The 144,179-nt window shown below is 50.0% G+C and overlaps 1 protein-coding gene across 1 annotated transcript; it reads right to left on the bottom strand.

The window, feature by feature from the left end:
* Positions 1-341: 341 nt before the first annotated feature.
* Positions 342-85,427, bottom strand: LOC140409415 (transmembrane protease serine 9-like). Its single transcript, XM_072497855.1, has 10 exons — positions 85,367-85,427; positions 61,702-61,864; positions 59,422-59,599; positions 53,559-53,828; positions 46,596-46,771; positions 15,294-15,472; positions 13,070-13,232; positions 11,176-11,317; positions 8,542-8,817; positions 342-668 (listed from the first exon to the last, which is right to left on the bottom strand). Exons 1-10 carry the CDS (start codon positions 85,425-85,427, stop codon positions 486-488), a joined length of 1,791 nt encoding a protein of 596 aa, XP_072353956.1. The 3' UTR covers positions 342-485.
* Between the last annotated feature and the right edge of the window lie 58,752 nt (positions 85,428-144,179).

The raw sequence follows: 144,179 nt of genomic DNA on the forward strand, positions 1-144,179 counted from the left end.
AGTTAAGTCAAGATCTTGTATGAACTTGTAGTACTCTGGAGTGTAACTTATGTTGATGGTGTGATTGTGCAACTCTAACATTGTATGAATGCGAATAAATAAGTTTGATTTTAACAAGTAGACTTACAGTCATTTGTCCACAGTGTACGGATTAAGACATACTGGTAGCAACAGAATACATTTTAAAAAATGAATTGTTTCTCTCCGAGGCAGGGAAGCTCTGCTTTGTCACTAAAATTTCACTTCAGAATCCGCACTTACTTGCAAGAATCGTTCAGCCCACTTTGATAATACATAACCCTGTCTGAGGATTCATTCTGAATCATTTCACACATTGAGAATTTCACATTTCAGGTTTTTATTACATTATGTAATAAATGCTGTACAATGTACGAAAGCTATGGGTAAAAATACACTGGCCTTTCTGAGCCAAGCAATTCAGCAAGTTATGAAGTAAAACAGAGTAGCAGTAAGACTCTCAACACTCAGTACAATCCATCAGTTGTCATATTGTAAGTTTGCACGCCAATTATTTTCTCAATCCAGCTGAGGTATTTCTTTGATATGAGAGTGTAAATCCCAGGCTTTTTGGGATCTGCACATCCACGGCCATATGACACGATCCCTTTGTACTTATTTCTGCAAATTAAAGGACCACCTGAATCACCCTGGGGAAGAAAAATGAAAAGAGAGTACGGTGATATCAACTGGAATGTTATGTTTGAACCGGTTCAGTTTGTAATATGTTCATGTGATATTGAACTTCAGAATTTGCTCCCAATGGCGGGTGTGGCCACAAATAGGAGGAGGTCCGAGTACTTTCGGTTGCACCGAGGGACGAGACAGGGGTGTCCCCTGTGCCCCCTGCTCTTCGCACTGGCGATTAAACCCCTGGCTATGGCACTGAGAGAGTCGAGGAACTGGAGGGGGTTGGGGAGGAGCATAGGGTGTCGCTTTATGTGGACGACCTGCTGCTGTATGACGGACCGGTGAGAGGAATGCCAGAGGTAATGAGGATGCTTAGGGAATTCGGGGACTTTTCGGGGTACAAGCTCAATATGGGGAAGAGCGAGCTGTTCGTAGTTCAGCTAGGGGACCAGGAGAGGGGGATTGGCGAGCTCCCACTAAAAAGGGCGGAGAGGAGTTTCAGATATTTGGGGGTCCAGGAGCTGGGGGGCCCTGCATAGGCTTAACTTTACAAGGCTGGTGGAGCAAATGGAGGAGGAGTTCAAGAGGTGGGACGCGTTGCCACTGTCCCTGGCGGGTAGGGTGCAGTCAATCAAAATGACGGTGCTCCCAAGGTTTTTGTTCCTGTTCCAGTGCCTCCCCGTGTTTATCCCGAAGGCTTTTTTCAGGCGGGTTAACAGGAGTATAATGGGGTTTGTGTGGGCGCGAGGGACTCCGAGGGTGAGAAGGGTGTTCCTGGAGCGGAGTAGAGATGGGGGGGCTGATGCTGCCCAACCTCTGTGGGTACTACTGGGCCGCCAATGCGACAATGGTGCGCAAGTGGGTGATGGAGGGGGAGGGGGCTGCATGGAAGAGGCTGGAGACGGCGTCCTGTGTGGGTACGAGTCTGGGGTCGCTGGCAACGGCAACGCTGCCACTCCCTCCAAGGAGGTATACCACGAACCCGGTGGTGGTGGCGGCCCTCAAAATTTGGGGGCAGTGGAGGCGGCATAGGGGGGAAGTTAGGGCCTCGGCGTGGACCCCATTACGGGGGAACCACCGGTTTGCCCCAGGAAGAACTGGTGGATGGTTTTCGGGGTGGCACAGGGCAGGCATACGAAAGTTGGGGGACCTGTTTGTGGACGGGAAGTTCGCGAGCTTGGGTGAGCTGGAGGAGAAGTACGGGCTCCCCCCGGGGAACACCTTCAGGTACTTACAGGTAAGGGCATTTGCCAGACGGCAGGTGGTGGAATTCCCACGGCTCCTGCCACACACAGTACAGGACAGGGTGCTCTCGGGGGGGTGGGTGGGAGTGGGGAAGATCTCGGAAACTTACCAGGTGATGCAGGAGGAGGAGGAGGCCTCGGTGGTGGAGTTGAAAGGTAAGTGGGAGGAGGAGTTGGGAGAGGAGATCGAAGAGGGGACGTGGGCAGATGCCCTAGGGAGGGTGAACTCTTCCTCTTCATGCGCGAGGCTCAGCCTCATACAGTTTAAGGTGCTGCACAGGGCACACATGACCGGGACAAGGATGAGCAGGTTCTTTGGGGGTGAGGACAGGTGTGTTAGGTGCTCAGGGAGCTCAGCAAATCACACCCATATGTTCTGGGCATGCCCAGCGCTGGAGGAATTTTGGAAGGGCGTAGCGAGGACGGTGTCGAGGGTGGTAGGATCCAGGGTCAAACCGGGCTGGGGGCTCGCAATATTTGGGGTGGCAGAGGAGCCGGGAGTGCAGGAGGCGAAAGAGGCTGGAATTCTGGTCTTTGCGTCCCTGGTAGCCCGGCGAAGGATTCTCCTTCAGTGGAAAGATACGAGGCCCCCAAGCGTGGAATCCTGAATCAGCGATATGGCAGGGTTCATTAAATTGGAGAGGGTGAAATTCACCTTGAGAGGGTCGGTACAAGGGTTCTTTAGGCGGTGGCAACCGTTCTTAGACTTTCTGGCAGAACGCTAGACATTGGTCAATGGCAGCAGCAGCTCGGGGGGTGGGGGGCTTTACTTTATTTTTGTTTATGTTATTTACACTGGAAGGGCCTGAGGAGGTGTATACACCTGTTGTCTTAAGTCGGGGTGTTAATGTTAATTTATTATTTAGGTACGGTGGGGGGGGGGGGGGTGGGGGGTTTGGGGGATTGCTTTTTTAGATTGTGTTTTGTACTTAACCCTGTTGGGTTCTTTTTTCTTTCTCACTTTGTTATTGATATTTTATGAAAACCTTTAATAAAAATTATTTAAAAAAAAAAGAACTTCAGAATTTGCGGGCAGCACGGTAGTACAAGTGGCTAGCACTGTGGCTTCACAGCGCCAGGGTCCCACGTTCAATTCCCCGCTGGGTCACTGTCTGTGCGGAGTGTGTACATTATCCCCGTGTCTGCGTGGGTTTCCTCCGGGTGCTCCGGTTTCCTCCCACAGTCCAAAGACGTGCAGTTTAGGTGGATTGGCCATGCCAAATTGCCCTTAGTGTCCAAAATAGTTAGGATGGGTTATTGGGTAACGGGGATAGGGTGGAAGTAAGGGCTTAAGTTGGTCGGTGTAGACTTGATGGGCTGAATGGCCTCCTTCTGCACTGTATGTTCTATGTTCTATGAACTGTACTCAATAGTTATGTCCATGTTAAGAATATCAGAATGTGCATGCCTGGAATATACACTGAAATTAACCTGGTCGGTCTAGGAAATATTGGGCGCGATTCCCTGTCCCGCCAAACCGGTTTTCTGGTGTGGTGCGGCCCCGCTGGCAGCGGGATTCTCCGTCCCATCAACGGCCAATGGGATTTCCCATTGTGGGCAGCCCCACGCCATTGGGAAATTCCCAGGCCTGGGTGCGCTGCCGGCGCAATGGAGAATCCCACCAGCGGAGAATCCAGCCCATTATATCCCATCATCCCTCTCATATCCTGCTATCAAATATATTATTCAGTTATTAACCAACCCACTCTTGAAGTTGCTGCTACAATCAGCCCTTACCATCAAACATTTCATTTCCCCGTTTGCTAATGTACAAAGAACAAAGAACAAAGAAATGTACAGCACAGGAACAGGCCCTTCGGCCCTCCAAGCCCGTGCCGACCATACTGCCCGACTAAACTACAATCTTCTACACTTCCTGGGTCCGTATCCTTCTATTCCCATCCTATTCATATATTTGTCAAGATGCCCCTTAAATGTCCCTATCGTCCCTGCCTCCACTACCTCCTCCGGTAGTGAGTTCCAGGCACCCACTACCCTCTGCGTAAAAAACTTGCCTCGTACATCTACTCTAAACTTTGCCCCTCTCACCTTAAACCTATGCCCCCTAGTAATTGACCCCTCTACCCTGGGGAAAAGCCTCTGACTATCCACTCTGTCTATGCCCCTCATAATTTTGTATACCTCTATCAGGTCGCCCCTCAACCTCCTTCGTTCCAGTGAGAACAAACCGAGTTTATTCAATCGCTCCTCATAGCTTATGCCCTCCATACCAGGCAACATTCTGGTAAATCTCTTCTGCACCCTCTCTAAAGCCTCCACATCCTTCTGGTAGTGTGGCGACCAGAATTGAACACTATACTCCAAGTGTGGCCTAACTAAGGTTCTATACAGCTGCAACATGACTTGCCAATTCTTATACTCAATGCCCCGGCCAATGAAGGCAAGCATGCCATATGCCTTCTTGACTACCTTCTCCACCTGTGTAGCCCCTTTCAGTGATCTGTGGACCTGTACTCCTAGATCTCTTTGACTTTCAATACTCTTGAGGGTTCTACCATTCACTGTATATTCCCTACCTGCATTAGCCCTTCCAAAATGCATTACCTCACATTTGTCCAGGTTAAACTCCATCTGCCATCTCTCCGCCCAAGTCTCCAGACAATCTAAATCCTGCTGTATCCTCAGACAGTCCTCATCGCTATCCGCAATTCCACCAACCTTTGTGTCGTCTGCAAACTTACTAATCAGGCCAGTTACATTTTCCTCCAAATCATTTATATATACTACAAAGAGCAAAGGTCCCAGCACTGATCCCTGTGGAACACCACTGGTCACAGCCCTCCAATTAGAAAAGCATCCCTCCATTGCTACCCTCTGCCTTCTATGGCCTAGCCAGTTCTGTATCCACCTTGCCAGTTCACCCCTGATCCCGTGTGACTTCACCTTTTGTACTAGTCTACCATGAGGGACCTTGTCAAAGGCCTTACTGAAGTCCATATAGACAACATCTACTGCCCTACCTGCATCAATCATCTTAGTGACCTCCTCGAAAAACTCTATCAAGTTAGTGAGACACGACCTCCCCTTCACAAAACCGTGCTGCCTCTCACTAATACGTCCATTTGCTTCCAAATGGGAGTAGATCCTGTCTCGAAGAATTCTCTCCAGTAATTTCCCTACCACTGAAGTAAGGCTCACCGGCCTGTAGTTCCCGGGATTATCCCTGCCACCCTTCTTAAACAGAGGAACAACATTGGCTATTCTCCAGTCCTCCGGGACATCCCCTGAAGACAGCGAGGATCCAAAGATTTCTGTCAAGGCCTCAGCAATTTCCTCTCCAGCCTCCTTCAGTATTCTGGGGTAGATCCCATCCGGCCCTGGGGACTTATCTACCTTAATATTTTTTAAGACACCCAACACCTCGTCTTTTTGGATCACAATGTGACCCAGGCTATCTACACCCCCTTCTCCAGACTCAACATCTACCAATTCCTTCTCTTTGGTGAATACTGATGCAAAGTATTCATTTAGTACCTCGCCCATTTCCTCTGGCTCCACACATAGATTCCCTTGCCTATCCTTCAGTGGGCCAACCCTTTCCCTGGCTACCCTCTTGCTTTTTATGTAAGTGTAAAAAGCCTTGGGATTTTCCTTAACCCTATTTGCCAATGACTTTTCATGACCCCTTCTAGCCCTCCTGACTCCCTGCTTAAGTTCCTTCCTACTTTCCTTATATGCCACACAGGCTTCGTCTGTTCCCAGCCTTTTAGCCCTGACAAATGCCTCCTTTTTCTTTTTGACGAGGCCTACAATATCATTCGTCATCCAAGGTTCCCGAAAATTGCCGTATTTATCTTTCTTCCTCACAGGAACATGCCTGTCCTGTATTCCTATCAACTGACACTTGAAAGCCTCCCACATGTCAGATGTTGATTTGCCCTCAAACATCCGCCCCCAATCTATGTTCTTCAGTTCCCGCCTAATATTGTTATAATTAGCCTTCCCCCAATTTAGCACATTCATCCTCGGACCACTCTTATCCTTGTCCACCAGTACTTTAAAACTTACTGAATTGTGGTCACTGTTACCGAAATGCTCCCCTACTGAAACATCTACCACCTGGCCGGGCTCATTCCCCAATACCAGGTCCAGTACCGCCTCTTCCCTAGTTGGACTGTTTACATATTGTTTTAAGAAGCCCTCCTGGATGCTCCTTACAAACTCTGCCCCGTCTAAGCCCGTCTAAGTAGTTAAATTATTACAATTGTAAGGTTTATATTGTGGGTGGAGACTGTGGTGTGGTGGTAATGTTACTGGAGTAGTAATCCATGCTGATGCCCTGGGGACATGGGTTCAAGTCACACCACAGCAGTTGGTGAAATTTACATTCAATTAATAAAATCTGACCTGTTCTGGAGTCTGTCTGACAGAAAGCCTGGATGGTTTTATTGTTAGAGATCAAATGATGGCTCACAATGTGCTACTGAGAGGAAGGTGCACACTATTTATACTTTGGTGACAATGGGCTACAGTCCTTAAAAATATCCTGAGTTGACCCAGTCCCCTGACGTCGCAGAACGATGTTTAGGTTTCCGGTTGTAAACAGTTGTGCTCTAACCTATCCATTTACTTTTAAGGTGAAAGGAAAGTGGGATCATTGGAACTAATTAGCATTGCTACTTAGACGCAAAGTTAATGGGCTGGATTCTCTGTCGGCGGGATCCTCTGTTTTGCTGGCTGCACACTCACGCCTACGGATTTCCCGATGACATGTGGGTGCCCCATGGGAAACCCCATTGGCCGGCTGCCAAGATGGAAGATCCCACTGCTGGCAGGGGAGTGCTGCACCAGAAAATGGGTGCGGTGGGACAGAGAATCCCGTCCAATGTGTTTCTCATTGCTAAGGGAAAAACAGCAGAGAAGCCATTTTGAGATCAGGTTTTTATAAGCGCCCCTATAATTCATGAATACCACAGAAAAACAACAGATTTGTAGTTTGGTCTTGCATGGTTTGCAGATATCTGAGAGGTAGAGAGCAAGTGATAGAATCATTCAGGTCTGCACCCGAAGCAGAGGAAATGCTGACTCTATTGTTTATCACACAACTTGGTGGGAGCTTAGACTCAAATTGAAGGCTGAGTTTGTGAGGATTTAAAGGTGACTGGAAGATTTGCCTCACGTGAAGCCAGAAGAAAGAGTTTTTCAGAGTAACCCTCACAATGAAAGCCAGTTCTATATTCAGACATTACCCAGCTTAGAAGTAAAAAGAAGCTGGGAACCACTGTGGACTGTTTGCCACAAGAACTGGCATTCCATGGAGAGATTGATATATGATAAGTATAAAGGAACTGCTTATTTCCATAGTTTAAAGTATAAGTTACCTACAAAAAGAAAATAGTGTTCAGTCAATAGTCTTAAGTTTTATTGTTGGCCTAGACACAGCTGCATAGCGAGTCACATTATAAAGTTTGCAAACTATCCAGAAGTTGGAACATAGTCAATATTGATAAGGATAGTTGCAGACTTCGGGAGAACAGGGAGAGGACAGTGAAATGGGCAGAAGAATGGCAGACAGAATTCAATGCAGAAGAGTGTGAAGTGATGTATTTTGGGAGGACTAATAAGGAAACAGTATATTTACTATGTGTGGTGACTCCAGGATTTTCGCAGTAACGTCATTGCAGTGTTAATGTAAGCCTACTTGTAACATGAATAAAGATTATTATTATAACTTATTATTAATTAATTATTATTAACTATTATGGGCAGCACAGTAGCACAGTGGGTAGTACTGTTGCTTCACAGCTCCAGGGTCCCAGATTCGATTCTTGGCTTGGGTCACTGTCTGTGTGGAGTCTGCACGTTCTCCCCGTATCTGGGTGTTTAGGACTGAGATGAGGAGAAATTTCTTCATTCAGAGGATGATGAATTTTGGAATTCTCTAACCCAGGAGGCGGTGGAAGCTTAATCGTTGAGAATGTTCAAGACAGAAATCAATAGATTTCCGGATAATAAAAATATCAAAGGATATGACGAGAGTGGGAAAATTGGTGTGGAGGTAGATGATCAGCCATGATCTGTTTAAATGGTGGCGCAGGCTTGATGGGCAGAATGGTCTACTCCTGCTCCTATTTCCTATGTTCTTGTGATTTTGAAAATACTTTTGTGTCCAAATACACAATTGTGGCAGGACAAGTTGTTAAAGTCATTTAAAAAGCAAAATATGAATAAAATACTGTGGATGCTGGAAACCTGAAATAAAAGCAGAAAATGCCAGAAAACCTCAGCATGTCAGGCAGCATCTGTGACACGAGAAATAGAGTTAACGTTTCGGGAGAGGAGCCATGAGGACTTGAAACATTGGGTCAAGGATCCCAGGAGCACAAATTCCACCCGTCAAGAGCTGCCAGCCAGGCAGAAGCCGGCAGCTCTTTATTGCTGCCCTGTGAAGGTGATGATGGTGGGCTGCCTACTTGAAGCATTTTGATGATAAAGTTGTGTGGCTTCCGAGACCACTTAAAGGGCAATTCAGAGTCAACTTTGATGGTGTGAGCTTGGCGTCAGACCAGACCACCTTAGGACAGCAGGTTTCCTTCCATAATGTATAGTAGTGAACCCATGAGTTTTACATGAATTCTAAAAGCTTCCTGACTACTTTCACTGATACACGCAAACACAATATACTCACCTTGCATGCGTCTTTTCTGCCTTTGCTGTCGCCAACACAGATCATGTCCTTGGTTACGACAGGCTTATGATTGTAATAAGCCTTACTGTTGCATGTTTTACGATCTATTACATATAATTTCACTTCTTGAAGCGTGTCAGATGGAGATTTTGAATTTTTAGTTTCTACTCCCCATCCTGCCACTGTACATCTTGTTCTGGGTTTGACATCTGCACCCTTATCTTTAGGTAAATTGAGCGGTTTCACATCCTTGTTGATCTTTGCTTCACTGGACAGCTGTGGTACAATAAGGAAAACTTAATAGTTTTGCTCTTCACGTGTGACAATTGTACAGTATTGATTAATTCCAAAGGAGGACAGCAATTTTCTCCTTGTGAGAAACCTGCCTCGAAAATGTCTCCCGTCTAGAACTGAGTAATCTGACTTGGATCACCCAATGCTTCCATGGGCACTGAACACCCTCAGCTATTTCCATTGTTGTTCATCGTGTATGGGCCGTGATGGTGATTGTTGTTATCTGGAGAATCACCTTTTTAAAATAAATTTAGAGTATCCAATTTTTTTTTCTAATTAATGGGCAATTTAGCATGGCCAGTCCCCCTACCTTGCACACCTGTGGGTTGTGGGGGTGAGACCAACACAGACACAGGGAGTATATGCAAACTCCTCACGGACAGTGACCCAAGGCCGGGATTTGAACCCGGGTCCTTGGCGCCGTGGGGCAGCAGTGCAAACCACTGAGCCACCGTGCTGCTCCTATCTGGAGGATCACAACCGAGCCCAACCCAATTCTCATCCAACATCTACACAGCAGGAATAGCTGGATAATCGGGAGCAGGATTCCCAGTTGATTATTTTTCTATTTTCAGTTCAAAGGTGATTGTAGGAAACCAACCGACCAGTCTATTTACTCTATTCATCAACATGTGGATATTCATATGTAAGAAATTTTATACCTAGAATTGATTCTCCTTTTGCAATGTGTATGGTGGTTTGAAGTAGAAAACATATTGTAATACTTTGTAGAAAACCAATGCAAGGAATGTGGTAATTCGGTAAATGTGGCTGATCAAATTCAATATTTGTTAAGTTGTGCACTTTGGTTTGAAAAATACCTGCAGGAATTATATTTGAATGGATACTGGCGTGTGCTGTTGAAGAGCGGAAAGATTTTGCTCACGTGACAAGGCAGCACTTTAACAGTCAGGATTCCAATTTGCATCTATTTAACTCTGCCAATCAGGACTTTACGCCAGGGGGGTGGGTTGGGAGGAGTTAGGTGGTGGTGATGAGGGGGAGTTTTGTGGTTTGGGGAGGGAAGTTCCATTGGGCAGTTTTCATTTTCATGAAAGTCGGGCCATGTCCCTCAGGTCCTTTTGCTTTTGTACCCCTTAAGAATTTTACCCTTCATTTTATATTGTCTCTCGATGTTCTTCCGACCAAAATGTATCATCCTCAACACTTCTCTGCATTGAACTTCATCTGCCGCCTATCTGTCCACCCCAGCAACTTGTCTATGCCCTTTTGAAGTTATACACTGTCCTCTTCACAGTTTATAATATATCCAAATTTTGTGTCATCCACCAACTTTGAAATTGTCCCCTGCACACCAAAATCTAGATCATTAATATACATCAGGAAAAGCAAGGGCCCCGATACCAACCGCTGGGGAACACCACTACAAACCTTCCACCAGCCCGAAAAATATCATCGACTATGATGCAGAGTGAGGCCAGCAGTGCGGATTTAATTCCCGTACTGGCTGTGTTATTCATGAAGGCCCTACCTTCTCAACCTTGCCCTTTGCCTGAGGTGTGGTGACCCTCAGGTTAAATCTCCACCAGTCAGCTCTCCCCCTCAAAGGGGAAAGCAGCCTATGGTCATCTGGGACTATGGCATCTTTACTTTACTCTCTGCTTTGTATTATTCAGCAATTTTGCATCCATGTTGCGACTGTTGTTTTTATTCAATGAGCAGAGCTTTGATCTGATTGGTTGGTTGAGGGACCATTCAGCTCTGTCTATCACATGTTTCTTCCGCTAGAATGCATGTAACCCTAAGTTGTAGCCTCACCACGTTGGCACCTTATTTTAGGTGTGTGGCTGCTGCTGCTCTTGTATGCTCTCCTGCACTCCTCATTGAATCAGAGTTGGTCTGCCGCCTTGATGAGAAAAGGTTGGAGGAAGAAAATGCCATTTAATTGTTGTCGAATGACCACATTGCTGAAAACCAACAGGGTGAGGGTCAAGACAAGATCAGGTACAACTGTTATACCTGCTCAGGGCCAGGCAGTTTGCTGATATCCAATACCAGCACTCGCATGTGAAGAATTGCATAGCAAGAACTGTAATTGTTTTGCATGTGGGCGTGATTCTCCGTCTCGCCAGATGGCCAATGGGGTTTCCCAATGTGGGCAGCCCCGCACAGTCGGGAAATACCCGGGCTGCTGGCGAAACGTAGAACCACGACAGCGGAGAATCCAGCTATCTTTGTAGTATCTTAACTAATAAAGGTATTGGCGGACCTCAACAAGCATTTCCCATAAACTCTCCTCAAAGAAAACATTGATGTCTTTCTAAATTAATTATTTTAAACTTCACAAACAAACTCGAATGAGAGAAGTAAAATTCATACTTCGAGCAGCATGATGTCATTTTCCGGAGTTTTTCTGTTGAATCCTGGATGGGGGTGTTGTTTTTTAATCAAAATTCTTTGTTGACTCTTCTCATTCTGTGAAAGAGATTGTGCTCCAAAAACTAATTGAATAGGTCCTGTCCTGCATTTCATCACAGAGAGAGAAAGAGAGAGATAATTATGTATTAAAAAATACATAATTTTCAAAAATTCAGGAGAAAAAGAACAATCAGAGTTTCAAGCAGTGTTAAGAATATCTGAAATAAATTTACCAGCCCTTACTTTTACTCTTGTTTTTTCATCTTACATTAAACATTGACTCCACAATTCAGAAAAAGGCCACTTGGTTCAACTAACCTAGGCTAATATTAATACTTAACATGAATCTGCTTCTTATCTACCTCTTCCCATTATGTTCCCATATGCCCCTCGACCCTTCTCCCTCATGTATGTAAAGCTTCTGAATTTCATGCAAACATACAGTAAGGCAGATTGTCATAGAAATTTAAAAAACATTATAAGTAAGCTCATTCAGTATCTGAAGAGTTGGAGTTTAGGTGGAATTCTTCATCAGATGCTGACTGACCTGTTGTGCATTTCCAGAATGTTCTGTTTTTACTTCAAATTTCTAGTGACGGAATTTTTTCTTTTGATCTTTAGTCTAAGGGCAGTGGTTTAGTTATTTGTGAAGAAGAATGCAGAGAGATGAAGATCACAGAATCACAGAATTGTCACAGCGCAGAAGTCATTCAGCCTGTCAGTCTATGCTGGCTCTCAGTTGGAGTGATTCACCGAGTAGCACTCCCTGTCTTCTTCCCCTGGCCCTGTGCATTCTTTCTTTTCCAATAATAATCCAGTTTCCTCTTGAATGCCTCAATGGAGTCTGCCTCCACCACACTCTCAGGCAGTGCATTCCAAACCCTAACCACTCGCTGTGTGAAATAATTTTTCCTCATGCTGCCATTGCTTCTTTTGCCAATTACCTTAAATCTGTGCCCTACGTAATATGGTTTTAAACTAGAGAATGGAAATAAAAAACATATGTAAAATATTCACTCCTAGAAAATCTAAGTGAGGTTAAACATTTGTTGGGGGAGCACAACCTAGCTATAATGACTCACAACGTTTGCGAGATCAGGTGGTCATTTTAGTTTCTCTGCCACTGGTGCTTTCCCATAACTAGGGGCACATTTAAATACCTGCCAAGCCCCATGCCCCTGAAGAAGATTGGTCAACCAGGGGGGAAGAGGAGAGCGAGGAACTCTTCCCTCTGGAAGATAGCACAAATACCTCAATCAGCCCCTTTCTAATAGGATTTCATTTTGACAGGAAGATAAAAGCAAATTATTGCGGATGCTGGAATCTGAAATAAAAACAGAAAACACTGAACAATCTCAGCAGGCCTGACAGCATCTGTGGAGAGAAAAGGGAGCTAATGTTTTGAGTCTGGATCATTCTTTGACAAAGCTTTGACAAAGAGTCATCCAGACTCAAAACGTTAGCTCACTTTTCCCTCCACAGATGCTGTCAGACCTGCTGAAATTGTCCAGTGTTTCCTGTTTGTGTTTCATTTTGACAGATTTGACCTCGACCCTCAAATGGGACACACATGCCATTTAGCGGATGACCAGGGGCACCACTGCCGATCACGTTGACACTGATGGGTCACAGAAATTCTCAGCGTTGGGGATCTCAGCTCCAGTCCACATCCTCCTACTTCACAGAGCCCTGCATTATTCCTATTATAAAACCTACTGCTTAACAATAATGGTGCAACTACTGTGTTTGGAAATAATTATTTGAAGTTGTCTAGGTGTGGGAGCTAAGCAGTTTCTAAACGAGAGTTTATAATCATTGAACTACTTCATGAAAACATGTTCACAGTATAACTTACATTTCACAGTGTGCCGCAGTCAGTACCCATTTTCTTCTGATCAAAGCCCCTCCACATTTATGTTCGTATCTCTTCGTTTTGTTGTTGTAAGCTTGCATAGATGCCATATAAGGTTTTGAATGGAGCTTAACTTTGTGGCCTCCAATTATTTCCACACCATGATCTGTATTAGAAATATATAGAAGATACTGAAAGGCTGTCTTATTAGTCGAAACGCATACTGCAGTATCTTTACATATGTCAATATGGAAAGAATCACGGGCGGCATTTTCCAGTCCTACTCGCAGTGAGACCTGAAATTCATGCCTGAGGTCAACGGATCTTTCAATTTTTCATCCTGCCTGTGATGATTCCTGTGGCAGGTAGGGGCCCGAAAATCTATCCCCATATGTTTAACGAAGGTGAGGTGAGAGTAACTGCCCTTGACATCAATCCTCACATTATTGATTGAATCTACTATTATATCTACTATATGTAACTACTTCATCAATGTTCTACTCTCCAAGATAAGTTCAGACATGGGGCTGTTTGGTAATTATTGCAATGTTCAATTCTACTCCAATTGCTTACATAATGAAGCAGTCTGTGTCCACACATAGCAAGGCCTGGATAACATCCAAGCTTGGCGGAAATGTCAGGCATTGACCATCTTGAACAAGCCAGAGTCTAACCATCTCCCCATGACATTAAAAAGGGTTGCCATCAATGAACCCCTCCTCCATCAACATTCTGCAGATCATTTGTGACCAGAAACTTAACTGGACCAGCCACATAAACACCTGCGGCTACAAGAGCTCGGTATGCTGAGGCGAGTGATTCATTTCCTGCCTCGCTGAAGCTTTTGGATGATGTACAATGCAAAAGACAGGAATATGATGGAAAACTCTCCATTTCCTGGATGAGTGTAGCTCCAACAACACTTGGGAAGCTGAACACCATCTTGGACAAAAGAATCCATAAATATTAACTCCTTCCAACAATGGTGCAAGTTGGCGACTGTGCACTGTGCACTGTAGTAACTTGCAACAACATCTTTGGCAGCACTCCCCAAACCCACAAACTGGACCGTCTAGAAGGACAAGGGAAATAGGTTCCCCTTCATAACGTACAATATCCTGACATGAAAATAACAGCACAATATTCCTTGTGGTTCAAGAAACCAGCTCACCAGCACTTTCTCAAGGGCATTACGGGATACAGAATATACCTTGACCTCATCCATGATGCCCATATACCATAAATTAATACAAAAGTTCATCCTTGAAGCATATTCAAATATGTTCATTTCCAGTGTTCACAGGTCAGAGTGATTTAGTTTCGATTCAGAACGAGATGCTAATTCATGACATTCAGTATGAAGTCTGGACAGGGAAATTAAGCCAGGCCATAAGTTTGGGGGAACAAGCCAGTTGCTAACCTGTACAATATCCTCTTTTTCCTTTATTCTCTTTCCAACACATAGTTACCTTCAGCTGTGCACGGCAATAAAACCAGTTGTATGAAGGTGCAGAAGGGCAGCCAATAATTGTTCAGACACTGTTAACCCATGGGAATGGCCACTGACAGTCAGGTAAGTGATGTGGGGCGTGGAGGAAGGACGGGGATGGGAGGTGATCACAGTGGGAGGAGGTGGGCACTCCTGACCCTCAGATTCCCCCTGTAAAACCTCAAGGATCCATTTTCCGTGAGGTTTGGTCTGGTGGGGTAGCTTGTCTCTGCTGCTGAGCTCAGGCCTCTGTCAAATATTTTATGTGGGTCCATTGATGAAGTTCGATGGAATAAATAATGAGACAAGGTATAAGATGTGCTGCTGATTCCATATCACTTGCTTTATGCTATCATGCAAAGTTAAATTTACCCCCAGGAGAATGAATCTGCTGCTCAAACTCAACAGACAAACAGCCAACAACAACTCAGTTCTTGTGTGGAATATTATACAGTAGTTTGGTAGAAAAAACTATTTTTTTCTCTACAAAATAGCTTTAAATTTGTTACTTTGATAGAAAACTATTTTCATACTTTCTAAAATGTTAAGAACTAAAAGTACATCAAAATGTAGGAAAATGGATTGTAATAAATACAGAAAGGAATAAATACTAGATGCTGAAAGTTTAGGTTAATTATTGCAAAATGCTTGAAATATACTTCTTATCATTTAAATATTATTAAACTAAATCCTAATATAAATGCACAAAGGATAATATGTCTTTATTTTGTTACTTACAGACTGGAGTTAGGGAAACCACAATTGAAGAAATGAGCAGGGTATATTGCAATGATTTCATTGTAGCTTCTATTGTGATGACAAGTGAAGCTGTTGTGTTATTTATATCAAACTCAAAGGGATGTGGTTTGTTCTCTTTGATGGCATCTCTAAGAAGTTGAACCCTTTCTGTTGCGAACCTATTCCATTTACAGAAAGCCACATGACAGAACCCAAAACTGACCAAAGCATCATAACAAATATTAAGATATCAGTAAGAGGAAACTGGGGTTTCAATGAGGTTTCTTGAAGGTTTTTGGAATCTATCGGGCGAGATTCTCCGACCCCCCGCCGGGTCGGAGAATCGCAGGGGGCTGGCGTGAATCCTGCCCCCGCTGGTTGCCGAAGTCTCCGGCACCGGATATTCGGCGGGGGCGGGAATCGCGCCGCGCCGGTTGGCGGGCCCCCCCGCTCGATTCTCCGGCCCGGATGGGCCGAAGTCCCGCCGATAAATTGCCTGTTTCGCCGGCGTAAATTAAATCACCTACCTTACCGGCGGGACAAGGCGGCGCGGGCGGGCTCCGGGGTTCTGGGGGGGAGCACGGGGCGATCTGGCCCCGGGGGGTGCCCCCACGGTGGCCTGGCCCGCGATCGGGGCCCACCGATCCGCGGGCGGGCCTGTGCCGTGGGGGCACTCTTTCCCTTCTGCCTCCGCCACGGCCTCCACCATGGCGGAGGCGGAAGAGACTCCCTCCACTGCGCATGCGTGGGAAACTGTTAGCGGCCGCTGCGCTCCCGCGCATGCGTCGCCCCGAGATGTCATTTCCGCGCCAGCTGGTGGGGCAACAAAGGCCGTTTCCGCCAGCTGGCGGGGCGGAAATTCCTCTGGCGTCGACCTAGCCCCTCAATGTTGGGGCTTGGCCCCCAAAGATGCGGAGCATTCTGCACCTTTTGGGCGGCGCGATGCCCGTCTGATTGGCGCTGTTTTGGGCGCCAGTCGGCGGACATCGCGCCGTTTCGGGAGAATTTCGCCCATCATTTTATACATAATTTGACCTTTTCAATTAAATATTCTCATGTCATATATGCAAGATTTTAGTGTTCAATTCAGTTGGCAACTCATCAGTTAATGAAGCAGTCCATCTCCCCATGCAGCAAGACCTGGATAACATTCAGGCTTGGTTTGGTAAGTGGTGAGCACATTTGCAATGCAGAAGTGCTCAGGCAATGACCATCTCCAACAACAGAGAACCTAAACATCTTGCCTTGACATTCAACAATACTGCCATTGTTGAATCCCCCAACATCAACATCCTGCGGGTAGCCATTAAATAGAAACTGAATTCAGCTAGACATATAAACACCATGGTGAAAAGAACAGGTTAGAGGCGGGAAATTCTGTGGAAAGTAATACACCTCCTGATTCCCAAAGATCTTTCGCAATCTTGTGTCAACAATGCGATGGAGTATTCTACACTTGCATGAGTGCATCTCCAACAACACTCATGTTATTTTTTATTTGTTCATGACATATGGGCACAGCTGGCTAGGCCAGCATTTATTGTTCATCCCTAGTTGCCCTTCAGAAGGTGGTGGTGAGTTATCTTCTTTAACCGTTGCAGTCCTTGAGGTGTAGGTGCATCCACAGGGCTGTTACGGAGGGAATTCCAGGATGTTGCCTAGCGACAGTGAAGGAACGGCGATATATTTCCAAGTCAGGATGGTGAGTGACTTGGAGGGGAACCTCCAGGTGGTGGGGTTCCCAGGTATCTGCTGCTCTTATCCCTCTAGATGTTGGTGGTTGTGGGTTTGGAAGGTACTGCCTAAGGAACCTTGGTGAGTTACTGCAGGGCACAGGGCATCTTGTAGATGGCACACACTGCTGCCACTATTCACCGGTAGTCAGGAGATGAGTTATCCGCCGTAGGATTCCTCGCTTTTGACCTGCCTGCTAGCCATAGTATTAATATGGCTAGTCCAGTTCAGTTTCTGATCAATGGTAACCCCCAGGTGGTTGATTGTGGGGGATTCAGCAATGGTAATGCCACTGAATGTCAAGGGGCGGTGGTTAGATCCCCTCTTGTAGGAGATGGTCATTGCCTGGCACTTGTGTGGTGCAAATGCAACGTGCCACTTGTCAGCCGAAGTCTGGACATTGTCCAGGTCTTGGTGCATTTGGAAATGGACTGCTTCATTATCTGAGGATGGTGCTGAACATTGTGCAGTCATCCGCAAACATCTCCCCTTCAGAAAGCATCACGCAGGAACCGATCACTGATGGTTGTCAGGCAGAACACTGTCCCTGGCCAACCCACCTGTTGTCAGTTAACCAAGCGAACACCCTCCACAACCGGTTCCCAAGATCCATGCAGTGCCGAAGAGTCTGGCTCTTCCTCTCTCAAATGTGAAACCTGGGAACACAGTGTCCCGGCAAACAGGTTGTTTCAACTTTGAGTCTTATGCTTAAAAGCACATCTCGAATATGGGTCCACGGAACAAAATAGTAAAAATAAAATGAAATAGCGAGAACAAAAGAAATAACCTGGAAGGACTCTTACAGGCCCCTAATTTAGACCATTCAACTACCCTGTCTTATCCTTTCATACTTTTAAAGACCTCTAACGATATCACCTGCCAATATGCTCTAAAGAGTAAACAGCATTTTCCAAGTCTTTCTTTAAATACTTTTCTCTGTACTTCGGTACATGTGACGATAAATCAAATCAAGTCAAAATATTTGCATATCTTTTTGTTCATAAAACGCAAAATGACTTGGAGCACAAAAGGGTTTATTTTTATCTTTGAAGATATGAGGGTTTTTTCTGCTTATGCAAGGCAGCTACAAATATTTGGTCAATTTAACAATACAGCTATGATATTTCATAATACTTCTGTTTTATGTACATATAAGCTACATTATTTTACATTCTATTATATAATGGAGTAAAAAGAAGTATCTTGGAATGGAAAGGGGACAAGTGATATATCTTGAGTCAGGATGTGTAAGAACCAGACGGGAACTTCCAGGTGATGATATTCCCATACAAATAACTTTCAAAAGGGCAATGAGATTAACAAGTTTATCTTTATGTTTTGTGATTGGGAGAATCCAAAGTATGGGTCATTAATTTTGCTCCATTTTAATGAAACACCGAGAACACATGGTGGAATTTAATTCATGAGCAGCCGGACATGTGTGCCTCCCTAATGCATTGAACTTCCTACAACAAGTCAAAATGTTACCGATCTCTTCTGGCTTGGTGCCAGCTGCTGCCTTGTCTGCCTGCTTAGTGCATAGATTCCTGCTGTAGACATTCTAGAAAAGTGGTAAACACGCAGTGAAGTAGCCTTGTGCAGGCTGACCTCTCGTTTTCAAGATTACACACTAATTCCCATGCGCTTGTGCAGTTTACACCCATTTCACACATAATTTGTGGCAATCATGACTTGAATCATTAGCTTTTTTGAAGGTATTGGTCAGCTTTAGTAGATCATGAGGTTTGCACATATGTGACTTCTGTGACATTTAATGGTTTACCACATGTGTGAGAAATGTCTTTGAACATTGTTAAACTTACAGCCAGAATCTTTAATGTGTGCAAAAATGAACGGGTGAACTGTTTTCTAACCACATTAAACGTTGAATTACAATATTTATTTAGAAACTCTTGACTTCATTTCTCCTAATTGTCGTATTTTAGATGGTCCATAAAAAACGGAAGTTATTACCACTTAGCACAACGATACTGGCACCCAGAGTGACTTCTTATAAACACCACCTGCCCCGCAGAATTCACAATTTCACAGGAGCATTTTTAAGCTCTTGAGAAGGCACCGTGGGAGTGCACTTTCTTATTAACCCTCCTGGAATTATATAAACTGTTGAAAAATAGTCCTCCCTGTTCCCCGCCCTGTAGATTTGCATTCTTACTTCCAAAATCTATCGTTTCGCATTTTTCTATGTTGAACTGCATCTATCTGACCCTTTCTATGCCCTAGTAGACTGTGTTCTGCTCCAGTTTTTCACAACAGGTACTCACTCATCCCCATCCCCCGAGCCTGGGAGGTTTGGAGATTAATATCACTGAGGAGAGATTTGGGGTGGCTGTGAAGATGCAAGGTGAAATTCTGACCTTTTGGGTAATTGATGTAGTGTTTAGGGCAGGACACATATGCACTGGGTCGATTTCTCCATGTCTTGTTTCTCTGCTGAAATTTTCACAGCAAATTGGCAGAGATTTTTTTAACAGGAATGGCAACATCATTCTCAGGAGAGCAGCTGTCCTGGATTTTCTGGGACTGCCTGCAAGTTGGCCTTTTGCCCCATATCCTGGCTCAGGCCTTCCTGGGGTGGCACAGTGGTTAGCACTGCTGCCTCACAGCTCCAGGGACCCGGGTTCTATTCTGACCATGGGTGACTGTTTTTGTGGAGTTTACACCTTCTTCCTGTGTCTACGTGGGTTTTGTCCGGGTGCTCCGGTTTACTCCCACAGTCCAAAGATATGCAGGTGAATTGGACACGCTAAATTGATCCTTAGTTTCCAAAGGTTAGGTGGGGTTACAGGGATAGGGCATGGGATTGGGCCTAGGTAGGGTGCTCTATCGGAGCAGGGGTTGGTGCAGACTCGATGGGCCGAGTGGCCTTCTGCAGTGTACAGATTCTTTGATGTTGTGCTGAATTTCTTCACTCTCTGTGGTTGACCATGGTATGTTGGTGATTTGGGTCCAGGTGTGTCGACCCAGTTGTCCGATGAGTGGAGTCTGAGCTGACATTTCAGACTTGGGACGGGTTGAGAGGCTGCGGTGGTTATCATGAACATTGGGATGGTATCAGTTACAGGACAGGTCTATTAAAGACGTCTTTATAGTCTTCTGAATGTTAACAGCAAGTGTTTAGTGATGACTTGTAATTAATCACAAATATTTTTAAAAATAAATTTAGAGTACCCAATTTTTTTTTTTCCAATTAAGGGGCAATTTAGCATGGCCAATCCACCTAACTTGCACATCTTTTGGGTTTTGGGGATGAAACCCACACAGGCATGGGGAGAATGTGCAAACTCCACACGGACAGTGACCCAGGGCTGGGATTCGAACCCGGGTCCTCAGCACCATAGTTCCAGTGATAACCACTGAGCCACATGCCGCTCTTATTAATCACAAATATACTGTAAAGGATAGAGGCATGGAGTTATCTCCATCTCCAGGCCTTAATATCCCTCTGACCAACACTACACTGACTTTAGGTCTAGGACATTGCCTTCTTATATCACAGTGTGGGTGGCACTGTACTCAATCCCACATTTACCCTGTATACACCAGATCTCTCCACTACAATGCACAAGTGAAGGACCGTTTCCACCCCTGCCCCCTGGTTTTAATGTCTTGCCAGCACCACCACCTCCCACCCCCCTGTCGTGTTATTCACCCTGGGGTAACACGGACTGCAACTGGATGTAGTTGTACTGGAAAGTAGACACCAAACTTAGACGTTAGTTCAATATGTTTTATTGAACTTCTGTAGCAGTGCACACAGCTTGCTGTAGTTGACACTCTATTAATCTAAGTGTGCTAACTATAACTAACTAGACCAGGCTAGCTCTGAGCCACGTGTAGAAGGTAACTGATATATACACCCTGACTGTCACTACAATTGTCACCAGTGGAAAGAGGTGGAGTGCTGATGCCTCCTGTGTTTTATAGTGGGAAACCCCCCTCTCGTGTTCTGTCTGGTGATTGGTTGTGTTCTGTCCTGTGTGTTGATTGGCTGTACTGGGTGTCTGTCACTGCCTGTCTGTATCTCATTATGTGCATGAGTGCATATCATGACACCCCCCATTTCCAACTCTCAAATCTTGCCAGCACCCTCCATTGCATAGCACCCCTTATTTTGTTTTTGTTCAGAGTTGGTCACCCAAAGTGGCTGATCTTGATCCTGGTGAACATATGGTCCATTGTCATTTCATAGGTTGGTTTTGCTACATCATAATAGAACATAGAACATTACAGCGCAGTATAGGCCCTTCGGCCCTCGATGTTGCGCCGACCTGTGAAACCACTCTAAAGCCCATCTACACTATTCCCTTATCGTCCATAATAGAACATCAGTTGGACACAAGAAGCAACTGGTTGGTATTGGGGAAACAGCAAGCAATTTGAAATATGTTTGAAGATCCTACAGTGTCACAGCTGCAGAGAAGTGCTGCAGCAATTTCTCTTCACCCTCCCCTCCCTCTTTGACATGCACTGGAAAGACCCCAAAATCCTCTCAAAGTATGTTCATATCCCTGTCCTCAAAATATGGGAGGGATCAGGAACACATTCTTGGAGCAGGTGGAAGTTCTGCTCCAACTCTTGAAAAATTCTCATTATTATTCAAGCTGCACATTGTTACAAATGTATTTTCTCTTTCATAATTGTCTGGAAGTAGCACTGATGCTGATTCATACAAACATAAAGGACAATGAATTGTAACACCTTAAGGCCTCACCCATGCTCATCATAGAAATTATTATGCTGCCCTCAAATTTACATTGTGAATAACGAGGAGGCTTTCAGTATTCACCATCATAATGGGGAAAATCTGACCACCATCCACATGTGCAATTGAATCTTCATCACGCACCCGACAATTCTCAAGATGCCCTTTGCCCACCTACTTATTCTGCCTGTCTCTTCTACCAACCGTGTTCCCTGGGAAATTCCAGTGCCGAGGACTTCCGGTAGCGGCCATGACCTGCTAGGTCACGCGAACGGCAGCTCCCGCCGGGATTGGTGTTTTGGTGCTAAAAGGAGCGGCGGTGGCAATTAACAGGAGGGACCGGCGTGGGAACAGGCGTGGGAGAGCCCCCCCCCCCCCCCCCCCCCCGGTGCATGGAGAGGACCAGGAGCAGAGCCGGCAGACGCGCAAACCTGGGGAAGAAGTTCGACAAGATCCGGGGGGACAAAACGGCGTCCGAAGAAGATCGGGAGGTGTGGGCCAGAGAACAGCAGGTGCTCCTTAAAAACTGCTTCATGGAGCTGAAAACGGAGATGCTGGCCATGGAAAGAATTGTGGTGACCCAGAAGGTGCAGGAGAAGGAGATCAAGGAGGTGAGGAGGAAGGTGGCGGAGAACGAGGACGAGATCCTGGGCGAGGCGCTCCATAAGAGATGGCAGGAGAGGCTGGATGACCTGGAGTGCAGATCTCGGAGCCACAATCTGCGGATCCTGGGCCTTCCCGAAGGAGCGGAGGGGGCGGACGCGAGCACGTACGTGGCCACAATGTTGGGGACGCTGAAGGGCGCGGGGGGCTTCCCGCAGCCCTTGGAGCTGGATGGGGCACAAAGGGTGCTCGCCAGAAAGCCGAGGGTAAATGAGCCACCGAGGGCGATGGTGATACGGTTTCAGCGCTTGGCAGACCGGGAGTGAGTCCTGCGGTGGGCGAAGGGGGGGGGGGGGGGGGTGGGGGGGGAGGTGGAGGTGGTGGCTGCGATGGACGCAGAGAAGGCCTTTGACAGGGTGGAGTGGGAGTATCTGTGGGAGGCGCTAGGCAGATTTGGATTTGGGGAGGGATTTATAGGGTGGGTCAAGCTGCTGTATCAGGCCCCTGTAGCGAGTGTGTCCACAAACCGGCTACGGTCACGAGACAGGGGTGTCCCCTGTCCCCGTTGCTGTTTGCTCTGGCAATTGAGCCGTTGGCCATTGCGCTCAGGACTTCGGGGGATTGGAGGGGGCTGGTGCGCAGTGGGGAGGAGCACCGGGTCGCCCTCTATGCGGATGACCTGCTGTTGTATATTTCGGACCCGTTTGAGGGGATGTGGGAGGTCATGCGGATCCTGGGGGACTTCAGGAGGTTCTCGGGGTATAAGTTGAACGTGGGGAAGAGTGAGCTGTTCGTGGTCCACGGTAGGGGCCAGGAGGAGAGACTGAGGGAGCTCCCGCTCAGGATAGTGGAGAGGAGTTTTCGGTAATTGGGGATACAAGTGGCCAGGAACTGGGATGCCCTGCACAGGCTCAACTTAACCCGGCTAGTGGAGCAGATGGAGGGAGAGTTTAAAATGTGGGATATGCTCCCGCTTTCCTTAGCGGGACGGGTGCAGACTGTGAAGATGACGGTTCTCCCCAGGTTCCTCTTCGTATTTCAGTGCCTCCCCATTTTCATCCTCAAGTCCTTCTTTAAGCGGGTGAATAGGATTGTGACGGGATTTGTGTTGGGCGAATAAAACCCCGCGAGCCAAAAGGGTATTATTGGAGCGTAGCCGGAGGGGGGGAGGACTGGCTCTGCCGAACGTCTGGAGTTATTACTGGGCGGCCAATGTGGCCATGATCAGGAAATGGATGATGGAGGAGGGGGCGGTTGGAGGTGGCGTCGTGTAGAGACACCAGTCTAGGGGCACTTGTTACGGCTCCGCTGCCGTTCTCGCCGGCGCGATACACCACTAGTCCGGTGGTGACGGCGGCATTGAGGATCTGGGGGCAGTGGAGGAGACACAGGGGAGAGGAGGGGGCCTCTGTGTGGACCCCGATACGGAATAACCACAGATTTGCTCCGGGTAGGTTGGATGGGGGATACCAAGGCTGGTATAGGGCAAGTATTAGGAGGATGGGGGACCTGTTTATAGACGGGGTTTTCCCCAGCATGCAGGCGCTGGAGGAGAGGTTCGGCCTGCCCCCGGGGAATGCGTTCAGGTACCTTCAGGTTCGGGACTTCCTTAGAAAACAGGTGGGCACATTCTCACGGCTGCCCCCATGTAGGATCCAGGATAGGGTGGTGTCTGGCATCTGGGTAGGGGAGGGGAAGGTTTCGGACATATATCAGGAGCTGCAGGAGGTAGAGGAAGCCTCAGTGGGGGAGTTGAAGGATAAGTGGGAGGAGGAGTTGGGCGAGGAGCTGGATGAGGGCCTGTGGGCCGATGCCCTGGGCAGGGTGAACTCCTCCTCATCATGTGCCAGGCTCGGATGAATCCAGTTTAAGGTTGTGCATCGGGCGCATATAACGGCGGCAAGAATGAGTAGGTTTCTTGGGGTGGAGGACAGGTGCCCAAGGTGTGCAGGGAGTCCGGCAAATCATGCCCATATGTTTGGGCATGCCCGGCGCTTAAAGGATTCTGGCAGGGGTTTGCAAGGGTGATGTCTAGGGTTTTGGACGCTATATTTGGGGTGGTGGAGGATCGGGGAGTGCAGGAAGCGAAAGAGGCCGAGGTACTGGCCTTTGCCTCCCTGGTAGCCCGGAGACGGATTTTGTTAATGTGGAGGGACTCGAAAACCCCGAGTGTGGAGACCTGGGTGAGCAACATGGCGGGGTTCCTCAGCCTGGAGCGAATAAAGTTCGCCTTGAGAGGGTCCTTGATGGGGTTCTCCCGGCGGTGGCAACCTTTCCTTGACTTTCTAGGGGAGCAGTAAGTGTCAGCAGCAGCATCCTGGGGGGGAGGGAGCGGGGGGGGGGGGGGGGGGGGGGTGGTGTTCAGGTGGGGGTACTGTTGATATAATGTGAGTTGGGCATGGAGACGAAACCCACCTTGTTCTGTTATTTAAAACAAATTTCAGTTGTGTAAGTAGTTTCACTGTAAGCTTTGGGATATGTTTCTTGTTATTTTTTATTACTATCTGTATTTCTATTTTTGTTATGTAAAAACGCTCATTGGAAAAACTTTAATAAAGCATTCATTAAAAAAAAAGAAATTCCAGTGCCGTTGTACATCTCGGGCGAAACTCTCCGTTATCGGCGCAAGGTCCGCCGATCGGCGCAAAAAGCGGCGCAAATCTGACTTGCGTCACGCCGGAAAAAATGGTTCAAAAGTCTCCGGCCCGAAATGGGCTAGCAGCGACGTAACGGGATCCGCGCTTGGCGCATGTGGTTCACGCCGTGCAGCGTCATACACGCCGCACGGCGTGACGGCTCATAAGACCGCGCTGCTCCCCCCCACACCCGACCGGAACACCCGACTGGATGGCTGGCCGCCGCTCAGCCCCGAGGTTCCAGTCACGGGATGTGGAGGCGCTCCTGGACGCAGTGGAGCAGAGGAGGGACGCCCTGTATCCCCGGGCACGGCCGCAGAGTTGCCCCAGGCCACAGCCGGCGTCTGTGGAGGGAGGTGGCAGAGGCCGTCACCGCTGCGGCCCTGACACCACGGACAGGCACCCAGTGCCACAAGAAGGTGAACGACCTCGTCAGAGCAGGCAGGGTGAGCCCACCCCCTCCCCCATATCCCCCCTCCCCCATATCCCCCCCCTCCCCACATCCCCCTCCCCCATATCCCTCCTCCCCCATATCCCCCCTCCCCCATATCCCCCTCCCCATATCCCCCCTCCCCCATATCACCCCTCCCCATATCCCCCCTCCCCCATATCCCCCCTCCCCATATCCCCCCTCCCCATATCCTGCCCTCCCCATATCCCCCATATCCTCCCCCCATATCCACCCTCCCCATAACCCCCTCTCCCCATATCCCCCCTCCCCATATCACCCCTTCCCCCATATCCCCCCTCCCCCATATCCCCCACCCCCATATCCCCCCTCCCCCATATCCCCCTCCCCATATCCCACCTCCCCCATATCCCCCTCCCCCATATCCCCCATAGCCCCATCCCCATATCCCCCCTCCCCCATATCCCCTCCCCTATATCCTCCCTCCCCCATATCCCCCCTCCCCATATCCCCCTCCCCATATCCCCCTCCCCCATATTCCCCCCCTCCCCCATATCCCCCTTTTCCCCCCTCCCCATATCCCCCTCACCCATATCCCCCTCCCCATATCCCCCCTCCCCCATATGCCCCCCTCCTCCATATCCCCCCTCCCCATATCCCCCATATCCCCCATATCCCCCTCCCCCATATCCCCCCTCCCCCATATCCCCCCTCCCCCATATCACCCCCTCCCCCATATCACCCCTCCCCCATATCCCTCCTGCCTCATATCCCCCCTCCCCCCATATCACCTGATCACTGCCTGCGTGTCTAACCCATGCATGCTTCATTGTGTATTGCAAGAGCAAACGTCCAGGCACCCATCCCCCGCAGATGCAGACCGCCTGCAGGATGCCCTCGGAGGCCACGGGAGACAGAGAGACACGGACCCTCCAGCATGCGACGCCCCGCCGGATGCCCCTCGCACACCACGGGAGACGGAGAGACCCGGGACCCTCCGGCATGCGACCGCCCGCAGGATGCCCCCTCGGAGGCCACGGGAGACAGAGAGACCCGGACCCTCCGGCATGTGACGCCCCGCATGATGCCCCTCGCACACCACGGGAGACGGAGAGACCCGGACCCTCCGGCATGCGATGCCTGCAGGATGCCCCTCGCACACCACGGGAGACGGAGAGACCCGACCCCTCCGGCATGCGACGCCCGCAGGATGCCCCTTGCACACCACGGGAGACGGAGAGACCTGGAGCAACAGGGACACGACACCCCCGTCACGTGCGGGAGCGACGACGCATGCGTGTGCCACCCAGCGACGAGGGGGGGCAGCCACAGGCCCCCCGTCACATCCGAGCCAGGACACCACTACCCAGGACACCACTACCCAGGACACCACTACCCAGGACACCACTACCCAGGACACACTACCCAGGACACCACTACCCAGGTCACCACTACCCAGGACACCACTACCCAGGACACCACTACCCAGGTCACCACTACCCAGGACACCACTACCCAGGTCACCACTACCCAGGACACCACTACCCAGGACACCACTACCCAGGACACCACTACCCAGGTCACCACTACCCAGGACACCACATCCAGGACACCACTACCCAGGTCACCACTACCCAGGACACCACTACCCAGGACACCACTAACCCAGGACACCACTACCCAGGTCACCACTACCCAGGACACCACTACCCAGGACACCACTACCCAGGTCACCACTACCAGGCACCACTACCCAGGACACCACTACCCAGGACACCACTACCCAGGACACCACTACCCAGGTCACCACTACCCAGGACACCACTACCCAGGACACCACTACCCCAGGTCACCACTACCCAGGGACACCACTACCCAGGACACCACTACCCAGGTCACCACTACCCAGGACACCAACTACCCAGGACACCACTACCCAGGACACCACTACCCAGGACACCACTACCCAGGTCACCACTACCCAGGACACCACTACCCAGGTCACCACTACCCAGGTCACCACTACCCGGGACAGCACTGCCCAGGACACCCCTACCCGGGACAGCACTACCCAGGAGGACGAAATACCGGACAGTGACTCAGAGTGGATAGGTGGAGACGAACCCCCCACCCCAAAGTGCCATGGACTCAGAGTGGGACGAAGAGCACGACACAACGCCACTGCTGTCACCAACACCCTCCACCATCGCAGAAACACTCACCTCGGTTGGACACTTAAGTGATGAGGCGTCTGGTACACTCACTGGTGCGCACACACAGCCGTCCCGGTACAGCAGGTGGAGGTAGGAGCAGCAGAGAGGCCGGGCGGTCGGAGGGCAGCCCAGCCCAAGCGAACATCTGCCGCCCAGATGGATCCCGGGTTCCTGGAGTTTCCACACCCACACATCGATCCGATGCAACCACTGACCGGAGACGAGCAAAGAGGGTGACGGCCGGCTGGCGGCGGCTGCAGTCGCAGGTGGAGGAGTCCACCCGCGTCCAGGAGCTGGAAGTGGTGCCGGTCATGCGTGCCACCCAGGCCGACACCGCACGGGTGGCGTCCGCGGTGGAGGCAATGGGTGCGACGGTGTCAGACATGGGGAACGGTTTGCGAGGCCTGGGGCTTTCCGTGCAGGCGGCGTCTGTGGCCCAGGACATGGCTGCCCTCTCACAGGAGGCCATGAGCCAGTGCCAGCGCCTGATGGCAGAGGCGCTCAACACCATAGCCCAGTCTCAGCAGGACATAGCCCAGTCTCAGCAGGACATAGTCCAGTCTCAGCAGGCCATAGCCCAGTCTCAGCAGGCCATGGCCCAGTCTCTGCAGGCCATCACTGAGGGCATCGGCGCCAGTGGTCATGTGCGAGCATCGGTGCACCGGTGCATCCGGGCAGTGACAGACGCCCTATATGACATGGCGCACCGCTACATCCGCTTCCCTGTGGACCGGGCCAGCCAAGATGCCCGGGCCGTGGGCTTCTCTGCCGTGGCTGGGTTCCCCATGGTCCAGGGCGCGATTGATGGGATGCACGTCGCCGTGCGGCCACCTGCAGATAACAGGGCCGTGCTCACCAATAGGAAGGGGACCTATTCGATGAACATACAGGTGGTCTGCGACCACCGCATGATGATCCTGCACGTCTGCGCCCGTTACCCGGGCAGTGTACACGACTTATACGTGTTGTCGCGGTCATCCATCCCCGGCATGTACGAGGAACACCATCCCCGACTGAGGGGCTGGTTGCTGGGCGACAGGGGCTACCCATTGCGATCGTGGCTGATGACGCCTATACAGAGGCCACGCAATGAGGCGGAGAACCGCTACAATGATGCCCATGTAGCGACAAGGGGAGTGATACAGAGGTGCTTTGGCGTGCTGAAGATGCGTCTCAGGTGCCTGGACCTCTCTGGGGGCGCCCTCCAGTATCGGTCAGATAGGGTCGGCCCCATCATTGTGGTGTGCTGCGTCCTGCACAATATAGCCCAGCAGAGGGGCGATGTGCCGCAGGCAGAGGAGGGCGGAGTGGAGGAGCAGCAGGAAGAGGCGCAGTCCTCCCCAGATGAGGGGGATGGGGGCAATGGTCAGGGCAGACGGGCTAGACACAGGCGGGTGGCTGTCCACCGTTACCGGCTGGCCCAGCGGGCACGGGACAGGCTGCTAGCCGCCCGCTTCGCTGACTAGATGGGTGTGGGAATCGGGTCGTCTGGCCACAGACCGCGCACCATGGCAACAGCCGACCACCCACACCCCCCACCCATCCACCCACCCAGCACCCTCACCCCCCTCCCCAACCCCACCCACCCCACCCGCATGCACACCACCCCCCCATTGCCGATCCACCTGCGGCACAACGGCCGGGCTCACACAGTTGCCGCTGGACGCGTGTCCTATTGCAGGCCATGGAGATGATGACAAACCCGCTCTGCGATGAGCTCCTGGCTCCACATCGTTGGACTATGTCAGACCCATGGGCCACAGTACCACCATCCACCCGGACCATCCCTGCATGCGGCTGTGACACTGCAGCGTACGGTCCCGTCCTCTGCCCGGGGGGATGTTGATGGCGGCCCAGGGGGAAGGGGGCAGACTCACCTGGGGCTGAGGTAAGACCACCCCCCCACACACACACTTGCGCTCAACGTACATTACACCCCCGCACGCTTTGGACAGAGCACAAAGGCAGCTTCTGTAGGTGTAACATTGACTTTAATAACGAACGGAGTTCATGCACGTGCCCTAGCCCCTAAAACTCATCTGTGCCCTGCACCTGTGCCAACTTACTCAGTGTCTAATTGTTTGGCCTTATGGACCCTATGACTACGTCTACGTGGTTCTACAGACGGTACAGCAGAACTGGAGGTGGACTCCTGTGATTCCTGCCCTGTGACATGGGATCCCTTTGGCGGCCGTTTCCTGGGGCTTCCTGGCCTAGATGGGCCAGGCTGCGGCCCGGGTGACTGGGATGGCGAGCTGCCAGCCTGTCCTGCCCGTTGCCCACCCGATGCACCTGGGACGGAAGGGGGGGAGTCCGAGGTGTCGCGGTGTTCCGCGACCTCCCCTACAGGGGGACCCGGGACGGACCACAGCACCTCCTCCTCTCTTGGGGTGCCCGATGGCCCCCAGGCCTCTACATGGGTGGGGGATGCAAACGGACTGGCCATCCGACGCCCCCCCGACATCTGGCGCTGCCTGTCCTGGAGGCCCGTGCTGGTATCGACAGGGGTCTGCAGGTTTGCAGCCATGGAGCTCAGGGGATTGGCAATCTGTGACTGTGCGACGCCGGCTCGCACATGGCCAATGGCGCCGGTGCCCTCAGCGATAGCCTGCTCAGACTGGGCCATGGCCTGCTGGGACTGGGCTATGGCCTGCTGAGACTGGGCCATGGCCTGCTGAGACTGGGCCATGGCCTGCTGAGACTGGGCCATGGCCTACAGAGACTGGTATATGGCCTGCTGAGACTGCGCCATGGCCTGCAGAGACTGGTCTATGGACTGCTGAGACTGGGCCACGGCGTTTGAGCGCCTCTGCCATCTGGCGCTGGCGCTGGCTCATGGCCTCCTGTGAGAGGGCAGCCATGTCCTGGGCCACAGACGCCGCCTGCACGGAAAGCCCCAGGCCTCGCAAACCGTTCCCCATGTCTGACACCGTCGCACCCATTGCCTCCACCGCGGACGCCACCCGTGCGGTGTCGGCCTGGGTGGCACGTATGACCGGCACCACTCCCAGCTCCTGGACGCGGGTGGACTCCTTCACCTGCGACTGCAGCCGCCGCAAGCCGGCCGTCACCCTCTTCGCTCGTCTCAGGTTCGGTGGTTGCATCGGATCTGTGTGTGGGTGTGGTAACTCCAGGAACCCGGGATCCATCTGGGCGGCAGATGTTCGCTTGGGCTGGGCTGCCCTCCGACCACCCGGCCCCTCTGCTGCTCCTACCTCCATCTGCTGTACCGGGACGGCTGTGTTGTGCGCACCAGTGAGTGTACCAGACGCCTCATCACTAAAGTGCTCAACCGAGGTGAGTGTTCCTGCGATGTTGGAGGGTGTTGGTGACAGCAGTGGCGTTGTGTCGTGCTCTTCGTCCCACTCTGAGTCCATGGCACTTTGGGATGGGGGTTCGTCTCCACCCATCCACTCTGAGTCACTGTCCGGTATTTCATCTTCCTGGGTAGTGCTGTCCCGGGTAGGGGTGTCCTGGGTAGTGCTGTCCCAGGTAGGGGTGTCCTGGGTAGTGCTGTCCCGGGTAGGGGTGTCCTGGGTAGTGCTGTCCTGGGTAGTGCTGTCCTGGGTAGTGTTGTCCTGGGTCGTGGTGTCCCGGGTAGTGGTGTCCTGGGTAGTGGTGTCCTGGGTAGTGGTGTCCTGGGTAGTGGTGTCCCGGGTAGGGGTGTCCTGGGTAGTGTTGTCCTGGGTCGTGGTGTCCTGGGTACTGGTGTCCTGGGTAGTGGTGTCCTGGGTAGTGGTGTCCTGGCTCGGCTGTGACGGGGGCCTGTGGCTGCCCCTCTCGTCGCTGGGTGGCACACGCCTGCGGCGTCGCGCACGCACAAGATGGGGGCGTCGCATGCCGGAGGGTCCGGGTCTCTCCGTCTCCAGTGGCCTCCAAGGGGCATCCTGCGGGCGTCGCATGCCGGAGGGTCTGGGTCTCTCCGTCTCCTGTGGCCTCTGAGGGGCATCCTGCGGGCGGTCTGCATCTGCGGGGATGGGAGCCTCGACGTTTGCTCCTGCGATACACAATGAAGCATGCATGGTTAGACACGCAGGCAGTGATCAGGTGATATGGGGGAGGGGGATATAGGGGAGGGGGGATATGGGGACGGGCTGTCGGTGGCTCACTTGCTAGTACGCCCCCGACCTCTGCATCAGCAACCTCCCGGTCCTCAGGTCCGCCAGCCAGTTCCAGGGCCCTTTCCTCGTGTTCGGTCAGTGGCCTCTCATCAGCGGGCCCTCCTCCAGTCCTCACATGCTCCCTATTGTTGTGTGCGCGCTTCTCCTGTGGGGGGGGGGGTGGCAGGGGTAAAAGGCAACACTGTTAGGCAGGTATATGAATGCACGCCATCGGTTGCGCGTGTATTGCAGAGGTTAAGGTTAGGGCTGGATTCACTTGGGGATATGGGGGATATGGGGGAGGGGGGATATGGGGGATATGGGGGAGGGGGCGGATATGGGGGAGGGGTGATATGGGGGAGGGGCGGATATGGGGAGGGGGGATATGGGGGAGGGGGGATATGGGGGAGGGGGGATATGGGGGATGAGGGGGATATGGGGGAGGGGGATATGGGGGGATATGGGGGAGGGGGGATATGGGGGATATAGATATTGGGCGGGGGGGGGTGGAGGCTCACCCTGGCTGCTCTGACGAGGTCGTTCACCTTCTTGTGGCACTGGGTGCCTGTCCGTGGTGTCAGGGCCACAGCAGTAACGGCCTCTGCCACCTCCCTCCACAGACGCCGGCTGTGGCGTGAGGCAACTCTGCGGCCGTGCCCGGGATACAGGTCCTCCCTCCTCTGCGTCCAGGAGCGCCTCCACATCCCGTGACTGGAACCTCGGGGCTGAGCGGCGGCCGGCCATTCCGGTCGGGTGTTCCGGTCGGGTGGGGGGGAGCAGCGCGGCCTATGAGCCGTCACGCCGTGCGGCGTGTATGACGCTGCACGGCGTGAACCACGTGAGCAAGCGCGGATCCCGTCACGTTGCTGCTAGCCCATTTCGGGCCGGAGACTTCCCTACATTTTTGCCGGCGTGATGAAAGTCAGATTTGGGCCGTTTTTTGCGCTAATCAGCGGACTTTGCGCCGATAACGGAGAATTTCGCCCCTGGTCCGGGAATGATTGAATGCACAATAAAGGGGTCTGAGGTCATAAGTTACGATGCAAAAGCTAAATAGAAAGGAGCTGTGACCAGTAACAGGTTTGAGCGATTTGATTGATCAGATGGATGAAGTGGAGTAACGTTGATCTCTGTAAAAGGTGGCTACAGTTTTGTCTGTTCTTGGTCTTCTTGTGCTAACCAGGGTATTTGACCAAAGGCAGCATGGATTCATCTCAGGAATCTCAGATGTACCATTTCCCTCCAGGGTGCCTGTTTATGTCCCTCATTTCTCATCTTTCAAAATCCTTGCCTCTACTCCATGAGGTCACTCTTCTACTCATTCCTCCTCGCTTGTTAACCCTACCCTGTTTGCGTGAGACCCAGTCTTATCATGCTTAGGAATGTCTTTGTACAGGGCTTGTTTTAGAGTCATGTTTTTGACCAGCAATATCAGGCCTGGGTTGCCTTGTGTCTGTGTCAGCTCTGGCAGTCTAGGAAATTCCTTGAAGTGGGAGAATTCCACCAGCACATCTCCTGTCCCACCAGGGGCGCCAACACTCTTGACCACTGCTACTCAAAAATCAAGGGCGCCTACCGTTCCTTCCCCCGACCGCACTTTGGGAAATCAGACCATAAGACGGTGCTCCTTCTCCCGGCATACAAGCAGAAACTCAAGCGGGAGAATCCAGCTAAGAAGGTCGTGCAGTGCTGGTCCGAGGAAACAGAAGAGCTCCTATGTGACTGCTTGGAGACAGTGGACTGGTCCATATTTAAGAACTCAGCGACCAACTTAAATGAGTATGCCACCACCATCACAGACTTTATCAGCAAATGTGTGGACGACTGCGTGCCAAAGAAAGCAGTACGTACATTCCCCAACCAGAAACCATGGCTCAATCGCGAGGTTGACTCCCTACTGAAGGACAGATCTGAGGCGTTCAGGTCAGGCGATCCTGACCTATACAAGAAATCCAGGTACGAGCTCCGCAAAGCCATCCGGGATGCCAAGAGAGAATATCAGACCAAACTAGAGTCACAGACTAGCGTTACAGACTTTTGGCGATTGTGGCAAGGCCTAAACAACAACAGGCTACAAAGCAAAGCCGAGCAGTATCTCCAGCAGCAGCGCACCCCTCCCCGATGAACTCAATCTATTCTATGCTCGGTTCAAGCAGGAAACCAACGATCCGCTTTTGAGTGCCCCAGCAGCCCATAACACACCCATACCCACCATCACAGCTTCCAAAGTTAGATAGGCTTTCCTGAACGTGTACCCTCGGAAGGCGACGGGTCTGGAAGGGAATTCGCATATCGCCGCAACCGGTCCACAGCAAATGCTGTCTCCCTAGCCCTGCACTCATCCTTGGAGCATCTCGACAACAAGGACTCCTACATCAGACTCTTATTTATTGACCACAGCTCCGCCTTCAACACCATAATCCCAGCCATGCTCATATCAAAGCTCCAAAACCTAGGACTTGGCTCCTCACTCTGCAACTGCATCCTCGACTTTCTGGCCCACAGACCACAATTAGTAAGAATGAACAACAACACCTCCTCCACAATAGTCCTCAACACCGGCGCCCCGCAAGGCTGCGTACTTAGCCCCCTACTCTACTCCCTGTACACACACGACTGCGTGGCAAAATTTGGCTCCATCTCCATCTACAAGTTTGCCGACGACACGACCACAGTGGGCCGGATCTCGAATAACGACGAGTCAGAATACAGAAGGCAGATAGAAAACAGATAGAGTGGCGCAGTGACAACAATCTATCCCTCAATGATAGCAAAACTAAAGAAATACTCATTTACTTCAGGAAGAAAAGTACTGTACACACCCCTGTCAGCATCAACGGGGCCGAGATGGTTAACAGCTTCAAATTCCTAGGGGTGCACATCACCAAAAATCTGTCCTGGTCCATCCATGTTGACGCTATCAGTAAGAAAGCACAACTGCACCTATAATTCCACAGGAAACTAAGGAAATTTGGCATGTCCACATTAACACTTACCAACTTTTACAGATGCACCATAGAAAGCATCCTATCTGGCTGCATCACAGCCTGGAATGGCAACTGCTCGGCCCAAGACCGCAAGAAACTTCAGAGAGTAATGAACACCGCCCAGTCCATCACACGAACCTGCCTCCCATCCATTGACTCCATCTAAACCTCCCACTTCCTGGGAAAAGCGGGCATCATAATCAAAGACCCCTCCCACCCGGCTTACTCACTCGTTCAACTTCTTCCATCGGGCAGGAGATACAGAAGTCTGAGAACACGCACGATCAGACTCAAAAACTGCTTCTTCCCCGCTGTTACTAGGGGACCCTCTTATGGACTGACCTGATTAATACTACACTCCTGTATGCTTCACCCAATGTCGGTGTCCATGTATATACATTGCGTACCTTGTGTTGCCCTATTATGTATTTTATTTTAATTTTATTTTCATGTACTTAATGATCTGTTTGAGCTGCTCACAGAAAAATACATTTCACAGTCCCTCGGTACACGTGGCAATAAACAAATCCAATCCAATCCAATCTAGAAAGAGAAAGCTCTTGCTAAATGCCTGAGCCTTAGTTCCAGTATTTCTTGTACAATTACCGTCTCGAATAATTTTACAATAGTATCCCAGCCGCGGGTCACTGTCCGTGTGGAGTTTGCACATTCTCCCCGTGTCTGCGTGGGTCTCACTCCCACAACCGTACAATGTGCAGGGTAGGTGGATTGGCCACGCTAAATTGCCCTGTAACTGGAAAAAGTAGGAAAAAAAAATATTTTAGAACAGTCTCAGAACTATCATTTCTTAATCAGGTTTTTAAAACAATTTTTCTCTTTATATTTTATCTTTCCACTTAATCCAATGTATTTCCCAATTTTAATTTTGCTTGCAATACATAATTTCAATCTAATTTATATTTCTTGCTTGCAGTTCCGGGTTTGGGCACCGTGAATCTCTGTTCAGATTGGTTGAAGAGCTCCCCCTGTTGCTTGCCTTGTAGATCTCCAATGTAGGACAGTGAACTGGAAACGTTGGTAGAGGAAAATCTCACTGTCAAACCCATATAAAAGTGTCTGGAATGAAAGGAGCTGTAACTTCACCACTGAGCATATAATCCATGCCAATGTCAATAGTGCACTCGGGGAACTGGTGAGCATTACTGTTATGCATCATTTGAGACAGGCAGAAGTGGATTTACTGAATCAGTAATTGCTTTCAGTTAAGATCTGCGTCATGAGTCAAACTGTTACATAGCAGACAATACCAGACTAGAAGAAGTATAGTAACTGAGGGTCGTTTGCTAATGACTTCATTTGCGGTTTTCCATGGACATCTCTGTCCAGGATGTGGTTAGTTGTACTTAGAACTGAAATACATGAAACATACTTCTTGGTTTTACTAATACTGATGGTTGCCTATTCTTCATTGTATGTTAATACAATCTACACTTCAGACACCAGGACAGCTAAGTCACTGAACTAAAAGGTTATTGTAATGTAGCTGTTATAAGGGGGCATAACTATAAGGTTCAGGGTGGGAGATATAGGAGGGATGTCCGAGGTAGGTTCTTTATTCAGAGAGTGGTTAGGGTGTGGAATGGACTGCCTGCTGTGATAGTGGAGTCGGACACTTTAGGAAGTTTCAAGCGGTTATTGGATAGGCACATGGAGCACACCAGAATGACAGGGAGTGGGATAGCTTGATCTTGGTTTCGGACAATGCTCGGCACAACATCAAGGGCCGAAGAGCCTGTTCTGTGCTGTACTGTTCTATGTTCTATGTCATTTGGTATCTGATACCATACGAGTATAGCCTATTTCAGGGTTTCCTAAACTGGGATCCATGGAGCCTTAGGGTTCCACGGGAGGCCTTCAGTATTCGCCCAAAGCTCGGAGGGCAGCATGACAAGTATCGAGAGAGAAAATTCAGGGGATCAAAAGTCAGAAAGCGAAAAAGCAAAGGAAAATCAGTGTCCAATCAGAACCAGGTTTTAGCATGTGCTGACTACTGATAGGCTGACTTGTCAGCCTATGAGAAACCAATAGTGGGAGGCTTCTGATTGGATGGGCCAGAAAGCGCACCATGATTGTTCGTAAAAGTCGTAGGTAGGTGCTAATGCATCTGAATGTGTGAGGGAAGCCCCAGGAAGGTGGACCGGGTGGTGGAGCCAGTGGAGGAGAGGGCGGGGGAGTGAGTGAAGGACTGGGTAATGAAGCCAGTGGATGATGGTTGATGGAGCCAGTGGAAGACCGGTCAGAGGAGCCATGTGAGGAACGGGTGGCGGAGCCAGTGGAGGACTGAACGGCAGAGCCAGTGGAGGAGCGGGTGATGGAGCCAGTGGAGGATCAGATGGTGGAGCCAGTGGGGCATTGGGTCATGGAGCCAGTGGAAGACCGGGCAGTGGTTCCAGGTGGAGACCATGTGCTGGTGCCAGCGGAGGACCAGGCGGCAGGGGAAAGGACCGGGAAGTTAATTCTATCTCCATGGAAAATATTTTCGATGCCATTAGCCATTACACAGCACCTGCATTGTTTGCACTTTTCTTTGTTCGAATACTTCCCTCCACGAAATCAGTACGATATGTGGGTTCACAATCCAGTTTCACTGACAGCCAGGCCAGATAACCTATCAGCGTACCATATTGACAGTCTGATTAACAGGACCTCTGACTCAACCCCAGGGCAACGCTTCAGTGAACATCTGTTGATGTAGTTGGAGCAGCTTTGTGCACACGTATCTTAGTGTGGCCATGACAACAGTTCGTGAGCACTTTCCTTTCGCCTTCAGAAAGCGAAAAAGCAAAGGAAAATCAGTGTCCAATCAGAACCGGGTTTCAGCATGTGCTGACTACTGATATGCTTACCTATGAGAAACCAATAGTGGGAGGCTTCTGATTGGATGGGCCAGAAAGCGCACCATGATTGTTCGTAAAAGTAGTAGGCAGGTGAATGTGTTTGGTGAGCACCGGAGAATGTCCCAGGAGCCTCTTCACTAAAGTGCCCAACTGTGGTGAGTGTCTCTGGGATGGTGGAGGGTGTTGGAGACAGCTGTGATGGGGAATCTGTCAACATCGGACTCGAGCTCCGGGTGTCCTGGGTTATGGGTTGATGGCTCGCGTCCGTGTCGACGTCATCATCACTGGTCAGCACCTAGGGTCCTGGCTATGGCTACGGTCAGGGGACACCAGATGGACCCTCCCCATCACCTGCAGCTCCTGAAAGACACAAGACAAGATGCGCGATTAGACCGCAGGCCGGGGGTGGGGGTGGGTGGGAGGGGGGGCAGTGGGGGGTGATGGGGGGGGGGGGTGTTGGGGTGGGGGATGTGTTTGGGAGGGGATGAGGGTAGTATGGGGGGGTGAGGGGGGGTGGGGTGGGGTGGGGGATGAGGGTGGGGTGGGGGATGAGGGTGGTGTGGGGATGAGGGTTGTGTGGGGGATGAGGGTGGTGTGGGGGGGTGAGGGTGGTGTGGAGGATGAGGGTGGTGTGGAGGATGAGGGTGGTGTGAGGGTGGTGTGGGGGATGAGGGTGGTGTGGGGGACGAGGGTGGTGTGGGGGGTGAGGGTGGTGTGGGGGATGAGGGTGGGGTGAAGGATGAGGGTGGTGTGGGGGATGAGGGTGGTGTGAGGGTGGTGTCGGGGTGAGGGTAGTGTGGGGGGTGAGGGTGGTGTGGGGGATGAGGGGGGTGAGGGTGGTGTGGGGGGTGAGGGTGGTGTGAGGGATGAGGGTGGTGGGGGCGTGAGGGGGGTGTGGGGGGTTGAGGGTGGTGTGGGGGGTGAGGGTGGTGTGGGGGATGGGAGTGGTGTGGGGGCTTTGGGTGGTGTGGGGGGTGAGTGTGGTGTGAGGGGTGTGGGTGGTGTGGGGGCTGTGGGGGGTGAGGGGGTGTGAAGGGTGAGGGGGTGTGAGGGGTGAGAGGGGTGAGGGTGGCGTGGGGATTGAGGGTGGTGTGGGGGGTGAGAGGGTTGAGGATGGTGTGGGGGGCATGGGGGTTGAGAGTGGTGTGGGGTTTGGGGGTGGTGTGAGGGGTGAGGGTGGTGTCGGGGTTGAGGGTGTTGTGGGGGATGAGGGTGGTGTGGAGGGTGACGGGGGTGTGAGGGGTGAGGGTGGCGTGGGGGGGTGAGGTGGGTGTGGGGGATGAGGTGGGTGTGAGGAGTGAGGGTGGTGTGGGGAATGAGGGTGGTGTGGGGTGGGGTGGGGTGTGAGGGTGGTGTGGAGAATGAGGGTGGTGTGAGGGGTGAGGGTGGTGTGGGGGATGAGGGTGGTGTGGGGTGATGTGGGGGGAGTGGGGGGTGAGGGTGGTGGGGTGGTGAGGGGGATGAGGGTGGTGTGATGGGGGTATGAGGGTGGTGTGGGGGGTGAGGGTGGTGTGGGGTGGTGTGGGGGGTGAGGATGGTGCCGGGGATGAGGTGGTGTGGGGTGTAAGGGTGGTGTGGGGTCGTGTGGAGGGTGAGGGTGGTGTGGGGGCTGAGGGTGGTGTGAGGGGTGAGGGTGGTGTGAGGGATGAGGGTGGTGTGGGCGGTGAGGGGGGTGAGGGGGGTGAGGGGTGAGGGTGGCGTGGGGGGTGAGGGGGTGTGGGCAGTGAGGTGGGTGTGAGGGGTGAGGGTGGTGGGGGGTGAGTGTGGGGTGGGGGATGTGGGGGGTGTGTGGGGTGAGGGTGGCGTGGGGGGTGAGGGTGGTGTGGAGGATGAGGGTGGTGTGGGGTGGTGTGGGGGGTGAGACTGATGTGGGGAGTGAGGGGGGGTGAGGGGGGTGTGAGGGGTGAGTGTGGTGTGGGGGGTGTGAGGGGTGAGGGTGGCGTGGGGGGTGAGGGTGGTGTGGAGGATGAGGGTGGTGTGGGGTGGTCTGGGGGGTGAGTGTGGTGTGGGGGATGTGGGGGGTGTGAGGGGTGAGGGTGGCGTGGGGGGTGAGGGTGGTGTGGAGGATGAGGGTGGTGTGGGGTGGTGTGGGAGGTGAGACTGGTGTGGGGAGTGAGGGGGGGTGAGGGGGTGTGAGGGGTGAGTGCGGTGTGGGGGGTGTGAGGGGTGAGGGTGGCGTGGGGGGTGAGGGTGGTGTGGAGGATGAGGGTGGTGTGGGGTGGTGTTGAAGGGGGCTGACACACGTGTCAGGTGGAACCGCAACTCAGTGGGAATTCACTTCCCCGCCAGATGCCTACCTCCATCCCAGTGATTGCCCTTTCTTCGGGCCCGCCGACCACGGCCCTCTGCTCCTCCGCGGTGAGGGGCCGCAGGTCCGGTGGTCCCCCTACAATCTTCTTCCACTCCATCCGGCCTTCTCCTGGTGGGGTAAACAGCAAACGCACAGTGTTAGACGGTCAAATGCATGCAGCACAGGGGGTGGGTAGCTGGTGGCTTCAGTGGCCAGGGCACCCGGTCATGGCGGCCGTTATGGGTGTCGGTATGTTGTGCAGGGTGGAGGGGGAGGGGGTTGGGTTATGGGTGTGTGGGACGTGGGTTAGTGTCAGGGGCACAGTGCTGCCTACTCACCCTGGCTGCCCTGAGGAGGTCGTGCAGTTTCTTCCGGTATTGCTGGCCGGTCCATTGCATTGTCGGCCTCTGCCACCTGTGCCCAGGCCCAGCGAATGGTGGTGGCTGGTAGCCTCCTTCCCGGCCCAGGGTACAGGGTCGCCTGACTCTCCTCCATGGTGTCTAACAGGATCTTGAGCTCGCCATCCGTAAAATGGGGTTCCGCTCTCCTCAAAGCCATCTTGTAGGATGAGATGGTGCGTGTGGGGAGTGAAGTGTGTACATGTGGCTGCAGCTTATCAGCCTCCTGAGTGCCAATCACAAACCCGGTGAAGCCGTTTCTCATTGGAATCAATTGTGTTCCACGTGGCGCGGGTGCTAGCACCTCAACGACCGTTGAATACGTCCAGGTGCGGCGCCAGTTTTGCTGTTGTCGAAGTCCATGCATCCTGCCCCGGCGTCAACACTCAGGGACAGAGAATTCCGCTGCTTGCCTCTGCTAATAAAGGCAAGTATACCAAGTATACATCTCTGTGATGGCAACTATATCCACGTGTCCATCCTTGCCCTTAATATGTCTGGCATTAAAGTAGAGGCCATCCAGCCATGCCTTACTTTCTTGAAACTTACTACTGCTTTATTCCCTCTGACATGATTGTTTGACTGTGTTATGTTGTGTCCCTATTCTGCGGACAGTCTGTGTCCCCTCCCCCTGTCGAATTAGTTTAAACTCATCCCAACAGAACTAGCAAGCCCTCTGGCAAGGATGTTAGTCCCGCTCTGGTTCAGATGTAGACCGTCCGGCTTGTACAGGTCACATATTTCCCAGAAATGGCCCTCGTGATCCAGTGATCTAAAACCCTCCATGTTTCACCAACTCTTATGCCGCACATTCAACTGCGCTATTCTTCTATTTCTATACTCGCTAGGGCGTGGCACTGGGAGTAAACCAGAGATTACAACCCGAGAGGTCCTGCTTTTTAATCCTGCCTAGCTCCCTGAATTCCTGATATAAGACCTCATCCCTCTTTTACTTATATCATTGGTACCAACATGTACCATGACCTCTCTGCCTTATCACCCTCACCCTTCAGGATGTCCTGCAGTTGGTCAGTAACATCCCAGACCCTGGCAACAAGGAGGCAACACACCATCCTAGTGTCACATTTATGGCCACAGTTGCGCCTATCTGCTGCCCTGCTTATAGAATCCGCTATTACTATTGCTCCTCCCCTGTTGCCCCTGCTGTACAGACAGGCTGCTTATGGGTGCCAGAAACTTGTCTTTGTCCAAACTCCCTGGAGGTAACAGCACCCTCATCAGTCTCCAAGATGGAATACCGATTTGCAAGCGGGACCCCAGGGGACTCCCAAACTACCTGCCTGTTTCTCTTGGACTGCCTGGTAACAAAAGGTGACTAGTTTACTGGGCCTACGGATGCTATATATATAGACTTTCAGAATTCATGAGGTAAGGTGCCTCAAAAGAGACTTTTTGCAAAAGCTGGAACAGCTTGGAGTTGAAGACAATCTATTGATAAAGTCATGCAGGGAATTGGTTACACAGAATGGGGATGATAGGTGCATGGTCACTTTGGGTTTCTTCAGTATTTTAATTCGCTTCAGTCAGTAAGTGGATGGATTGCTGCCCTGCCCCGTCCTGTTAAAAATTATTGGCGTCGGGAACAGCACCTTGGAACTGACGCACCAACTGTCACTAGTATTTTCAAGCAACAGCCAACATAGAACGGAACAAAAGAACCATTGAAAAGTTACAGCACCCAAGTGTCGTGATATCATTGTTGTGTTGTAATTCACCAACTGACCACTGGGAGTCTCACTAGCATTGTGAGAGTAGAAGATTCAGGCAATTGGTAGAGAAAAGCCATTGTGCTTGAAGAAGTAGCACCTCGTTCCTACAGTGTACAGACAGAGGATGGGTTGGTTTTAAGAAGAAATCGTCACGCACTCTTGAAAACCAGAGACGACTTTCACAACAAGGTGATGGATGATGAATCTACGTCAGAATCAATAACAGCTGCAGTGTCAGATAGTTCAGCAGTTCCTGAGCATGAGAATGTCAGGGAGAACATCAAATCTACAAGTTCTGAGCAGCAAGGTCAAACTTTGAGAAGATCAACCAGAGTCAGAAGAAAACCTGATCGACTCAATTTGTAGATTTGGACTATTATCTATATATAAATTTGTTAAACCAGTTAATAATAATATTCATTATTGTCACAAGTAGGCTTACCATTAACACTGCAGTGAAGTTACTGTGAAAAGACCCTAGTTGCCACATTCCGGCACCTGTTCGGGTACACTGAGGGAGAATTCAGAATGTCCAAATTACCTAACAGCACGTCTTTCGGGACTTGTGGGAGGAAACCGGAGCATCTGGAGAAAACCCGCGCAGACACAGGGAGAACATGCAGATTCCGAACAGACAATGACCCAAGCTGAGAATTGAACCTGAGATCCTGGCACTGTGAAATAATAGTGCTAACCACTGTGCTACTGTGCCGCCCTAACTGTGCCACCGTGCCGTCCTTAAAAATTAAACAAATAATAATATTGTTAGACTCACAGGCTCATATATATCACATGTAAATATACTGATGACAATGTATTAATTATTCCTTCAAAAGAAAGGGGATGTAGTGATATCATGGTTGTGTTGTAATTCACTGACTGATCACTAGGAGTCTCACTGGTATATAAATTGATGTTAGAGTCAGGTGAGCTTAGGCTGACTGGAGAGCAGGGAAGAGAGAGGTTGAGTGTGCATGGTCATACTGTTATTCACCTGTTGGTTTGTATACAGTTGACCTACAGTTAATGTTAATAAATCATTTATAGCTTTAGCTACAAGTGTTCTTGTAATATAAATCAGGCCATCCAACAAGAACATTACAAGAAGAAGGCCATTCAGCCCATCTTGTCCATGCCAGTCCAAGGACACCCAGATGCCTTTCTAAACACACCTTCCTGCATCTGGTCTATAGCCCTATAACATACAGCAATTAAGGTACCTTTTGAAAGAGTTTAAGGTCTCTGCTTCCACCACCAAATCGGGCAGCGAAAATTCCAGACACCTACCACCCTCTATGTAAAAAACCTTCTTCCTTACGTCCCCTCCACACCTTCTGCCACTTAAAACAGATATGAGGAGAAATTTCTTCAGCCAGTGGGTGGTGAATCTGTGGAACTCTTTGCTACAGAAAGCTGTGGAGGGTAAATCACTTAGTATCTTTAAGATAGAGATAGATAGGTTCTTGATTAATAAGAGGATCAGGGTTATGGGGAGAAGGCAGTAGAATGGGGATGGGAAAAATATCAGCCATGATTGAATGGTGGAGCAGGCAAGATGGGCCGAGTGGCCTAATTCTGCTCCTATGTCTTATGGTCTCATGGTCTTCTCTTGAATCTATATCCATTGGTTCTAGAATTCTTCACCAAGGGAAACAATTTTATCCTGTCCACCCTATCTCTCCCCCTCATAATTTTGTACACCTCAATTAAGTGACCCCTCAGCCCTCTTTGTTCCAAGGAAAATAACCCCAACTTATCCAATCTCTCCTCTTAGCTACACTTTCCAGCCCTGGCAACATTCTTGTCAACCCCCTCTGCACTCTCTCAGAAGCAATTACATCCTTCCTGTAATGTGGTGATCAGAATTGCACACAATACTCCAGTTGCGGCATCATCAATCTTTTATACAATTCCAACATATATTCTTACTTTTAAAAGATTTACTGGTCTCGTCATGTCCATCTTGGTGACGCAACAACGCCATTTATTCTTGCGCGAAGCCTCTCATGAGATTTGCGACATTTGAGAGGTCTCACGAGATGCATCCAAACCTCGCGAGACCTCTCACCCTCACTGGCGTGATCCAGATCAGCATATTTAAATGATCCAACAGGCTCCTTTAAATAAGCGCTTGCGTATTCTCCCAGCGCCTGGAAAATAATGGACTCGCCAAATGCGAACCAGTTGTAATGGCACCTGGGGAGATCTTCCAGGCCATTGGAGACTCCGGGAGTGATGGGCTCAAGGCAAGGTGGTACCCTGGCACTCCTGATGGCACCCGGGTATCTTGGCACAGCCATCGCTGTGGCCAATAAAATGACAATATGCCATTGAATAGTAGTGTTTTTCTCAGCGCTGTAGCCATCGAGAAACACCCTGCTAAAGGCTCCCAAAGGAGGACTCTGTTTTTTTCCCATTGAATCGTGCTCTTTACCTCTGTCAATGAAGGAGAGCATTCCATATGCCTTCTTTACAACCTTGTCTACTTGAACTGCTGCCTTTAGAGACCTGTGTACTTGTACACCAAGATCTCTCACTTCATCTCTCCCTCTTAGACATTCCCATTTATTGTGTACTCCCTATAACTTTTTAAACTTTTATTTATTTATTTTTTATTACTTTATCAGAGTTACAAAGCCAGAGCTCTGAGTGTGGACAGGGCAAACCCCTAATCCAGCTCCTTGCCTGCTCCATAAAACAATTCAAATTGAATCCAATTCACGGTCCCCACAAGAGAGACATACCAGATCCACACATGACACCTGACCTCACGCTCATCTTAGCCAAAAGGCCAAGAATTACCTCCCTAAATTCATGACCTCACACTTCTCTGTGTTAAAATCCATCTGCCATTTTACTGACCATTCCATCAACCCATCTCTACCGTTTTGGAGATTATAGCTATCCTCAATATACCTACGACTCGGTCAATCTTTGTGTTGTCTGCAAATTTCTCAATCATGCTCCCCACGTTCACATCCAAATCATTAATATATAACAGAAACAGTAAGGGACCCAACACTGAGCCCTGTGGAACACCACTTGAAACAATTTTCCATTCGCAAAGGCATCAATCGACCATTACCCTTCCTTTCCTGTTACTAAGCCAACCTTTTGAAAAATGAAAATGAAATGAAAATCGCTTATTGTCACAAGTAAGCTTCAAATGAAGTTACTGTGAAAAGCCCCTAGTCGCCACATTCCAGCGCCTGTTCGGGGACGCTGGTACGGGAATTGAACCCACGCTGCTGGCCTGCCTTGGTCTGCTTTAAAAGCCAGCTCTTTAGCCCTGTGCTAAACCAGCCCCTTTTATCTGATTTGCCACATTCCCTGTACCCCATGGGCTTCTACGTTTTTGACCAATCTGTCATTTGGGACCTTTCAAACGCTTTGCTAACACGTCCGCTGCAGTACCTTCATCAATCCTCCTTGTCACTTCCTCATCAGTTCAGCTGTTGGTCTCAGTCTGAAGCCTGCCCACTCGCGTTAAAATCAGTGCCTATTGGCGGATAATTCTATGTGTCTGTACTTATAATCAAGTGTAATGTGCAGCTGAATTTCTGCAATGCTTATTGCAATAGATCCATGTTGTTTATTTCCGTTATAATTTAACCAAGATCATGGGTTGGATTCTCCGCCCTGCCACATTTCAGATTCACCTCACCAGCGGGATGCTCCGTTACGTTGGCTGGCCAATGGGACAGCCCCACGCTGTCGGGAAACCTCCAGGCTGCCGGCAAAATAAGCAACCCGCCAATGGAGAATCCAGCCCAAGAACATACTTTCATCAGTCTTCCTCTCTCCCTATTTCCTGATATTGATTTTCAGTCACCCTCTCTCAGTGATACTTCATTTTCAATGCAGACTCCACCCACATCCCTTCTCCAACTTTTAAACCCCTTATGCCCTGATTGTCCCCAGTTCTCTGTGGCAGTGGGTGCGGTGGTGAGGATGTGCAGGGGAAGACGCCAGTGAGCAGGAGAGTCCCTAGTGGTGGAAGTTGATGATGTTACAGGGTGAGGGTAATGGGAAATTTGAAACACAAAAATCCCCCAAACTGTTGAATTCAGGATGATTGACAATCCTACGATGGCACCTGAAGATGCAACATATCCGTTATTGTCCTGTGAAGCTGGGAGACTTGATTGTGTGGTTGTTCCCAGTCTATCTCACACCACATAAGGTCCAGATGTTTCCCATGACCTGTGGGCCCTAGAAGGATTCTTTACCTCCAGAATAGTAGTTATCGGGGACAGCTTCTAATCAAAGGTTCAGTGGTTCACTTGATACTTTAATGTCACAAGTAACAGGTTTGATGTTAGGCAGGACTGTATATAATAAACAACAGGGCTGCTCTGTTACAAGAATTTTAGATGAAAATCTCACTGAGCAGAACTGATTAACCCACATTCACAATTCAAAACCCTGTCTGAGGATTCAGTTAATGAATTTCACACACTGAAAATTTCATATTTCATGTTTTTATTTCATTTTGTAAAGATTGTTGCACAATTTACTAAAACATTCGGCAAAAGCATTCTTGTCCTTCTCTGAGCAAAGCAATTCAGCAAGTTATGAAGTAAAACAGAGTGGAAGTAAGACTCTCAATACTCAGTACAATCCTGCAGCTGTCATATTGTAAGTTTGAACGCCAGTTATTTTCTCAATCCAGTCAAGATATTTCTTTGATAGGAGGGTGTAAATCCCAGGCATTTTGGGATCTGGAACATCAGGTCCAGCTGTCACAATCGCTTTGTACACACCGTTGCAAATTAATGGACCACCTGAATCACCCTGGAAGAAGAAAAGATGAAAATAAAACAATAATTAAACAGAATTGTATAAATTTCAATCTGTTTAAATCACAATATATTTATGTCATATTGATCAATGCTCAGTAAAATGTTCCCAGAATGTCAGAAAAAACAACATGCCAATTAATCTGGCTGGCCCAGGAAATATCATATCCCATTTTACCTCTTGCAACCCTCTGTCAAAATATCATCCAGTCATTAACCAGCCACTCTCAAATTTTCTGCTACATTCAGCCCTTATCATCAACCGTCCATTCCATCCTTTATTAATGCAGTTAAACCTAAAAAATCTTTACACCATGGTGCTTCTGGACATTGGAAAGATGTTTCTAATGACTAAATCCCAGTTTGGTAGGGAGACTTCCTACATCCTATGGACTATCCTGAACCTCACCTTTTTCTTTCCATTATCCATGGTCTGTTTCCACAACCATGTGTCACTGCATTTAGACTTGCCAGAGTACTAGGAGCCTCTGCCAGTAGCTACCGTAATTTTTTTAATGTGTTCACAGGATTTGGCAAAGTCACATGGCAAAGTTACATTTATTATCAATCCAACATTGGAATGAGAAGGTGGTGAGCTTGCAACTTGGAGCAAATCGGCAAAGAAAAATGGAAATGTTTTGTTTGAAAAAGGATATGATTGCATTCGAAGCAGTTCAGAGAAGGTCCACTCAACTCATTCCTGGTATGAGGAGCTGATCTAATGAAGGAACTTTGAACAGGTTGGGCTTACAGCCATTGGAGTTTAGAAGAATGAAAGGTGATTGTTATAACCTGCCTACTTACGATTGGCTGGGGACTAATGACTATCCCACAATCCTGTGGGAGTATGAACTTCCCCAATGAGGGGGGGGCGGAGAAACTCCTAGTATAAATAAGCTGGCCAGTTCAGGAACCAGCAGGAAGGAGAAGGTAGCAAGGGAAGTTACTGCTACTGTTATGTATATATTGTTATAGTAAATAAATGTTATTACTTTGTATCCTTAAAACTCGTGCTGGATTCTTCGTGGCCCTTACAAAACTGGCGACGAAGGTAAAAGTGAATAGCTGTCTACACTGCTGAAGCCACCTCCCTGGATTTTTGTTGGATACAGGTTGGAAGTTGTTTTCTATTATACCATGCCTCTGTACGGACGTTTGGATGTTTTTGATGCTGCGCTGGAAAGCTGGAACCAGTACACACAATGGATGCGTTACTATTTCCGGGCAAACAATATCACTGAAAACGAGCGCCAGGTGGTCATATTGCTCACCGCCTGCGGCCCGCATACGTTTGGGGTGATTAGGAGCCTTACGTACCCAGCCGCGCCGGACACCAGAACGTTTGACGAACTTGTGAATATAGTGGGGCAACACTTTAACCCAACCCCGTCCACGATAGTCCAGCGTTACCAGTTTAATACCGCTGAGAGGACCCCTGGAGAATCCCTTGCCGATTTTTTTTTTATCCAGGCTACGCGGGATTGCGGAATACTGTGACTATGGTGAGACCTTGTCAGAAATGTTACGCGACCGTTTGGTTTGCGGGATTAACAATGCAGCAACCCAGAGAAAGTTGTTAGCAGAGCCAACATTGACTTTTCAACAGGCAATACAAATAGTCTTGTCCCGAGAGAGCGCAGAGCGAGGAGTACAGGAGTTACAGGGAATGGAAGTGCATGCCTTGGGGCGCAACCCTTTCCGCCCAAAAACGTCCCCCCGCACTCCTGCGGTACCTTGGGCGAGGCAACGTCCGGACCGACGCCAGTGGCCATCGGACATTCCTCCCCGAAGGGAGCCTTCTCCAGAGCCAATGGATGAGGAGCCATGTCCGTGTCAGACTTGTAGGCGCCGACCCCGTCGCGGACGGCGGTCCTGGGGACGCCAGAGGCGCCGTCGTTCCGACCGAAACTGGGACCAGCCCAGGGGCTGTAACTGGGACCAGCCCAGAGGCCGTACCTTCCATGTGGATGAACCTGCGGCGACCACTCCTGAGGACGTGGAGACGGAGGACGACTGCCTGCAGCTGCATTGTGTGGCAGCTCCCCGTGTGGCCCCCATTAAGGTGACAGTACGGGTCAATGGCCACCCGCTTGAGATGGAGTTGGATACTGGCGCAGCGGTCTCCGTGATCGCCCAGAGGACATTCAACCGCATCAAGCAGGGTATACAGACCCTTACATTAACCGACTCACAGGCCAGGTTGGTCACCTACACGGTGGAACCACTGGACATTGCAGGAACTACAATGACCCCTGTTGTCTATGGACGCCAGGAGGGGCGTTTCCCACTTATCGTAGTGCGTGGCCATGGGCCCAGCCTGTTGGGTCTGGACTGGTTGCGCCATTTGCGGTTGCAATGGCAGCACATCCTCCAAACAGTTTCTGGAGGGTTGACTGAGGTGCTAGGACAATACCCAGAGGTATTCCAGCCTGGTTTGGGGAAAATAGAAGGGGCCGTAGCCCGTATCCAAGTTGAACCAGGAGCCACGCCGCGCTATTTCCGGGCGTGCCCAGTGCCTTACGCCTTGCTCGAGAAGGTAGAAGGGAAGCTCACTCGTTTGGAGAGTTTGGGTATTATCAGGCCCGTTCGTTTTGCTGACTGGGCAGCACCAATTGTGCCAGTAATGAAGCCAGATACCACAGTTCGCTTGTGTGGCGACTATAAACTTACAGTGATTACAGTTTCCCGACTCGACCGATATCCAATGCCTCGCATAGAGGATCTCTACGCGAAACTTGCAGGTGGACTCTCATTCACAAAATTAGATATGAGTCACGCCTACCTGCAGTTGGAGCTGGACTCTGCCTCCCGACCATATGTAACAATTAATACACACCGGGGCCTGTATGAATATACACGGTTGCCCTTTGGAGTATCCTCTGCCTGCGCAATTTTTCAACGTGTTATGGAGGGCATTTTGAGAGGTTTACCACGTGTGGCTGTCTACCTAGATGACGTGTTGATTACAGGGACGTCGGAGCAAGAACATTTGGAAAATCTGGAGGCTGTCCTTAGACGCCTTTCGGAGGCTGGAGTCCGTTTACGTTGCACAAAATGCGTATTTCAGGCAAAAGAAGTAGTCTACCTAGGTTATCAGGTGGACCGCGAGGGTCTGCACCCCATCGCAGAGAAGGTGCGTGCAATTCAACATGCCCCCACCCCGACTTACACTTCGCATCTTCGTTCTTTTCTCGGTCTCGTAAACTATTACGGGAAGTTCCTCCCCAATCTGGCAACTACGCTGGCCCCTTTGCACCTGCTGCTAAAGAAAAATCACACGTGGGTTTGGGGTCAGCCACAAGAAACCGCTTTCCGGCAAGTAAAGCAACAATTGTCGTCGTCTGGGTTACTAACCCACTATGATCCGGGAAAGCCTTTGCTCGTCACATGTGATGCATCCCCATATGGTATTGGGGCCGTCCTGTCCCACAAGATGGAGAACGGGGCCGAGCGACCGATAGCTTTCGCCTCCCGCACATTGACTGCAGCGGAGAAAAAGTACGCGCAGATCGAGAAGGAGGGCCTGGCAGTGATTTTCGCGGTGAAACGCTTCCACCAGTATGTGTACGGCCGCCATTTCACTATCGTGACTGATCATAAGCCCCTGCTGGGACTCTTCAGAGAGGATAAGCCAATACCGCCCATTGCTTCTGCACGGATCCAGCGCTGGGCTTTGTTGCTTGCTGCATATGAGTATTCTCTGGAGCACAAACCAGGTACGCAGATAGCAAATGCCGACGCACTGAGCCGATTGCCTTTATCGACCGGCCCCATGTCGACCCCCACGACCGGTGAGGTGGTTGCAACCCTAAATTTTATGGACACCTTGCCTGTCACGGCATCACAGATCCGTGAGTGGACCCAGACGGAGCCAGTCCTGTCAAAGGTTCGGCACATAGTCCTGTATGGTGGGCAGCATAGACAGCTCCCAGGCGAGTTGCGGGCATTTTCCTCCAAGCTGTCAGAGTTCAGCGTGGAAGACGGCATCCTCTTGTGGGGGACGCGTGTGATTGTCCCGGAAAAAGGCCAGGAGCTGATATTATCAGACTTGCACAATGGGCATCCGGGCGTGACCAAGATGAAAATGTTGGCCCGGAGTTATGTTTGGTGGCCAGGCCTCGACACCGACATTGAGAAGGTGGCCCAAAACTGCTCCATTTGCCAGGAGCATCAGAAGCCTCCGCCGGCCGCGCCCCTACATCACTGGGAATGGCCAGGGCAGCCTTGGGCACGCTTACATGCAGATTTCGTAGGCCCTTTTCAGGGATCCATGTTCCTTCTACTAATTGACGCCCAGTCCAAATGGCTGGAGGTGCATAAGATGCAGGGGACAACGTCCTGCGCAACAATTGAAAAGATGCGTTTATCGTTTAGTACGCATGGCCTCCCCGAGGTGCTGGTCACGGATAACGGCACTCCATTCACGAGTGAGGAGTTTGCTAGGTTTACAAAGATGAACGGCATCCGCCATATCCGCACTGCCCCTTACCACCCGGCTTCAAATGGGTTGGCAGAGCGTGCAGTGCAGACATTCAAAAGAGGCCTAAAGAAGCAGTCTTCTGGATCAATGGACACGAGACTGGCTCGCTTTTTGTTTACATACAGGACCACCCCCCATGCAGTGACTGGGGTAGCTCCCGCAGAACTCCTAATGGGCCGGAGACTCCGCACCCGCCTTAGTATGGTTTTCCCGGACATTGGCGCAAAAGTACGCCGCACACAAGAACGGCAGGGACAGGGAGTGTCTCGGCATCGTCCGATTCGGCAGTTTGCGCCCGGTGACCCAGTATTCGTGCGGAATTTTGCTGGTGGTGCCCAATGGGTTCCTGGTGTAATCTTTCGCCAAACGGGCCCTATATCTTACCAAGTGCAAGCCCAGGGTCGTCTCCAGCGAAAACATGTAGACCACGTCCGGTCCAGAAGATCATCCCCTCAAAAGATTCCCCGCCCCCGGAGCTCACTTCAACAGCCGCAAAGACCAGAGACAAGGGAAGGTAGTCCTCAAAATCTTCCACTGATGCCTCACTCGAAGCCTGCGCAGGTCGTTACGGGACCAAATGGAGATAGAGACGCTGACATGACGGAGGCAGCAGACTCTGACTCCGAGATGGAGACACAGGATGCATCAGAGGGGGAATCCTCGGGTCCACGGGCTGTGGATGTACAACCGCGCCGTTCATCACGGAAGCGCCGGTCTCCGTCTCGTTACACGCCGCCTGATCCAGCGCCGCGTGCAAATGGCGTCCGGCCTGCGGCCAAACGAGTCCGACGCCTTCCTTCGCCAGGGTCTTCGGTGGATTCCTTGGACTTTGGGGGTGAGGGATGTTATAACCTGCCTACTTATGATTGGCTGGGGACTAATGACTATCCCACAATCCTGTGGGAGTATGAACTTCCCCAATGAGGGGGGCGGAGAAACTCCTAGTATAAATAAGCTGGCCAGTTCAGGAACCAGCAGGACGGAGAAGGTAGCAAGAGAAGTTACTGCTACTGTTATGTATATATTGTTATAGTTAATAAATGTTATTACTTTGTATCCTTAAAACTTGTGCTGGATTCTTCGTGGCCCTTACAAAAGTGATCTTATTGAAACATATAAAATCCTGAAGGACTTGACAGGGTGAATTGTGGGAGGATAATTTCTCTTCCGGGGGAGACTAGAAAAAGGGGACACAGATGAAGACATTCAATGGCATTACCTACACTGTGCCTCCCACTATCTGAATGTTACCATTGACCAGTAACTGGAATGGACCAGCCATATAATGACTGTGGTGACCAGAGCATGTTGGAAGCTGGGAAATTTGTGATGAATATCTAACCTCCTGACCTCCCAAAGCCCATCAAGGCACAAGTCAGGAATGTGATAAAATACTCTCCACTTGCCTGGATGAGTGAGACAACACTCAAGACTCTCAACACCATCCAGGACAAAGCAGCACTGGCCCACATCCACGATCTTCAACATGCACTCCCTTCACCATTATGTACTGTGGCAGCAGTGTAGATCATTTACAAGATGCACTGCAATAACTCACTCAGGCTCCTTCTACAGCACCTTCCAAACCCATGATTTCTGCCAGCCAGAAGGACATGGGAAGCAGAGACATGGGAACACCACCACCTTCATGGTCTGCTCCAGGTCACTCACCATTCGGACTCGGAAATACATTTCTTCACTGCTGCTGGGTCAAAATGCTGGAATGCCCTCCCTAGCAGCACTGTGGGTGTATGTACACCACATCGGCAGCACCATTTCAAAAAGGTGGCTCAGTAATATAGTGATATGAAGTCAACTTGATACAGTGCATGAATATAAAGTTTAGAAAACTACATGAACTGTAGGTAAGTTGGCTCTTACACGATTAGTGCATCTACATTTGTTAGACTGTGGACCATCCATGATGTTTTCTCTCACTGTAGAAGCTGCCAGACCTACTGAGATTTTCCAGCATTTTCTCTTTGGTTTCAGATTCCAGCATCCGCAGTAATTTGCTTTTATCCACGATGCATCGGTATATCATTCTATTTACTTCATTCTTGAAATGTGGGCATTGCATGCAAGGCTGGCATTTATAGCCCAGACCTACTTGCCCTGAGAAAGTGGGTATGGCGCGCTGCTTTAGTGAATCACTTTCATTGATCCAATTAAATGATATTGGTGTCAGTTATAGGCCAGCCAGGTAAGGGCGGCAGGATTCGCTCAGTCAGAGACATTAGTGAACCAGTTGGATTTTTAAGAAATTCCAAATACTTTATTGTAACTTTAACAGTTCACTCACTTTGTATGAGTCTTTGATGCCTTGCGAGTCACCAGCACAAATCATATCCTGTGTAATTTTAGGATCACCACGGTAATCACTGTTGCATGTTTCACGATCTACTACAGTTAGGTCCACTCCTTGAAGTGTGACAGATGGATAATGTGAATTCGGCTCAGTTGCTCCCCATCCGGCCACTGTGCATCGGGTTCCGGGTGTTACATCTGCATTCTTATCTGTAGGTAGTTTGAGCAGTTTCACATATTCGTCGATCTTTGCTTCATCGGACAGCTGTGGTACAGTAAGAATGAATTAATAATTTTACTTTTTAAATCATGAAGATCTTACAATGTTGATTTATCCCAAAGTTGGATGGACAGCAATTTTCTCCTTGTGAGAAACCTGCCTCGCAAATGTCTCCTGTCTAGAACTGAATAATCTGACTTGGATCACCCAATGCTTCCATGGGCACTGAACACCCTCAGCTATTTCCATTGTTGTTCATTGTGTATGGACCGTGATGGTGATTGCTGTTGTCTGGAGGATCACAACCCAGCCCAACCCAATTCTCATCCAATATCAACACAGCAGTAATAGCTGAACAATTGGGAGCAGGATTCCCAGTTGATTAATTTTCTATTTGCAGTCCAAGGGTGATTGAAGCCATTTGTAGGACACCAACCACTGTCCCAGTTGGCAGTAATTAACTTGAATCTGGGATTTCCTTGACCTCTCTGTGTGATCTATTTACTCTATTCATCAACATGTGGACATTCAACGTAGGAAATTTAATACCTAGAATTGACTCTCCTTTTGCACTGTGTATGGTGGTTTGAAGTTGATAGCATATTCTTTTTATTTTGGAAAATCAAAGAGACAGGAATTGCGGGAAAAGTGGCCAGTAACTTTCTATGTTAAATGCTCAATGATACATTTTAGTTTAAAAAAAAAATCAGGAATTATATTTTGACTGGAAACAGGCACAATGTGTAGAAGAGCAGAAGGATTTAGTTGACCGAACATTAAAACATTACCACAGATTGATAAAGCGGTTTTAAAAAATCTAATTCAATTCTCGGTTTTATCACAATTAAAAGTCAGGAGGTAATAATGAGCCAACCCACAACCTTACTAAGATTTCAGTGAAAGAACTAAACGCTGCATTTAGCATCACACTATAGGAAGGAAATTGAAACTTTGCAAGGGATACACTGGAGTAGCTTATATTATACAGCCATCCAGTGTAAGGATTATATTAACAGTCACTAAGACAAATAGAATGATGGACTTGATAAATGAAGATACTTTTGTCTGAAAGATTTTGGGGTGTTATAATAGAAGTGTTTAGAATTGTGAAAGGATCGGACTGGATATACAGAGGCAGTGTCTTTCTAATAGAATCTAGAATCCCTACTGTGCAGAAGGAACGTACCAGCCTCCCCGAACAGGTGCCAGAATGTGGCGACTAGGGGCTTTTCACAGTAACTTCATTTGAAGCCTACTTGTGACAATAAGCGATTTTCATTTCAGGAGGACTATCAAATCTGCATCGATACTCTGAAAGAGTGCCCTTACCTCGATCCACTGCCCCATCCTATCTCCTTTAGACACTAAGGGGCAATTTAGCATGGCCAATCCACCTAACCTGCACATCTTTGGACTGTGGGAGGAAACCAGAGCACCCGGAGGAAACCCACTCAGACATGGGGAGAACATGCAAACTTCACAGTCACCCAATCACCTCCCTTCATGCTTGAGTGATTTTGAAGTGCTCAGCTGCACACTGACAGCACTTAACACTCTTTGAAGTGGTTGATGTTTGTAAACATTGTAGATAGAGCACTCAGTGTTACTCAAGCATGAAGGAAGCTGAATGAAGCAAGGATGACAGCTGTGTTTGTGGAAGCTGTAAATCATAGCTCACAAAGAAAAATGAATGAATGGCTTGCAGTTCACCAATCTGAGGGGTTTCAACACAGGTCACTGGATTGTGCTTTCAAAGAACCCTCTGTCTGAAGTAACATCTGTATACCCATGTGAGTCACAACAGTCATTTATTTTCACTTGTCCCTGTCTGGACTGCTCTCTGCCTCCAGACAGGGGTTTCCTTTTTGGGGGTCTTTGAGGTGATCCCCCTATTGGGGATTTCTGTGGTATCCCCCTATTCAGGAAGTTTCTAGGGGAGTCCCCTATTCAGGGGGTCTATGGGGGGGGGTGTTCCCTTAATTTAGGGGGTGTCTGGCGGTCTCCCTATTTCGGAGACGTCTTGGGGGTCGATGGAAGGCTCTGGTGAGGTGGGGTGAGCAGGTCTTGAATTGTGCAGGGGGCAGGTGGCCTTCGGATGGACTTTGGGGGTAACGTCCTTCAGGAGTTACTCCCTTGGTCCACTGCAATGTCCACCATGTCAGGACCACTTTGGTAAATGCCAGTAGTGATCCCTGCTCATGTAGTCCTCAGCCCAGAGGACCCGGGAATCATGAGGGCCCAGAGATTCTGGTGCCCGGTCCGCAAAGTGGATGCAAATGGGTCATTAGGAGCCATTTTCATCCTCCCGCTGGCCCACGAGCACGAACCCTGATCTCATCACAAGCGAGGGGCCAGAGAATTGCAAATGGATTGGCACCTGGCACCAGTCCCAGTTTTACCCCGGACGCCCGATACTCCGCCACATCTGGAGCCCTGCTACCGTCGGCGGGTGGTGGTGAATCAAGGCCACTGTTTTTTAGTCCCATCCTGCTGAAGAGTAGTTGCAACAAAAATTTCTGCCAATTTCATTAATTATATCTGTTTGTAAAAACAGTCATAAACAAGCTGAAATCGCTCAAGAAGAGCCACACAGACTTGAAACATTAACTATGTTTCTCTCTCCACAGATTCTGCAGGATGTGGCGAACTTTTCCAGCGTTTTCTATTTTTATTTCAGATTTCCAGCAGCTGCAGTATTTTGCTTTTATTACAATAATCAATATAAATGGTCAAGCACCAAGGATCGTATAGAACGTATTCCACATTCCTTCTCCAAATACCTTGACATGGATGAAAATTAAAATTTGAAGCAATTCAACTATTATTTATGTCCATTAGTCAGAGAAACCTCAAAAAATCCAGTCATGGACTCTTTTCACATTTTGATGTAATAGTTTGACAATATAAAAATATAGGGGAAATTGAGGAGCAATGAAAAAAAGACTTAGAAACACCAGAATTATTTTGGGAAAACAGTTACAGCTTTTCCAGAACTAGTGTTAATGGGGGAAACTCACATTGTTGAGTGTTTTGCATGAGAGCTTATGGAAGGTTTGCTGATTTACCTGAAAAGGTCAAGGCAACTTGGATCTTGGTGTAAAATTGCACTAACTAACATATCACAATTTCTTTTGATCTTTTGCATTGAAACGCGACAAACACCAAACCTCTAAATATTGCTACAATGCTGCCAAGAATCCATGCACCATCCCGACTTGAAACTATATTGCCGTTCCTTTACTGTCATTGGGTCATAATCCTGGAATGCACTTCCTAACAGCACCTAAACCAGATGGACTGCTGTAATTCAAAAAGTGCGAATCACCCTCTTCTCAATGGCAATTAGGGAGGGCAATAAATTCTGCCCTTGACCATGATGACTGCATCCCATGGTGAACAGCATCTCAGAATTTAAAAAACTTCTGAAGCTGGTTGTGTCCATGTCCCTGTCCTGAGAACTTCCACAATGACATCCTGCTGCAGGGAGGATTGGCTTCTAACAACCAGAACCATCTTCCTGTGTGCTAGCAACAACCCTAACCCGTGGAGAACCTTCCCCTGATTCCCATTGACTACAAATTCGGTCTTTAATTTGGTGAAATGCAGACTTGATGTCAAAAGTAGCCACTTTCACTTCACCACTGGTATTCAATTATTTTTTTCTCGATTTGAATGAAGGCTGTCATGAGGTCTGGAGTCATGCGGTCCTGGCAGAACCCAAACAAACATTGGTGTACCGGTTATTGCTATCTATATGTGCTTGCTAACACTGAATAAGACCATCATCACTTTACTGATGATCAAAAGTAGACCAATGGGGCAGTAATTTGCAGGATTAAATTTGTCCTGCTTTTTGCTCCAGGTCTATTTTCCAGTTTGTTAGTGTTGTCGTAGACTGGAACAGGGGCTCAACTAACTCTGGAGCACAAGTGTTCATTGCTGTGTCCAGTGGGCCCAGCTATTTACTGATATCACATGGAGAGAACCGAATAGGCTGAAGACGGGCATCTATATTGGTGGGGACCTCAACAGGAGTCCTCAAAGGATCATCTGTTCTAACTGAAGATGATTGCAAAAGCTTCAGCTTTGTTTTTTGCACCAACATGCTGAACTCCGTCATCTTTGAGGTTATCAACGTTTGTGGTTTGTTGTTTCTTTGTTGCTGACAGAATGTGGGAGGACTATCTATTCCTTGTTGTGGAATTACTTTGCTCTATCTATAGTGGAAGCATGCTGCTTCCACTGCTTGGCATGTATGAAACTTCACCAGGGTTCAACAGGATGTTAAATAGCCTGCTAATCCGTCCAACACTTCCCCAGTACTCCCAATGGGATTATAGTGTGAAGGTGCTAAACAAACCAGGCTGGCATCTTATGCCTGGTGCAGCTTCTGACATGATCTCATTGACTCCTCATTGAACCAGAACTGCTGTCCTAACTTGATGAGTAAAGATTGGTAAATGAATATGGCCTCTGATCGCTGTCTAGACTCTTGCTGAGAAGCTCCCATACGTGAATACAGGATGAGGACAAAATTAAGTTCAACCACAATACCCTTGTAGCCATCTCAGATGGCTACCTGCAAAGGACCATGGGAATTATGGCCAACCCAGGACTCAGACAGACTCAGCGCTTGTGTGTGTATTTGCAACACAGATAGCTAGATGTGATCGAAACCCCCGCTCGTTTGCATTCTAATGGCCCATTTCCCCAGAACAAAAGAACTGTACTCAGGTAATCGATACAGATACAGACTAATCGGCGCCACTCCCTTTACTCAGGGAGCCCATACAGCCAAGGTCAGTGACCGCTAAGGACACGCCCAGCCATCAAGGCACCCGCCCCTTTATTGGCCAAAATTGAAGGCAGTGATCGAAGCCTGTCGAATTATTGGGTGCAGGCTAAGAGCGCGAAATCCCAGAGGGATAAGCCATGTGCTCGGTCTCTCTTGGATCTGGCCTATGCCAACCCAAGAGCAGCATAACGACCAGACAGACAAGTTCAAGACCAACGATCGCTACCAGACGGATGAGCCCAGCAGAAACAGAGCCACTTCTTCCACCCAGCCACGCAAGCTCCGGACAAAGACCTTGTCCATCTGCATATCGCCGGTTGCCCTGAAGTTAAGTATAGGTTATTGTAGTTGTTAGGTGTAGTTTAAGTTGTAGTGTTTTGTGTTGCATGTCGAAGTAATCCTTGTGTGTAAATAAACCATCTTTGAACTTGAACTGACTAACTGGTTGTGTGGTCCTTTGATCGATATCTGGTAAAGGCTTGTGGTGGTATCATTTGATACCTGCCGATTCTAAAGAGCATCATTATTAATTGGCAACATTATTGGCGACTCTGGTGTCGATTGGCAACATCCTGTCAGAGTCGACCAGCTTGTTGATTCTCATTATGAAGAATACACATGACATGCACTGTAATCTTCTGCATGTCTGAGTCTCAATCTTTGGCAGTTCTACAATGAACAAAACTACTGGTGGACCTCACTATTTTTTTTGTGTCAGCTTTGCTCAAAGAGATTGAAGACGTAAATCTGTTATTTTTCTGTGAAATGAAACATTGATATCTTTCTAAATTAATAATTTTATACGTCAGAAAGAAACCCAAATGAAAGAAATAATGTTCATACTTTGAGCAGCATGATGTCATTTGCATTTGCATCGTTGTTGAAATCTGGGTGGGGGTGTTGCTCCTCAACTTGAAATTTTTGTTGACTCTTCTCATTCCATGAAAGAGAATGAGCTCCAAGAACCACACGAATAAACCCGGTGCTGCATTTTGTCAGAGAGGCAATTATTCGTTGCTTTCTTTTAAAAAGCCAATTTTCATAAGTTCATGAAAAAAGAACAATTATGTTTCAAACAGTGTAGGAATATCAGGCTGAACAAAATTAACCAATATTTACTATTTACCATTTCTTTCATCCACAGGTCAAACATTGAATCGATAACTCAGGAAACGACCAGTCAGTTCAACTTGTCCAAATGGTGTTAGTCCAAGTGAACGTGCTCCCACTCTTCTCACTCTGTTCCCATATCCCCTCTTACATTTCTCCCACATGTACGTGAAACTTATCAGATAAATTAAATCACAAATTGCTAGAATTAAATGGCAGCTCAGTCAGCATCCATAAAGTTGGCATTTTACTCGAAATCTTCCTCAGGTGCTGACAGATCCTTTTTGAGAATTTAACCTCAAATTTCTAGCAATCACATTTTTTCTTTTGATCACCAGTGTAAGTGTAGTGAATTAGTTATTAATCTGGAGAAAAGCAGACAGATTGAGGTGGTTTTTTTTTCAAGACAATGAAAATAAAATTCAAAATATTGGTAAAATGTTCACTCTAGAAAATCTGAGGGAATTCTGTGGGGAGAGCATATCGTAGCCAGTGATTAGGTAACGTTTACAATGTCAGTTGGTCATTGAGAAGTTTATGTGCCAGTGGTGCTCTCCTGACTAGGGGCACACACTGCTCCAGAGGATACGTACTGCAGAAGAATGGCCAACAATTGGGCTAATGGAGATGGGATGGAGGGTGGGGAGGGGAGAGGGGGGGGGGGGGGCAGAGGGGAGAGTGAGGATCTCCTCCCTCTGAAAGATGGCACCAGTGCTCAAATATCCCTTTCTAAATGGGTTTCAGTTAAATGATTTGGATAAATGTCCTTTTAGTTATGTAACCTTGAACCTCAAATGGGACACACATGCTATTTAGTGGTCAGGTGTACCACTGTTAGTTGTTAGCACTGCTGCCTCACGGCGCTGAGGACCTGGGTTCATCCCTGCCCCAGGTCACAGTCCATTTGGAGTTTGCACATTCTCCCCGTGTCTGCGTGGGTCTCACCTCAACAACCCAAAGATGTGCAGGGTCGGTGGATTGGCCACCCTAAATTGCCCCTTAATTGGAAAAAAATAATAATTGGGTACTCTAAATTTTTTAACAAAAAAAAAGGTGTACCACTGTTGATCAAGCTCTCATTGATGGGTTACAGAAACGCCCAGAGTGGGGATCCCAGCCCGAGTCTATATCCATCTACTTGACAGGCCCTGCATGAGGCAGACATAGGTTCAGTCTATTCTAAGGCCCTGCAGTGTCCCTAACATAAAACCCAATGTATCCAGGTCCTAAGATAATATCTGGCTCTCCAGGTACACTCCCAGGGAAGGGTCGCAGAGCTTGAAATCTTTTATGCTCAATTCTGCCCTGGTTACGTTTATAATATAGTGTGTTACTGTCGGAGAGACTTACTTTGATTTTATGGTACCTACTGCCTGTGGTAAGGTTCCCCAGCAATAGGCTATATACAGAAAAACAACCTCGTTGAATACTTATGATGGACTTCAGTTTTATAAGAAGAGTTGACTTTGGTGTCATCAGGCAATTACTCGTACAAGTTATTAATAATCCTCTGTGGTCATTTTGTTTATCCTCAGGTTACTCGGATGTTATTAAAATACCCTGTTTCTAACAATGTTGACAAGTGAGAACATTTTTGAACTCGTTGATTGGACCTGCGGGGATAGAATATTGTTGGGGATAGTGATTCTTGCCACTTGGGTCCGTATAATCCTGTGCATGAATGGCCTATTTGGACAAGCTGTGGGCTCAGAAAAAATGCCTTTGGTTTTTGTGGATATCAGATGATCAAATAAAATGGTGCGGACAACTAGAGAACCAAATAATATTTTGCCATCTTACAACAAAGACATCAGTGGAAGTAAATAATTAGATTTTTTAAATCAAATCAAGGACATCCCAATAATCTATTTTGCTTTGTGTAACGATAATGGTGTGTCTCGTGTTTGAAAGTAATTATTTCATATGAGTTGGTGTGGCAGATAAACTGCGAATATACTTGAATTCATAATCGTAGTAATATTTTATCAAGACATGTTCCACACTATAACTTACAATTTACAGTGTGCTGCAGTCAGTACCCATCTCCGTCTAATCAAAGCTCCTCCGCAATTATGTACATAGCTGTTCTTTGTTTTGCTACAAACTTGGAAAGATGCCATATAAGGTTTTGAATGGGGCTTAACTTCATGGCCTCCGATAATTTCCAGACTATGATCTGTATTAAAAAAAGAACATATTGAAAAGCTATTTGATCAGTTGAATTAATGTAGTCACAAGAACACATCTAGGTTGGGTATTCTGGGCATTTTGTGGTGAGTTACTCATCTCAATTGAAGCCTTTCTCCCATAAAGAAGGTGTAAGTCAGTAAGCCTATCAGCAGTAAATGTGGGACAGAAACAGCCTGTGATTGGAGGAACAGCAAACACAAGTGGTGGCAAATTTGCTGAGGAGAAAGAGGTTTTCAGGCAGGTAGAGCGGAGAGGGGTGAGAGTGAGGCCCCTGGGCCTGCAGGAGGGCAGGCAGTAGGAGTCTCGGCAAGGACAGACTGTCAGGGCCATGGGGAGGACAGGCTGCTGGAGTCACGGCAAGGACAGACTGTCAGATCCATGGGGAGGTCAGACTGTCAGATCCATGGGGAGGACAGACTGTCAGATCCATGGGGAGGACAGACTGTCAGATCCATGGCGAGGACAGACTGTCAGATCCATGGCGAGGACAGACTGTCAGATCCATGGCGAGGACAGACTGTCAGATCCATGAGGAGGACAGACTGTCAGATCCATGGCGAGGACAGACTGTCAGATCCATGAGGAGGACAGACTGTCAGATCCATGAGGAGGACAGACTGTCAACTCCATGAGGAGGACAGACTGTCAGATCCATGAGGAGGACAGACTGTCAGATCCATGGCGAGGACAGACTGTCAGATCCATGGCGAGGACAGACTGTCAGATCCATGAGGAGGACAGACTGTCAGATCCATGAGGAGGACAGACTGTCAACTCCATGAGGAGGACAGACTGTCAGATCCATGGCGAGGACAGACTGTCAGATCCATGAGGAGGACAGACTGTCAGATCCATGAGGAGGACAGACTGTCAGCTCCATGAGGAGGACAGACTGTCAGGGCCATGGGGAGGTCAGACTGTCAGCTCCATGGGGAGGACAGACTGTCAGATCCATGGCGAGGACAGACTGTCAGATCCATGGGGAGGACAGACTGTCAGATCCATGAGGAGGACAGACTGTCAGATCCATGAGGAGGACAGACTGTCAGATCCATGGGGAGGTCAGACTGTCAGATCCATGGGGAGGTCAGACTGTCAGATCCATGGGGAGGTCAGACTGTCAGCTCCATGGGGAGGACAGACTGTCAGATCCATGAGGAGGACAGACTGTCAGATCCATGGGGAGGTCAGACTGTCAGATCCATGGCGAGGACAGACTGTCAGATCCATGGCGAGGACAGACTGTCAGATCCATGAGGAGGACAGACTGTCAGCTCCATGAGGAGGACAGACTGTCAGATCCATGAGGAGGTCAGACTGTCAGATCCATGGCGAGGACAGACTGTCAGATCCATGGGGAGGACAGACTGTCAGATCCATGAGGAGGACAGACTGTCAGATCCATGGCGAGGACAGACTGTCAGATCCATGAGGAGGACAGACTGTCAGATCCATGGCGAGGACAGACTGTCAGCTCCATGGGGAGGACAGGCTGTCAGATCCATGGCGAGGACAGACTGTCAGATCCATGGCGAGGACAGACTGTCAGCTCCATGAGGAGGACAGACTGTCAGATCCATGGCGAGGACAGACTGTCAGCTCCATGGGGAGGACAGATTGTCAGGGCCATGGGGAGGACAGGCTGTCAGATCCATGGCGAGGACAGACTGTCAGATCCATGGCGAGGACAGACTGTCAGCTCCATGAGGAGGACAGACTGTCAGATCCATGGCGAGGACAGACTGTCAGCTCCATGGGGAGGACAGGCTGTCAGATCCATGAGGAGGACAGACTGTCAGCTCCATGAGGAGGACAGACTGTCAGGGCCATGGGGAGGTCAGACTGTCAGATCCATGAGGAGGACAGACTGTCAGCTCCATGAGGAGGACAGACTGTCAGCTCCATGAGGAGGACAGACTGTCAGATCCATGGCGAGGACAGACTGTCAGATCCATGAGGAGGACAGACTGTCAGCTCCATGAGGAGGACAGACTGTCAGCTCCATGAGGAGGACAGACTGTCAGATCCATGGGGAGGACAGGCTGTCAGATCCATGAGGAGGACAGACTGTCAGCTCCATGAGGAGGACAGACTGTCAGGGCCATGGGGAGGTCAGACTGTCAGCTCCATGAGGAGGACAGACTGTCAGGGCCATGGGGAGGACAGACTGTCAGATCCATGAGGAGGACAGACTGTCAGATCCATGGCGAGGACAGACTGTCAGCTCCATGAGGAGGACAGACTGTCAGATCCATGAGGAGGACAGACTGTCAGCTCCATGAGGAGGACAGACTGTCAGATCCATGAGGAGGACAGACTGTCAGCTCCATGAGGAGGACAGACTGTCAGATCCATGGGGAGGACAGACTGTCAGCTCCATGAGGAGGACAGACTGTCAGATCCATGAGGAGGACAGACTGTCAGGGCCATGGGGAGGTCAGACTGTCAGCTCCATGGCGAGGACAGACTGTCAGATCCATGGGGATGACAGACTGTCAGATCCATGGGGAGGACAGACTGTCAGATCCATGGGGAGGACAGACTGTCAGATCCATGGGGAGGACAGACTGTCAGATCCATGAGGAGGACAGACTGTCAGATCCATGGGGATGACAGACTGTCAGATCCATGGGGAGGACAGACTGTCAGATCCATGGGGAGGACAGGCTGTCAGATCCATGAGGAGGATAGACTGTCAGATCCATGAGGAGGACAGACTGTCAGATCCATGAGGAGGACAGACTGTCAGCTCCATGGGGAGGACAGACTGTCAGATCCATGAGGAGGACAGACTGTCAGATCCATGGGGAGGACAGACTGTCAGATCCATGGGGAGGACAGACTGTCAGCTCCATGGGGAGGACAGGCTGCCGGGAGTGGGGAGGACAGATTGTCAGGGCCATGGGGAGGACAGACTGTCAGATCCATGGGGCAGATAGACTGTCAGATCCATGGGGAGGACAGGCTGTCAGATCCATGGGGAGGACAGACTGTCAGATCCATGGGGAGGACAGACTGTCAGATCCATGGGGAGGACAGACTGCCGGGAGGACACTGCTGATACTGGGAGGATAGGCTATGGTGGCCTGGGTGTGAGATTCTGCAGGAGGGGGGAAGTGGGAAGAGGCTGGCTCATGTGGCCACGATCTAATGGCCCCATTGACTGTGGGTGCAAATCCCGTAATGGCTGCTTAATCTTGTGAGAGGCCAAAAACGGGATTTGCCCCAGCGAGATTTTGGTTTGCAATTTGCGCAGCCTCCCCCGATGACGTGATCAGGGTCACGCCCAGGAAGGGCACTGTAGACCTGGTTGTCATGTGACAATGTGATGATGCGGCCATGTGGGGTATGATGAGGGTGGAATTTGGCAGGATTACCTCAGACCTCAGGCAGGGACGGTGTGTTAATGAGAGTTTGTGTGTTTAGTTAATAAATCTCCCGTTTGTTGAAAGTCCTTTTATGCAGTTGTTGATTTAACGGATCGTGTAGAACTATATTTTTTTAATAATCTTTATTGCCACAAGCAGGCTTACATTAACACTGCAATGAAGGTACTGTGAAAATCCCCAAGTCGCCATATTCTGGCGCCTGTTCGGGTACACAGAGGGAGAATTCAGAATGTCCAAATTACCTAACAGCACGTCTTTCGGGACTTTTGGGAGGAAACTGGAGCACCCAGAGGAAACCCACACAGACGCGGGGTGAACTTGCAGATTCCATACAGACAGTGACCCAAGCTGGGAATCGAACCTGGGACCCTGGCGCTGTGAAGCAACAGTGCTACCCACTGCTACCTTGCCGCCCGTGTCGGGTGTGGGAGTGCAGCAAAGAGACTTTGAAACATTGACCCACTTGTCTTCATTAAGAACCTGGCGGACAATCGGGACAGATTCCAGCAGGAATGGATCATCTTCCGTGGCACAGCACTGTCTGAAAAAACCATAAAGGCCAAAGCCTACTCTGCTGAACCAAGCATGTCCTGCAGAGGTTGGCAAGTTTAGATTCTTTCAATTCGATTGGAAGAACATAAAGAGGAACCTGCAATTACCCTACATAAATTCAACAAAATATGTTCCCTGCTTAAAAACATTTGGACTGTCACACAATTCACCCGACTAATCAGAAACGGTTCAAATCAACCCAGTTCTATGTGGGCACACAAATGGTCTCAGCAGAACCATGTGCCTTTGGAACATTTACTGACCTGTTTGTGAGGGATTGGTTGGTAGTGGGTATGGAAAACAATGTACTCTGAAAACAGCTACTGAAACAGAAGGACCTGATTAAAGTAAGTCCTCCTCCTCCCCTCTCTTCTACCTTCTACGTACTGGCTTAAAAGGCTCTTCTGGATCCATTTTAAGAATTGCGCTCCCTCAAATCCTTTTACACTATGACTACCTCAGTTACTGTTAGGGGAGTTGAATTCCCCCTCTGTCACTGCCCTATTACTTTTACACTTCTATGAACTATGCCTAAATATCTGCTCTTCTATGTCTCTTGGACTGTTAGAGGGCCTATAGAACCAATGTGATTGCTCCTTTTTGGTTTTTAAGTTCTTACTCATATGGCTTCAGTTGAAGAGCCTTCTAAGATGTCATGCCTCTTTGCTGCTGCAATTGATTCCCACGGTAGCACAGTGGGTAGCACTGTTGCTTCACAGCGCCAGGGTCCCAGGTTCGATTCCCAGCTTGGGTTACTGTCTGTGCGGAGTCTAAACGTTCTCCCGGTGTCTGCGTGGGTTTCCTCCGGGTGCTCTGGTTTCCTCCCACAAGTCCTGAAAGACGTGCTGTTAGGTGAATTGGGCATTCTGAATTCTCCCTCTGTGTACCTGAACAGGCGGCGGAATGTGGAGACTAGGGACTTTGTACAGTAACTTCATTGCAGTGTTTTATTTAAAAAGTTTTTTTATTAAGGTTTTGCAGAATTTTTCATAATAAAACAGTAGTAACAATAATAACAAAACAAACTCGAGTGAACATTAACATAGTGTAAAAAGAGAATATACAATAACAACTAAATAGACATTACTCCATGAGACCCAGTCTTCCCACACCATCCCAATAAAGCACTCCCCCCACCCCCCGCCCCCACGGATTGCTGCTGCTGACATTTTAATTTTCCCCGAGAAAGTCGACGAACGGCTGCCACCGCCGAGAGAACCCTAGCGTAGACCCTCTTAAGGCAAACTTTATTTTCTCGAGGCTGAGGAACCCCGCCATGTTGTTAACCCAAGTCTCTACACTCAGGGGCTTCGAGTCCGTCCACATTAATAAAATGGGCTACGAGGGAGGCAAAGGCCAAGACGTCGGCCTCTTTCGCTCCCTGACCTCCCGGGTCTTCTGATACTCCAAAGATCGCTATGTCTGGACTCGGCACCACCCGTGTGTTAAGCACCTTGGACATAGCCCTCGCGAACCCATGCCAGAACTCTCTAAGCTCTGGGCATGCCCAAAACATGTTGACATGGTTTGCAGGGCTGCCCTTGCACCTCGTACAACTGTCTTCTACCCCAAAAAACATGCTCATTCTCGCTGCCGTCATGTGTGCCGGCGGACCACATTAAATTGAATTAGACTGAGCCTGGCACATGATGAGGAGGAATTAACCCTGCCCAGGACCTCTGCCCACAGACCCACTTCCAACTCCTCACCTAGCTCCTCACGGGCTGTTTAGCACAGGGCTAAATCGCTGGCTTTGAAAGCAGACCAAGGCAGGCCAGCAGCACGGTTCAATTCCCATACCAGCCTCCCTGAACAGGCGCCAGAATGTGGCGACTAGGGGCTTTTCACGGTAACTTCCTTTGAAGCCTACTTGTGACAATAAGCGATTTTCATTTCCTCCCACTTGCCCTTGAGCTCCTCCACTGGGGTTTCCTCCGCCTCCTCTGCTTCCTGTTAGATATCCAACACCTTCCCCTCCCCCACCTAGGTGCCGGAGACCACTCTGTCCTGTATCCTCAGTGGCGGCTGTCATGATATTCAAACACACACATCATGATAGATAGACCAACAGACCAATTAGCACACATAACACGACAACCAATCACAGACAAGGGCAGACAGAGTATAAGACAAGAAACACGACACCTGGTGGACAGTCCATCTGGAGACAAGGACAAGGACAGGATCTGATTAACAAGAGACTCACACAGTCACCACGTGCTGAGTAACAAGACAGATCTGTAAATAACAAGCTGGAATAAAACTGCGTTGTACCAATCGCAACCGTGTTGGTTCATATGTACATCAGAGCACCCAACACCACATGATACCAGTGAGTGGATCGATACCTGCCGGCAAATCTGCCATCCTGAGCCATGGACATCACCAACAAACCGCAGCCGTTGCAAGTCGCTGGGAACCTGGGCACCAATTGGAAGCTCTTCAAGCAGCGATTTGAACTGTTCATGTGAGCCAACGAAAAACAGGGTGCCTCGGACGAAACAAAGATTGCCATGCTCCTCACTACCGCAGGTCAGCACGCCATCGATGTATACAACTCCTTGGTGTTCATGGAAGACAAGATCAAATCTAAATATGACACGGTCCTCCTCAAGCTCGACCAGCACTTCAACGTTGAGGTCAATGAAAGCTTTGAGAGGTATATCTTTCAGCAACGCCTGCAAGGTAAGAATGAGGTCTTTCAACCCTTTCTGACGCACCTCCGCATACTCGCGCAGTCCTGCGGTTACAGCACCACCTCAGAGTCCATGATCCGGGACCAGATCGTTTTTGGCGTTGCCTCCAGTGGCCTACGCCAGCAGCTTCTTAAAGTTAAAGGCCTGACCTTAGCATCTGCAGTGGAAGCCTGTGTCCTGCATGAAAATGCGACCAGCCGCTTTGCCCAATTTCAGGCGACCGAATCGGCAAGGAGGGGGTCCCAAGCGATCGAATCGGCAAGCCAGGCCGCCCACGAGGCCGAACGCATCCAGGCAATCGAGTTTCTCCCGGCCCGCGGCCCGGACGAGGGCGGCCATTTCGCGCGCTTTTTGAGGTCTCCCGCGTTTGTGCGCGCCAGAACCAACGGCAACATCGAGGGACGCACTGCGCAGGCACGCCCGACGCAAGACCGAACTGCGCATGCACAGTGGCGTAACGAACGCCATGACGTCATGACGTGCGGCAACTGTGGAGCTGCACATTTAAAAGGTCAATGTCCTGCAAAAAACCGACAATGCCTACGCTGTGGCAGGGTGGGCCACTACGCTGCCTACAGTCGAGCGGTTCAACCGATGGATCCTCCACATTTCCGACAACCTCGCAGACACGTGCAAACCATCCAGCCTCCACATCAGGACATCCAACCCAACGACACAGATGACCAAGATGCCTTCCGGGTTGCGGTCATTGATGTGAACCGGGTCAACACCATCAATCCGGCCGATGAATGGAGTGCCACCCTGACGGTCAACCCAAATTCGTCGCCCACCTACTAGACTGGACTTATGAGACTGTTCACACGTCAAAGTTTAGCAACTATTGTATTGTAACATGTTACTGTTTTATCGTTCCAGATCTCGTTTGACCGGACCACACTTCAAAGTTTTTCTTCTTTTGTTATGGTACAACCTCGTTAGCATGCCACACCTGACATCGCCCCATGTATATAGTTACGCCACATGTACATGCTGTAAATATCTCGCACACACACCTTTAGCTGCACTCAGGACACATTCATATTTATAACCACGTAGGCACATAATCTTGTAAAAAAGGGGGGATGTCATGATATTCAAACACACACATCATGATAGATAGACAAACAGACCAATTAGCACACATAACACGACAGCCAATCACAGACAAGGGCAGACAGAGTATGAGACAAGAAACACGACACCTGGTGGACAGTCCATCTGGAGACAAGGACAAGGACAGGACCTGATTAACAAGAGACTCACACAGTCACCACGTGCTGAGTAACAAGACAGATCTGTAAATAACAAGTTGGAATAAAACTGCGTTGTACCAATCGCAACCGTGTTGGTTCATCTGTACATCAGAGCACCCAACACCACAGCAGCAGCGTCGGAAAGGCCACTACCTGTTTTTTCAGGAAGGCTCGTACTTGCAGATATTTAAAGGTGTTTCCTGGCGGCAGATTAAATTTGTCCTCTAGCGCCTTCAAACTGGGAAAGCTTCCGTCTATGAACAGATTACATAGATTACATAGAACATACAGTGCAGTAGGAGGCCATTCGGCCCATTGAGTCTGCACCGACCCACTTAAGCCCTCACTTCCACCCTATACCCATAACCCCTCCTAAACGTGTTGGATACTAAGGGCAATTTAGCATGGCCAAACCATCTAACCTGCACGTCTTTGGGCTGTGGGAGGAAACCGGAGCATCCGGAGGAAACCTACGCAGACACGGAGAACGTGCAGACTCCGCACAGACAGTGACCCAGCGGGGAATCGAAACTGGGATCATGGCGCTCTGAAGCCACAATGCTAGCCACTGTGCTACCGTGTTGGATCTCCCATCCTTCTGATGCCTGCCCTCTGCCAGCTCTGGAACCCACCATCCATCCTACCCGGGACAAACCTGTGGTTGTTGCATATCGGGGTCCAGAACGACGCTCCCTCCACCTTCTTGTACCTCCTCCACTGTCCCCAGATCCGCAGTGTCACCACCACCGCCGGACTTGTGGAGTAACGAGTCGGCGAGAACGGCAAAGGAGCCGTTATCAAAGCTCCCAGACTAGTACCTTTACATGACGCTGCCACCAGCTGTTCCCATGCTGCCCCCCCCATCGCCCACTTCCTAATCATAGCTATATTGGCCACCCAGTAGTAGTTGCGAAAGTTCAGCAGCGCCAACCGCCCCCCCCCGACTGTTCTCCAACAGCGATCTCCTTACTCGCGGGGTCTTATTCGCCCACACGAAGCCCGTAATGATCCTACTCGCCTGCTTAAAAAAGGCCTTAGGGATGAAAATGGGGAGGCACTGAAAGACAAACGAAAATCTGGGGAGGACTGTCATTTTCAGTTCTGCACCCTCCCTGCCAGTGACAGCGAGAGCAGGTCCCGCCTTTTAAAGTCCCCTTCCATTTGCTCCACCAACCGGGTCAGGTTGAGCTTGTGCAGGGCATCCCATTTCCTGGCCACCTGTATACCCAGGTAACGAAAACTTTTCTCTACCATCCTGAGCGGCAGCTCTTTCAGTCTCTCCTCCTGCCCCTTGGCCTGGATCATAAACAACTAGCTCTTTCCCATGATCAGTTTGTACCCTGAAAAACTACCAAAATCCCTCAGGATCCGCAGAATCTCCCCCATCCCCTCCCCAGGATCCTAAATGTACAGGAGCAAATCATCCGCGTATAGCGAGACCCGATCCCCCCCCCCCCCCCCCCCCCCCACCACCACCACCCCGAACCAGTCCCCGCCAGTTCCTCGAGGCTCTCAGCACCATAGCTAGCGGTTCTATAGCTGGGGCAAATAGTAACGGGGAGAGGGGACACCCCTGCCTCGTTCCCCGGTGAAGCTCGAAGTACCCCAACCTCAGCTGGTTTGTACATACACTTGCTACAGGCGCCTGGTACAGCAATTTCACCCAGTCAATAAAGCCCTCACCAAACCCTAACCTCCCCAGCGTTTCCCACAGGTACTCCCACTCCACCCGGTAAAAAGGCTTTCTCTGCGTCCAGCGCTGTTACCACCTCCGCCTCCCCTCCCTCTGAGGGCATCATAATAATATTCAAAAGTCTCTGGACATTGGTATTGAGTTGTCTGCCTTTAACAAACCCAGTCTGGTCTTCCTCGATCACCCCTGGGACGCAATCCTCAATTCTTGTGGCCAGAATCTTAGCTAGCAATTTGGCATCGACGTTTAAAAGCGAAATCGGCCTGTATGACCCGCAATGTTCCGGGTCCTTCCCTCGTTTAAGAATGAGTGAGATCAAGGCCTGTGACATTGTTGGGGGGAGGGTTCCTTTCTCTCTAGCCTCATTGAAGGTCCTCATCAGGAGTGGGCTCAATATTTCTGAATATTTCTTGTAGACTTCTACCTGGTAACTGTCCGGCCCCAGGGCTTTACCCGATTGCATGCCCTCTATACCCTTGACAATCTCCTCCAATTCAATCGGGGCCCCCAGCCCCTCCACCAGGTCCTCTTCCACCTTTGGAAACCTTAACTGGTCCAAAAATTGCCTCATCCTTCCGCTCCCGTCGGGGGCTCTGACTCGTATAGTTTACGAGAGAACTCCTTAAAGACTCTGTTCACCCCCCCTGGATCCAAGACCGTGTTACCCTCCTTATTCTTTACTCCCCCGATTTCCCTGGCTGCCTCCCTCTTTCGCAGTTGGTGTGCCAGCATTCTACTCGCTTTCTCCCCGTACTCATAGACTGCCCCCCTTGCCTTCCTCAGCTGTGCTACCGCTTTCCCTGTGGTCAGCAGTTCAAACTCCGCCTGCAGACTCCGCCGCTCCCTCAGTAGCCCCGCCTCGGGGGCCTCCGCATGTCTCCTGTCCACTCGGAGTATCTCCTCCACCAGTCTCTCCCTCTCCGCTCTTTCTCTCTTTTCCCTATGGGATCGAATTGAGATGAGTTCCCCTCTGACAACTTCCTTCAGAGCCTCCCAGACCTTTGCCACTGCTACCTCACCCGTATCATTTGTTTCCAGGTAGTCCTGGATGTCCCTGCTAATCCGCCCGCAAACCTCTTCGTCTGCCAGCAGCCCACATCCAGTCTCCAGAGTGGGCGCTGCCCTTAAGTCATTTTGCCTAGCATGCGTCTCATAATTTCCACATCATCCCAATTCGGAGCGTAGACAGTCACCAACACTACCCAGACCCCCTCCCACTTTCCACTCACCATTATATACCTGCCCCTCTTATCTGCCACAATTCTCCCAGCCTCGAATGCCACACCCTTACTGATCAGAATTGCTACCCCCCTGGTCTTCGAATCCAGCCCTGAATGGAACACCTGGCCTACTCATCCCTTTCTCAATCTTGTATGATCTGCGAGCTTTAAATGTGTCTCCTGAAGCTTGCTACGTCTGCCTTTAACCCCTTTAAATGTGCAAACACGTGTGCTCTTTTGACCGGCCCATTCAATCCCCTCACATTCCACGTGATCAGCCTGGTCGGGGAGCTAACCCCCCCACCCCGGCCGACAAGCCACCGCCCTTTTTTGGCCAACCTCGAGCCCGCGCCCTCCGCTTCTTCGAGCGCCCCCACAGGGAGCCACCGCCCCCGACCCTCAATTGGTACCGCGAAATTGATACCTCCTCTGTCAGCAAAGCAGCATCCCCCCTTCCTCTCACCCCCCCAACAGCCCCAAGACCCAAAACCCCCCGCCAAGCACCAGCTGAGCACTTGCTCACCCCCCACTATGCTCCCGAGAGTCAGCTGACCCATGCTGACCCCGGTAGCTCCCGCCCCTGGCGCCGATCAGACTGTCGCCTCATTGTCCGGACCCCTCTCCCCACATGAATAAACCAATTAAACTACCTCTCCAGCAGCATTGAGTAAATAGTAATACGAAACAAAAAATAAACAGAAGACTCTAACATTGCCCCATGAGGAGACACTTGTTGAACCAAGGCTCCAACTTCCCGAAAAATTGCACGAAGTACAGGGCCCCCTCCCCCCTCCGTATCTCAACTTTGCCGAAAACACTGCACCCTCCAGCCACCACCACAGCTCTTACACGCACCCAACAGTGTAAACAATCTTATATTAGAAACAGTACCAGGTTACCCAGCCCCACCGCCGCATTCCACCAAAGCTTAACTGTCCTTTAATTCGGGTCCAGCTTTTCTTGTTTGACGAATGACCACGCCTCGTCCGGCGTCTCAAAATATTGATGCCGTTCCTTGTACGTGACCCATTGCCTCGCTGGGTGTAGCATCCCAAATTTCACCCCCTTGCTGAAGAGAGTCGCCTTCACCCAGTTGAATCCAGCGCGCCTCTTGGCCAGCTCCGCACCCAGGTCCTGGTAGATGTGTATCACGCTGTTCTCCCACCTGCTGCTCCGTTCTTTTTTTGCCCACCGCAAGACAAGTTCCTTGTCCGAGAAGCGATGAAATCTCACCACCATGGCCCTCGGCGGTTCATTCGCCTTGGGCTTCCTTGCGAGGGCTTGGTGCACCCCGTGCAGCTCCAGGGGTTGAGGGAATACCCCCGTCCCTATCAGCGTCTCCGGCATCTTGGACACAAATGCTCCCGCATCCGACCCCTCCACACCTTCGGGGAGGCCCACAATTCTCAAGTTCTGTCCCCTGGACCTGTTTTCTAGGTCCTCCAGCCTCTCCTGCCACTTATTATGGAGGTCATCCTGCGCCTCCACCTTAAGGGCCAATACGACCAACTCGTCCTCATGGTCGGATAGCTTTTTCTCCATCTCCTTAATCGCTTTCCCTTGTGTCGCCTGAGTTGCGATCATTTGGTCTATTGATGCCTTCATCGGGGCCAGCATATCCTTTTTAAGATCAGCAAAGCAGCCCCTAAGGAACTCCTGTTGCTCCTGTGCCCACTGCGCCCATGCACCCTGGTCTATACCGGGCGCCATGCCATGCCTCGGTGCCCGCTCCTCACGCTTCTGTCTGTTGGGACTTAAACGCTTCACCCGGCCACTCCTGGTCCAGCTGTCCATACAACAGAGAGGGAATCCTTTTGGCAGTGTTCGCTTCACCAATCTGCCCCCAAAAGTCCGTGAAAACCCCTGAAAAAAAGGTCCGAGAGTCTGTTCCAGATAGGAGCTGCAGAATGTGCGAGCTACTCCTCCATGGCCGCCACTGGAAGTCTGTTCATTGCAGTGTTAATGTAAGACGGAGAATCACACCCATTGTCTCCGGCAGGGAACAAAGCGAGAATCCCGCCAGGTAGATTGGTGTGATCCACATCACAATCCACGCACACTTAGAGATTTTATTGGACCAGGGATGAATCGCGCCAAAGGACCCAAAGATGCTGGCAAGTCTGGAACCTCAGCGATTGGGGCAATCTTTTTAAAGGGCGCCCCTAACTCAGAATAACAATACAGCCAACCCCGCCTTCTCACTGGCAGCAAGTAAGCAACACCCTGCTATAGGCCCTCCTTCAGGGCCTTCCCTCAGGTCCCCTTATTTAAGTTCCCCCCCTTCAGCACACCTCTTCAGGCCAATGTCCGCCCCCCCGCCCCCAGTCCCCCAACCTGCTAGTGCCAGGTTGCATGTCCCTAACCATCTGAGGGCTAAAAAGGCCTCCCAGCTCCCTGGCATGGTCATCACTTCTGTCCAGAGAATTCAATAGTGGCTGTGAGAAGGTCCTCATTGAGGGCTCCTTTCACCTCAATGTCTGAGTGGTGCCAGCTGCTGTTATGATGGAAAGGTCCCTCCAATGTAGGCATACGACTCGGGCATCAGAGGTTAAAAATGATCCAGTCTAAAAAAATTGCTCTCAGACTGCACACCTGCTCTTCCTAGGAAGCACTCCAGACTTTAAAAAACCACAGCAAAATAAAGCACTCCAACTGTGCACCTGGTCTTTCCACCAAACAATTCGGATTGGATTGGACTTGTTTATTGTCACGTGTACTGAGGTACAGTGAGAAGTATTGTTCTGCGTACAGTAGAGGCAGATCATTCCGGACATGAAAAGAGAATACGTGGAGCAAACATAGAATACACAATGTAAATACTTAGACACAGGCGTTGGGTGAAGCATACAGGAGTGTAGTACAACTCAGTAGAGAAGATTTGTGAAGGTATCAGATCAGTCCATAAGAAGGTCATTTAGGAGTCTGGTAACAGCAAGAAAGAAACTGTTTTTGAATCTGTTAGTGCGTGTTCTCAGACTTTTGTATATCCTGCCTGATGGAAGAAGCTGGAAGAGTGAATAAGCCGGGTGAGGTCTTTGATTATGCTGCCCGCTTTCCCAAGGCAGCGGGAGATTCAAATTCGAAAAAAGTCCCTCCATGGATAAAATGTGATCAGACAGGGCATTGCCAAATTTAGGAAGCACTTCAGATTCAATGGACCATGAATGGTATAAAAACAAACAAAGCTAATCCCCCTTTGAGAAGCCTTCAGCTGCCAATCAAGAGGATTGTAAAAGTCAATTCAAGCACAAAGGGATTAAAGCAGGCATATATCAACAGTAAAACCACAGAGGCTTGTAAAAATTATAAAGTGTGAAATTAAATGCAAAAAAACAAGTATAAAGGGATAAAAGCAGGCATACTGCAACAGTGAAACCACAGAGCCTGTTGAAACTTCAAGGGGAGTGAAATGGTATCTAAAGAATCAAGTACAAAGGGATAAAAGAGGGCATGCTGCAACAGTGAAACAACAGAGCCTATTGAAACTTCAAGGAAATGCTTCTCCAAGAAGCAAGCTGAGGAATGTCTCTGTCCTGTGAGAGGATTTTAGGACAGATATGTTGCAGCTGTGCTTTGCCCTGTTATGGGGCGTTAAACATGAAAGAAAGGACTTCCGGTTGCGGCAGGGATGAGCTAGCCGCACGTTTCGGCGGCTCCAGCTCCGACGGAACTTCGAGCTCTTTTAAGAGCCCCAACGGGGACTTGGACGGCCGTAAAACCCGGTGCGAGGCGCGAGGGAAGGGAGCCCCCCCCCGAAAGACGGAGGGAAAAACCGGCGCCGGCGGCTGCAGCCCGAAGAATCTGCAGCCAGAAGATCAGAGAGAGAGAGAGAGGGAGTGAAACAAAATGGCGGCGGAGAAACCACAGGTGACATGGGGGCCTGAGCAGGACGAGGTGGTGAGACGGTGCGTGGACCTGCTGAAGAAGGAGGTAATGACCCCGTTGTTACAGGCAATTGAGGGGCTTAAGGAGACTTTAAAGACCCAGGAGACGGAACTTCGCGTGGTGGAGCAGAAGGTGTCAGGTATTGAGGATGAGGTCCTGGGCCTGGCGGTCAAGACTCAGACGCACGAGGCACTTCATAAAAAGTGTGCTGATAGGATTGAGGCCCTTGAAAATGGAGCGCGAAGGAAGAACCTTAGGGTACTAGGTCTCCCGGAGGGTGTGGAAGGAGTGGACTGTGGAGCGTACGCAAGTAAGATGCTGAGCTCACTGATGGGTGCTGAGGCCCCTGCGGGCCCCATGGAGGTGGAGTGGGCAAATCGGATCCCGGCGAGAAGACCAAAAGCGGGAGAACCACCGAGGGCGATAATTGTGCGATTCTACCGCCTTAAGGACAGAGAAGAGGTCCTGAGATGGGCCAAAAAGGTGCGGAGTAGCAGATGGGAGAATGCGGTGGTAAGGATCTACCAGGATTGGAGTGCGGAGGTGGCGAGAAGGAGGGCGAGCTTCAACCGAGCCAAAGAGGTTTTGCACAAAAGGAAGGTGAAGTTTGGGATGCTGCAGCTGGCAAGACTATGGGTCACGCATCAGGAGAGACATTATTATTTCGAGACGGCGGAGGAAGCATGGTCCTTCATCAATGAAGAGAAACTGGACCGGAACTGAGGGACTGATGCTGCAGGGAACTGTTATTGTTGTTATTATTGTTTTTGTTAATGGGATGGTGAAAGTTAAGCGAGAAGTAAACAGGGAAGGGGGGGGGGCACTGGGGAAATGTGGGCGCCGGTGAGGGGGGAGAGGCGGGACATAGTCAGAGAATGGGGAAGGAGAGGGGGAGGGGAAAGGGAGCTGCGCCATAAGAGGCGGGACAGGTAAAGGGATGTTCCCGCGCCAGAAAGAATAAGGCGGGAAAATAGGCGCAAGGCGGATGGGAGTTCCCTCACACCGGTGGGGGCCGAGGAGCGAGCAGGAGTAGCCGGGGTCAGTTGAAGTCAGCTGACTTACGGAAGTGATATGGGGGGAGCAATCAAGCTAGATAGGGATCTAGCGGGGGGGGGGGGGGGGGGGGGGGGAGGGGACAACTGGGTTGCTGCTGCGGAAATCCAAAAGGAAATGGCTAAAGAGAAGGTGGTCGGGGGCGGAATGCGACACTGGGGCAGCGAGCGGGAGCGCGGAGGCGGGATATGGGACTGGCCTAGAGAAGGTAATGGCTAGTCGACACGGGAGGGGGCAGGTAGCCCCCCAGTGAGGCTGATCACGTGGAACGTGAGAGGCCTGAATGGGCCGATAAAAAGGGCCCGAGCGCTCGCGCATTTGAAAGGACTAAGGGCAGATGTGGTTATGCTCCAAGAGACGCACCTAAAGGTGGCGGACCAAGTTAGGCTAAGGAAAGGATGGGTGGGACAGGTGTTCCACTCAGGACTGGACGCAAAGAACAGAGGGGTGGCCATTTTGGTGGGGAAACGGGTAGCATTTGAAGCAAAGAACATCGTAGCAGATAGTGGAGGTAGATATGTAATGGTGAGTGGTAGGCTGGAGGGAATGGAGGTCGTGTTGGTTAATGTGTATGCCCCAAATTGGGACGATGCGGGGTTCATGAGACGGATGCTGGGGCGTATTCCGGACCTGGAGGCAGGAAATTTGATTTTAGGAGGGGACTTCAATACGGTGCTGGACCCGGGGCTAGATAGATCCAGCTCAAGGACTGGAAGAAGGCCGGCAGCGGCCAAGGTACTTAAGGGGTTTATGGACCAAATGGGGGGAGTGGATCCATGGCGATTTCTTAGACCCAGGGCTAGGGAGTATTCCTTCTTCTCCCACGTCCATAAAGTGTACTCCCGGATAGATGTTTTTGTTCTAGGAAGGTCGTTGATCTCTAGGGTGGAAGAAGCTGAATACTCAGCCATAGCGGTTTCGGATCATGCCCCACACTGGGTGGACCTGGAAGTAGGAGAGGACAGGGAGCAGAGAACACTCTGGCGATTAGATGTGGGACTGATGGCGGATGAGGGAGTGTATGCAAGAGTGAGGGGGTGTATCGAGAGATACCTGGAGGTCAATGACGACGGCGAGGTCCCTGTGGGAGTGGTCTGGGAAGCACTAAAAGCGGTGGTCAGAGGAGAGCTGATTTCTATTGGGGCCCACAAAAGGAAAACAGAGGCCAAGGAAAGGGATAGATTACTGGGGGAGATTTTAAGGGTGGACAGGGAATTTGCAGAGACCCCTGAGGAGGAGCTGTACAGGGAGAGGAGACGACTCCAGACCGAGTTTGACCTTCTGACCACCAGAAAGGCGGAGATACTGTGGAGGAAAGCACAGGGGAGGAGGTATGAATATGGGGAAAAGGCTAGTCGCCTGTTGGCGCACCAACTGCGAAAGAGGGCAGCAGCGAGGGAGATAGGAGGAATTAGGGATGAAAGGGGAGACACCGTGCGAAGGGCAGGAAAGATAAATGAGGTGTTTAAGACCTTTTATGAAGAACTGTATAGGTCTCAGCCCCCAGAGGGAGAGGAGGGGATGCGGCAGTTCCTGGACCAGTTGAGGTTCCCGAAAGTGGAGGACCAGGCGGTGGCAGGCCTGGGGGCGCCGATTGAGGTGGACGAGGTTATTAAGGGACTGGGAAGCATGCAAGCAGGGAAGGCCCCGGGGCCAGACGGGTTCCCGGTGGAATTCTACAGAAAATATGTGGACTTGTTGGCCCCGTTGTTGGCGAGGACGTTCAATGAGGCCAGGGAAGGGGGGACACTACCCCCGACAATGTCGGAGGCGACGATATCGCTAATTTTGAAGAGGGACAAAGATCCGATGCAGTGTGGGTCCTATAGACCTATTTCACTATTGAACGTGGACGCCAAACTGCTAGCAAAGGTGCTGGCATCGAGGATAGAGGACTGTGTCCCAGGGGTGGTGCACGAAGACCAGACAGGGTTCGTAAAAGGGAGACAATTGAATGTTAACGTGCGACGGCTATTAGGGGTGATAATGATGCCCTCAGTGGAGGGGGAGGCAGAGATAGTGACGGCAATGGACGCAGAGAAGGCATTTGATAGGGTGGAGTGGGAGTATTTATGGGAAGTGTTAAGGAGGTTTGGGTTTGGGAACGGATTTATTCGCTGGGTTAGACTACTTTATGGGGCACCAACGGCAAGCGTAGTTACAGGTCGACATAGATCGGAGTATTTCCGATTATATAGGGGAACAAGACAGGGATGCCCGCTGTCTCCATTGTTGTTTGCGCTGGCAATTGAACCTCTGGCCATGGCGCTGAGAGACTCCAGGAAATGGAGAGGGGTGACTAGAGGGAGAGAAGAACACCGAGTCTCGTTATACGCGGATGACCTATTGCTATACGTGCCGGACCCAGCGGGGGGGATGATAGAGGTTATGCGAATCTTGAGGAGGTTCGGGGAATTTTCGGGGTATAGGTTAAACATGGGGAAGAGTGAATTATATGTGATACATCCAGGGGACCAGAGTAGAGAGATAGAAGGCTTACCGCTAAGGAAAGTGGAAAGAAACTTCCGATACTTGGGGATTCAAATCGCTAGGAGCTGGGGAACCTTGCACAGACTTAATCTGACACGGTTGGTAGAACAAATGGAGGAGGACTTTAGGAGGTGGGACATGCAGCCTTTATCGCTGGCGGGCAGGGTGCAGGCAATTAAGATGATGGTCCTCCCGAGGTTCTTATTTGTATTTCAATGTCTCCCGATTATAATCACCAGGACCTTTTTTAATAAAATAGATAGGAGCATTACGAGCTTTGTGTGGGCAGGGAAAGTTCCGAGAGTAAGGAGGGGGTTCCTGCAGCGCAGTAGGGACAGAGGAGGACTGGCACTACCGAACGTGGGAGATTATTATTGGGCCGCCAATGTGGCAATGATATGTAGATGGATGATGGAGGGTGAGGGAGCGGAGTGGAAAAGGCTGGAGAGAAGGTCCTGTAAAGGGACGAGTCTAGAGGCGCTGGTGACGGCGCCGCTCCCGTTCTCACCGAAAAAGTACACCACGAACCCGGTGGTGGCGACAACACTGAACATATGGGGACAGTGGAGGCGACAGAGAGGGGTGCGGGGAGCCCTGGTGGGGTCCCCTATCAGGAACAACCATAGGTTCGCCCCAGGAAGAATGGATGGAGGATTTCAGAGCTGGTACCAGTTGGGAATTAGCAAGGTGGGAGATTTATTCATTGATGGGACTTTTGCGAGCTTGGGAGCACTGGAGGAAAAGTATAAGTTACCCCGGGGGTATTTCTTGAGATATATGCAGGTGAGGGCGTTTATTAGACAACAGGTGAGGGAATTTCCGCGGCTCCCGACACAGGGGATACAGGACAGGGTGCTTTCAGGGGTGTGGGTCGGAGAGGGCAAGGTGTCAGAGATTTGTAGAGAGATGAGGGAAGAGGGGGAGGAGTCGGTGGGCGAACTAAAAAGAAAGTGGGAAGAAGAATTAGGGGAGGAGATAGAGGAGGGTATGTGGGCTGATGCCCTAAGCAGGGTAAATTCCTCTTCCTCATGCGCCAGGCTTAGCCTGATTCAATTTAAGGTGCTACATAGAGCACACATAACGGGGGCAAGATTGAGCAGGTTCTTTGGAGTGGAGGACAAATGTGGGAGGTGTGGCGGGAGCCCGGCAAACCATGCACATATGTTTTGGGCGTGCCCGGCACTGGAAGGGTATTGGAAGGGAGTGACGGCAGTGATTTCGCAGGTGGTGAAGGCCCAGGTCAAACCAGGCTGGGGGTTAGCTCTATTTGGAGTTGCGGAAGAGCCGGGAGTGCAGGAGGCGAAAGAGGCCGATGTCGTGGCCTTTGCGTCCCTCGTAGCCCGGCGCAGGATCCTACTCATGTGGAAGGAGGCAAAACCCCCCGGACTGGAGGCCTGGGTAAACGATATGGCGGGGTTCATTAAACTGGAGCAGATAAAGTTTGCCCTGAGAGGATCGGCTCAAGGGTTCACCAGGCGGTGGCAGCCATTTCTCGACTACCTAGGGGAACGTTAGAGGGAAGACAGATGACCAGCAGCAGCAACCCAGGGGGGAGGGGGGGGGGGGGAGGCAGTTGAGTATAGGGCAATAGAGTACGAGGTTTTGTTACTTGTATATTATTACTACTATCATTACTATTGTTAAAAAGTTTAAAAATTTCTGTTTTGTTACTGTTATCGTTTCGCTTGTTTTGTAAGCGGGAAAAATGTTGCTCAGGGAAAAAAATTTCAATAAAATATATTTAAAAAAAAAACATGAAAGAAAGGAGGCTTCAAGATTTCACAGACCCAAAGCAATCCCAAATCTAGGGGAAACCTCTTACCTGCCCCCTCCAGCCCAGCCCAGCCCATCAATCCCAGCTGCCTTGAAGGACGACCTCCGCTCCACCACAGCACCTGGCCAGCAACTGCTGTGCCCCTCAGCTCACTGGAAGTAAATGGAGAGGGGTACTCACCTCCTTGTTCCCCCTCAGAGCTCATGACACCTGATCCCCGTTTTAAGGGACAATAATGACTCACGCCCGGGTAATGTCCCACTGGAGGAGACAGGAGAATACTGGGAGGCCACTGCATTTGACTTTAATCTCACTAATGAGCTCAGGTGAGTGCATCGCAAAGAGGGAGAGGATCATGACCAAATGGTACACAGGCAGTGCACCTTGGCAATGCCCCCTACCATTGCCCTGGTATTGCCCACTGGTACTGTCCAGGCACTCACCTGGTACTTCCCATGTACTGACCAGGCAGTGCCCTGTGGTGGGACCGGGGTGGGGGTTGGATCCCATTTTAACTCTTGTAGATCAGGGCTGCCTTTAAAAATGGCGTCCCGATCTTAAAAAAACAAATTTGCTCTCACGGTGGACTCAGTGAGAGCCAGTGTGACATTATGAGGCTCGCCCCTTCACATTTTCTGCACTATGTTCCTGGTAAGCAACGCCGCCCCCCCCCCCCCCTTTCCTGGTCCAGTCCCTGGCAGGACCAACTTGGCACCTGGGCATACTGGCACAGTCAGCCTGTCAGTGCCTCTGCCAGGCTTGGAGTGCCAAAGCCTGCCCTGTCCCCAACCACCCGGAACATCTAATGGTCTGGGAGACACCCCAGGTACCATTATGATTGGCCCACGTTTGTGGAAACCTGTAGTAAATGACGCCCTTGCGAGATCTCCCAGGCATATCCTTTAGACCCCAGGAGAATCCCGCGAACGGATATTTAAATAAGCCTAATGGCGAAATTAAATATGCTGATCTGGACCACATCCAGTGATCATGAGAGGCCTCACGCGAGAGTTAACAAGCCCATCCTGATGAGGCCGTTAAATCGTTCCCTCCTAGTCTTCATAGTACAAAAGGAAATCTGAAAAGCAGCTGGCCAGGACCTTTCCTGCCCCACAATCCACTTTCTCAGAGGTTTGGACAGGTGGGGAATTACAGTTGGGTCAATTGATCATAGAACCAAAGAATGGTCACAGCTGATAAAGATGCCATTCAGCCTCTCACGTCTGTGTTAGCCTTCTGAAGGGACACTTTATCTAGTGCCTCTTCCCTGCTATTTCCCTGTAGCCCTGCACATTTTTCCTATTTAGATAATGATACAATTCCTTTTTGAATTCCTCGATTGAATTTGCCACCTCCCAGGCGGTGCATTCCAGATCCTGACCACTTGCAACATGAAAAAGTTATTCCTCATGACACTATTGCTTCTTTTGCCACCTGTGCCATCTGGTACTTAATCTTTTACCAATGGATATCTACTCTGTTCAGACCCCTCATGATTTTGAATACCCCTATCAAATTTCACCTCAACCTTCTCTTCTCCAAGGAGAGCAGTTCCAACTTCTTCAATCTTTCTACTTAACTGAGTTTCCTCATCCCTGGAACCATTCTTGTGATTTTTTTTCTGCACTCTCTTCAATGTATTCACATCCTCCCTAAACTGTTGCACCCAGAACTGGACACAATGTTCCAGCTGAGGCCTAACCAACATTTGATAACAGGTTTGACATAACTTTCTTGCTTTGGTTTCTAAGCCCCTATTTATCAAGCCATGATGTTGCTTGTTTTATTAACTCACTCTCAACCTGTTCTGCCACCTTGTATGAGTTATACACATATACACCCAGGTTCCCAGATCCACTTTAGAATTGTACCCTTTATTTTATTGGTTCTCTGTGTTTTCTCCTACCAAAGTGGATACTTCATTTTTCTCTGTATTAAATTTCACCTGCCACTAGTCCATCCATTCCAACAACCTATCTATGTCCTTTTGAAGCTCTACAGTATTCTCGTCACAGAGCACACTTCATGTTTAGTGTCATCTGTAAATTTTGAAATTGTGTGCTGTACACCAAGGTACAGGTCATTAGCATATATTAGGAAGAGCACGAGTCCTAACATCAATCTCTGGGGAGCTCCAATAATCTTCCTCCAGTCTGGAAAACAACTTATTAGCACTACTCTCTGCTTCCCCGCCAATGTTGTATGCATATTGCTGCTGTCCCTTAATTCCAAGAACTCTCATTTTGCTTAATTGTCTGTTGTGTGGCACTTTATTAAATACCTTCTGGACATCCATGTACACCACCTCAACAACATTACCCTCAGCAAATGTCTCTGTTACCTCATCAAGAAACTACAGCAATTTAGTTAAACGTAATAACAAATCCATGCCCGAAGTGATTATTCATTTTTTTCCTGAATTAACCTTCCTCACCAATGAGGGTTAGCTACCAGCCTGACTGACAGGCTGATCTTTACACCCTTTTTTGAACAAAGATATAACTTTCCCAATCGTCCAGTCTCTAGCACCTTCCTGAGTCTAAGGAAGGGTGAAAAATTATGGTCAGTGCTTCCGCAATTTCCATTCTCACTTCCCTCAGTATAGTTGGATTCACCTTGCCCAGTCTTGGTGCCTTATGAACTTTAAGTACAGGCAGTCTATCCAATATCTCCTCATTATCAATTTTAAACCCTCAAACTCAAATAAGATGAGAGAGAGAGAGCGAGAGTGGGCTCATTCAACATCACTTGTTTACAATATCACACAAAGTTATAATTCCCCTTTGTGAAACTGAAATCTGTAAATTGGATGGGCATTTAAAGTAAATAAACTTGCAGGATCGGGAGCTAAGAGTAGGGATTGGAAATGGTTGAATTGCTATGCACCAAATTGACTCCTTCAGTGCCGTAATCACAATTCTACAGAATAACGGAAAACACAAAGTTATTTCTGGTGAATATAATCAATAGATAGATTTATCAATTTATCAGACAGGTTGGCAGCATTTTACTTCTCTTTACAACATTTTCTGAGACAGTTTACTTCGTTTGAAAAATATTTGTGCATTTCTTAAAAGTAATGCTGGGAAGTAGATATTTATTACAAAAATACAAAAGCAAAATGCTGCAAATGCTGAACATCTGAAATAAAAACAAAAACTGTTGTAAGTTCTCAATAGGTCAGGCAGCATCTGTGGAGATAAACTGATTTAATATTTCAGGTCAAAATGATGTTTCATCAGGACACAAAACACACAGTGTCGAGGTTATCTCAACCTGTAGTGTCAACTTTAGGTATCTCTAATAGTAAATATAGTAAATATAGTAAGGAATACATTTTAATATATTAATATGTCAGGCACTGAGAGTTTAGGTTAATTATGATAAAAATTCTTGACACATCCTTCTTACCACTTAAGGATCATCACAATACATCCTAATATAATTGTACAAAGTATAAAAGTTGCTTATTTTGTTACTTACAGACTGGAGTTAGGGAAGCCACAATTGAAGAAATGAGCAGGGTATATTGCAATGATTTCATTGTAGCTTCTAATGTGTTTACAAGTGAATCTCTCGTATAATTTATATCAAACTCAAAGGGATGTGGTTTGTTCTCTTTGATGACATCTTTAAGAAGCTTAACCCTCCCTGTTGCGAACCTATTCCATTTACAGAAAGCAACATGACAGAACCCAAAGCTGATCAGAGCATCGTAACAAATATTAAAACATCAGTGAGAGGAAACTGGGGTTTCACTGAGGTTATTTTAAATATTTGAATCAATAATCATACATATTTTTCTAAAATCTTTATTGTCACAAGTACGCTTACATTAACACTGCAATGAAGTTACTGTGAAAATCCCCTGGTCACCACATTCCGGCGCCTGTTCAGTTCCACTGAGGGAGAATTCAGAATGTCCAATTCACCTAACAGCACGTCTTTCGGGACTTGTGGGAGGAAACGGGAGAACCCAGAGGAAACCCACGCAGACACGGGGAGAACGTGCAGACTCCACACAGACAGTAACCCAAGCCAGGAATCGAACCAGAGACCCAGGAGCTGTGAAGCCAGTGCTAATCACTGCACTGCCGTGCTGCCCTGTACTTTGAAGTTGAATATTTTGAATTTTCAATGAAACAATCTGATGACACATATGACAGATGGGCCCCATGTGGCCGTAGGTTGCCCACCACTGGTTCATAGAGAAGTGAATACTCTCCGTTAGGGCAGGGAAGCACGCCTCCACGCTTGATAAAATTCTCTTTCCCTTTCTTGTTAATCTTCTCAAAAAATTCAATTAAGGTAGCCAGACATCACCTTCCCATAACAAATCCATTCGAAATGTCCTTCATTAATCCGGGCCTTTCTAAATGATGGATTATATTTTCCCGCAGAAACCTTTCCCATATTTTACTCACCTAATTGGCTTGCATTTACTTGGGCTCACACTTCCTCTTTCGTTAAATAAAAGTACAACGTGAGCAAATCACCAGCATTCTTGCACAATACCTGTAGTCTGGGAAATAATGGTCAGAGCCACCTCTATTTCTTCCCTTGCCGGGATACATTTAATCGGGTCTGGTGATAAACAAACTTTCCAGGATGGTAAAGCCGTTCATACTTCCTTCCTCACGGTGTTTATTCCATCCAATATTAACTATGATGCCTTTATTAACCGCTTCTGTTGTGAACACAGATGCAATGTATTCATTAAGGACTCTGCCCATGAACCATAGATTTGAGCTAGGGAAGTGGGATGGACATTTCTGGAGATGGGAAGAGCAAGGAATTAGGACACTAAAAGATTTGTGTCTTGGGGGTCGGTTTGCAGGATTGAAGGAGCTGGGTGCAAACTATGGGCTGGAGCAGTGGGAAATATTTAGATACATGCAGGTTCGAGACTTTGCCAGAAAGGAGATACAGAGCTTCCCAGTAGAGCTGGCTTCCACATTGCTGGAGGAGGTGCTGATGACTGGGGAACTGAAGAAGGGTGCAGTGTCGGTGGTTTACGGAGCTATATTGGAAGAGGAGAAGACACTGCTGGAAGGGATCAAGGCAAAGTGGGAGGAAAAGTTGGGAGAGGGCATGGAGGAGGGGTTCTGGTGTGACGTGCTCTGGAGGGTGAATGCCTCCACCGCGTGTGTGAGGTTGGGGCTGATACTGCTAAAGGTGGTGTATAGAACACACCTTACAAGGGCGAGGGTGAGCCGGCACTTTGAGGGTGTAGAAGATGTGTGTGGACATTTTGGTCCTGTCCAAAGCTGGAGGATTACTGGAAGGAGGTTTCTGGGGTAATTTCTAAAGTGGTGCACGTGAAACTGGACCCGGGCCCACAGGAGGCCATATTCAGGGTGTCGGACCATCCAGGGTTGGAAACGGGTGCAGAGGTAGATGTGGTAGCCTTTGCCTCATTGATCGTCCGAAGGTGGATCCTGTTAGAGTGGAGATCAACCTCTCCACCCTGTGCCCTGGCGTGGCGGGGGACCTGCTGGAATTCTTGACGCTTGAGAAGGTCAAATTTGAACTGAGAGGAAGGATGGAGGGGTTTTACAATTCATGGGCGTTATTCATTAAGCACTTTCGAGAATTGGATTACATCGAACATTAGGGGTGGTGGGGGCTGGGAGGGTTGGGGGGAGGGGGACTGTATGTGTTAATGGTGACAATGGGTGATTCCTGATTCCTTTTTGTCAGTTGTTTATGTTAACATGCGGGCTAATGTCTGGGGTTTGGTGGGAGGATGGGATCGTTGTTATTGATGTGGGGATTGACATTGCATTCGTTACTGATTATTGTTTATTGTTGGGTGTAAATTTGGGAGAAAATGTGAAAAAGGAGGACAATAAACATATTTTTAAAAAAAAGAACTTTGCCCAGGTCTTCCTCTTCTACCCTTTTCTTGATTGTCGTTTTGCTCTGTATGTATTTATAAATTATCTTTGGGTTTTCCTTGACTTTACTTGCCAATATCTTTTCATGCCCTCTCTTTGCTTTCGCAATTTTCCTTTTAATTTCACCCCTGACCTTTCTTTTTTAAAAAATAATTTTTATTAAAGGTTTTTATAAAATATCAATAACAAAATGAGAAGAAAAAAGAACGCAACAGGGGTAAGTACAAAACACAATCTAAAAAAGCAACCCCCCAAACCCCTCCCCCCGTACCTAAATAATAAATTAACATTAACACCCCGACTTAAGACAACAGGTGTATACACCCCCTCAGACCCTTCCAGTGTAAATAACATGAACAAAAATAAAGTAAACCTCCCCCCCACCCCCCCGAGCTGCTGCTGCCATTGACCAATGTCTATCATTCTGCCAGAAAGTCGAAGAACGGTTGCCACTGCCTAAAGAACCCTTGTACCGACCCTCTCAAGGCGAATTTCACCCTCTCCAATTTAATGAACCCTGCCATATCGCTGATCCAGGATTCCACACTTGGGGGCCTCGTATTTTTCCACTGAAGTAGAATCCTTCGCCAGGCTACCAGGGACGCAAAGGCCAGAGTTCCAGCCTCTGCCACCCCAAATATTGCGAGACACCAGCCCGGTTTGACCCTGGATCCTACCACCCTCGACACTGTCCTCGCTACGCCCTTCCAAAATTCCTCCAGCGCTGGGCATGCCCAGAACAAATGGGTGTGATTTGCTGGGCTCTCTGAGCACCTAACACACCTGTCCTCACCCCCAAAGAATCTGCTCATCCTTGTCCCGGTCATGTGTGCCCTGTGCAGCACCTTAAACTGTATGAGGCTGAGCCTCGCCCATGAAGAGGAAGAGTTCACCCTCCATAGGGCATCTGCCCACGTCCCCTCTTCGATCTCCTCTCCCAACTCCTCCTCCCACTTACCTTTCAACTCCACCACCGAGGCCTCCACCTCCTCCTGCATCACCTGGTAAGTTTCCGAGATCTTCCCCACTCCCACCCACCCCCCCGAGAGCACCCTGTCCTGTACTGTGTGTGGCAGTAGCCGTGGGAATTCCACCACCTGCCGTCTGGCAAACGCCCTTACCTGTAAGTACCTGAAGGTGTTCCCTGGGGAAGCCCGTTCTTCTCCTCCAGCTCACCCAAGCTCGCGAACTTCCTGTCCACAAACAGGTCCCCTAACTTTCGTATGCCTGCCCTGTGCCACCCCTAAAACCTTCCACCTGTTCTTCCTGGGGCGAACTGGTGGTTCCCCCGTAATGGGGTCCACGCCGCGGCCCTAACTTCCCCCCTGTGCCGCCTCCACTGCCCCCAAATTTTGAGGGCCGCCACCACCACCGGGCTCGTGGTATACCTCCTTGGAGGGAGCGGCAGCGGCGCCGTTGCCAGCGCCCCCAGACTCGTACCCACACAGGACGCCGTCTCCAGCCTCTTCCATGCAGCCCCCTCCCCCTCCATCACCCACTTGCGCACCATTGTCGCATTGGCGGCCCAGTAGTACCCACAGAGGTCTTCTCCGCTCCAGGAACACCCTTCTCACCCTCGGAGTCCCTCGCGCCCACACAAACCCCATTATACTCCTGTTAACCCGCCTGAAAAAAGCCTTCGGGATAAACACGGGGAGGCACTGGAAGAGGAACAAAAACCTTGGGAGCACCGTCATTTTGATTGACTGCACCCTACCCGCCAGGGACAGCGGCAACGCGTCCCACCTCTTGAACTCCTCCTCCATTTGCTCCACCAGCCTTGTAAAGTTAAGCCTATGCAGGGCCCCCCAGCTCCTGGCCACCTGGACCCCCAAATATCTGAAACTCCTCTCCGCCCTTTTTAGTGGGAGCTCGCTAATCCCCCTCTCCTGGTCCCCTAGCTGAACTACGAACAGCTCGCTCTTCCCCATATTGAGCTTGTACCCCGAAAAGTCCCCGAATTCCCTAAGCATCCTCATTACCTCTGGCATTCCTCCCACCGGGTCCGCCACATACAGCAGTAGGTCGTCCGCATAAAGCGACACCCTGTGCTCCTCCCCACCCCGCACCAACCCCCTCCAGTTCCTCGACTCTCTCAGTGCCATAGCCAGGGGGTCAATCGCCAGTGCGAAGAGCAGGGGGCACAGGGGACACCCCTGTCTCGTCCCTCGGTGCAACCGAAAGTACTCGAACCTCCTCCTATTTGTGGCCACACTCGCCATCGGGACCTCGTACAACAGCCTAACCCACCTGACAAACCCCTCTCCAAACCCGAACCTCTACAGCACCTCCCACAGGTACCCCACTCTACCCTATCGAAGGCTTTCTCAGCGTCCATCGCCACCACTATCTCCGCCTCCCCCTCCCTCGCCGGCATCATGATAACGTTCAAAAGCCTCCGCACATTCGCGTTCAACTGTCTCCCCTTCACAAACCCCGTCTGGTCTTCATGGATGATCTGCGGCACACAATCCTCAATCCTCGTGGCTAAGATCTTCGCCAGCACCTTGGCATCTACATTTAGCAAGGAAATCAGTCTGTAAGACCCACATTGCAGGGGATCCTTGTCCCGCTTCAGGATCAAGGAGATCAGTGCCCGGGACATCGTCGGGGGTAAAGCCCCCCCTCCCTTGCCTCATTAAAGGTCCTAACTAACAGCGGGCCCAACAGGTCCATATATTTTTTATAGAACTCGACCGGGAAACCGTCCGGCCCCGGTGCCTTCCCCGCCTGCATGCTTCCTATCCCTTTGATCAGCTCCTCCAGCCCAATCGGGGCCCCCAGTCCCGCCACCAGTCCCTCTTCCACCTTTGGAAACCTCAATTGGTACAGGAAAAGGCCCATCCCTCCCTCCTCCCGTGGGGGCTCAGATCGGTACAATTCCTCATAAAAGTCCCTGAAGACCCCATTGATGCCAACCCCACTCCGCACCACGCTCCCTCCCCTGTCCTTAACTCCCCCGATCTCCCTAGCTGTGTCCCGCTTCCGAAGCTGGTGCGGCAGCATCCGGTTTGCCTTTTCCCCATACTCATAAATCGCCCCCTGGGCCTTCCTCCACTGCACCTCCGCCTTCCTGGTGGTCACCAGGTCGAATTCGGCTTGGAGGCTGCGCCTCTTCCTCAACAATCCTTCCTCGGGCACCTCCGCATACCTCCTGTCTACCCTCAACATCTCCCCCACCAGCCTCTCCCTCTCCCCCCGCTCCCTCCGCTCCTTGTGGGCCCTGATGGAGATCAGCTCTCCCCTCACCACCGCCTTCAGTGCCTCCCATACCATCCCCATTCGGACCTCCCCGTTGTCGTTGGTCTCCAAGTACCTCTCTATACTTCCGCGGACCCGCTCGCTCACCTCCCCGTCCGCCCACAGCCCCTCCTCCAAGCGCCACAGCGGGCGCTGGTCCCTCTCCTCCCCCATCTCCAAGTCCACCCAATGCGGGGCGTGGTCCGAAATGGCTATTGCCGAATACTCGGTATCCTCTACTCTCGCTATCAGCGCCCTACTCAAAATGAAAAAGTCGATTCGAGAATAAGCCTTATGGACATGTGAGAAGAATGAAAATTCCCTAGCCCCCGGCCTTGCAAATCTCCAAGGGTCCACCCCTCCCATTTGGTCCATAAATCCCCTCAACACTCTAGCTGCCGCCGGCTTCCTACCCGTCCTAGACCTGGAGCGATCCAGTGCAGGATCCAACACCGTGTTAAAGTCTCCCCCCATTATCAGGTCCCCCACTTCCAAGTCTGGGATCCGACCCAACATACGCCGCATAAAACCCGCATCATCCCAGTTCGGAGCATACACATTGACCAGTACCACCCTCTCTCCCTGCAACTTACCACTTACCATTATGTACCTACCGCCATTATCTGCCACAATGCTCGACGCCTCGAATAACACCTTCTTTCCCACCAAGATCGCCACCCTCGATTTTTGGCATCTAGCCCCGAGTGAAACACCTGACCTGCCCACCCTTTCCTCAATCTTACCTGGTCTGCCACCTTCAGGTGTGTCTCCTGGAGCATAACCACATCCGCCTTGAGCCCCTTCAGGTGCACGAACACGCGGACCCGCTTAACCGGCCCATTCAGTCCCCTTACATTCCAGGTTATCAGCCGGATTAGGGGGCTACCCGCCCCCCTCCCCCGCCGACTAGCCATGACCCCTCCTCGGCAGCCACGCGCCCGCACCCCACACCCGGCCCGTTCCCCACAGCGGCATACCCCCGCCTCGACCCACCCCACTTGCTCCAGCTCCTCCTTGATCTTAGCAGCAGCAACTCGATTTCCCCCCCACCCCCCCCACCCCCCCGGCTAGGACCCATCCTAGCTGGTTTACTCCCCCCATTGCACTTCCGCAAGTCAGCTGACTCCTGCTGACCCCGGCCACTCCCGCCTCCCCTTCGACTCCTCCCATTGTGTGGCACACCCTCCTCTCCCGCTCCCCATTCACAGGCTCTCCCCCTCCGTTCTCAGCGCGGGAAACAATCCTCGCTTCCCCGCCCCGGTCCCGTCCCCCCCAGTCTTCGGCGCGGGAAAAAAATCCCGCGCTCTCCACCTACCAGGCCCCGCCACCAACCAAAACAGTGCCCAACCCGCCCCATCCACCCTCCCCAACCCGAAAGAGAAAAACACAGAGAAAAAGAAACCCCAAACAATGCAAAGGCCCCCCCCGCGAACCAAAAATAGGCATAACATATCCACCGCAGTCCCCAATCGCCCATCTCGACCCTCAGTCCGTGTCCAGCTTCTCGGCCTGAACAAAGGCCCACGCCTCCTCCGGTCCTTGTAGGTAACCCACAATCGCGCCGGCTGCAACATGCCAAACTTTACCCCCTTCCTGTGCAGCACCGCCTTCGCTCGATTGTACCCGGCCCTCCTCTTCGCCACCTCCGCACTCCAGTCCTGATATATCTGAACCTCCGCGTTCTCCCACCTGCTGCTCCTCTCCTTCTTGGCCCACCTGAGCACACACTCCCAATCGACGAACCGATGGAACCGCACCAGCACCGCCCGCAGAGGCTTGTTAGCCTTGGGCCTCCTCGCCAACACTCTATGGCCCCTTGCAGCTCCAGGGGCCCCTGGAAGGACCCCGCTCCCATCAGCGAGTTTAACATGGTGACCACATAGGCCCCCACGTCCGGCCCCTCCAGCCCCTCCGGGAGGCCCAGAATCCGCAGGTTCTTCCGCCTCGACCGATTCTCCATCTCCTCGAACCGCTCCTGCCATTTCTTGTGGAGCGCCTCGTGCGCCTCCACCTTTACCGCCAGGACTAAGATCTCGTCCTCATTGACAGAGATCTTTTGTTGAGTCTCTCGGATCGCCACCCCCTGGGCCGTCTGTGTCTCCAGCAGCTTATCAATAGAAGCCTTCATCGGCTCTAGCAGGTCCTTTTTAATCTCTCTGAGGCAGCGCTGGATACCCACCTGTTGCTCCTCCGCCCACTGCCTCCACGCTGCATGGTCTCCGCCCGCCGCCATTTTGTCCTTCTTCCCTCCCTTCTTCTGGTCCACCACCACCTTTTATGTCACCCCGCTCCTAGTTAAAGCCATATACTGACGGGGAACTATTATTAACTCCTTCCCACACCGGGAAACGTTGAAAAAGTGCCCTTGGGGGCCCTGAAAAGAGCCCAAAAGTCTTGAGAGGGAATCCTTTTGGCAGTGTTCTCTTCACCAATCTGCCCCAAAATGTCCGTGGAAACTCCTGAAAAAGGTCTAAGTGTCCGTTCCAGACGGGAGCTGCCGAATGCGTGACCTACTCCTCCATGGCCGCCACCGGAAGCCTCATCCTCGCTTCTTCAGTGGCCCTGGTGAGATCTTTTCACAGTTGTTCCCTCTGCTGTTAGAATTCACTTTTGATAAAGGTCCTCAGGACTGCTTGCAGCTTTAAGCTTGCCCTTCCCCCGCTTGCATGCAGCAAACTGCTGCAAATGCTGTTTATCCTGTTGCTGCCAAATCCTCCACTGCTTCTGCCGGGTCTGGCAGCCAAAAGACACAACATTCCTGGGGGACACCGCCAGGGGAGTGTTGCAGTCCTCTTGCCACACCGGGAAATGTCAAACAAATGCCGTGGGGGCCCTGTAAAAGAGCCCAAAAGTCCGTTCCAAGCGGGAGCTACCGAATATGCGACCTAGCTCTGCATAGCCGCACCCGGAAGTCCACCCCTGACCTTTCTATACTACTTTAGGTGTTTTTTTGGATTTTTCTCTCACCATCTGACCTAAGTTTTCTACTTTTGCCTTTTCATATTCTGTTCTTTCTTAAACATCTAGAGGGATCTAGATTTGGGAACCTGCATGGGTCACACGGTAGCATAGTGGTTAGCACTGTTGCTTCACAGGGCCAGGGACCCGGGTTCGATTCCCGGCTTGGGTCACTGTCTGTGTGGAGTCTGCACGTTCTCCCCGTGTCTGTGTGGGTTTCCTCCGGGAGCTCCGGTTTCCTCCCATAAGTCCTGAAAGATGTGCTGTTAGGTAATTTGGACATTCCGAATTCTCCCTCTGTGTACCCGAACAGGCGCCAGAATGTGGCGACTAGGGGCTTTTCACAGTAACTTCATTGCAGTGTAAATGTCAGCCTACTTTTGACAATAATAAAGATTATTGTTATTATTAATAAAGGTTATTGTTGTTATTATTTGTGAGCTGCTCTGACATCGATTTACTCTCAAGTATCTGTTCCCAGTACTGTTCCCAGTCAATGGCTGAGATTTTCTAGCCGCTCCCGCTGGCAGAAACCTCTGGTCCTGCTGAAGACAATGGAGATTTAAAAGGATTGCCACATCCGCCGTGGGAAAATCCACCGCGGTGGGGCTGAAAATTCTCGGCAAATTTGTCCAGCTTTGTTCTTTTCCATAACTGTGTTCAGTTTAACTGCAGATGTGATTGGATTAGCCAAAGGGGCATTGATTTTGGTCAAGAATCATCGCTTCCCGAGGGTTGGAAAGTCATGTCTAACGTGTGGAAATGAGGAGGAAGAGACAAGAAGGAAGACACCCACTTTGTGTAAATTAATCATAGGTTCCCTACATCGCAGAAAGTGGCCATTTGGCCCATCGAGTCTGCACCGGCCCTTGGAAAGAGCACGCTACTTAGCCTCCACTCTGTTCCCATAACCCAGTAACCCCACCTAACCTTATGGATACCAAGGGGCAATTTAGCATGGCCAATCCACCTAACCTGTACATCTTTGGACTGTGGGAGGGAACCGGAGCACCCGGAGGAAATCCGCTCAGACACGGGGAGAAAGTGCAAACTCCACACAGACACTCACCCGAGGCCAGAATTGAACTTGTGTCCCTGGAGCTGTGAAGCAGCAGGGCTAACCATTGTGCCACCGTGCTGCCCATGCTGATTTGTGTGAGGCATTTGCAAGCAGCTCACAGGATAGCCACTCCAGAGCTTCCAAATACATCTGCGATGGATGTCTCAGCTTCCATGTATTTCAGCGGTCAGTCTGAGGTGTGTTATGAATAGGAGGGGAAATGGAACCCAGATGTTGATGGGAACTTGGGCTGCATTCAATCTGAACTCATGTCATGAGCAAGTGAAATTATAATGCCGCCTGACCTATTGAATACTTATAGTATGTCCGTTTATATTCAGCTCTTGTTGGTTCAATTTTTGTCATCAAAGAAATGCTAGCATTTGGACAAGATTACATCTTCCAACGTGCTGCAATAATATGAGCTCCTTGATCATTAAATATCGCTGAGAAAGTGGGCTGTGTTAGCACAGGTCTGTAAAATATTCCTGAGAATGGCATCCTCATGTTGAATACTGTATAATATAATTGGCCATGATGTGGGGATGCCGGCATTGGACTGGGGTGGGCACAGTAAGAAATCTTACAACACCAGGATAAGTCCAACAGCTTTGTTTGGAATCACTAGCTTTTGGAGCGCATCTTCTTCATCAGGTGAGTGAAGGATCTGAGGAAGGAGCTCTGCTCTGAAAGCTAGTGATTCCAAACAAACCTGTTGGACTTATCCTGGTGCAAGACTTCTTAATATAATTGGAGGGATGGAAATGTCTTTGTTTATGGGAAGGCTATTTAAATTAAACATGTAACGTGCTTTGAGCATGATAAACATGATAAACATCGAACCACAATGTGATTTGATCAGTAAATGTTTGTTTTAGATGTGATCTGTGAAGTAGTTGATTATATCTGTCATTAACAGGCAATCTTTAACTGCATTAAAATTGATTCAAATGATAAGCACTAACAGCTGCTTGGAGTCACATTTAGCCTTAATCTCTGGTTTGGCTGGCCTGACTCATCCCTCTTTATCAGTGATCAGCCCTCAAAATATTAATCTCAGTGAATATCCCCAACAAAATGTTCTGCAACAACTCACTGGCATCCTTTACTTGGCACCAGGGAGGCACTTTGGTCTGCTGGAGTCACTTCTCCGGCTGCAGAAATACCCACCTATCTACCTAAACATTGAATTCTCTATTACCATTGCTTTCCTGTCCAGCCTCCTCAACATCCTGCAAGATACCGTGCACAGCCTCCTCACCACCCCCCATCACCCCTCAATACCTCTGCCCTGGCACAGCTGATCCACCTGAGGCGCTGTGTCCATGGGGCTGGCTGCACTCTCTAGTTCTGCACAGTCCTATTTGTATGTGTGGTAGGCACCCACTTACTCTCTGCCTGCAAACACTTAGGCTGCAGCGTTCCTCCTAAAATGTCATAAATACAAACATCTTGCGGATGTCTTTTCATGATATGGACCTCAAGCTTAAAATCCTGGAAGTCCATCAGCTGATGACACTTCTTGCAAATGTGATTATCTGGGACACAAAGTTTCCTGGAGTTGTCACATAAAACAGGATGTGCATTTGGCAGGACTGAGGTGGCCTAACTACCATCTAAACTTACCATCAATTAAACTTATGACTTAGCTAGATTTAATCCTACTTAAACCTTAGAAAACCTCAAAGTTAATAGACTAAAGGGCCACCATTCTCTGTTGTCCTCTCACTCTGTTGTTCTAACTGTACTTTCTACCTCCCCAAGTCTCACTGTGCTCTCTGGCCTCCGCAGGCCCTTTCCCCCTGCTGTGCTTTCACCTCCTGAGTTTTGCAATACATAGTTTTGTGTGTTTGAAATTTATCAGGCACTTGTTTCACGATTAAATATTTATGAAAATTACAAGAAGTTAGGAACAAAGCCATTCAGTAGTTTAGACTTCTTCAACTATAGTGATTCCTGGCCAGGCCCTGTTGTGCCAAAGAGATCTGCTTTGGTGTAACCTGATAGACGTGCAGCCTGATAGACTGAGGTGCTTCCATGTAGCCAATCAGTCGATGAAGCAGAATTTGCCTCCTGATGCCTTTTGCAGTGACAGACAGGGGCATGGCCTGATTTGCATAGAAATTGAATTGGACATGCTTGGAAACGAGCGCCCCTCCCCACCCGACTCACATTTAGAAATTGAAAGGCAAATTATTTGGGATTTTTAGGAGGTGGCCAATCTTTTGTCCGTTCTGTTTCGCCTGCTGGAGATGACTTTCGTTCTCTTAATTTTCTTTGTCAACTACTGCCTGTGGGAATAATTTCCACAGGCTCACAATGATCTGGAAAAGGGCTTTTGCTAACTATTTATTCTAAAATCCCTTGAATTTAATCATTGAGCAATGGTCCCTTCACCCAGACAATTCAACAATTCTGGCTGGGATTCTCCAATCTGATTCGCCCTGCCATCGCTGCCAGCAAGAAGGGGGAATGAGGTGCTCGGCCAAAACTCCATTCACTGCAGTGAGACCGGAAAATCCCGCCGTCGTGATCGGAAGGAGAATTCCGGCCAGGCCTGTCTCATCCTTTTGGGCTTTTAAGGACATCAAACTATATCACCTTGTAATTTTCTCTGCAAACAACATTTTTCCAAGCCTTTCTTCACACTTGTACATCTTTTTGTTCATAAAACACAAGATACTAGCAATTACCTCTTGGAGCACCAAAAGGTTTATTTGTATTTTTAAAAAATATGTGAGTTTTTTTCTCTATTTAAACAAGGCAGCTTGAAATATTTGGCCAATTCACCAATGTAGCTATGACTCCGAGCCTAATGAGCACAGTGATGGCCCTTCCTTAATGGCTTCCTTAGCTTCCTAACCTGAGGTGGTCAGCGGGCTGAGAGTTATGTTGGCCCACCTCATCTGCTTAGATTTGCTGATGCCTATAACAGGAAGGGAGACTTTTAGTTCATGAGCTGGCAGTATTGGTCTCCTTATTTAAGGAAGGATGTAAATGAATTGGAAGCAGTTCAGAGAAGGTTTCCGGACTAATACCGGGGAATGGAACGTTTGGACAGGTAGGCTGCAGTTTAGCAGAGTAAGAGGCAACTTGATTGAAACAAGATCCCGAGGTGCCCTGACAGGGTGGATGTGGAGAAGAGATTCCTCTTGTGGGAATATCGAAAACTCAGGGTCACTGTTTGAAAATAGAGGGTTGCCCATTTAAAATGGAGATGAGGGGCGAGATTCTCCGACCCCCCCGCCGGGTCGGAGAATTGCCGGGGGCAGGCGTGAATCCCGCCCCCGCCGGTTGCCGAAGTCTCCGGCACCTGAGACGGTTGGCGGGCCCCCCCGCGCGATTCTCCGGCCCGGATGGGCCGAAGTCCTGCCGCTAAAATGCCTGTCCCGCCGGCGTAAATTAAACCACCTACCTTACCGGCGGGACAAGGCGGCGCGGGCGGGCTCCGGGGTCCTGGGGGGTGCCCCCACGGTGGGCTGGCCCGCGATCGGGGCCCACCGATCCGCGGGCGGGCCTGTGCTGTGGGGGCACTCTTTCCCTTCCGTCTCCGCCACGGTCTCCACCATGGCGGAGGCAGAAGAGACTCCCTCCACTGCGCATGCGCGGGAAGCTGTCAGCGGCCGCTAACGCTCCCGCGCATGCGCCGCCCGGAGATGTCATTTCCGCGCCTGCTGGCGGGGCACCAAAGGCCTTTTCCGCCAGCTGGCGGGGCAGAAATTCATCCGGCGCCGACCTAGCCCCTTAAGGTTGGGGCTTGTCCCTAAAGATGCGGAGCATTCCGCACCTTTGGGGCGGCGCGATGCCTGTCTGATTTGCGCCGTTTTGGGCGCCAGTCGGCGGACATCGCGCCGTTTCCGGAGAATTTCGCCCGAGGCAAACTTTTCTCTTAGCGAGTTGTGAGTCAGTGGAACTCTCTTCATAAAAAGGTGGTGGAAGCAGATTTTAAAATATTCTTAATGCAGAGGTGGATAAGTTCTTGGTAAGCAAGGAAGTGATAGGTTATTGGGGGTATGAGGGATTTAGATTTGAAATTACTATCAGATCAGCCATAGTATTATTAAATGGCGGAGCAGACTCAAATCGTAGAATCGTAGAATCATAGAATCTACAGTGCAGAAGGAAGTCATTCAGTCCATCGAGTCTACATTGGCCCCTGAAATGGCCTATTCCTGCTCCGCTGTTCGCATGTTCAGTTTTCGGCTTGACTATCTGGAGAGGATAGGGTCATGCGCAGAGGGGATTCAGAGTGGCTGTAAATCCTATAAATGTCCTGAATGGAGGCCCACAGGGTGTCCTGCTGATGCTCGCCTTATCTGTGAGTAATTGATGAGAAAGGGCTGCTGGGGGAGTCAAGATGCCTCATTACTCTCTTGCCTAGGCACTAATGGTGTGAGGTCATGGAGTCCAGGGACAAACGCAAACCTGGCAAATCCTGCTGGACCAAAGTCTCCATAGTGGTCACCAACTATGGTAACCTTGAGGTTCTCACATGTTGGAACCACAACATGAGACAGAATGCAATCAGATTCCTTCATCATTCGCTATAGTCTCCTGATTGACAGTTGAATCTTCGTCGCTTGTCTCCTGATTGACTGTTGAATCTTCGTCACTTGTCTCCTAATTGACTGTTGAATCTTCGTTGCTTGTCGTTGCATCTCCAGTGTGGCGTTGGTAGCTGCTTACAGAGGCTCATAGACTGACTCAGACCCAGCAGATGGCTGGTCTCCAGCAGCCCTCCGACTATCAGAGAGCAGTCGGTCCCTGCCTTTGACTGCTCCAAGGACGTATCATTGAGATGCTCTCCAGTCGGTGACCTTGAGCCTAATGAGCACAATGATGGCCCTTCCTTAGTGACTTCCTCAGCTTCCTAAGCTGAGGTGGTCAGTGGGCTGAGGGTTATGTTGGCCCTCCACACCTGCCAAGATCTGCTGGTGCCTATAACAGGGAGGGAACCTTTTATTTCATGAGCTGGCAGGATAGAAGATTGAATGTTGTGAATTTCAGGAAGTGATGAATTCATGGAGGTGTCATCCTTACTAGGTTGCCGGGACAAGCTGATCTCCCCTTCCCCACAGGAGTAATCCCTATCCTCATCAGCCACCTCAGAAGCATCCTCCTCGAACTTGGTGAGGGGATCGATGCCGGTTAACTCTTTTCAGGTCTAGGAGCTTTCATGTTTGTTGAGAGCTAACTTGTCTAGGATGAAGACAAATGAAAGGAATATAAGACCATTAGACCATAAGACATAGGAGCAGAATTAGGCCATTCTGTCCATCAAGTCTGCTGCACCATTCAATCATGGCTGATATGTTTCTCCTGCCTTCTCCCTATAACCCCTGATCCCCTTATTTTTATTTTATTTTAAAAAATATATATTTTATTGAAAATTTTTCGATCACAATTTTTTCCCCTTACACATCAAACATAACAAAAAAGAAAATTTAACAGTGAACAAATAGCTAATCAACATGGTAAACTAATCATTTAACATAAACTAAAACTTTCCACCCCCCCCCTCCCCCCTCCCCCCTGGGTTGCTGCTGCTGGTCATCTGTCTTCCCTCTAACGTTCCCCTAGGTAGTCGAGGAATGGCTGCCACCGCCTGGTGAACCCTTGAGCCGATCCTCTCAGCGCAAACTTCATCTGCTCCAGTTTTATGAACCCCGCCATATCGTTTATCCAGGCCTCCAGTCCGGGGGGTTTTGCTTCCTTCCACATGAGTAAAATCCTACGCCGGGCTACTAGGGACGCAAAGGCCACAACGTCGGCCTCTTTCGCCTCCTGCACTCCCGGCTCATCCGCAACTCCAAATAAAGCTAGCCCCCAGCCTGGTTTGACCCGGACCTTCACCACCTTCGAAATCACTCCCGTCACTCCCTTCCAATACCCCTCCAGTGCCGGGCACGACCAAAACATATGTGCGTGGTTTGCCGGGCTTCCGCCGCACCTCCCACACTTGTCCTCCACTCCAAAGAACCTGCTCAATCTTTCTCCCGTTATGTGTGCTCTATGTAGCACCTTGAATTGAATCAGGCTAAGCCTGGCGCACGAGGAAGAGGAATTTACCCTGCTTAAGGCATCAGCCCACATACCCTCTTCTATCTCCTCCCCTAGCTCTTCTTCCCACTTTCCTTTTAATTCACCCACCAGCTCCTCCCCCTCTTCCCTCATCTCTCGGTATATCTCTGACACCTTGCCCTCCCCGATCCACACCCCCGAAAGCACTCTGTCCTGGATCCCCTGTGCCGGGAGCAGCGGAAATTCCCTCACCTGTTGTCTTGTAAACGCCCTCACCTGCATATACCTAAGGAAGTTTCCCCGGCGCAACTTATACTTTTCCTCCAATGCTCCCAAGCTCGCAAACGTCCCATCTATAAATAAATCTCCCACCTTCCTAATTCCCAACTGGTGCCAGCTCTGAAATCCTCCATCCATTCTTCCTGGGGCAAACCTATGGTTGTTCCTGATTGGGGACCCCACCAGGGCTCCTCGCGCACCTCTCTGTCGCCTCCATTGTCCCCAAATATTCAATGTTGCCGCCACCACTGGGTTCGTGGTAAACTTTTTTGGTGAGAGCGGTAGCGGCGCCGTCACCAGCGCCTCTAGGCTCGTCCCTTTACGGGACTTTCTCTCCAGTCTTTTCCACGCCGCTCCCTCTCCCTCCATCATCCATTTACGAATCATCGCCACATTGGCGGCCCAATAGTAGTCGCCCAAATTCGGTAGCGCCAATCCTCCTCTGTCTCTGCTACGTTGTAGGAACCCCCTCCTTACCCTCGGGACTTTCCCTGCCCACACGAAGCTCGTGATGCTCCTGTCTATTTTTTAAAAAAAGGTCTTAGTGATTAGTATAGGGAGACATTGAAATACAAATAAGAACCTCGGGAGGACCATCATCTTAATTGCCTGCACTCTGCCCACCAACGACAGAGGCTGCATGTCCCACCTCTTGAAGTCCTCCTCCATTTGTTCTACCAATCTTGTCAGATTAAGTCTGTGTAAGGTTCCCCAGCTCCTAGCGATCTGAATCCCCAGGTATCGGAAGTTTCTTTCCACTTTCCTTAGAGGCAGGCCTTCTATCTCTCTACTCTGGTCCCCAGGGTGTATCATGAATAGTTCACTCTTCCCCATGTTAAGCCTATATCCCGAGAAATCTCCGAACTCCCTCAATATCTGCATGACCTCTGTCATCCCCCCCACTGGGTCCGTCACATACAACAGTAGGTCATCCGCGTATAGCGACACTTGGTGTTCTTCTCCCCCTCTAATCACCCCTCTCCATTTCCTGGAGTCTCTCAACGCCATGGCCAGAGGTTCAATTGCCAACGCGAACAACAATGGAGACAGCGGGCATCCCTGTCTTGTTCCCCTATATAGTCGGAAATACTCCGATCTTTGCCGACCCGTGACTACACTTGCCGTTGGGGCCCCATAAAGGAGTTTGACCCAGCTAATAAACCCGTTCCCGAACCCAAACATCCTTAGCACCTCCCATAAGTACTCCCACTCCACCCTATCAAATGCCTTCTCTGCATCCATTGCCGCCACTATCTCTGCCTCCCCCTCCACTGGGGGCATCATTATCACCCCTAATAGTCGTCGCACGTTGACATTCAGTTGTCTCCCCTTTACGAACCCTGTCTGGTCTTCGTGCACCACCCCCGGGACACAGTCCTCTATCCTCGATGCCAGTACCTTTGCCACCAACTTGGCGTCCACATTGAATAATGAAATAGGTCTATAGGACCCGCACTGCAACGGATCTTTATCCCGCTTCAGAATTAGCGATATCGTCGCCTCCGACATTGTCGGGGGTAAAGTCCCTCCTTCCCTGGCCTCATTAAACGTCCTCACCAACAGCGGGGCCAACAAGTCCACGTATTTTCTATAAAATTCCACCGGGAACCCGTCTGGTCCCGGAGCCTTCCCTGCTTGCATATTCCCCAGCCCCTTCATAACCTCGTCCACCCCAATCGGTGCCCCCAGGCCTTCCACCTCCTGCTCCTCCACCCTCGGGAACCTCAATTGATCCAGGAACTGCCGCATCCCCTCCTCTCCCTCCGGGGGTTGGGACCTATACAGTCCTTCATAAAAGGTCTTGAACACCTCGTTTATCTTCCCTGCTCTCCGCACCGTAGCTCCCTTTTCATCTCTAATTCCCCCTATCTCCCTCGCCGCTGTCCTCTTTCGCAGCTGATGGGCCAGCAGGCGACTAGCCTTTTCCCCATATTCATACCTCCTCCCCTGTGCCTTCCTCCACAGCACCTCCGCCCTTCTGGTGGTCAAAAGGTCGAACTCCGTCTGGAGTCGTCTTCTCTCCCTGTACAGTCCCTCCTCCGGGGTCTCCGCAAATTCCCTGTCCACCCTTAAGATCTCCCCCAGTAATCTTTCCCTTTCCTTGGTCTCTCTTTTCCCTTTGTGGGCCCCAATGGAGATCAGCTCTCCTCTGACCACCGCTTTTAGTGCTTCCCATACCACTCCCACTCGGACCTCCCCGTCGTCATTGGCCTCCAGGTACCTCTCAATACATCCCCGCACTCTTCCACACACTCCCTCATCCGCCATCAATCCCACATCTAATCGCCAGAGTGCTCGCTGCTCCCTTTCCTCTCCTAGTTCCAGGTCCACCCAGTGTGGGGCATGGTCCGAAACCGCTATGGCTGAATACTCAGCTTCTTCCACCCTTGAGATCAACGACCTTCACAGAACAAAAAAATCTATCCGGGAGTACACTTTATGGACATGGGAGAAGAAGGAGAACTCCCTGGCCCTCGGTCTAAGAAATCGCCATGGATCCACTCCCCCCATTTGGTCCATAAACCCCTTGAGCACCTTGGCCGCTGCCGGCCTTCTTCCGGTCTTCGATCTGGATCTATCTAACCCTGGGTCCAGCACGGTGTTGAAGTCCCCTCCCAATATCAAGTTTCCTACCTCCAGGTCCGGTATACAACCCAACATCCGTCTCATAAATCCTGCATCGTCCCAATTCGGGGCATATACATTAACCAGCACGACCTCCATTCCCTCCAGCCTGCCACTCACCATTACATATCTACCTCCGCTATCTGCTACAATGCTCCTTGCTTCAAATGCTACCCGTTTCCCCACCAATATGGCCACCCCTCTATTCTTTGCATCAAGTCCTGAGTGGAACACCTGTCCCACCCATCCTTTCCTTAACCTAACTTGGTCCACCACCTTCAGGTGCGTCTCCTGGAGCATAGCCACGTCTGCCCTTAGTCCTTTCAAGTGCGCGAGCACTCGGGCCCTTTTAATCGGTCCATTCAGGCCTCTCACGTTCCACGTGATCAGCCTCACTAGGGGGCTACCTGCCCCCATCCCGTGTCGACTAGCCATCACCTTCTCTAGGCCAGTCCCATATCCCGCCTCCGCGCTCCCACTCGCTCCCCAGGCGTCGCATTCCATCCCCGTCCCCCCACTCTTTAGCCATTTCCTCTTTGATTTCTGCAGCAGCAACCCAGTTATCCCCCCCCCCCCCCGCTAGATCCCCTTCTAGCGTGATTGCTCCCCCCATATTACTTCCGCAAGTCAGCTGACTTCAACTGACCCCGGCTACTCCTGTTCCCTCCTTGACCCCCCCGTGTGGGGAACTCCAATCTGCCTTGCGCCTGTCTTCCCACCATAATCTTTCTGGCGCGGGAACATCCCTTTATCTGACCCGCCTCTTGTGGCGCAGCTCCCTTTCCCCTCCCACTCCCATTCCTCATTCTCCGCCTATGTCCCTTCTTTCCCCCCTCACCGGCGCCCACATTTCTTAGTGTCTCCCCCCATCCCAATTTACTTCTCTATTTACATCGACAATAACATTCCCTACAGTATCAGTCCCTCAGTTCCGATCCAATTTCTCCTCTTTAATAAAGGTCCATGCTTCTTCCGCCGTATCAAAATAGTGATGTCTCTCCTGGTACGTGACCCATAGTCGAGCCGGCTGCAGCATCCCGAACTTCACCTTCTTTTTGTGTAACACCTCCTTGGCTCGGTTAAAACTCGCCCTCCTTCTCGCCACCTCCGCACTCCAATCCTGGTACACCCGTACCACTGCATTCTCCCATCTGCTACTCCGTACCTTTTTGGCCCATCTCAGGACCTCTTCTCTATCTTTAAGGCGGTGAAATCGCACGATTGTCGCCCGAGGTGGTTCTCCCGCTTTTGGTCTTCTCGCAGGGATCCGATGTGCCCCCTCCACCTCTAAGGGGCCCGCAGGGGCCTCAGCTCCCATCAACGAGCTTAGCATCGTGCTTACATAAGCCCCGCAGTCCGCTCCTTCCACTCCCTCAGGGAGACCCAGTATCCGAAGGTTCTTCCTTCGCGCTCTGTTTTCTAGGGCCTCAATCCTTTCAATGCACTTTTTGTGGAGCGCCTCGTGCGTCTGTGACCGCCAGGCCCAGGATCTCATCCTCATTATCCGTCACCTTCTGCTCCATCACGCGGAGCTCTGTCTCCTGGGTCCTTTGTGCCTCCTTGAGCCCCTCAATTGCCTGTAGCATCGGGGTCAGCACCTCCCTCTTTAGTAGCTCCACACACCATCTCAAGAAGTCGTCTTGCTCGGGCCCCCATGCCGCCTGGGCTTTCTCCGCCGCCATCTTTTAGACAAAGCTCAGCGAGGGGGTTTTCTTTCTAAATTACGTACTTGTCTAGGCCAGGAAAGGTTCTCTCAGGATGGAAAATCGAGAACCACAGGAATTATCTGCAGTGCTTAAGTTCCTGAGTTGCTGGAACTTGCTCTGCTTTACCACCTTTTGCTCTCTCATTCCTCCGCTTCTACCACCTCACATCGATGTTTTAGATGTCTGATTTCCCTATGATGCCTCTTTCTCTCATGTTCATATCACTTTTCCCCAGTTCTGTTGAATATTAATTTCCTGATCTTTTCACAGATGCTCTCCAACCAACTGAGAGTCTCCATCAAACTTTTCTGTTTTTGCCTTGATGCACTCAAGCCAATGGGGTGGGTAATAAATGCAGCCTTGTCTCTGTCACCCACATCCTAAAAACATATAAAACAATTCTTGTAGTAACAGTTCTTCATTTTTTGTGTGAATTCTGAATTGTTGATTTCATTTTCACAGACTAAAGCCCAGTTTAATCACAGTTTTTAATAGATCCATTGAAAGATTCAATTTGATGGTATTTTTTACATGGCCGCCTCTATCTCTATATTCTCCTCCACAGTCCTCTGAGATATCTGCTCCACTCTACTTCTGGCCTCTTGTGCATCCTACAGCTGTATAGGTCCCAAGCTCTGGAATGGCCTCCATAGACTTTCCTCTCTGCTTTTCCATCATGCTTTCCTCTACTTCTTTGAACGAGCTTTTGATCATCCGACTTCGCTCCCCCTTATGTGACTCAGTGCCATACTTTGTTTGACAGCAATTATTCAGTCATCCCAAAAATATTCTTCAATAATTTAAGGAAAAGCACAAATAGAAGAAACTTGAAACAGAACCAGAAGATATCATTGGCATCGGAAATAAAGATGCGTCAGCATTTTGGATGGAAAACCTTATCAGAGTTGGTTGCAATGTTTCTCACTCAGCAAAATATCACTTGGTTAATTTTCATGCAACGTTAGGTAGCAAGTGGTTTTCAAAGCTTCCCAAAGATAGGCATAAAGAAACCCAGCAAACCAACCATACTGGCCTTCGTGAGAGAGTCAAGTGTGATAACAGATCAACTTCAGCAATCCTCTTATCAACTTTGAATGAGGTTTTAAATTCTTCATTCCATTTGTGACGATTTTTCTAACTACATGTTCACGTTTCCCAAGCAACAATCTACCCGCAGCACAGTTGATACCTTTATACCGTTCGTGCCTTCAAGATCATTCCACTGTGGGCCAAGTGCTGGAATTAAGATTTTTGTCTTAAGTTTGATTGTATCAGCAAAAAAGCAGTTGAAATATATGTCTGGCTGTGTACTTTTCAGCAATACCCATCTAGACTGCACAAAGATCAGCGAGCAGAGGGCTCTCCCCACATCCCTGCAGATTCTGCTTTTTCGGATACTTAGAAAATGTAGAATAAATTATGGCACTGAAGGAGGCCACTCTGCCCATTGTGTCTGTGCAGGCCAGAAAATGAGCAATCAAACTAATCCCATTTTACAACACTTGCTCTGTAGCCCTGGAGGTTACGGGACTTCAGGTGCACATCCAGACATTCTTAAAATAAGTTATTGATTTCTGCCTCTACCACTCTTTCAGGCAATGTGTTCCAGACACTGACAATCCTCTGGGTGAAAAATATTTTTTCTTCAACTCCCCTCTAATCCTTCTATCAATCACTTTAAATGTCTGCCCCCTAATCACTGGCCTCTCTGCTGGAGAAAATGGTCCTTCTCATCCACTCTATCCAGGTCCCTGACAACCTTGTACACCTCAATCAAACCTCCTTCCCTATTCCAAGGTAAGGGACTCAAGCTGATCCAATCTTTCTTCGTAAATTCCAATTTTCCAGTCCTCGCAAGATCCTCATAAATCTCCTCTTTACCCACTCGAGAGCAAATTTTATCCTTTCTGTAATGAGGTGACCAAAATTAGAGGCAGTGCTCAAATTGTGGCATAACTAGTGTTTCACATAGCTCCAGCATAACCACCCTGCTCTTATATTTCTGTCTCAGCCAATAAAGGAAAGTATTCCATTTGTCACCTTGTTGGAGCTGCACTCATCGAGGCAAGTGGAATGTATTCCATCATATTCCTGGCTTGTGTCTGGTAGATGCTGGGCAGGCTTTGAGGAGTCAGGAGATGAGTTACTCGCCCCAGAATTCCCAGCTTCTGACCTGCTCTTGTTGCCACAATATTTAGGTATCTGGTCCAGGCAGTGACGTTTCTTATTAGTTGTAGCCTCCTGGATATTGATAGTGTGAGGTCCAGTGATATTAATACCATTGACTGTCAAGGGGAGATGGTTATATTTTCTCTTTTTGGAGATGGTCATTGCCTGGTACTTGTGTGGCACGAATGTTACTTGCCACTTATATGCCTGAGTCGGAATGTTTCATAGATTATCATAGAATTTACAGTGCAGAAGGAGGCCATTCGGCCCATCGAGTCTGCACCGGCTCTTGGAAAGAGCACCCTACCCAAGGTCAACACCTCCACCCTATCCCCATAACCCAGTAACCCCACCCGACACTAAGGGCAATTTTGGACACTAAGGGCAATTTATCATGGCCAATCCACCTAACCTGCATATCTTTGGACTGTGGGAGGAAACCGGAGCACCCGGAGGAAACCCACGCACACATGGGGAGTATGTGCAGACTCCGCACAGACAGTGGCCCAAGGTGGAATCGAACCTGGGACCCTGGAGCTGTGAAGCAATTGTGCTAGTCACAATGCTACCGTGCTAACCACTAGGTCTAGGTCTAGATCTTGTCTAGGTCTTGCTCCTTTTATAAGGTGTCTAGGTCTTGCTGCAATTGGACACGGATTGCTTCATTATTTGAGAAGTAATGAATGGTGCTGAACATTGTGCCGTCATCAGTGAACATCTCCTCTTCAGTCCATATAGTGGAGGGCATAATATTGAAGCAGCTGAAGATGTTTGGGTCTAGGCCACTACTCTGGGGAACACCTGCAGTGATGTCCTGGGACTGAGATGACTGACCTCTAACACCCACAACCATCTTCCTTTGTGCTGGGCATGAATCTAACCAGTGGAGAATTTTGCCCCTGATGTCCATGGACTCCAGTTTTGCTATGGCTCCTTGAATCCACATTCGGTCAAAGGTACTCTTGATGTCAAGGGCAGTCACTCCCATCTCAACTCTGGAGTTTAGGTGATTTGTCCATGTTTGGACCAGGCTTGTAATGGAATCAGGAGCTGAGTGGCCCTGGTGGAAGCCAAATTGAGCATCTCTGAACAGGTTATGGCTGAGAAAGTGTCGCTTGATAGCACTGTCAAAGATACTTTTGATCATGAAAGAGTAGTAATATGCCATTATTGTATAGCTAGAATTCAGTAGTCTGGATTGCTTTCCTCTCATTGCAGATGAAGTCATGATACGAATCTCTCCTGTCATCCTAACTCTGTTATTATTCTGACCCAGGTTCCTGTCATGTACGAGCATTACCTCTGAGAGGGTGGACTCCATCACGAAGAGGGGAGGCAGTGGCACAGTGGTATGTCACTGGACTAGTAATCCAGAGACCCAGGGTATTGATCTGGGGACTCAGACTCGATTTAAATTTAATAAAAAGTATCTTAAATGAAAAGCCTAATGATGACCATGAAATCTTTGTTGATTGTCGTAAAAACCCATCTAGCTCACTAATGACCTTGAGGGAAGGAAATCTGCCATTCTTACCTGGTCTGGCCTACAGGCAGCGAGGGCATGGATAACCACCAGGAAGAGTAGAGGTAGGCAGGTAGTGTAGGAGTCCCCTGTGGCCATCCGTTTTTCTAACAGATATACCATTTTGGATATTGTTGGGGCATGACTGTACAGAGGAAAAGTGTGGTAGCCAACTTAGTGGCACCATGGTGGACCTGCTGCACAAGAGGGGAGGGGGAAGAATGGCAGGGCTTTAGAGGTAGGAGATTCAATTGTTAAGGGAACAGATAGGTGCTACTGTGGTCATCAACTTGACTCTAGGATGGTGCATTGCTTTCCTGATGCCAGGCTCCAGGATGTCACTGAACGGCTGCAGGCATTCTGAAGGGGGAGGGTGATAAGGCAGTGGTCGTGGTACATGTTGGTACCAATGACATAAGTAGAAAAAGTGACGAGGTCTTACATCAGGAATTCAGGCAGCTAGGCTGTAGACTAAAAAGCAGGGCCTCTCGGGTTGTAATCTCTGGATTACCCCCAGTGCCACGCGCTAGCGAGTATAGAAATAGGAGAATATCGCAGATGAATGCATGGCTTAAGAGTTGTGCAGGAGGGAGGGTTTTAGATTCCTGGACCACTGGACTGTTTCTGGGGAAGGTGGGACCTGCACAAGCAGGACGGTCTACACCTGAACAAGAGCGGGAATAATATCCTTGCTAGTGGGTTTGCGAGTGCCGTTGGGAGGAGTTTAAACTAATTTGACAGGGGGAGGGTGTGCAGACTGTTAGCAGAATAGGAACACAGTGTATCACAGAAAAACAATCAAGTCAGAGGGAATACAGTGGTAGTAAGTTTCAGGAGAGTAAGACAAGACTGAATGGCCTCTATTTTAATGCCCAGAGTGTTACAGGTAAAACGGATGAGTTAAGGGCAAGAGTTGAAACATGGAATTATGATATAATAGCCATCATGGAGACGTGGTTGAGGGAGGAGCAGGATTGGAACTTAACATCCCGGGATATAGAATCTTCAGGAGGGTTGCGAAAGGGGCAAAAGAGGGGGCGGCATTGCACTATTGGTTAAGGAGTCAATTACTGCAGTAAGGAGAGATGGTATCTTGGGGGTGATGCTAAATTAAACTTTGTGGGGAGAGATTAGGAATAAAAAACTGGCATCCACATTGCTAGGTGTTTATTATAGACACCCAGATAGTCAGCAGGAAATTGAGGAGCAAATATGTGTGCAATTTGCAGAAGTGTGTAAAAATAATAATAGGGTAATTATAGTGGTTGATTTCAACTTTCCAAACATTAACTGGGATATTCATTGTGTTAAGGGCTTAGATGGAGCAGAGTTCGTAAAATGTATACAAGAGAACTTTTTAGCTCAACATGTGGAGGGTCTAACAAGGGATGGTACAATGCTGAGCCTAATATTGGAGAATGACACCGGGCAGGTGGTTGAAGTGATGGTGGGAGAGCATTTTAGTGATAGCGACCACAACGTGGTGCAATTTAAGTTTGTAATGGACAAGGAAATAGACAAATTGCAGAAAAAGGCCTTGGATTGGGGGAGAGCTGACTTTAGTAAAATAAGGCAGGATCTGACCAAGGTAGATTGGAACAAGTCTCTGGTGGGGAGATCTACAGAGGAGCAGTCGGGGGTCTTGAAAGATGAAATGGGGAGGGTACAGGCCCAACATGTTCCTTCTAGGGTAATAGGAAGGAGTAACAAACCCAGAGAACCATGGATGGCCAGTGATATTCAGGATACGATGAGAAGGAAGAGAGCGGCTTTTAATAAGTACAAGGGGAGCAAATCAACAGAGGCATTAGTGGAGTATAGAAAGTGCAGGAAGGAGCCTAAGTAAGCAATTAGGAGAACAAAGAGGGGATATGAGAAATCTCTAGCTGGTAAAAGTAGGGAAACTCCCTCGATATTCTATAAGTATATCAATGGGAAGAGGATAACTAGGGAAAAAGTAGGGCCCATTAGAGAACAAGGGAGGAATCTGTGGGTGGAGCCAGAGGACATTGGTCGGCTGTTAAATGAATCTTTCACATCTGTCTTCACCCAAGAGAAAGAGGAGGCAGATATGGAACTTGGGGAGAGAGACTGTGAGGTTATTGAGCAAGTTGGCATCGGGGGTGACAAGGTATGGAGGTGCTGGCAGGCTTAAAAGTGGAGAAATCTCCACGTCTGGATGAATTGTGTCCCAGGATGCTGTGGGAGGTGAGGGAGGAGATTGCAGGGGGCCTGATCCCAATTTTTAATTCTTCACTGGTCTCGGGAGAGGTGTCAGAGGACTGGAGAACCGCTAATGTGGTCCCACTATTTAAGAAAGGCTGTAAGGATAAGTGAGGGAATTATAGCCCAGTGGTGGGGAAACTAATGGAGAACATTCTGAAGGAGAGAATCCATCTCCATTTGGAGGGGCAAGGTTTGATCGGGAATAGTCAGTATGGTTTTGTCAGAGGGAGGTCAAGCCTAACAAATTTGATTTTTTGAGCATGTGACTAAATGTGTAGATGAGGGTAGTGCAGTTGATGTAGTTTACATGGATTTCAGCAAAGCATTTGACAAGGTCCCACTTGGGAGACTTATGAAGAAGGCAAATGCACATGGGATACAGAGTAACTTGATGAGGTGGATTCAAAATTGGCTTAGCTGTAGGAGACAACTTGATAACAGGCGGCTGCTTTAGTGCCTGGAAGCCAGTGTCCATGGCGTACCACAGGGATCAGTGCTGGGTCCCCTACTGTTGTCATTTATATAAATGACAACAGTAGACTATGTGGGGGGCAGGATTATTGGGAAGTATGTTTCCGGGGTGTTTATTCACTGTAACCTGTTTTGATACATGTTTGTAATAAAATACATTAAAAAAAAATCATCTATGAATCTTGACCGACGGCCTTTGTCAGACTATTTGACTGCGGGGAGCATTTTTTCTGAATCTAATCCTGTTCACTTTCAGAAAGGGTCACTGAGTCGTGGTTACATGTTGAAAATGTTCTTTTTTCACCCAAGGTTATTAAAGCCAATTGTAACATGCAAGGTGATCTGAGTGAGGTTTGTTAACTCGACACAGGGGTTAAATTTGGGTCATTTCTTTAAAAAATATATTTTTCTTCAAACAAAATGTTCATTATAACAAACACCACAACAATACAACCAACCCCAATCCCATCTTATTCCCAAAATGCACCCACCCAGTTCCCCCGAATCCCCCTCCCCCTCACCCCCATAAAGAAAACAAAACCTAAACCCAACGAAAAAGACAAACCCCTCCCCCAACAGCCGACGGTAACCAGCTTCCTGGAAAAGGAGATAAAGGGCGGCTACATCGATTAGAACCCTTTCACCGACCCCCTCTTGGTATACTTGAGATTCTCTAGGTGCAGAAATTCCATCAGGCCCTCCAACCAAGTCGAGGCCTAAGGAGGCACCGTGGTCCTCCACCCAAGCAGAACTCCCCTCTGGCTATTAGCGTGGTGAAGGCCAGAACGTCTGCCTTTGTCCACACCTGTAGCATCAGCGAGTCCGACACTCCAAAAGTGGCCACCAACAGGCACGGCTCCAGCTGAAAGGCCAAAATCCCTGACATAGTATTAAAAAAAAGACCCAGAAACTAACAAGCTTGGGGCAAAATCAAACCATGTGCATGTTATTCGCTGGTTCCCCCCTGAGCACCGCTCACATCTATCCTCCACCCCCAAGAAGAATCCACTTATACATGTCCTGGTCAGGTGCACCCTATGTATCACCTTGAACTGGATCAGGCTTAACCTTGCACATGAGGAGGTGAAGTTGACCCTGTGAAGACCCTCACTCCACACCCGCCCCTCAAAGACCAAACCCAACTCATCCTCCCACTTCCTCTTTACTTCTTCCAACAATGCATACCCCATCGTCCATACACATCCGAAATCTTACCCTCCCCAAGCTTCGACAGGGACAGCGCCCTGCCCATAAGTGAAGATGAGGGAACCTGGGGAAATTAAGGAAGTCTCTCTTGCATAAAAAAACGTGCACCTGTAAGTACTTGAATACATTACGTAGCTGGAATTTCTCCAACAACTCGTCGCGACCTACCCTCCAGAAATGGCTCCAAATCTCTCCAGCCCCTTCCTCTCCCTTGCCCTAAATGATAAATCGAAACCTATGGTCTCTGCAAATTGGAGCCAACATTGGAATTAAAATGTTGTCTAAACTGATTCCAAATTCTCCAAGTCGCTATCACCACTGGACTAGAAGGGAATCTAGCAGGGGAACACAATTGACATTATCCCCCCTGTAATTAGCTGATGAGAATCAAGATCTGGGATAGACGCTAGCACCTTGCTAATGGATGCCATGTCATCTCAGTTCGCAGCATACACATTGACCAACACCACCAACATGTCCGCCAACACGCACTGATGGTGATCATTGAATATCATAGAATCGCTACAGTGCAGAGGGAGGCCATTTGACCCATTGGGTCTGCAACAATCTTCTGAAAGTTAACCCTACCTAGGCCCAATCCCCATTCCATACCCCAGTAACTCCACCTAACCTTTTAAACACCAAGGGACTGGTTAGCCAACCTGCTTTTGGACGGTGGGAGAAAACTGGACCACCCGGAGGAAACTCATACAAATAAAGGGAGAAAGTGCAAACTCCATGGTCACCCAAGGTCGGAAATGAGCCTGGGTCTCTGGCGCTGTGAGTCAGCAGTGTTAACCACTGTGCCACCATGCCGCCTGGTACCTCCCACCTGAGTCTGCCAGTATATTACCTGCAGAAAAAGCCACCCTCTTGGATTGGATTTGTTTATTGTCACATGTACCGAGGTACAGTGAAAAGGATTTTTCTGCGAGCAGCTCAAACCGATCATTTAGTACATAAAAAGAAAAGAAGATACAAAATAGGGCAACACCAGGTACACAATATAAATATGTAGGCACCGGCATCGGGTGAACCATACAGGAGTGTAGTACTGATTAGGTTAGTCCATAAGAGGGTTGTTTTGGAGTCTGGTAACAGCGGGGAAGAAGCTGTTTTTGCATCTGTTTGTGTGTGTTCTCAGACTTTTGTCCCAGGTTCAACTCCAGCTTCGGGTGATTGTGTGGGGATTGCACGTTCTCCCAGTATCTGCGTGGGTTTCCTCCGGGTGCTCTGGTTTCCTCCCACAGTCCAAAGATATGCAGGTTAGGTGAATTGGTTATGCTAAATTGCCCTTAGTGTCAAAAAGATTAGGTGGGGTTACTGGGTTACGGGGATAGGGGGGGGTGTTATTTTAAATAGGGTGTTCCTTCCAAGGACTGGTGCAGACACGATGGGCCGAATGGCTTCCTTCTGCACTGTAGGAATTCTATTCTGCGATGACTGCTTCCAACAATGCAGAGCACCAAGGCTCATCATGGAGTGGATTGTCATTATTTGAACAGGGGAGGGGTAATTGGACGGGGTGGGGGGTGAATGTGTGGGGGTGGGTTGGGACGGCCAAACTGCCGCTGGCCAGGCCCGCTAGTCAGTGAACCTGATGGCGATGAGAGCGTCCTGTGAGCGACGACCCAGATGCACAAGTAGTGCGGCCTACAGTGGCTGCCTATGCCCCACCCCTGCCCAGGCTGACCCTCCACTTCATCCTCCTCGTCGGACAAGGCCTGACATTCATCCTCCTCCAGCATGTCGCCCCTCTACTGTGCAATGTTGTGGAGGATGCAGCAGGCCGCCACGATGTGCGAGACCCTCCCAGCTTTATACTGGAGAGTCCCCCCAGAGCGGTCCAGGCATCTGAACCGCATCTTCAGGGCACCAATGATGCCCCTGGTCGCTCTGTGGACGTCGTTGTACTGGGTTTCTGCATTGGTCTGAGGACTCCGTCATCAGCCACGACCGCAGTGGATAACCCCTGTCGCCAATAGCCAACCACTCACCTGGGGGTGTGCCCCGAAGGTGTCAGGTACCGTTGAGTGTGCCAGGATGAAGGCATTGTGCATGCTACCTGGGTATCAGCCGCAGATGTGCATGATGAGCAGCTGGTGGTTGCACACCAGCTGCATGTTCATCGAGTGGAACCTCTTCCGGTTTGTGAAGAATGGCCCTTCATGCGGTGGTGCTCGAAGGGGGAGATGAGTCCCACTGTTCACCCCCTGGATCTTGGGCATCCCAGTGATGGCGTTGAACCCCACTGCCCGCGCAACCTGTTGGGCTTGGTCCATATTCAGCTTAATGTATTGCTCCGCAGGGCATACAAGGCCTCAATACCGGCACGGATGCACCTGTACACGCAGGTCAGTGAGATCCCAGGCAGGTCCCCACTTGAATAGGGTGTTCCTTCCAAGGACCGGTGCAGACACGATGGGCCGAATGACTTCCTTCTGCACTGTAGGAATTCTATTCTGCGATGACTGCTTCCAACAATGCGGAGCACCAAAGCTCATCATGCTCATCATGGAGTGGACCCGTCACGTAGACGTTCAGGGCGACTGTCACCTTGACGGCCAGCAGGTGTCCTCCCCATACCCCCACGCTTTCAGGTGTGCCATGATGTGGCAGAGGTCTCGCCCAATCCCACTGCTCAGCCGGAGTCTTCCTCGACATACTCGATCCGGCAGGTTCTCGCATGACAGGCACTGCCGGTACACATGAACCTAGATGCGGTGGTGCCTTCCCACCTCCTCCTCGGCCTGTTGGATAGCCGGCTGACCATCCTCACCGGCTGGCCCCTGCTCCTCTGGGGCAGACTCCTGTTTTGCCAGATCCTCCCTGAGCAGCTCCTGCTCCTACAGCCTCATGATGTCCGCCGAGTCTGCAGTGCTAGGCAGATTCCAACTATTCCTGGTTGTGTCGCAAAATCCATTCTCCATAGGGGGTGAAAGGCAGACATGTTAGCATGGTGCGTACTCCCGTAACCAACCAGGTCCAGTGGGTTACACCATGGCCCAGTCCTGCTCTGCAGCCCCTGCCCCCGCATGTCCCTTCCCCCCTCATCCCCTCCCACCCCAGCAGTCCACCGAACACGTCGCCCTCTACACCTCACCCTGGGCCCCGTCAGTGCCTGGCACCGGCACCTGTCCCGGCCAGCAGGGGTACCGGTCGCTGGTGCTACCCATGATGGTGGTATGCTCTGGGGTCCCTGCCCTGTGCCGTCCCGTTGGATTTACTGTAGGTGTCCCCCTTGAATGGGCCGCGTGGTGCCCCACCAGCAGGGTGGCGCGTGGTGGTGGGGGGAGGGGTCTGTGAGCACCTCAGGGTGCGACCTTGGGGGTGAAGGGGGGGGCACCCATACAGCCAGTGGCACTTGGCGCAACGACAAGCCACGGTGCGCGGTCAGTGGAGTGCGCTGCAAAATAGCTGCCGTGCAGGCCGCGGCAACGGCAGTCCTGGACACCCCTGTCCTGGCGGCCATCCTGGCCCCACAGACCATCCCCTAATTGCGCACCACCACTCTCTCTGGTGCTGGTGGTTGCCCCCCCCCCCCCCCCCCCCCCCAGCCAGCAGCAAGACGAGCAGCCTAGGGCTGCGCCTTTGGGAAAATGGCTTACCTCCTGTCTCTCCCTCAGCAGCCACAGCGCCTGTTTCCCGATTTGAAATACCACAAGTGAACCTCATCCTCGGTAATTCCTCCTGATGGAGGCGGAGCATCACTGGAGGCCCGGAGAATGCCGGTGTGGGCCCGCGAATGATGTGCGGTCACTGTGCGATTTGCATGCCCACGCCGGCGTGCAGCGTAGAACGCATTCACGCCGCTGTCGAGGCACGGAGCATGGCAGTCCATGCAGCGCCCGGCGCTGGCCTTCATTTTCATCTGATGCACAATTCTCAACCCGATTGTGTTTCACAATTCCAGCATCGCTGGACGGAGAATCCCGCCCCCTGGATTGCACCTGATTTGCGATTCCCAATCCTGAGCCATGCAAATCTATGCGTGGTGAGGATTGTGAGAGCACCCCTATCGGGCTGCCATTTTGAGCAGGCGGACCGATAGCAGCATCTGCGGCTGGCCACTCCCTCCCACACCCCACCCCGCGGCACAATTCAGCCCCCCACCCCGGATTTTCTGGGTCTCCCCCTACCCCCAGTAAGGGGTGCCCCGACCCGTGCCCCCCCCAGCAGAGACCCCCTAAATAGAGACCCCTTAAATAGAGAGACCCTCCGCAGAGATCTCCTAAATAAGGAGACTCCCGCCACAGATCCCCAGAAGAGAGAACCTTGACAGGAAGCCCCCCAGAGAGAGAATTCAGTCCAATATGTGTAAAAAGTGTCAACGGAGAAATGAATGAGGCTGAAGATAAACAAGTATCTGGATCATCGCAGCAGGCGCCATATTTAAACAGCACCCGCACACAGCCATCTCAATGTCTGCTGTCCAGGACAGCTGCAACAGAGAGATGTATTCCTAAGAGAAGAGACTGCAGCCCCCAAGTTTAGCGACGCTTCACTGGGCCACTTGCTTGATACCATCAAAGATTGCTGGCGGGTGATTGTAGAAGGAGGTCCAAATACATCTTGAGAGGAAGTGGCCAGGGCACTGAACACCAACCCAACCCATAAGAGATCTAGTGCAGGAAGAGGATGAATGATCTTATCTGTTTCAGCAGGGTAAGTCAACTATCTCATCATTCTCAACTCATATTCTCACCAGCTCATCAGACATTCTCAGGATGATTCTCCACAGGGCTCTCATACACTGTCAAGGGACATCACCACTCACCCTCTCACACGCGGCCTAACCTCTCCATCTGGACTCACATCCTGTGCAGCTCAGGTACTCATCTTGTGCACAGCTCCACACAAGCCAGGCATCCTTATCATCTGCCTGTACATCATTATCCCATGGTCAATTAGTTCCTGGTGGGGAGAGGCATGTCCTGGGCCAGGTGCTCCGTTGTCCCACGGTGTGTTAGTCCCTGGCAGCTCGGGCACTCAGCCTGTGCTCAGCTCCACACAAGCCTGGCATCCTTAATCACCTGCCTTGGCATGGATTCTGCTCACACTCTCTCCATCTGTCTTTATGCAGATCAAGGATGCCCACGATATAAGAGAGAGATCCCAGATCCGTGGGGGGATGCCTGAGCTCAAGGCCCTCACTCCCTATGAGGAGCATGCGATTGAGCTGGCCGGGAGGACAAGGACCGTGCCTGCGGTGATGATAAGGCTGATGGCACAGATATAAGTGAGGGCCCTGCTCTAGCTGCTGGGCAGCACTGTAGCACAAGTGGTTAGCACTGTGGCTTCACAGCGCCAGGGTCCCAGGTTCGATTCCCCGCTGGGTCACTGTCTGTGCGGAGTCTGCACGTTTTACCCGTGTCTGCGTGGGTTTCCTCCGGGTGCTCCAGTTTCCTCCTACAGTCCAAGGACGTGCAGGTTAGGTGTATTGGCCATGCTAAATTGCCCTTAGTGTCCAAAAAAGTTAGTAGGGGTTATTGGGCTACGGGGTGGAAGTGAGGACTTAAGTGGGTTGGTGCAGACTTGATAGGCTGAATGGCCTCCTTCTGCACTGTATGTTCTATGTTCAGGCTGTTATAGTGTGGGATGGATTGTCCGCCTTCCCAGCCACGTGTTCCTTGGTGGCATGCTGTCACTGGTAGCGGGATTCTCCTTTCCCGCCACTGGCCAATGGGATTTCCTGTTGTAGCCACCCCACGACGCAAGGGTGTGCCGCCGGCAGAATGGAGGACCCCCTCCCCAGTGGAGAATTCACTCCTCTGAGTGCATTATTATGTTTTGGAGTTTACTGCCATGATGCACTATCAATTACCACAAAGCCGAGAGTAGTGGAATAATCGAGGTTTTATTGAGCAAAGATGTTGTGTCTCCTGTAGCTGGAACCAGAATGGCTGCAGCACCGGCGAGCACACACATTTATACACCGCCTACTGGGCGGAGCCAGCAGGCAGGGATTTACCCATGTACCTCTATTATACGTGTCTTACCGTAATACATATAATACAGCTAGTGGTGACTCCCACATGCCATGCACTAATTATCTCCACTCTCGTTAATAGACACCAGAGCCAAATGCCCCAGCGACACTGGGAGCCACCCCTTATCTCCAGCCCCGAGGACACCTTGGATGAGGATCCAAGATCAGTCACAGCACTCACTCACATCCTCCACCAAGAGGCACACACCTCGGCGGAACTTCGATGTAGAGCAGGTTTAGCGTCACAATCTGGTGAGCACAGCACTGATTCTGGACAACCAGAGGCAGAGGTAGGGCGATCCAAGGTCACCAACTGAGGGATTGCTGGAGGCCAGGATTTTGCTGAGTATCAGATAACAAGCATCTGGACTCGATCCTAACTCAAATGTTGGCGTTGCAGCGACAATCTCGGGAATATTAGGCAGGATTGTCAGATGCCTTTTGTAGAATGCAACGTACAATGGAGGAGTCTGGTTGCATTCAGTCTGAGGTTATAACACCACCATGCCAGCACAGTGAGGCTGACACTTGTTGCATGGTAGACCATGGAGACCTTGGTCCAGGACATTTTGCCTGTGATGTTGCCGGAGTAAGCTGCAAATATTGGTGGCATCCATCAGTGGCTAAGTGAAAGGGAGTCAGGGCACCTCAATCCCAGTTCAGGCACGTCTTCTCCGCATAGTCATGGGCATCCATACGGATAAACCGGTGCCATTAGCCCAGTGACTCTGGGAGTGTCCAGCTGATCCTAATCTCCTGTGTCCCCATCAACTGAGGCTTCACAGAAAGAGGAGGGTGCAGCTGCTCCACAGCAGGATACCCAAAGCAGCCTGTAGGCCTTCCGGTCTCGGCCCTCCACAGAACGCTAGTCAAAGTCATCCCAGACAACAGGCCGTAGCAGTCAGTAAGCTGCTTCCACCTCCACTGCGGATGACAGGGATGCCCCAAGATATAGCGGTAGAGTTAGGAAAATCAAGAAATACTAGGAGCACAATGATTGCGTGGGTGTTCACCAGATGTACAACATTTCCACCAATATAAATAGAATTGAACCCATTCCACGTCTCTTCATGTGTATTCATCCTCTGCACGCTGAGCTGTGCGGTGGTCAATCAGGTCCCACATCACATTCCCTTCCCACACTTATTTCACATATTATATGATGCGTCTCCGGTCGATGTTCTGTGCAGCCATCCCATAACTGGTGTTGTTTCTCAGTTCAGCCCCAACATCAGTGATGCATTGCCCTCAATGTAAAGTGTGCTTTTGCAAGACAGCTCATAGACATGCCTTGCAGGTTCAAGTGGTGCACATTCCTGACTGGTGTAAGGTGACTGCTAAGGTAGTCCTACAACTCGTCTGCATTGTGGAAAGGTGTAGTGTCAAAGGAAAGATGGAGAAGCGCATGACTATTCTTTCCTTTACCTCCATGAACTTTCAGTCAACCGTGAGGGTGTTCAACATCTCAGCATACACTGAGCTCATGTGCGCTTATGTCTGCCTTCATCATTGTCCACTGTCCGAGTGAAATGAAATGAAATGAAAATCGCTTACTGTCACAAGTAGGCTTCAAATGAAGTTACTGTGAAAAGCCCCTAGTCGCCACATTCCGGCGCCTGTTCGGTGAAACCCTGCAGGGATACAGCACTGGGTTCTGCCATGCGCCCCTCACCCAAGCCTTCGGTGAGCAATGCAATGTGAATTTCAGATGTGTTCTGGACATTTGAACTGTTGAGGCTGATCTTGACAAGCACATGTGAGCCAGATGGGATGACAATGCTGAGGGTGGAAATGGGTAAGGAGCAAGGATAGAATGCAGATGACGTTTCCTCTTTATTATCAATGATGCTGAGGGCTCCATGCTCTGCCTGCATTGTCAGAATCACGAGGGCCATGGTTGGCCATCACAAATCACAAATTATTGTGTCGAAGGAGCAGAATGTTTCTGTGTGGCAGCCAGGTGACTGAAGATGGTCCCCCTGAGGATTTTCATGCTCAGTGAAAGGTCAAGTTGACTGCTGCCCAATAACCCTTTACCAATGCTATGTCCATTTTTCAAGGCCTCATGCTCTGAGGTTGCTTTGGACAGATGGTTGGATCTGCTCCCTTTATCCCAGGCACTGGATTCCGCATCCAGTACACTCTGTGACCAGATCCTTTGGAATGCCCATGAGGGAAAATGTTCAGTGAAGGAATGAGACTATTTTAGGTGGGACTGGGCTTTCACATCTCTGACCCTGCCAGCTGCAATGTTTCCAATAGGCTTCAGTAGCTTGTCTAGTAGCCCACTTGGTTGTGTTTTTCTGAAATAAATTTAGAGCATCCAATCCTTTTTTCCATTTAAGGGGCAATTTAGCGTGGCCAATGAATTTACCTTGCACATCTTTCGGTTGTGTGGGTGGGAGCCACGCAGACACGGAGAGAATGTGCAAACTCCACACGGACTGTGACCCAGGGCTGGGATCGAACCTGGGACCTCAGCGCCATGAGGCAGCACCGCTAGGTTCTGGCGTTTTTGTTATTTTGGAGAATTTTTACGCTTGGGACATGGGGTTATTGTAAACAAATCGATTAGTGGCATCAATCAGAATTAATCCCGCTTTAATGCACTTCACAAATTATGCTCTGTATTGCATCTAATGTGATTAAAATGCTCTTCACGTGTCTCAGCTGTACATTCCTCCCCAGTTGGGAATATAGATATCAGTTGGGCCTATCAGCGCAGTGATCCACTCCTCCCCAATGTCCAAAGAGCCCACGCCACTAAAGTGTTTTCAAGGTTCCATTTTATAATGCGCCATAGGTTCAGATTTCAAGATGGTGGTGCTGAGGTTTTCCTATTAGGCCAGTTTTGGTCCTCCCTGAGTGATTGTGGAATTCCTTCCTATTGGCCTGGGGAAACATAAGGTACAGGTTTCCCTCCCTCCAATAACTCTCAGCCCCCTCCCTGCAATCCTTTATCCCATTATCATTGTGGTGGATATCCTTGTCCTACTCTCTGAATTGTTTGAAGTGGATTTGCCGATGGCCTATGTGGAGTTTACATCTTCCCATCCTAAATTCTATTGTACAATGACATCCAGAGACCCCGCTTCACCAACCATGAGGCTAGTGACTGTCCACCCCTACACTACCTGATCACGATCTATAGGCTGCAGATGCTTCCCCTGACTGTGGCTGTGCCATCTGCCGCCCAGTATTATGCCCGAGACCCCCGCTTGAGGTGGTGACCAGGTCCTGCGCATCTGGCTGACCATGAGGGGCAATGGACTGACATGCCCTCCCCTTCCCTAGTCTGGAACAAGGACAGTCTTTGCAAGCTCTGCAATTTAAACTGATTCGCTTTTTTACCCAGATCTCCGCCTGTTCTGACCCCTAACTCGCATTTGGCTTTATGCCCAAGACTCACTTCCCATCTGGTCCCAAAGATGTTCCCACACCTCCATCCTTACCCAGTAACATGTCTTAATGCATCCTTCCCCAGTATGACCCATGCCCCCACCCCCAGTAAAGCCTTTATCCTCCAGTCTCCTCCCTCTGCCTTGTTTTCCCCTACTCCTCCAGTCAGGCTTTTCCCCTCCAGCTCATGTAACCACCATTTCCCCACGTCACTGCTGGTCTGGTACATCGAGCCTTGCCTCTGAAACACCCTGCAATTGTGCTGATGCCTGTCCTGCCTGGAGAAACAGTCACGAGCGATGTGCGATGTAAGGTAGGCGAACAAATCTCGAAGTCACGATTGAGTGCGGACTGCTAGACGCACGTCTCTTATATCTGATTGTGAATGATTCAGGTCTAATTAGACGCCAGTGCGGGGCATGATTCTGGCGAGCTGTCTTCATGAGGAGCATCCATGAGATTCAAATGTATTTATAATCTGTCCCTGACATGGCGCGGCAGGAAAAGCACACCGCCACTGAAGTCTGGAGAAGATGACTGCAACCTTTATTTCACGCTGGCGTAAAACTGCCTTTTGTGTTCCTGCGATATTTTCCCCTTCCACCACCATTATCCCCACTATTGACATGAGAGGAAAATCCCACCCACCATTCTTCAGAAGTACTTCAGAACTCTCCTTCCCTTTTTTTAGGTTTTTCATAGATTTCATAGAATTTACAGTGCAGAAGGAGGCCATTCGGCCCATCGAGTCTGCACCGGCTCTTGGAAAGAGCACCCTACCCAAGCACACACCACCCTATCCCCATAACCCAGTAACCCCACTCAACCAACACTAAGGGCAATTTTGGACACTAAGGGCAATTTTGGACACTAAGGGCAATTTAGCATGGCCAATCCACCTAACCTGCACATCTTTGGACTGTGGGAGGAAACCGGAGCACCCGGAGGAAACCCACGCACACACGGGGAGAACGTGCAGACTCCGCACAGACAGTGACCCAGCCGGGAATCGAACCTGGGACCCTGGAGCTGTGAAGCAATTGCGCTAACCGCTATGCTACCGTGCTGCCCCAATTCCTGATGATGTGAGTGTTATGGTCTGGATGGTATTTACAACTCCTCTTTCTGCTGTATGTCTCTTTACTTACAGCAATCGTTGCATGCAAACACGTCTTTGTATATGCATGTCCAGTACACAGCAGATCTGACTAAGCATACACTTCTTCATTCCCATGTGGCCTTTATATATCTTCTGGAGAATGTCTTGCCCATCGTTTTGGATAAATTATCATGGATCATGCACATCAGAACATCGTATTCCAGTGAGATGTCATCCCTGATAGATCATAGATAGATATATTGCTGACTGTGTTTTCTGAAACTTATCAGGCCTTCTCTTGATCACTCGCTGAGACAGCATCTGTCACCTCTTATCTTTGCTGCCCTCATCTCTAATTTGGCTCAGTTTTAATGGTGTTAGATTTACTAGGCAACAGATCTTGATACCAAGAACTCCTGTCTTGTGCTTTTCCTGTGGTGCCAACCAAGATAGGGTATCTGCAGCACCATTTCTCTAACTGGCTTGTATTTCAGAGAAAAAATTGTAGCACTGAAGCCTCAAGATAACCTTTGCAGTCTTGCTGGTGCTTCATACAAATTCTTCTTGCAGACCTGCGCCAGCGAACGATGATCATTTTCAGTTCTGAACTTTCCTCCATAAAGCTATGTACGGAACGTCTCATATCCAAACATGATTGCCAACATCTCTTCCTATGTTCATATACCTGGTCTCAGCTAATATTAGAGCTTTGGATATGAATGCTATCAGTTTTCCGTCTTGTACCAGGGCTGCTCCCAGTCCTTTTGTAGAACCATCTATTGGCAGAGTGACAGATTCCTTTCTGTTGTAATATGGCAGACCTAGCTGCTTAAGTTTGTTGAAACTCTACGATTCTGACCACTGGTACTCTGTGTCCTCGTTCTCAGCTCCTGTATGTTTCCTGTGTGCTCGGTCATCTGCAATATGAAAACGCTCATGTTTTAGTTCAAGCCAAGGAAACTGCTGAACTCTCTTTTATCTCCTGGGGCTTCCAACATAGAGATAACTATGATTCTTTCAGCGATTGGCTTGATCAGCCATCATCTGACTGAATGGCAGATCATTCTCTGGAAGTGCCGCTTGATAGCACTGTTGATGGCTCCTTCCATCATTTTGATGATGATGGTGAGTAGACTGATAGGGCCATAATTGGCTGGGTTGGATTTGTCCTGCTTTTTGTGTACAGAACACACCAGGGCAATTTTCCACATTGCCGGGTAGATGCCAGTGTTGTAGCTCTACTGGAACAGCTTGGCTAGGGGTGCGGCAAGCTCTGGGGTCTTCATTCAGTAATGTTGCCGGGATATTGCCAGAGCCCATAGCCTATGCAGTATCCAGTGCCTTCAGCCGTTTCTTGATATCACGTGAAGTGGATCGTATTGGTTGAAGACTGACATCTGTGATGCTGGAGACCTCTGGAGGAGACCGAGATGGATCATCCATTTGGCATTTCTGGCTGAAGATTGTTGCAAATGCCTCAGCTTTGTCTTTTGCATATATGTGCTGAGCTCCTCCATCATTGAGGATGGAGATATTTGTGGAGCCTTCTCCTCCCAGCGAGTTGTTTAATAGTCCACCACCATTCATGGCTGGATGTGACAGGACTGCAGAGCTTAGGTCTGATGCATTGGTTCTGGAGTTGCTTGGCTTTGTCTATTACTTGCTGCATATGCTGTTTGGCACACAAGTAGTCCTGTGTTGTAGCTTCACCAGGTTGACACCTCATTTTTTGGTATGCCTGATGTTGCTCCTGGCATACTCTCCTGCACTCTTCATTGAACCAGGGTTGATCCCCTGGCTGGGTGGTAATGGTAGAGTGGGGGATATGCTGGGCCATGAGGTTGCAGATTGTGGTTGAATACATTTCTGCTGCTGCTGATGGTTCACAGCGCCTCATGAATGCCCAGTCTTGAGTTGCTAGATCTGTTCGAAGGCTATCCAATTTAGCACGGTGATAGTGCCACACAACACATGACGGAGGGTATCCTCAATGTGAAGACGGGACTTTGTCTCCACAAGGACTGTGTGGTGGTCACTTCCAACAATACTGTCATGGACAGATGCAGGCACATTGGTAAGGATGAGGTCAAGTATGTTTTTCCCTCTTGCTTGTTCCTAATCTAGCAGCTATGTATTTTAGGACCTGGCCAGTTCGGTCTGTGGTGGTACTATCGAGCCACTATTGGTGATGGACATTGAAATCCCACACCCTGGGCATATTCTGTGCCCTTGCCACCCTCATTGCTTCCTCCAAGTGGTGTTCAAAATGGAGGAGTACAAAGAACAAAGAACAATACAGCATAGGAACAGACACTTTGGCCCACCAAGCCTGCGCCGACCATGGTACCTGCCTAAACTAAAACCGTATGCATTTACGGAGTCCGTATTCTTCCATTCCCACCCTATTCATATATTTGTCTAGATGCCCCTGAAATGCCGCTATCGTACCTGCTTCCACCACCTCCCCAGGCAGCGCGTTCCTTATATTTATCACTCTCGGTGTTAAAAACCTGTCTCGCACATCTGTTCTAAATCTTTCCCCACACACTTTAAACCTACATCCCCTAGAACTTGACTCTCCTACCCTAGGAAAGAGCCCCTGATTATCCACTCTGTCCATGCCACTCATAAACTTGCAGACCTCTATCAGGTCATTTCTCAATCTCCGTTGTTCCAGTGAGAACAGACTGAGTTTATCTAACCTCTCCTCATAGCTAACTCCATGCTAGGCAACATCCTGGTAAACCTCTTCTGTACTCTCTCCAAAGCATCCACATCTTCTGGTAATGTGGTGACCAGAATTGTACACAGTGGGCGGGATTCTCCCAGCCCTGGGCTGGGCCGGAGAATCCCCGCGGCTGGGCCATGCCGCCCCGACCCCGGCACGTGATTCTCCGCAGACGTGGTTGGCGCGGCGCCAGTCGGTGGCCGCTCTACGCGGCCGGCCCGCCGATTCTCTGGCTCGGATGGGCCGAGCGGCCGTAAGAAAAGAACCGAGACCCGCTGGCGCCGTTCTAATCTGCTCTGAGCCGGTGGGACCTCGGTGTTGAAGGGTCGGGTGGCGGCCAGTGGGGGGGGGAGGGGCGGTCCGACCGTGGGGGGGGGGGGGGGGGGGGGGCCCTCTGATGTGGCCTGGCCTGCGATCGGGGCCAACCGATCGGCGGGCCAACTGATGCGGTGGCGCCACTGCGCATGCGTGGATCCTGCAGCGCACAGTTCGCGCTGGGATCTGCAGCTGGCACGGCATGAACCACTCCAGCGCCGTGCTGGCCCCCTATAGGGGCAAGAATTTCTCCTGGTAGCGGCCCATTCACGCCATCGTAAAACGCGACGGTGTTTACGAAATCGTGGACACTCTGCCACGGGATGGGAGAATCTCGCCCATATTCCAAATGAGGCCTAACTAAGGTCCTGTACAGCTGCAACATGATTTGCCAATTTTTATATTCAATGCCCCGACTGATGAAGGCCAGCATGCCGTAAGCCTTCTTGACCACCTTATCCACATATGTTGCCACTTTTAGTGATCGGTGGACATGCACACCCAGATCTCTCTGCCTGTCAGTACTCACAAGAGTTCTACCATTTATTGTGTAATTCCCACATGCATTGGACCTTCCAAAGTGCATTACCTCACACTTGTCCGGATTAAACTCCATCTGCCATTTCTCCGCCTAAGACTCCAAACAGTTTATATCCTGCTGTGTCCCCTGACAATCCTCTTTACTATCCGCAACTCCCTCAATTTTTATGTCATCTGCGAACTTACTAATCAGACCAGCTACATTTTCTTCCAAATCATTTATATACACCAGAACTGATCCCTGTCAAACTGCAAGTCACAGCCGTCCATTCAGAAAAGCACCCTTCTACTGCTACCCTCTGTCTTCTGTGCCCAAGCCAGTTCTGTATCCAACTTGTGAGTTCTCCTCTGATCCCACGTGACTCCACCTTTTGTACCAGTCTACTGTGAGTTACCTTGTCAAAGGCTTTACTGAAGTCCTTGGCTGGGATTCTCCAATAATGGGGTAATGTCCCCAGGCCGGCAGAAAACGGGCGCTAATCACTCCAGACTTCTTTCAAAATGTCCGGAGTGATTTTCTGATTTTCTGAGGGATAGCAGGGCCCCGGTGTGCACCGCACAGCTCCTGCTGCTAATATGGGGCCCTGCAATTCCTGCTGTGGATCAGCATGTGCGTGTGGTGGCCATTTTCACGCCGACCCCGCGCAATGTGGCAGAGTCACACATCTGGCCGGCGCGGAAGAAGGTGGGCCCCCCCAGATCACACACGCCCGCCGATCGGAGGCCCCCAATCGTGAGCCAGGCCATCGTGGAGGCACCCCAGAGACTGATACCCCCGCCGCCCACCAGGACGACCACCGCAGCTGCGACGCCGAGCATCCGCCGGGTGAAACCATATGGGAACTACGCTGGCGGGAACCCGGCTGGTCGACCGCAAAGAATTGCCGCGAGGTCCGCTTTCAACGATTGCGGCGCAGGGGCTCAGAGAATCTCGGCCCATGTATACAACATCTACTACCTTTCCCTCATCTATCATCTTTGTCACTTTGTTGAAAAACTCGATCAAATTAGTGAGGCACGACCTCTCCTTCACAAAACCATGCTGTCCATCACTAATTTTCAAAAAAAAAACATTTTTATTCGTGTATTTGCAATTTTTATAATAATAACAATAAATGCGACATAAACATGGTACAATAAACATTTCCACCCCCATCACAATCTTCACACACCCCAACCATGAGACAACAGTCTGGCCTCCCCTTTGGAATTCTGCTTCTGCTTCTGCCAACATTTTAATTTTCCCCGAGAAAGTTGACGAACGGCTGCCACCTCCGGGTGAACCCTAACATTGACCGTCTTAAGGCGAACTTTATTTTCCCGATACTGAGAAACCCAGCCATGTCACTAACCCAGGTCTCTGCACTCGGGGGCTTCGAGTCCCTCCACAATAATAAGATCCGTCTCCGGGCTACTAGGGAGGCAAAGGCCAAGACGTCGGCCTCTTTCGCCCCCTGAACTCTCGGCTCTTCCGACACTCCAAAGATCGCCACCTCTGGACTCGGCACCACCTGTGTTTTGAGTACCGTTGACATCATCCTAGCGAAACCCTGCCAAAACCCTCAAAGCTTCGGGCATGCCCAAAACATGTGGACATGATTTGCTGGGCTTCCCGCACACCTCGCACACCTGTCCTCTACCCCGAAAAACACACTCATCCGGGCCACCGCCATGTGGGCCCGGTGGACTACCTTGAACTGTATCAGGCTAAGCCTGGCACATGATGAGGGATATATTAACCCTGCTCAGGGCATCCACCCACAGACCCGCCTCTATCTCTCCCCCTATCTCGTCTTCCCACTTGCCCTTAAGCTCCTCAACCAGAGTTTCCTCCGATTCCAAAAGTTCCTGGTAGATATCTGATACCTTCCCGTGTACCACCCATGTGCTGGAGACTACTCTGTCCTGTATGCCCCATGGCGGCAGCAACGGGAAGTCTGGCACCTGCAAATACCTAAATCCATTCCCTGCTGGCAGTTCAAATTTATCCTCCAAGGCTTTCAAGCTGGGGAAGCTCTCATCTATAAATAGATCCCCCATCCTCCTAATTCCTGTCCTTTGCCATCTCCGGAACCCACCATCCAGTCTACCCGGTAAAAACCAATGGTTATTATAAATCGGGGTCCAAACCGATGCTCCCTCCACTCTCTTATATCTCCTCCACTGCCCCCAGATTCTCAGAGCTGCCACTACCACCGGACTTGTGGAGTATCGGGCCGGCGAGAACGGAAGACGTGCCGTTATCAGTGCTCCCAAACTTGTGTCTTTACGTGATGCCGCCTTCATCCGCTCGCACACCGACCCCTTCCCCACTACCCACTTCCTAATCATGGCTATATTAGCCACCCAGTAGTAATTGCAAAAGTTCGGCAGCGCCAACCCTCCCCCGACTGCACTCCAGCAACACTTTCTTCACTCGCGGGATTTTACCCACTCACACAAAGCCCAAAATAATCTTATTCACTCGCTTGAAAAAGGCCCTTGGGATGAAGATAGGGAGGCACTGAAAGAAAAACAGAAATCTGGGGGGGACCATCATTTTCACAGTCTGTACCCTCCCCGCCATTGATAACGGGAGCATGTCCCATATCTTAAAGTCCTCTTTCATTTGTTCTACGAGCAGGGATAGGTTTAACTTGTGCAGTGCCTCCCATCCCCGAGCAACCTGGATTCCCAGATATTAGAATCTCATTCCTACCATTCTAAACGGCAGCTCTCCCAGTCTCTTCTCCTGCCCTCTCGCCTGTATCACGAAAATCTAGCTTTTCCCCATGTTCAATTTATACCCTGAAAAATTACCAAATTCACCTAGGATCCGCATAACATCCCCTCCAACGGTCTGAAATATACAAGAGCAGATCATCTGCGTAAAGCGAGGCACGGTGCTCCATCCCCCCGAACCAGCCCTTACCAGTTCCTGGAGGCTCTTAACGCCATGGCCAGTGGCTCTATGGCCAGAGCAAACAGCAGCGGGGAGAGGAGATACCCCTCTCTCATCCCTCGGTGCAGTTTAAAATACCCCGGCCTCAACCGGTTCGTACACACACTAGCTACTGGTGCCTGATAGAGCAACCACAACCAGTCAATGAAGCCCTCACCAAACCCAAACCTTCCCACTCCACCCGGTCAAAGCCTTCTCTGCATCCATCGCGACCACCACTTCCATCTCCTCTCCTTCTGAGGGCATCATAATAACATTTAAAAGCCTTCAAACATTGGCCTTGAGTTGCCTGCCCTTTATAAATCCCGTCTGGTCTTCCCCTATCACCGCCGGGTCACAATCCTCTATCCTTGTGGCCAATATCTTAGCCAGCAGTTTGGTGTCCACATTCAGTAAAGAAATCGGCCTGTATGACCCGCATTGCTCTGGATCCTTCTCCCGTTTCAGGATCAATGAAATCGAGGCCTGCGACATTGTTGGGGGGAGGATTCCCTTCCCTCTTGCTTCATTAAATGTCCTCACCAGCAGTGGGCTCAGTATCTCCGGAAACGTCTTACAGAATTCCACCGGGTAGCCATCCGGCCCCGGGGCCTTGCCCGACTGCATGCCCACCAGCCGCTCCATTATTTCCTCAATTTCAATTGGGGCTCCCAGCCCTTCCACCAGATCCTCATCCACCCTCGGGAACCTCAACTGACCCAAATGCTGCCTCATCCCCTCCACCCCAGCTGGGGGTTCCGACTGATATAATTTGCTGTAAAAGTCCTTAAACGCCTCATTCACCCCCACTCGGTCCAGGACTGTGACCCCACCTCTACTCTTTACTCTCCCTATCTCCCTGGCCACCTCCCTTTTTCTGAACTGGTGCGTTAAAATTCTGCTTGTCTTTTCCCCATACTCATAGATCACTCCTCTTGCCTTCCTCAGCTGTTCCACCGCCTTCCTTGTAGTCAACAGCCCAAACTCCACCTGTAACCTCCGCCGCTCCCTCAGCCCCGCGTCCGGGGCCTCCGAGTATTTTCTGTCCACCTGGAGTATCTGCACAACTAATCTATCCCTCTCAGCCTGTTCCACCATTTCTCTGTGGGCCCGTATCGTGATTATTTCTCTCTGACCACTGCCTTCAAAGCTTCCCAGACCGTTGCTGCAGAGACCTCCCCCGTATCATTTGTTTCCAGGTAGTTCTGGATGGACTTGTTCACCCGCCCACAGACCTCTTCATCTGCTAACAACCCCACACCCAGCCTCCATAGCGGGCGTTGTCCTCTCTCCAAGCTAACCCGTAGATCCACCCAATGAGGGGCATGATCCGACACTGTGATTGCCAAATACTCAGTATCCACCACCCCGGTATTAGAGCCCTGCTCAGAACAAAAAAGTCGATACGAGAGTACATCTTGTGAACATGTGAGAAAAAAGAAAACTCCTTCGCCCGTGGCCGTGCAAAGCTCCACGAGTCTACTCCCCCCATCTGTTCCATAAACCCCTTCAATTCCTTTGCTGTGGCTGGCACCCTCCCTGTCCTGAATTTTGACCGGTCCAATTCTGGATCAATAACTGTGTTAAAATCTTCCCCCCATGATCAAGTTATGTGACTCTAAGTCTGGGATCTTATCTAACACCAGCCTCATAAATTCCACATCATCTCAATTCAGAGCATATACGTTCACGAGTACCACCCGTACCTCCTCCAGCTTCCCACCCATCATTATGTACCTACCCCCCGTGTCTGACACGATTCTCCCTGCCTCGAATGCCACCTGTTTATTAATCAAAATCGCTATTCCCCATGGTCTTTGAGTCCAGCCCTGAGTGGAATACTTGGCCAACCCACCCCTTTCTCAATCTAGTCTGGTCTATAGCCTTTAGGTGTGTCTCTTGTAACATTGCCACTTCTGCCTTCAGCCCCCTCAAATACGCAAACACGCGAGCCCTCTTGACCGGCCCGTTCAGCCCTCTAACGTTCCATGTAGTCAGCCTGGCCGGGTAACTTCCCGCCACCCCCCCTTCCCGTGCCGACTAGCCATCACCCTTTTTAGGCCAGCCTCCAGCTCGCGTCCCCGGCCTCCTCGGGCCCCCCCTCGGGCATCCTCGGTCTCCGACCTCCCATTTGTCCCCTAGTAACAGTTCCTCCCCTGTCAGCAAAGCAGCTCCCCACCACCCCTCCCTCCCCCCTGGTAACAGCACCAGAAACCCAACCCCCCATATCAAGCTCAAGCTTATCACCTGCTTCCCCCCCCCCCCCCCACTCTGCTTCCGTGAGTCAGCTGACCTAGCTGACCTGATAGCTCCCACCCATGGCACCAAACAGACTGTCTCCCCATTGTTCTCTCATTTCTTCCCCCACTTGAACATCCATATTCAAAGCATCACATTCCCCAGTAAACAAACAGCAGAAAAAACAATGGAAAAACAACCACAGAAAAAAACTTTAGCCATCGCAACAGCCCCTTATTGCAGATAACATTACTTATTCTAATCACCACAAAAGTGATTGTCAACAAATCGCCATTGCAGTACTCTCCCCAAGGATTCAGTGTCTTTAGTTCATATCCAGTCTTTTTTCCCTGATGAAAGTCAATGCATCGTCCGGTGTTTCGCTGGGTACAGCATCCCGAACTTCACCCCCATCTTAAAGAGGGACGATTTTGCCCCATTAAACCCGGCTCGCCTCTTGGCCAAATCCGCGCCCAGGTCTTGATAAATGCGCAGCTCACAATTCTCCCACCTGCTGCTCCGTTCTTTCTTGGCCCACCGCAGAACATGTTCCTTGTCCAGGAATCGGTGTAAACATACCACCATCGCCCTTCGCGGCTCATTCACTCGGGGCTTCCTCGCGAGGGCTCTGTGCGCTCTATCCACTTCCAGGGGCCGAGGGAACACCTCAGCTCCCATCAACTTCTCCAGCGTGTTTGTCACATAGATCCTCGCATCCGATCCCTCACTGCACTCAGGGAGGCCGACGATTTTCAGGTTCTGCTCCTGGAGCTGTTCTCCAAGTCCTCCAGCTTCTCCTACATTCTTTTCTGGCGGTCATTCATCGTCTCCACCTTGGTCTCCAGCACGGTTAGGTATTCATGCTCGGACACCTTTTTCTCCACCTCGTGGATCGCACGTCTGTGGATTTCTTGATTCTGCACAACCTGAACAATCAAAGCCATGATAGGGTCCAACATGTCCTTCTTAAGCTTGGCGAAGCAATCTTCAAAAAACTTCACCAGCTCCTCCATCGACCACTGTGCCATCTTCCTGCGGCCCTGCTTCTCCGTCATGCTTTCCCGCACTGCCAGCTCTGCTCGAGTCTTCCTTGTAGAACTTTGTCTTCTTACACGGCCACTTCTGGTCCAATTCTCCATACATTGGAGGGGGATTTCTCCTCACTGTCACACTCTCCACCGAGTCATCCAATAAAATCCAGAATAAACCCAGAGAAAAAGGTCCAAAAGTCCGTCACAGGCGGGAGCTATCAAATGTGCGACCTTCTCCTCCATGGCCGCCACCGGACGTCAGTCCTGTTCATCAGTAGTAAGTCCATTTGTTTACAAATGTGAGTAAATTCTATCTCTAAGAATCTTTTCCAATAATTTCCCCCCCACTGACGTAAGGCTCACCGGCCTATAATTTCCTGGATTATCCCGGCTGCCCTTCTTAAACAATGGAACAACATTGGCTACTCTCCAGTCCTCTGGAACTTCACCTGTAGCCAATGCGGATACAAAGGTTTCTGTCAAGGCCCCAGCAATTTCCTCCCTTGCCTCCCTCAGTATTCTGGGGTAGATCCCATCAGGACCTGAGGACTTATCTACTTTAATGATTTTTAAGATGCCCAACATCTCTTTATTAATATCAACATGACTCAGAGTATTTACACACTCTACCCTGTATGTCTCATCCAGCAAGTCCTTCTCTTTGGTGAATACTGAGGCAAAGTATTAATTTCCTCCCCCATTTCCTCTGATTCCATACATAGATTCCTTCCACTACCCTTGAATAAACCAACCCTTTCTCTGGCTACCCTCTTGCTCTTTACATATGTATAAAATGCTTTAGGATTTTCCTTAATCCTGTTTGCCAACAATCTTTCATGACCCCTTTTAGCCTTCCTAACTCCTACCTTAAGCTCCTTCCTACTTGCTTTATATTCTTCAAGGGCTTCATCTGTCCTAAGCCTTTTAGACCTTACGAATGCTTCCTTTTCCTTTTTGACAAGGTTCATAATATCCCTCGTTATCCAGGGTTCCCTATACTTGCCACCCTTATCTTTCATCCTCACAGGTAATGCTGGTCCCGAATTCTAATCAACTGACATTTGAAAGCCTCCCACAGCTGGATGTTGATTTTCCTCCAAACGCCTCGCCCAGTCAACACGCTCCAGATCCTACCTAATGCTGTTGTAATTAGCCTTCCCCATTCTAACGCCTTCACCTGAGGACCATTGTTGTCCTTATCCATAAGCAACTTAATACTTACAGAATTATGATCAATGTTCCCAAAATGATCTCCTGCTGAAACTTTGATCACCTGGCCAGTCTCATTCCTCAGCACTAGGTTTAATATGGCCTCTTCCCGAGTTGGGCTATTTACATATTGTTTCAATAAACCCTCCTGGACTCTCCTTACAATTCTGCTCCATCCATGCCTCCAGCAGTAAGTGTGTCCAAGTCAATATAGGGAAAGTTAAAATCACCCACCACAACAACCCTATTGTTTATGCATCTTTCCAAGATCTGTCTGCATATCTGCTCCTCTATCTCCTTCTGGCTGTTAGGAGGTCTGTAGTAAACCCGCAACAATGTGACAGTACCCTTCCTGTTTTTAGCTCTACCCATAATGCCTCACTGCCTGAACACTCCAAGGTGTCCTCCCTCAGCATCGTTGTCATAATTCCACGTTTTAATCCAAGCTCTAAATTCATCTGGCTTACCTGAAATACTTCTCGCATTGAAACTAATGCACTTCAACCCACCAGCCCTGCTGCGTTGACCAACCACTCCCTACCTGCTCTTCCTCTTAAGCTTACAGGCTTTTGTTTCTGTCCCTCTTTATTACCCTCTAACTACCTGCATTTATTCCCAACCCCTGTGACATTAGTTTAAACCCTCCCAACAGTGCTAGCAAACAACCCAAGAGGACATTAGTTCCAGTCCTGTCCAGGTGTAGACCGCCTGATTTGTAATGGTTCCACATCTCCCAAAACCGGTTCCAATGTACCAAAAATCTGAATCCCTCTCTCCTGCACAATCTCTCAAGCCACGCATTCATCCTGTCTATCCTGTCATTCCTAATCTGATTAGCACGTGGCACTGGTAGCAATCCTAAGATTAATACCTTTGAGCTCCTTTTTAATTTATCTCCTAACTCCTTAAATTCAGCATGTGACACCTCATCACGTTTGTTACTTATATCGTTGGTGCCTATATGCAGCACCAACGCTGGCTGTTCATTCTCCCCTTTTAGAATGTCTGCAGCCACTCTGAGACATCCAGGATCCTTGCACGCTGGAGGCAACATACCTTCCTGGAGTCTCACTTGCGTCCACAGAAATGCCTGTCAACTCCCCTTACAGTCGAATCCCCTATTAGAATCGCTCAACCACTCTTTTTCCTGCCCTCCTGCGCAGCAGGGCTAACCACGGTGCCATGGACCTGGCTATTGCTGCCTTTCCCTGTTGAGCCATTTCCCTCAACAAAACTTATTGGAGGGAGATCAACTCAGGGGACCACTGCACTGCCTTCCTACACTTCTTCTGTCTGGAGGCCACTCATTTCCTATCTCCCTCAGCACTCTTTATCTGCCGTGTGAACAACTCACTAAACATGCTATCCATGGCTCCCTCAGCATCGTGGATGCTCCAAAGTGAGTCCATCCACAGCTCCAGAGCCGTCAAGCGGTCTAGCAGGAGATGCAGCTGGACACACTTCTTGCACGTGATGGAGTCAGGGACTGATTCATCAGTTGATGGTGGCCGGTACGTGGTAATCAGCAGGAGGTTTCCTTGCCCACGTTTAACCTGAAGCCATGAGACTTCATGAGGTCCAGAGTCGACGTTGAGGACTCCCAGAGCAACTCCCTTCTGACTGTATACCACTGTACCACCACCTCTGCTGGGTCTGTGCTGCCGGTGAGACAGGGCATATCCAGGAATGGTGATAGTGGTATCAGGGATATTGTCCGTAACGTATGATTCTGTGAGTATGACTTTGCCAGTCTGTTGCTTAACTAGTCTGTGAGACAGCTCTCCCAACTTTGGCACAAGCCTCCAGATGTTAGTCTCACACAAGTATTGTTAATGCTCTCTCTTAAACACTCATAGCAGAACATGTGTCCAACAAAATGAGGGGCCTCCTTGACTGGCTTTAATTAATTATATCACTGTTTTGTTATGTTTCCTTTGTAACATAAGTGGCTTCCTTGTGTTGCATTTGTCAAGGAAGGTCGAGACGTGTAAATAACTTCAGCTCATTTATTTACACTATGTACACTTTTATAACTTGAGTTCGACACTACTGCTAATCCTATTGTAGCTACCTAAACTGACTAACCAGCTGCTGTCTTCCACGTGGTGGGTGTGATAATGAATCAACCCTGTGCCTCTCCTTACTGACTGTCTCCACTGGCCAAAAGGGCTGATCATGTGTGTGGTGTCCTTTATGTATGGGTTGGTGTAATGCCCCCCTGTGGTCGTGTCACCTCCTTGTGTATCGTGAATGTCCATTGGTCGCCTCCCATCTAACTTATCTATTGGTTGAGTGTGTGTGTGTGATGTTTCTGGTGCTCCCTCTAGTGTCTGTCTAGATTACATGTATTTACAGTGATGCACATCACCACATCCTCCCCTTTTTATATGTTCATATTTTCTATACGCTTTAAGAAAAACTGAACAAAGAACAGGTAGAGAAGGTAAGCTATATACAAGTCATGGGAACGGTGATTAAACAATAAGTCCAAATCATTCATGTGAGTCCATAAACCATCAATCATCATGGTCAAATGTCTCTCTTGGTTATGAACGCCATCAACAGGAACCAAGAAGTGGTCGAATCACTGCACTGTCCGATTTGGAGTCTTTTTTCTTTTTTCTTTTTATGTTTGTGGTGGTGCTGTCGGATGGCATCTTGTAGCTGATAGGTCGTTGACATTGAAGAGGTACCATCAACAGTATCATTCGAGGTCATGGATGTGCCATATGCTGAAGTTGGATAAGACTGTGCATACTGGTTCTGGCCACATGCTGTGCTGGAAGGGTGATTCTGCTGAGAAGCGTTGAAGCATGTCGATTTGGAGACAGAATTGCTGCTCGCATCAATGTCTAGTGATGGTGTGAAACTAGAACCTTGCATCTGATAGGAATATGCTGTCTGGCCAGGCTGTGGTGCAGCAAATCCTGGGCAGTGACTAAGGCATCCAGTCTGTAGTGCAGATTGCGCTGGCGGTAGTCCTCCTTCGGTCTTGATTCCATTAGTGGGCAATCCGTAGTGCTGGCCTGTTTGAGAATATGCTGCATAGACTGCTGGCTGCTGCAGGCTTGAATACTGGGTCTGTCCAGCATGAGCTGTCATTGGCCGCACTGTCGGTGTGGAATAAATGTGTGGACATAGCTGTGGTGAAAATTGGTGTATTCCTCTTGGACTGTCGCTGCTGCTTGTTATTGCTGACCCAGTGTGATTGTCACGTGATCCATCTCCTGTCGTTGTGGCATCTGCTGTCACCCTGAGCGTGCCATCACTGAGGTTGCGACACTGCCTGTCACGAGTAAAGTCTGGCTTACGTGAATCAGAGTCGGCGTTTGGTTGCTCCCCATCTGGAGTCTGGTCTGTTTTTTGTTGATGCTCCCCGTCCGGAGTCTTTTTTTTAAATAAAATATTTTATTGAAAATTTTTGGTCAACCAACACAGTACATTGTGCATCCTTTACACAATATTATAACAACACAAATAACAATGACCTATTTTATAAACAGAAAATGAATAAATAATAAATAACAAAAATGAAAACTAACCCTAATTGGCAACTGCCTTATCACAAATAACACTCTCCAAAAATATAATTTAACAGTCCAATATATAATTATCTGTAGCAACGACCGATACATATTATACAGTATATATTAACAACCCTGAGAGTCCTTCTGGTTCCTCCTCCCACCCCCCCCCTCCCCCCGCCCCCCCCCCCCCCCCCCCCCCCCCCCCGCCCCCATCCTGGGCTGCTGCTGCTGCCTTCTTTTTTCCATTCCATCTATCTTTCTGCGAGGTATTCGACGAACGGTTGCCACCGCCTGGTGAACCCTTGAGCCGACCCCCTTAGAACGAACTTAATCCGCTCTAGCTTTATAAACCCTGCCATGTCATTTATCCAGGTCTCCACCCCCGGGGGCTTGGCTTCTTTCCACATTAGCAATATCCTGCGCCGGGCTACTAGGGACACAAAGGCCAAAACATCGGCCTCTCTCGCCTCCTGCACTCCCGGCTCTTGTGCAACCCCAAATATAGCCAACCCCCAGCTTGGTTCGACCCGGACCCCCACTACTTTTGAAAGCACCTTTGTCACCCCCATCCAAAACCCCTGTAGTACCGGGCATGACCAAAACATATGGGTATGATTCGCTGGGCTTCGCGAGCACCTCGCACACCTATCCTCCACCCCAAAAAATTTACTGAGCCGTGCTCCAGTCATATGCGCCCTGTGTAATACCTTAAACTGAATCAGGCTTAGCCTGGCACACGAGGACGACGTGTTTACCCTGCTTAGGGCATCTGCCCACAGCCCCTCCTCGATCTCCTCCCCCAGCTCTTCTTCCCATTTCCCTTTTAGTTCATCTACCATTGTCTCCCCTTCGTCCCTCATTTCCCTATATATATCTGACACCTTAACATCCCCCACCCATGTCTTTGAGATCACTCTGTCCTGCACCTCTTGTGTCGGGAGCTGCGGGAATTCCCTCACCTGTTGCCTCGCAAAAGCCCTCAGTTGCATATACCGGAATGCATTCCCTTGGGGCAACCCATATTTCTCGGTCAGCGCTCCCAGACTTGCGAACTTCCCATCCACAAACAGATCTTTCAGTTGCGTTATTCCTGCTCTTTGCCATATTCCAAATCCCCCATCCATTCCCCCCGGGGCAAACCTATGGTTGTTTCTTATCGGGGACCCCCCAAGGCTCCAGTCTTTCCCCTATGCCGTCTCCACTGTCCCCAAATCTTCAGTGTAACCACCACCACCGGGCTTGTGGTGTAGTTCCTCGGTGAGAACGGCAATGGGGCTGTCACCATAGCCTGTAGGCTAGTCCCCCTACAGGACGCCCTCTCTAATCTCTTCCACGCCGCTCCCTCCTCCTCTCCCATCCACTTACTCACCATTGAAATATTAGCGGCCCAATAATACTCACTTAGGCTCGGTAGTGCCAGCCCCCCCCTATCCCTGCTACGCTGTAAGAATCCCTCCCTCACTCTCGGGGTCTTCCCGGCCCACACAAAACCCATGATGCTCTTTTCAATCCTTTTAAAAAAAGCCTTTGTGATCACCACCGGGAGGCACTGAAACACAAAGAGGAATCTCGGGAGGACCACCATCTTGACCGCCTGCACCCTCCCTGCCAGTGACAGGGATACCATATCCCATCTCTTGAAATCCTCCTCCATTTGTTCCACCAACCGCGTTAAATTCAACCTATGCAATGTGCCCCAATTCTTGGCTATCTGGATCCCCAGGTAACGAAAGTCCCTTGTTACCTTCCTCAACGGTAGGTCCTCTATTTCTCTACTCTGCTCCCCTGGATGCACCACAAACAACTCACTTTTCCCCATGTTCAATTTATACCCTGAAAAATCCCCAAACTCCCCAAGTATCCGCATTATTTCTGGCATCCCCTCTGCCGGGTCTGCCACATATAGTAACAAATCGTCCGCATACAAAGATACCCGGTCTTCTTCTCCTCCTCTAAGTACTCCCCTCCACTTCTTGGAACCCCTCAACGCTATCGCCAGGGGCTCAATCGCCAGTGCAAACAATAATGGGGACAGAGGGCATCCCTGCCTTGTCCCTCTATGGAGCCGAAAATATGCAGATCCCCGTCCATTCGTGACCACGCTCGCCATCGGGGCCCTATACAACAACTGCACCCATCTAACATACCCCTCTCCAAAACCAAATCTCCTCAACACCTCCCACAAATAATCCCACTCCACTCTATCAAATGCTTTCTCGGCATCCATCGCCACTACTATCTCCGTTTCCCCCTCTGGTGGGGGCATCATCATTACCCCTAACAGCCTCCGTATATTCGTGTTCAGCTGTCTCCCCTTCACAAACCCAGTTTGGTCCTCGTGGACCACCCCCGGGACACATTCCTCTATTCTCATTGCCATTACCTTGGCCAGGATCTTGGCATCTACATTTAGGAGGGAAATAGGTCTATAGGACCCGCATTGTAGCGGGTCCTTTTCCTTCTTTAAGAGAAGCGATATCGTTGCTTCAGACATAGTCGGGGGCAGTTGTCCCCTTTCCTTTGCCTCATTAAAGGTCCTCGTCAATACCGGGGCGAGCAAGTCCACATATTTTCTATAGAATTCGACTGGGAATCCATCCGGTCCCGGGGCCTTTCCCGCCTGCATGCTCCTAATTCCTTTCACCACTTCTTCTACCTCGATCTGTGCTCCCAGTCCCACCCTTTCCTGCTCTTCCACCTTGGGAAATTCCAGCCGATCCAAAAAGCCCATCATTCTCTCCCTCCCATCCGGGGGTTGAGCTTCATATAATTTTTTATAAAATGTCTTGAACACTCCATTCACTCTCTCCGCTCCCCGCTCCATCTCTCCTTCCTCATCCCTCACTCCCCCTATTTCCCTCGCTGCTCCCCTTTTCCTCAATTGGTGTGCCAGCAACCTGCTCGCCTTCTCCCCATATTCGTACTGTACACCCTGTGCCTTCCTCCATTGTGCCTCTGCAGAGCCCGTAGTCAGCAAGTCAAATTCTACATGTAGCCTTTGCCTTTCCCTGTACAGTCCCTCCTCCGGTGCTTCCGCATATTGTCTGTCGACCCTCAAAAGTTCTTGCAGCAACCGCTCCCGTTCCTTACTCTCCTGCTTCCCTTTATGTGCCCTTATTGATATCAGCTCCCCTCTAACCACCGCCTCCCAGACCACTCCCACCTGGACCTCCCCATTATCATTGAGTTCCAAGTACTTTTCAATGCACCCCCTCACCCTTAGACACACCCCCTCATCTGCCATTAGTCCCATGTCCATTCTCCAGGGTGGGCGCCCTCCTGTTTCCTCTCCTATCTCCAAGTCCACCCAGTGTGGAGCGTGATCCGAAATGGCTATAGCCGTATACTCCGTTCCCCTCACCTTCGGGATCAACGCCCTTCCCAGCACAAAAAAGTCTATTCGCGAGTAGACTTTATGGACATAGGAGAAAAACGAGAACTCCTTACTCCTAGGTCTGCTAAATCTCCATGGGTCTACACCTCCCATCTGCTGCATAAAATCTTTAAGTACCTTGGCTGCTGCCGGCCTCCTTCCAGTCCTGGACTTCGACCTATCCAGCCCTGGTTCCAACACCGTATTGAAATCTCCCCCCATTATCAGCTTTCCCATCTCTAGGTCTGGAATGCGTCCTAGCATCCGCCTCATAAAATTGGCATCATCCCAGTTCGGGGCATATACGTTTACCAAAACCACCGTCTCCCCCTGTAGTTTGCCACTCACCATCACGTATCTGCCCCCGTTATCCGCCACTATAGTCTTTGCCTCGAACATTACCCGCTTCCCCACTAATATAGCCACCCCCCTGTTTTTCGCATCTAGCCCCGAATGGAACACCTGCCCCACCCATCCTTTGCGTAGCCTAACCTGGTCTATCAGTTTCAGGTGCGTTTCCTGTAACATAACCACATCTGCCTTAAGTTTCTTAAGGTGTGCGAGTACCCGTGCCCTCTTTATCGGCCCGTTCAGCCCTCTCACGTTCCACGTGATCAGCCGGGTTGGGGGGGCTTCCTACCCCCCCCCCCCCCCTTGTCGATTAGCCATCCCCTTTTTCCAGCTCCTCACCCGGTTCCCACGCAGCTGTATCTCCCCCAGGCGGTGCCCCCCCGCCCATCCCCTCCCATATCAGCTCCCCCCTCTCCCCAGCAGCAGCAACCCAGTAATTCCCCCCTCCCACCCCCCCCCGCTAGATCCCTCTCTAGCATAATTACTCCCCCCATGTTGCTCCCAGAAGTCAGCAAACTCTGGCCGACCTCGGCTTCCCCCCGTGACCTCGGCTCGCACCGTGCGACGCCCCCTCCTTCCTGCTTCTCTATTCCCGCCATGATTATCATAGCGCGGGAACCAAGCCCGCACTTCTCCCTTGGCCCCGCCCCCAATGGCCAACGCCCCATCTCCTCCACCTCCCCTCCTCCCCCCATCACCACCTGTGGAAGAGAGAAAAGTTACCACATCGCAGGATTAGTACATAAAACTCCTCTTTCCCCCCTTTTTAACCCCCCCCTCTTCGCCCCCCACATTCGCTCCACCACTTTGTTCAAACGTTCTTTTTAATAACCCGCTCATTCCAGTTTTCCTTCCACAATAAAAGTCCACGCTTCATCCGCCATCTCAAAGTAGTGGTGCCTCCCTCGATATGTGACCCACAGTCTTGCCGGTTGCAGCATTCCAAATTTTATCTTCTTTTTATGAAGCACCGCCTTGGCCCGATTAAAGCTCGTCCTCCTTCTCGCCACCTCCGCACTCCAGTCTTGATAAACGCGGATCACCGCGTTCTCCCATTTACTGCTCCGAGTTTTCTTTGCCCATCTAAGGACCATTTCTCTATCCTTAAAACGGAGGAATCTCACCACTATGGCTCTGGGAATTTCTCCTGCTCTCGGTCCTCGCGCCATCACTCGGTATGCTCCCTCCACCTCCAACGGACCCGCCGGGGCCTCCGCTCCCATTAACGAGTGCAGCATCGTGCTCACATATGCCCCGACGTCCGCTCCCTCCGCACCTTCAGGAAGACCAAGAATCCTCAAGTTGTTCCTCCTTGCGTTGTTCTCCAGTGCCTCCAACCTTTCCACACATCGTTTCTGATGTGTCTCATGCATCTCCGTCTTCACCACCAGGCCCTGTATGTCGTCATCATTCTCGGCTGCCTTTGCCTTCACGACCCGAAGCTCCCGCTCCTGGGTCTTTTGTTCCTCCTTTAGCCCTTCGATCGCCTGTAGTATCGGGGCCAACAGCTCTTTCTTCATTTCCTTTTTGAGCTCTTCCACACAGCATTTCAAGAACTCTTGTTGTTCAGGGCCCCATGTTAAACTGCCACCTTCCGACGCCATCTTGGTTTTTGCTTGCCTTCCCTTGCCGCTGTTCTAAAGGATCCACTGCAATCCGGCCACTTTCTCCTCCTTTTTTCATCCGTATCCAGTGGGGATTCCCTTCTGGTTTACCGCACAGTGTTTTTAGCCGTCAAAATTGCCGTTGGGGCTCCTATCAAGATCCCAAAAGTCCGTTTCACCGGGAGCTGCCAAAACGTGCGACTCAGCTGGTCATCGCCGCACCCGGAAGTCCCCGTCCGGAGTCTTAGCAGGTTCACTGGAGTCAGCTGAGATTTCTTGAAGCTGCACGTCTGGAGTTGGAACATGCAGGAATGCATTGACTAGTGGAGAGGTTCAAGCAATTGAGGGTGGAAGAAGTGTGGTGTCACCGGAGTCACCAGTGGTCTCACCGTGATCGTCGAGTGCCTCTGTACACACTAGCTGAGGTCTGTCACTTTGCACCTTTTGCATGGGAAGTGGGATGCTGTCGTCACTCGTTTCACATACCGTGGGTAGATCCTCAGTAGCTGCTTGCTGTTCACTAGGGTTGGGTAAATTGTCAGAGTTTTCATCTGGTGGTGCAAACAATGTGGGTGGACTGTCATTGTCTTGCC

The sequence above is a fragment of the Scyliorhinus torazame genome, chromosome 3 (genome assembly GCF_047496885.1).
Source record: "Scyliorhinus torazame isolate Kashiwa2021f chromosome 3, sScyTor2.1, whole genome shotgun sequence".
Taxonomy (NCBI): Eukaryota; Metazoa; Chordata; class Chondrichthyes; order Carcharhiniformes; family Scyliorhinidae; genus Scyliorhinus; species Scyliorhinus torazame.

What these genes read in the sequence shown, in the direction of transcription:
- LOC140409415 (XM_072497855.1), bottom strand. Translation starts at nt 85,427, where the DNA reads ATGAAATCATTGCAATATACCCTGCTCATTTCTTCAATTGTGGCTTCC. An exon ending in GCATCAAAGACTCATACAAA is followed by an intron (nt 46,772 to 53,558) that starts GTGAGTGAACTG and finishes TTCTTCTTCCAG; the next exon opens with GGTGATTCAGGTGGTCCATT. An exon ending in ATGACATCATGCTGCTCGAA is followed by an intron (nt 8,818 to 11,175) that starts GTATGAATTTTA and finishes ATTGTACCACAG; the next exon opens with CTGTCCAGTGAAGCAAAGAT.